Source organism: Crocodylus siamensis, chromosome 2 (assembly GCF_052110815.1).
Source record: "Crocodylus siamensis isolate JL-2025a chromosome 2, ASM5211081v1, whole genome shotgun sequence".
NCBI classification, from domain to species: domain Eukaryota; kingdom Metazoa; phylum Chordata; order Crocodylia; family Crocodylidae; genus Crocodylus; species Crocodylus siamensis.
Window position 1 is genome coordinate 285,683,636 of NC_143396.1, and position 144,179 is coordinate 285,827,814.

Below are 144,179 nucleotides of genomic sequence, written 5' to 3' on the forward strand. Positions count from 1 at the left end.
GAGGGGCTCTGGCAAGAGCCTGTGCCAACCAGTCGATGAGCTTGGAGAGGCAGAGCTCTGGCAGGAGCCAGTGCAGGCAGGGAGTAAATTTGGGTTTGTCTGGGAGAGAGACCCTGGGGGGGTAGGCATCTCAGTTCTCCAGCTTGTGGGCTTGGGATATGCACGCAAGATGCCAACCCAGTAGAAACTATGAGACACAGATGCTCATGCATATGGGTATTGAGATTACATGTCTTGGATTTGGAATCTAATTGGCTATTGGATGTGGACCGATACTTAAATTAAAAAAACCTCTGGCAGGGGCTTGCATGGACCATCCTGGGGCTCAGAGAGCTCATTGCACGCATGTCCCATTGCCAAAGGTGGCTCATTGCACACAACCCCTCACTCCTCTCCTGGATCTGCCCGCATCCTCCAGTTTTACCGTGGATACTTCTGGCAGATTGAAGGGGTCCATGGTGTTTATACTTCTGAGTTATTCTTGCAGGTAATCATCCCACTTGGGTAGAGATCCCTGCAATTGTGACAGGGGGTTGGCATTTGGAAGTTTATCTTTGTAGCCACAGAGGCTAGAAATTTACTTCTCGGATACTTTTCTGACCTCATCACTTGGTCCCAACCTTAAATGAGCGCTTAGAATTTGAAGGCTCTAAAACTGACCTACAGCTCATACGAATGCACTGGGCAGGCCAGTATATGATATTCCTGGCTAAAAGCTAATCACATTCTTGTAAAATCCTGATCAGGGATGCTTTCCTGAATGTGTGACTCAAAAAAGAAACGTTGTGGAAGCGCACGTGAATCCAGCAAACACATCTGTGACAGAACCACGTGAATATTCATTGCTGGGTGTTTTGTTTTCAGAGGGCTTTTTATAACTTTCAGATGGGGCACTCGCGATACTCCCCAAATAAAAACGCATGAATATGTCACCGATAGGTGGTAGAAATGTTGATCGGGAGTGAAATCTTGTCTGGCTTATTGAACTAGCCACAGCACAAAATGGAGTTTAACTGAACAAGGCTACAGACTCTTGGAGACGATTTAAACATCATTTCTTTCTGGATGAAAGGATTGGCTTCTTAGTTAAAAGAAGCTTGTTTTTTAGAGAGCCTGTGCAAAAAAGCAGAATTACAGGGGGGCGAGGTTAATAATGCAAGGGTTTTTCTGCAGCATGTGATGAAGCATCCAAATTATACCAGCCAAGGGAAAAAAAAAAAGGGAAAAGAGAAGCTTATTTATACTGCTTGGCAGTAATGTGTAAAGACTAGTTCCATAAATAATTGACCACTGTGTGTGTGAGCGACTATGCCCATGTGTAGTATATACAGCTGTATATATTTATTTCTGTAGATCTTTTATGGACCACCCTTGTGGGCAAACCCTTGGTTATTTTAGATTGCCTCATCCCCACTGACGGCAATGGAGCCATGACAATTTGTACCCACTGTGGGGCTGCTCTTGGAGTGATATTGGTGCCCCCATTGGTGATCAAGATGAGATGGCCACATGCTTCCAGTAGCTGCACTCTGCCATTTCTGCTGCCCGAGAAGCAGCTGTTTCTCCTCTGTATGTGCTGCCCAGGAGGACATTGTGGTGCAAAGGATACAGCGTGGGCCTTTGAGAAGAAGGTTTCATAGATGTTAGGGTCGGAAGAGACCTATTAGCTCACTGAGTCCGACCCCCTGCCCTGGGCAGGAATGAGCGCTGGGGTCAGATGTTCTTCACAACAGAGATTCAGTGGTGTGGAAGCAGGGACCCAAGAATGCAAAGTTATTTCCCGGGCCTGCAGGCTGACCCATTGAATGCATCGGTGATCGGTGGTGATTTGTTTCACTCAGGAATGGAGTAGAGTAGAAGGCAAGCCTCATTGGAGGTTAATGGAGGTTCAGATCTAATTGTACATAATATCACTTTTTTTCTGCCTTAGTCATTTTCCTTTCCTTTAGCAGAAAATAGGCCCTTTATAGTTTTCATTTTCCACTTTTTTCCCTCGGACTTCATTTCAGCCCATCCTGAAAAGCCGGCTCTGGAACACATTGGCTGGTCCGGCACAGGTTTCTGCGGGTACCACTCAGCCTTTGCCAGACTGTATAATGTGAAGGTGATGCACTTTTTTGTTACTCTTAGATTGCCAGTATTTAATAAACCTGTGTCATGTCTCCTGCAGTTCCAGCTCTTTATTTCCCTGGCAAAAGCTAGCCTCCTTTGAAGATTACTATTTTTCCATTCTGGAAGTCAGATTGTGCTGTTATATATATATATGGCTGTTCACAGGTTTCTGGCAAGCTGAAAAAAGAAGATAAGGATGAAAGAAATACTGCATTTCATGACCTGTTGGCTTATATTCAGTGTGTTTCACTGCAGACGTTTAACAATCATGAGAGAGTGTTTTAGATCTGCCTTAAAATATCTTCATATTAGATGCAAATGAATCAGAGCCATTTTTTTCTGGGTTATGGAAGCCCTGAGTCACATGGCATAACAATGGTTACACCGTGTGCAAAGATAAAGAGTGGCCAAGTCTAAAGTATGATGCTTGCTTCACCCTTCACATTGAGGAGATTTCTAGCTATTATGCTGTGCTTTCGTTCTTAGGGCGACATAAAATCAGTCTCTTTAAAAGTGTGGACTTGACATGGGTTGTGTATCCAAGTCAATAAAGCTCTGGGCGGCGAATCGGGAGACTGGGGCTCAGTTCCCTACACCGCCCAGGCTTGCTGGGTGGGTTTGGGCAGCCTTTCTTTGCTTCCATTTCATCTCCCACTTTTGTCTATTTAATTTCTCTGCTCTTTTGGGCAGGGCCTGTGTCTCACTATGGCTTTTTTGAATGCCACATGCAATGGGGGTCCCGATTTTAGCTGGGCCATCTTATTGTTCCTGTAACACCAGTAATAATAATAACAGGAGATAGGGTCCATCAAGTGAGGCAGTTGATAGAAATGATTGAGGTGGATGTAGCTTGCAAAGCTAAGACTGGCTTTTTGGCAGGGCAGTTTATAGCCCTTGGCCAGAGGACGTACTGGGCAAAAGACTGCCTTACCTCACTGAATTTTAATTACAGAAACCAGCATTGTCAACTAGGACTTGTGGAACTGTAAAACCATGTCCCAAAGCTGGCTTCTTTTTATCAGCTGAAAGGTGATGACAAGGGCCAAGCCATGACCTTGGCCAAGGAGCAGTTCCTGTTCATCCATCAAAGTCATTCAATGAAAAGCAAACTTTTTGACTATGTCCACTCATCAGTTATTACTTATAACCTAATGCCTATATATACTGCAAGGACCTAGGGGTACGTAAGGGTATTTGTGTGTGTTTGATTTTGCGTAGCATAATATAGTCTTGACTGGGTTGAGACAAGGTGTTGGCACCATATAGTAATAAATATGCATATTAGAAGAAGCTACCTGCAATGAAGGGTGGTGGATTTTTCTGCTACAGATAAGGCTGGTTATTCCTAAGCAAAGTTTCCCACATGCGGTCCAGCCTGCCACACCGTCTTTCCTTCTTGTTGCTCCTTAATGGGTGTTGCTTCTTCCACTTAGACCTTCTGTGGCTCCGCATGTGGTTTAGTCTCAGAAGAAGAGCCAAGTCCTTTTGTTCTGGCTCATGCTTCTGTCTTACAAGGACATGAACTTTACAAATGAAAGGTTTCACCAAACAATGGGAAAGGTAGAGTCAGGCTGTAAGGGATCTGGGACTGCCTTTCTTTCCAGGACAGCTCACTTGCATTTGACAAACCGTCTCAATTCTGTCTGTATTGAGCTGTGCTGCAGGGCCACTTACACGGGACATCTGGGAGCTAGTTCTCTGTGACAATGATAGGCCAGGGACTATAAGAGATGCTAATGGTACTATTGAGCCGAGGGTGAATTTCCATTTTCCCCTCTGTGGAAATCATGCTTTCAGCGTGTGTGGCTGAAAGATGCATACACGGCCCTCCAGAATACTGATGAGTCAGTGGCATTAAGTATTCTGTGCCAAAACCTGGAGTTCTTAGTCTTGGAAGAACGATGTGAAGGGGATAGCTGATAAATGATTTGAATATGCTATAACATTGGCAGCTCTGGCTTGACTTCCTTGCAAAAAGGATTTAGTATATATGATTTTTGATCCTTAACATCATAAAAGGGGATTGGAATATACACAAGCTTCTGCTATCGCAAGTCAACTGCTTTGTTAGTAAGGTATTTTGAGGAAGGGAAATATGTGATTTATGGGGATAAAAAAAGAATGTCCTTGATCCTTTATCTAGCGACCAGACCCATAGAGCCAGGTCTGCCAGGACCTGGTGTAGCAAGGCATTTAAGTCTGTGCTAAAGTCCGTGCCTGTTCAACAAAGCATTTAATATAAAGCATTATTACAATTAAGCTGTGCTTAGGTGATTTGTTGAACGGGGGCCTAAGTTCCAAGCAACACGTAGCTATGTGGAGTACCTAAAGTCCATAGCAAGATTGTTGGCTGTTTGGTACCTACCCAAAGTGAAAAAATAAGGATGGAACTGCCCTCCTGTCCTATAGCAAGTATGTCAAAGATCCAACTCATGGGCCAGATCCAGCCTGTGCAGCCCTATCACCCAACCCCTGGTGCTGTGCCTGGGTCTGATTTGACGCACATGACGTATACCAGATGTATCCCAGACTGACCCCATGCATTGGGCCTAGGATGTGTGCTGCATGCGGCGCCCGCTCCACAAGCCAAACGAAACAGAAAGCAGTTTTGAATCAAAATGAAATTCGAAACGAAACGCTGTTTTGTTGAAACGTTGAAATGCAACGGTGCCATTGTGCACAGCCCTAACGCCCACCACACATAGACCCTGGTGCAGATAGCCCACAACCCATGCCAGGTCCTGGATTGGGTCCCAGACCAGCTGGTGGGAGGTGGGGAGCACGCCACGTGTGATGCCCAGCCGGGGCAGGTGCTGCATGTAGTGTGGATCCTGAAGCAGGTACTAGATTCAGCATGGGGTGAGTAAAAAGGGGTCCATGGGCCTGACTGGGTGTACGGACTGGCCCAGTGCCGCTCATCCAGCCCATTTGACTGGTGTAAACAGGTGAAATGCTGGTTTCCTTATTTCCTTACTGATAACTGCCACCATAGTTATTGGCTTATCCAGACCTATGAATAAACAAAAACCTAACATAACCAAATACATAGAGATGGACTAAAACCCAAGTTTTGTTATGCCTGTTTTTTCAAAGTCAGCTGGATGAAAAGATGGGAAGAAATATATTCATGAATAAAATATCCCTTTTTTTTTGAGCCCAAGTTTGTAATAAATGTTATTCACCACAGATTATTTGCACCTATCCTTAAATAACAATAAGTAAGGAAAAGCTTTTATTGTTCATGATTTGCAAGACCTGTTGCAAGCACCTCCACCCACTAAACCTAGTTCCAAAACTTTCTTATCAATCAAGAAGGAAGGAAAGGCTGGTTGTTACTCTGGTGGCAAAGCTGAAGATGAGTAGCCACTTTGGTGCTGGTTTTTGTAAAGCAGGTGCTGTTGGGGTAAGGCAGTTTTAAACAGAGCTTCTTTTTAGGCTGCTGTAGGTGTGAGAGAGACAGATAATCAAGTGAGAATAAAACAAAAAGTCAGGCGCCCTCAGACAGTGTAATCTGCGCTGCGGCAGCTTTCTCTGAGCCAGACATTTATTGATTGTCAGGGTCATCTGTTACCTGAAGGACCCTAGTTATCAGTTACTTAAGAACATTACTCCCAGTATCGATCATTTTATTAGTTCCCCGATGCATCCTTGTATTGACTGTCTGAGCCTTTGAGAGCAGCACGTGATGGGTGGCAGCGAATCCAGGAAAATGAGAAGTCGTCTATCATTGCTTCTCAGAAAGGCAGAGGTTACCTGGGGTTATCTTCTGCAGCTTGCGGGCTTGGGAGCTGGCCATCACAATTAACGCTCCCTGGTGTCATCTGGCTGTAATTCCAGAGTCAATATGCAAGTGTAGAGTGGGAGGAGCTAGACCTGGCTTTTCTGTGCTGAGCTTGCCGGAGCCCTGAACAGATGGCCCAGTAGATTGGTACTACGAGATGTGACAACAAACACGAGTTCCCATTGTTTTGCTCCGTACTTTCTTAGCCGCTTAATCTCAAAGAGAGATGTCTGGTTTCCTTTGGGGGTGGATACATTTCACTAAAGGCCAGATATCAAGCTAACCAATGCCCCAGGAAAGCAGAGGGGTGACGTAGAAGTGGCTGTAGAAATTGTACGATAGAACATATTTGTGAAATCGGATTTTTTGTTTAGTGATGGGTGCAGTTTTAACAGAAACGTATGCTGTAGAGGGAAAACCCTGATAGCAATAGTTATATCTTGTAAAAAGATCCCTACGCCAGCCCTGCTTTTTACCAAGGGTCTCAGGGAGTTGTGGGTACTGAGCCCTTCTCTCGATCAGACCAGGTACGAATGGCAGATTTTTCGGAGGGTCTCCTATGTGCATTCTTGCGGCTTCGGGGTGACCTGAGTGGGAGGGGTTTCTGAATGGGAAACTGTTCCTCCTGTTAGGTGATCGGAGCTTGTAGCTTTCTAACCTTAAAACAAGGCTAATCTTTCTGGCCGAGCCTTTGGTGACTGGGTTTTAATGAGGGATGGGTACGAATCATAACTCTTGGCTTTTGGCACTCAGCCCATGTCTGTTCAGTGGCCTGGACTCCAGGGCTAGGGACAGGAATTACACATAAACTAGTATAAATGATCATAAACTGGTTCAGATCTAATATAACAGAAGTTCAGTTAACTTACAGTCCACCAGCATCCCAGAATGCTTTGCAAGGTGGGCAGGCTAGCTTTGACCCAAGCTATCAGCTCCAGCCAAGCAGGGAAGTATGCTCTAGTGGCCCTTGCTTCTGGCCTGGGCCACTGCAGGCATGGGCTGCATTTCCAGAATCAAAAGTGAATGTCTGTTCACTTGCTTATCGGTTCAATTTATGCAGTTTAGGTGAACCTGCAAAGATAGAATTGATTCAGCCGCAGGCTTTTTGACTGCCTGTACTTAGCCCATAGGTGAAAATCTTGGGGTGCTCCAATTCTGTGTAGAGATTGCTGGGATTTTGGCTCATCTCCTCTTGGAACAAGCTGTCATCTTGTCTCATTTTTCCAATTTGTTTTTACGCAAGATGTGCCCAGCGCTGCATGCAAAAAAATGATGGAAACCAGCACTTCTAGACTCATAGAAGCAAGGTTTTTTCTTGTGTTTTTTGTGATCTCTTTTATTGGACCAACTGTATAGCTGGGAGAGATGTTTAACAAGCTTTCAGGCGCAAAATGCCCACCCTCAGGTCAGCTAGGACTGAAGGCATGAAGTATTCTCTAGATTTCCAAATCTCCCTGGCCAAATGCACTGACATTTGCAGGTTTGCTTCAAGTCCAGATTGTTCCTTGAGGGATGCTTTACCACCTCTACATAGCCATAGTTAATATTTGGTATGGGCAGAGTCATTCTGCCTAATTTGACCCTCATACGTTATGGAATTATTCCTAGATAAATTACTCTTGGAGTACTGTTCTGGGACCTGCATGAGGGCCGGTCCCTACTATACTAAGCGTGGCACAAACATATATTTAGAGACAGTCCCTGACCTGAAATTCTTATGCAGTTGCCTGGTGTTTGCAAGTTGGATCTAACCCAAGAATGTCTGAATTCACATATTCTGGGGCAGAGACCAAAATGGGGGAAAATAAGCTGGGGACGGGGGACAAAAGGAACAGAGCAAAAACCCAGCCTGGGGAAGTGGGGAAAGGAGCAGAAACTGTAGGAAAAGGGAATTGTTGATGAACAGTGTTTGTCAGTGCACACTGCCTGCTGGTCATCCATGGCTTGGGTGGGTGATGGACTAAATGACAGAGCTTTTTTCTTTTTCTTTTTCTTTGCATTACTCAACGATAGCAACCCAAATAGTTTGAGAAGCTTGAAAAACTCCGATTTCCCCGGGGTTTGCCAAGATCTGCTTCAAGTACAAATTGCTCTGGCTGAGGCTCTCCTATTCAGTGCTTGACCTTCCTGCAGTTTTTCTCACTCGCTGCAGAGACACAAGTGTCTAACACGAGCACGCCCACCGAGAAGATCTCAACCACAAAATGTTTCCCAAGTTGCGGTGCTTGATTTTTCATTCCCCTTTGAGTCTGGTGACTTTTATTTAAGATGGACTTCGGTTGATAATGCATGGTCAGTAATTCCCCTGGGATCATGAGCTGGGGAGTCGGAGCAGGGCAGCTCTGAGGCTTTCGAGCTGGTTCACAGCAGATTCCAATGAAAAGCCGTCAGCTTGGTTGAAAAGGAAGGGCTGGATGGCAGAGACGAATCCTTCTCTGTGTGTAGTGAAAGCACAAGAGCTTCTATTTTGGCACAAGAACGTGGCATGGAACAGATTCAACTCCTCTGGTCATTCTTCATTGTGCAGACGACAGACTAAACAGTCTAGAGCAAGGCAATTATCTTAATAAAGATAATTTCAGCTTTGCTGGCGTGATTTAAAAGAATTCACAGAAACAAAATCATTTAGTAGTGACGAATTTTGGTAATTTGTTTCTGGGAGTATCTATTAACTCCGTAAGCCCTGGGATTGGATCTTGCAGAAATGGAAGGGTCTGATAAGATGTAGCCAGTAAATCAGAAGGAATAAGCAAACATCTTCCCCTTTTGAACAACAGCTTATTATCTAGCTCGTTGCTGTGTTAGCTGTCCATACTATTTTTGTTTCTCTGGGATTTTGCTGACAGAGTAAACCACTGGCAGACCACCGTGGATCTTGTACAGCCATGCTGGCTCAAGAAGCAATAATACAGATGGAGAGGATACTTTCACTGGCGCATTTAACAGACTGGCCGAATTTATTTGGCAACATCCGCAGTCTAATGAAACGCTTTCAGAATAATCCAAGACCTAATGAAATACAGATGATTTGCTGTGAAATGAACAATAGTTGAGATGAACTAGATCGTGTATTTGAAGCTGTTTCATGGGACGAAGGTGCCTGTCCAGTTATGACCTGGTTTTTTGCATTAGCCTCATTATCTTCAATAGTCTGGAGGAAGTGTTGCTCACAAAATCTTAATAACTTCTATATTTTCTCTTCGGTGTATGCTTAAGAAAACCTGTTGTTTGAAATAAGGGGCTGCACAGCACCTGTCAAGTCTAAGCGGTTTATTCTCAGCTCTTGTGTTGCTGCTTCTTATTTATTATTTGTATCAGGGTGACATCCAGCAGGGGCAGAACTAGGATCCCAGGTTTTTTCTGTGTTGCAGAAGTACATAAGACACATTTCTGCTTTTCTGTCTGCTTGCTGGGTTGTATGTGACATTCCTTGGTTCTTATCGACACAGAGTGTGTCTGTAGCCACAGTTTTCAAAAGCACTTAAGTGACTTAGGAGCCTAATTTCTATGGATACCTGGCATCCTTAATTTCCATGGCAGATAGGTGTTTAGGTGCCATTGAAAAGCCCACTCAGCACATACCCATATTTTTTGGTATCTTCTGATACTGTTCAAAATCTGGCCCTAAGTGCCTAAGTCCCTTTTGAAAATGGGTCTGAGATTCCAAAGTCTTTTAGGCACTTTTGAAAAATGTAACCTGCCTCTTTAAATAATTATATATTAAGTATAATGATGACAATACAACCCAGGCCTGTAAGACATCAAGTTGCAGTGTATTTTACAGTGAACATTTCTGGCAGGAGAGAAGGAGCTCAGAGCAGAGGCCACTTGAGTTTTGAAAGAGGAGGAGGATCTGATGTTTGTATTTGGCCTCGGTCTTTGGGATGAGCCACTTGAAAACTCTGTCTCCAGCACTCGTAGTCTTCAGCCCAGGTGCAGCTGCACAGCACGCTGGCTCCTGGCGTGCTTGTATGGTCATCCAAACTGCCCCACTAATAGGCAACACAACAAAGCCACTCCTTCTACTACCTGCTGAGATTTCCAATCTGTGTTCTCCACCGAGCTGGGTCACGTGAAACAGACTTTTGAGCAGTCTTGATTGCAGATTTAAGATTTTGACTGCACATAGTCACACTTTTAAGGGGGCATGACCTTCAAGCGTCTAGACGGAAATACGAGCCAGAAGAATTGCACTATAGGCATTGGAATTTGCTGTTAGAAATGTGGCCGTATGGGTACATCTACACTGCTTCCCCCGTGCTCCTGAAAAACCACAGCCTTGCTTACTCACACCTTCTCTGCACTTGCCACGCTTGGGAAGGAGAAGCCCTGAGCGTGCCCCCTGCTGCACGTGGGAGCTGGAGCTCTCAAGAGCAGTGCCAAAGGGTCCCCAAGGATGGTATCACCACCTTACGTCCTGGTTTGGAGTGGGAGGGCTTACTCCTCTGTGGGAGGCTGAGGAGTACCCCAGAAGTGGTGTAGATGTGCCACTTAATCAATAGACAATAATCTGCATTCATTTGTGATGTTTGCTTCATTAAACCACCAGGGTTCGATCTCGACTCGGGTGCATTTATTTATGCTTCCATCCATGCACCTGCAGTATTTGCAGACATGCATGGGAAAGCTGGTAACGGTGTAGGTCAGTGCCAGTTTCTCGAAGGAAATCAACCTGTGGGAGCCTGGGTAGTCATCTTTGACATGCAAATGCAGATTCTGGGTTTGCTACACCGCGGTGGCAGTACACACAAATCTAGTGAGCTCAGTGTTGGACCCTCCTGGAGATCTCTACACCCCCCCGCAGGCATTGCTCTCAGTTGTTTGGTTTGGCTTGCTCTCGACACCTGACCTGTAGTGATATTGGTCAGCGAAGAGACTTGCAGTGCACACCATGAAAGGCACCATACAAGCGCTGCCTGTTGTTTTTGGCTGCCACCATTGATGTGGTGGGGCTGCAGCGGGGCGCTAACAGCATATTTATATTAATAAATCTTGTTAGAGGAATCCTGTATTTTTTTCCCAAATACTAAAAGCTAACAGAAGAGCAGTGTTTTATGCTTGAGAAGATCCCAGTAGGGGCAGAGTCATTGTCCCTGCCACCTCTACCCACTGCCCAAGTTAATGGACTACAAATCCTTGGTGAGAAGAACAGGCACGTCAGTGGGAACATCTCTACCAGTGTCCCATCAGCCAAGGTTTTCTCTAAGCTGCTGGTGAACCGGGCTAGCAACTGCTATGCCATGCACGTGTCCATCAAAGCTTGTCCAAGCCTTGGAGCTTCTGGGGAAAGAAGAGCGAGCACCCAAAGGCCTGGGTGAGCCAGCGAGGTGGGGTTGGTGCTGAGGAGTGGGAAATGCACCGTCAATGCTGTATCCCAGGCAGCTCAGCCTAAGCTTCAGGATTCCCTTGTGCCGTCAGACCTAGCATGGAGCAGATTTCCCCCCAGGAACCATCCCAGACCTCAGCACTTTCTGATCCCAAGTGTAAAAGGCAGTTCTTTAACTCACTTCTATCATAAACACAGAGCGACTCACGAGAACGGTGTTGCGGAAGGACATAAGCCACATTTTCTGCCTTTCTATCTGCTTGCTGGACTGTATGTCACGTTCCTTGCTCATATTCATCAAGGCGCGGTTTGTGGCTGTAGGCGGAATTTTCAAAAGCACTTAAGTGACTTAGGAGCCTGCCAAAAACAGGAGCTTTTTCTTCACCGTATGCTTCCAGAGCATTTGGGGTATATTTGACTCCTTTTCTAACTGCTCCCTGCAGCCAGGAGGACAATACGCCTTTTTTTGTTAAATAAAGGCTGAGCTTCTCATATTACTAGACCAACTAAGAAATTGAAAAAAAAAATGATCTTTTTTGTGATTTCTTAGTTGGTCTAATAAAGGTATCATTTCTGAACCATCAGTTCTAGATCTTTGCATTACTTTTTGCCTCAGACCAACACGGCTACTAAATACAACCCTGAGATTCGCATATAATCACATGACTCTGGCATCCAGGGCTTATAGAAACCTCCCCTGCTCCCCCACTGAATTTTATTCCCTGTTGGACGTGTGGCAGTGCTGACAAAGCCACGAACAGGACTCTCTGGTCGAGCAGTGGCTGCGAAGTCTGATCACTTCTGCAGTGAGCGCAGAGGATCGCGTTGGCCCATCAGGCTGCCTCCTTTACTCTTTATCGAAGGGACTGACATCAGCCCAACATTGGCAGAGTTTTCCAGGGCAAGTCCTATTGTGCATCCCTTTCACCCCATATTGAGTCTGATGTGTACCAGAGTGCCAACCGCAGGCTGCGTATGTTGCTTCTGTACAATACCGTCTTATTTTCCTATCGGCAAGTAGGAGCCCAGACGGTTTGCTGGCCAGTTGGCACCATAAGGACAAGAGCAGCTTTTGAGAGAGTTGGCAGAGCGGGGCTGTGTGTGGGAGTTGCTGTAGGGGAAGGCTGTGGAGTATAGCAGCTAAACTGTCAGGAGTACAGCTGGTGGAAAAATGCAAAACTTTTTTTCACTGAATAATGTTAGCTTTCTTAGGTGGAGGAAAGGACTGGGATTTTTGGAGGGCAGGGGGTTGTGTGAAATAATTCACCAGAAAAAATCCAATTACGTTATTCTTCAGTGTGCTTGGGTTTCCCACCTCCCCTCCCCCGCTTTTTTCCTTCCCTTTTTTTTTACATTGTCAAAATGGGAAAAGGAGGAGAAACTGATACAAATATCCATTCCATGAAGCTGAAAATGAAACGCTTCAACATTTCATTTTATCAAAAAACCTGGAAAGTTAGAAAAAACAGTAAATTTTTTTGCAAACTTTTTCGTTTTGGAAAAACGGTTTATTTTCATTAATGCCTCTCCCTTGCGTTTCAAACAGATGCAAAAAACGTAGCCCATTCCAGTCAGGGGGAGCTGTTCATGCCTTCCTCCACGTGCTCTTGTGTTTCTAAGCTGCTCTTGTTTCCATTTGCAAAGGCCCGGGCTGAGCAGGTGTGCGCAGGGTTGGGCCTCTGAAACGATGGCATGCCAGGTAACCAGTTATGGCCCTATCCCAATATCGGAGAGTAGCGTCTGGTGTCACCATGGTCATCTGGGACTTTGAGGGTCACCCAGAGAAGCAAACTTATTTCAGTCCTTAACTACATAGGAGCTTTCACCTTGGATCAGACTCACGTGCCTTCTTGCCTAGCACCCTGCTTCGGACATCACCTTGGGTGCTACAGAGGAAGATGACAGACCCCATATTGGACAAGTGCGGAGCAGTGTGCTCGCACAGGAGTTTCTCTCTAACGTCTTGGACCCAGAGTGTTGGTTGTAGCCATGTTGTTTTAAGGACATAGACAGAGAAGGTTCTTTGGGTAAATGTGATATATTTTATTAGACTAACGAAATAGCTGGAAAAATAGTTCTTTGCAAACTTTCAGGTACAAACACCCTTCCTTAGGAAGAGGGTTGCCAGACTCTGGAACGGGTTTCCAATGGAGGTGGTGCTCGCCCCTACCCTGGGGGTCTTCAAGAGGAGACTGGACAGGCACCTGGCTGGGGTCGTCTGACCCCAGCGCTCTTTCCTGCCCAGGGCAGGGGGTCGGACTCGATGATCCACTGAGGTCCTTTCCAGCCCTAGCATCTATGAATCAATGACTTTTTCAACTATTTAGTTGTATCTAATAAAAGATATCACATTTACCCAAAGAACCTTGCCTCTCTAATGTCTGGCAGTTGGGGCCTGATCCTTCATCTAGAGGAATTGTCCAGTGATTTGAGTGGAGGCTAAAAGGATTCGTGGCTATTTGGGATTTATACCCCTGACAAATTTGATCATGCCCAGTGGGACTGGAAGGGACCAGGAGCGAAGTAAAAGTGATGAAGCTACTTGATCCATGCTGTGACAACTCCCTTGGGTATTTTTCTTTCTCCCTGACCATTTTGGCTCCCTTGCAAATGCTGTTCGCAAAGCTTTGAAGTTGCTTAAAACCCTTGATTTCCTGGAAGAAGTGCAGAAGTCTTATCAGTCTGCCAGTATTTTCCCTCCTTTGCCTTTGAATTCTAATGAACCGACTGTGAAAAGACAACACAGAGTGAGATCAGGGCCTATTGGCATATTCAGATCAGCTTCAATTTGTTTGTTTTTGGGCTAAAGCTGGAGTGAGAAATCTGGAGCCTTAAGATCCTATTGGGATCACCTGGGAAAATACAGATACCTTTCATCTTGGCTCTGTCCCCTGTGGTCACAGGAGCTTTCTGCTCCCAGCTGGCCAACACAGGCCTCTGCCTTTTTATCAGTGGGTATCCATCACTGCGTCTGGGGAGGAGCACTTAGCAGTGACCATATGACACGGAGCAAAAGTAGAGTGAACAGATGTTTCTCTTTCAAGGAGTGTGTGCATGATGGGGGAGGAGGGGAGCTTTGCAAAGTGTTGAAAAGGGTATAAAATACCATTTTTTAAGATGTTAAAGTTAAAGCCGGAGTTGCTTTTTTTTCTTTCGGTGGTGGGGTGGGTGGCATTGACTATAAAATAGGCCTGTTGGCAACTAATCCCTTGTGGCTCTTTGGGAAAAGGACTTTAATTTGAAAGAGGTGTTTTCCCAAAGAAGCTGCCCGCACCGCCTCACTGGTCCTGTGGCTGTTTTTCAGGGGTGCCGGTAGTTCTCATTTTATTCTCCTTGTTTAAAAATGTGGATTTTGTGGCTGGAGGAATTTGGGGCCATATACTCGGCTAGTGGAGATGGGTGCAGCTCCAACGACTTCAGCAGAAGTTCGGCTCATTTTCAATACAAAGGATTTGCCCTTCTCTCCTCTTCCTTCACCCAGAGCCCCTCCTTAGTACAAACCACCACCCCTGTTTTCTTCTGCACTTCAGAGATTTCTCCTAGCGAGGTACTACTTTTACTAATGGAGATACTGACCCTTCTCTGCTTCCTTTGTCCTGATTTTTTTCATTTATTGAAGGAGAGGTCTGTAGGGTGGTGAATATTTGGTTTCACCCTGCACTACCCTTCAGGTTTTTTCCAGATACCTTTGGTTTCTATCTTGATTCTTTACTCTCTTCTCTTCCTCTAGTTTCTTTTCTTTCTTAGCTCATTTAAAATGCTATTTTTAAACCTCTCTTCGATACAGAAGTTTAGATTACAGGTCTGCTGCTGGCTGGCGTGGGCACCATCTCTTACTATCAGTCTGCATATATTACACCTGGCCACTGTTTGATCCATGCTTGTCTCATGGTTCCAGATATTTTTGACACCTTTTCATGTTTCTCTTCAAGATGGAGGCCATGACCCTGAAACACAGCTTCAGATCATGGTTAAAGGACCCCTGATTGTTTTTAAAATCTCATGACCCAGCTGCAAATTCATCTCTTCTGTGTTTGAATGCTGTGTCAGGCCGTGTCCAAACAGTGAATGCATTTTGCCTCGTGGCAGTACTCTCGAACAAGCCATACTGTGCCACCTAGTTCGTCTCCTGTGCTGGAAGCAGCGTAACCAGGTTTGCCTGACACTGCAAGGGAGGTAATTAGCCCCATCACGCAGCAGTGTTAACTAGCCTGCTCGTGGTGCCCTGCGGAAGTGGTTACAATGGTCCTGGTTCAGAAGATAGCCTGCTGCAGTAACTTACTGTATTTGAGGGCACTGCTGCTGGACATGGCTAGTTTGCTGCGTAGAAATAGCCTCAGGTTCATGGCAGGTCCCATCCTGCAAGGTACTGTGCAATTCCTGGAGGTGCTGAATGCTCCTCTCTCTTAACGAAGCAGCCGGCCCCTAAATCCTGCTTCCTTCCAGTCATTCAGACTTTGCCTTGTTCTTGTTCTAACCACATATGATCTCTTTTCCCTTTGCATCTTATCCCTAAAACACTTTACAGTGAGCATCAAATTTAGTTGAATAAAATTATTCCCATCCACATTGATGAGTCACTGTGTCAATTTAAAATCCACTTTGGTTGAACTGTATATGACTGGGGCAAAAGTGTGTACTTGGAAGCTGATCTAGATAGGAATTATATCTACACTGGACGACTTAACACTTTTCATTGGAGTGGAAATTTGTAAGAAATAAGTCTTGTGTAAGCCAAGATCCTGTTCAATCTAGAAGACAATTTTCAAAATCATGCTTAAACTAGATGTGGGGCCAAGTGATAGCACCAGTACCAGCACCAGCTACCCTGGACTTCCAGGTTAAAGCTGGGATTCAGATTAGAATCCGTTTTCAATCTCCTTCCATGTCTGAGGTGTTCAAAAAACCAATTTCTGGACCTGTGTAAAGATTTGGTAGCTCGCTCCATCTCTAGTTTAGACAAACCCATGCACTGTTAATAGCATGTTTAACACCTCTCCCAGAACTACGTTTCTTTTCCGAAGAACTTGGGATTGACAGACAGTATGAACAGACAAAAAGAGGGCTTGATTGACACGGCAGCTTTGTGCGTGGGATTCAGCACTGACATTTAGTATGCGTTACAGCAGTTCCCCAACTTTTGAGTAAACATTTTAAAAGGGAATCCAGATTTCCAGCTTGGTTTGTAAAAGCCTGCATGAAGAAAATGAAAAGGATGACAACTCTCAGAAGAAATAATCCCGACAAGGAACCTAAGCGAAATGTTGGAAGGATGAGCGTGCACATGCACCCCTGTCCAATAATGTTTATTGAAGCCAGCCCAGGATGGTTTCAAGGTGTATTTGAGCCAGGTCAGTGAACACGGGGACATCTCTCAGCGGGTGGAAATCACAGCAGCTCCATTGACTCTCTCTGCCAGTCGACACCAGCTGAATATCTGCCTGGTTCTCCCTGCCCCATTGCAATCAATGCCATACTTCAGTCCATCTCCTCCTCTCTCTGCCCTCTCTAACAGTTAGAGCTCGTCTCTTCAGGCACCTGTTTCCTTCATTCCTAACAAACTTCCCTTGGTTTTTTTCCCCTTGAACCTCATCACAAGGAAGGGATTGTCACTTTTGCAGCCTAAAAACAACTTTTCCCTACAGAACCTGCTTTCTTGTGCAGGTTTAACTAACCTGGTAACTTGGGTAACTTTAAATCCATTTTGTGACGACATCTGCCTTTATGAGAACTCTTTCCTTACTGCCGGATACCCACGTGCTAAGTTCAGGCAACTAACTGTAAGTTCTTCTTGCCTACCCAGTGCCTAGGATTAAGTATGTTATAGGAGGATCTGGCAGACCCTTGTGTGCTAAATTCCCTGAATACAGATGAAAATGCAGCCCCTATCCTGAAGAGCTTATAATCTAAATAGACAGGACAGACAAGCACAGGAGAAATGAAATATTACTGACTCCATTCTCCATCCGGGGATTCGAGGCACACAGATCAGATGCTTTTCCCAATGCCACACAAAGTCTGTGCAAAGGCTACCATTGCTTCCTTAGTTTGGGGTTTCAGTCCTTTGCTTTCACTGCAAGGCCAGCCTTTGTGGTTCAGCCTAGCTGCCCTAACTAAAATATCTCATAGTTTCATCTTGGGTGATCTCAGGCAATTTACAGCACTCTTCCTGGATTTATTCATAGTCACTGGAGCTCAGGCACTTCAGCTGTTACCATACTTCATGCTCCTGGGCTTTGCTGCTTGCTGCATAGGGCCAGGAAAGAATTGTTTTCCCCTCCAGCTGCTACATGTGCAGGGTTTTATTTTTACCTTTAACCTGTGACAGGTTAGGGTGGTTTTGGCATCTCTGCCATGTCATTGTGCAGCAGGGTTGATTGTGTAGTTTTAGCAATAGGCTGGATAAGGACTTGGATGGGGATGATCCTGCCTCAGGCAGGGGTTGGACGAGATGACTCCCAGAAGTCTCTTCCAGCCCAACTTTTCTATGATAGATGGGACTTGTAGAGCGTTCTCCTAAGTAGATATGTTGGAGGTGGGCATGAGTGACTGGTGCCTCCTGAATCTGGGGGGCACACGCAGAAGCCGCTGATGGCGGCAGCCCTGTTGGGGGGGGCACCAGCCCTATTGATAGCAGCAGTGTTGGCCGTCGGGGGGGGGGGCACGTGCACCCCAGTTGCCTATGGGGATGGGGGTAGCAATCCAGCTCCTGAACTTCAAACATCAAAACAGTGGTGATTTTACAATGTTCTCGGAAGGGAAGACAATAGCACTGCAATAGATGCATTTTTATGGCTCAGGTTAAACCTTCTGGCACTTGGTGGGCATCACGGCTGCCTTACATTCTTCATAAATGTAATAACACTGAATTTATTTTGGGGATTCAGCACCTGAAACAACAGCAGCTGCTCCCCAAAGGAAAAAGCAAATGCAAGGTACATGTGGGTGGTGAGGTTTCACTTTATACATCTCCTGGATACAAAAAAATATGGACTAAATATAGATATTGGATTTATGGATTTACATTATAACCTGCCTGCCACCTGATAACCCCAGGTAACCTACCTGCATTTTACCAGCTATGTTCTATCACCCCTTAAAATTCCCCTCCCCGCCCCAACTACCTGCTTCACACCTATTGTCTCACAGGGCCTCTGATCCTCACTGCTAGACATCTGCATTTTCACAGACCTGAATTTTTCATACTGGCTTCCATTCCACCCAGGACAGCATGCAAAGCAATGGCAGGCAAGTTTCTTTGGATAAATCTGATATTTTTTATTAAACCAACTCAAATTGTTGGAAAAAATTCTTCTTTGCAAGCTTTCGGGAAGGGGGTTTGTACCCAAAAGTTTGCAAAGAAGAATTTTCCAAAGTATTTGAGTTGATCTAATAGAAGATATCAGATTTACCCAAAGAACCTTATCTGCCTATGTCCTTAGACTGACATGACTATAACCTACACCCCACAAAGCAACAGCAAACTCTCCCTTTGCCTGAAGAAGGTTGTTTGTACCTGAAAGCTGGCAAAGAAGATTTTTTTCCAACTATTTAGTTGATTTAATAAAAGATATCCCATTTACGCAAAGAACCTTGTCTGCTTATGTCTTTAGACCAACACTGCTACAACCAACTACCCTAGAGGTTTCACTGGGCAATGGTTACATGTGCAACTCCTATGGTAGTAAGAGGAAAAGAGTTAATGAAGGACCTAATTACTTGCATAGCTGGTCTATCAGAAAGGGACTAACATTTGAGGCAGAACGGGTGCAGCAGGTGCAGACTCCAGGCTGCTCTGGAGAAGGTTTAGGAATACCGACTGGCAGTCGCCATGAAAAGCACAACCTGGGTAGAGGCAGGGGTAGGCAAGGAAGTAGCCTATAAAAGCAAAGTGGGATTGGAGGGAACAGTCTTCTCCTGCTTAGCACAGGGCCCCTGGGCTGGAATCAGGAGGAGAGGCTGGGCCAGCATTTCTTCTACCTCCTCTACCCCACAGAATCGCTGGCCCTAGAGATAAAGAGGTCAAGGAGGCAGTGAGTCCTAGACTGGGAAAAGCCATGGGCTGATTGTACAGCTCAGGACTATGGGTCACGACTGAATTTTATTTCACTGTGCCAGCCCTGGCATGGATACTGAGGAGCCCTTTAATGGCTTAGCAATATTGGGTGTGTGAGAAACTGGGGACACAGTGGAGAAGCTCACTCGGAGAGGAGTGAGCCCTGGGGGGTTGGCCCCTGCAAAAAATGTTGGGGGATTGGGGAGGGGTGAGAGAGCTTTTGGGCTGAGTTCTGGCAGGAAAGGAGTTTGGAAATGTAACCTGGAGACCGTGTTCAGAGAAACACGACGTTGATACCATTTTGTTTGCGACGAGAGACTTGATTCCAACATCGATTTCTCTTCCTGATTGAAGGAACTCGCTAGGCCCTGAATTACGGCTATCTCATTGGATCAACAATGGCAACAAAAAAAGGAGGTGGTGATAAGAGTAATGTATAGGAATTCATTTTGCTTTGAGGAATCTCTTAAAAACACAAAGGTTTCTAGCATGGAGGCTGCAAACTCAGTGTTGAGTATGTCCAGTGACTTCAGGTGCAGAGTTTCGGCACGTGAGAGGTTTCTTTGGATTGTCTGAATGGAGTGTTTTTTGGGGGCGGGTAGGGAGGGAGGTATTTTGGGGGGAGTTTGCTCGTTGTTCCTGGTGACCGGGGCGTATGGACCTTTTGTATTGCTCACTCCTTTCTGTGCTGCTGGAGGAGTGGGCATAAGTGGGAGTGTAATGGCACCAGAGGCCCTCTTTTCTGTCACCTGAAGAGATGAGCACCACTGAGAAGCAGAAACCTCCTAACAGTTAGAAGACGAGAAGTGGGGGGTAAGAGAAAACAGGACAGAGTGAGGGTAAGAAGAGAAGCCTATCCATGGTTTTTATCCATCAGCATTGAGGGGAGCTGTTTTCCTTGCTCTGAATCCATTGGTTTCCTCCCACTCCCAGCCCCGGTCCTCCTGGCCAAGGAGCCTGGCCTGGGATTGTCTTCAGAGCTCAGCTGCTCTCTGGGAGTTAGCAGCAGGGTTTTTTATTTGGGTGGAGCTGCAGAGTAAGTCCAACTGATCCTGAACTCTCCCCAAGTGCTTAGAGGGGCTCCCTCCTTCCTGTCACCTCCCCTTCGGTGGCTTTTGAAGTGCCTTTTGGGAAAGTATGGGACATAAAAAGCGATTCTCTGCAGCTGTAAGAAAAGTCATAAAAAGGGGGATTAAACCCTTCCTGCAGCTGCACCAGGCTTTCCCATTTCATAGGCTGGGCTCTGCTAAAAGCTCTCTGAGGAGGCCAAGAGGACACACACACACATTCCTCGAAATGTAAATATGTGTTAAGTAAACACCCAATCTCCAAATGAGTCTGGCTGCTACACAGAAGGCAGCCGTTTTGGACAGGTGGGGGAAAAGCCTGGAAAACCTTCTCAAAGTATCTCAGTGCTATGCCTTTAAGAACTGACTGGCTAGGGGAGCTACCAATCAACAGGACTGTCAGTCAATGGGACAGGAAGCTTTGTAGTTGGTCTGTACTCACTGGGCATGTCTACACAAGGTGTTAGGTCGCCATAGTGATGAGCTTCAGCAATGTAGCTCATTGCCGTGGTGATGTAGCATTGGTGGGTACTAACCATGACACTGTTGCTACTGCCCAAGAGGATCAAAAATGACCCATGCACCATCAGCACTGCACAGTGCCCTGGCAGGTGCTGCACAGTCATTTAGTCCATGCTAAAGTGAGGACTAAATGACTGCACGGTCAGGGGCATGTGTAGACGCGCCCACTAGGTAGCAATGCCAACCCTGAAACTTCAAACCTCAGGAGGCCTGTTTCCCCTACATTGATATTATTGTGTTAAAATCTAGGGTTTCAAAAAATAATAGTCTATGTTCTTTTTATTTGCCTTTCCTTCCCCCCCATTTAAGCTTCATATTCCCAAGCTTTTCTTTGCAACCATAAATGCTAGAATCTAAGTGTGTGTGTGTCTGCGCACGCGGACATGTGTGTACCTATGGCATTCACTGAGATAATGAAAGCTGAGTCCTACAGTCATGTGAATCTGGGAGCTGTAGCTTTGGGGGAACAAGGATCAATCAAATATAGCGATAGTTTTGAAGCTTTGCGCAGGGCTGTCTTGCCTAGTGCTCCCAATCAGATCTCAATGTGCTTTATAAAGAAGGTAATTTATCATTACCCTTATTTTAGAGATGAGGAAGCCGAGGCTCAGAGAAGCAAAGTGACTTCCACAATAAAATGCAAGTCTGGCGTGCCAGGCCAGTGCTCTATCCTCCGCAAAATGCTGCTTCCCCTATGTACTTATTGATACAGTGCTATAAATGTGTGTGGAGATGTACGATTAGACCATCAGTCTATGTTAACAGACAATTAGTGACCACCTCCTCTCTTAAGGCTTTTGCCATTCACTTCAGCGTGCCTAGGACTTTACCCCAGGAATCTGCTCAGAAGAATTTACAATCTAAGACAAAGGCACACAAGCTTCTACAATCTAAGACAAAGACTTTACACCCATTTTAAGTGTGGGGCTAGCCTCACTGAACTGTAAACTTTTGCTGGGCAGGGCAGGATTTATGACCACGCACAGGTCCGCTGAAGTTAGTAAACGCCGCACCTGCAAAATAACACTGCAGGATTACGCCCCAGACTAAAAGTTCAGATCAGACTTTCCCTGTGCATGCTTGCATTGGACTGTGGCCATGCATTTTTATAGACACTTGCCATCCTACTCTGTACCAGGGGAGTTTACAACAATGTTCACACCCCAACTTCCACTGGGCAAGGCCATTCAGTCCATGTCCAGCATCATCATTTCCTGGCTATGGCCCTTGTCAGCTGAAACCAAAGGAGAATCTCATTTAGCCGCTGGGCAGGAAGGGTTGAGCCCTTCCCAAGTGCACGCCGGTCTGACGTGTTCTCTCTTCCAGAGACCCGTGCAGCATACACCTGCAAGGCAGCCTGTTCCACACTACTCACAGAAATGGCATAAAATATGTCTGCGGGGAGAAAAATGCAACCAAGAATGAATATTGCCCATTTTCAGGCTTACTTTGGGGGCTGGCTTATTTCTCATGTGGTGGTGGCAGAGTTACCATCTCCTAGGCTCAGCATTGCCACGAACAGTCGGCAGTGCAGGCAAGCTAGATGGAAGTGCATGTCTCGGTGTGTCAGACTCGGAGACATATGTGCTGTCAGCAAAATGAGGGATGTACAGTGATATTCAGGCTGTCAGAAGTACCATGGCACAGAGGCGTAGCATGAGAAGATGAGCCCTGAGCCACGGTTTCTCACCTTGCCTCACTTTCCTCTCCTCCTATCTTCTTGATTGCAGGTACAAGAATAGATCTGAGGGCTAGGCAGTATCATGGAGTGCAAGGCGTTCTGGGTATCATAGTTCTCTAGGACAGGAGTGGAGTTTGCTGTTGATGAGAGGGAACTTTCACCCCCATTAAATTGCCACTCTTGCCTATGTGTAGAGAGCAAAAAACCAACCCCCCGCCCCCAAATGAAACAATTCCCACCCCTTGCCCTCTGCAAAAAACACCCGAAATGATGGTCAGTTCTTCCCCCAGCAACAGCAAGCTCTACTGCTGCTCTAGAAAACTATGATTCCCAGAATGCCTTGCACTCTGAGATGTACACTGCCTGTGCTGCAAATGTGTGTCAAAGAGGCAGGCAACACCCAGGTCAGCAGTAACTCTGGGGGGAGACATGTAGCCCACTCTCCCACCCTGCATCCGTCTGGCACCCTTCCTCATAGGTGGCATTTGGGGCATGTGTCCCACTCGCCCACCCCACATTATGCTGCTGCCACAATAGATATTTTTGCATACCACAGACATAAATCTACAACTCTACTTCCAGCCTCATTTTCTTGAGTGTGAAGTTCCTACCTGTTGTCTAGCTTCAATCTGGTCTGGATCTTAGCCTGGTTTGCAAGTCAGCTGAGAAATTCACAGCCATGCAGGTACATCTATCTATCTATCTATCTAATCATATCTTTTGGAGGGAGGAGGTTCCCTTGGTAATTAACTAGGTAGAGTTGGGGCCACGTTAGCTCTGGGGCAGCACTTCTACGTTAGGAGTTCAGGCTGTTGCAAATTTATATCATGGTGTCAGTGAGACAGAGCCAGTCATTCATGAATCTCAGAGATGTGGCACAAATTCTCCTGTACAGCAGCTACCACTTGATTGGCACTGCCTGTCCCAACAATGCTATCAGCTTCTCTGTGCCTGACAGGTATAGGATGGACTGGTTTGTCCTGAGAAGTGTCCTCTCCCAGTAATTTGATTTGGGGGTCATTCCTTCAAAAACCCCATAGCTATCACAGAAAGAATGATTGTATGGCAAATTATTTTTGGGGGTCTATATTAAGCTAATGTAATAAATCTGCTAGCAGTTAAATAGTTTTGTCTTCCCTTGTTATTTCCACAACCTTCTGTTGAGTTTGTTTTGGAGGCCTTTGAAGCACTCTCTTTCTCTTAAATTGCCTTTTGGAATAGGGAGGTCTACCATGAACGATTCTGTCCCTGGGACAGGAATCCATATGCATCTCCTGGAGCCATCCAGGGTTCAGATCTGGAAGGCCTGTACCCATCAGTATATAGCCCAAAGGCCGTTACAAATGCATTAGCATCCTTTGTGTAACTAACTGCATGGTAGTGAGCTTAGTATGGCCACTTGCTGCTGGAGTTAAAATACCAAAACCTAATATCTGACTCCCCAGGTACCTCTCCACTATTTACGAGCTACATTCATTCCCCACCCCCTTTTCTTTCTCCCACTGATTCCTCAATTTACATCTCCACTGACTGCCTGTCTTGCATGCAGACCAGCCTCTGGCCTCTTCACTATTCATTCCATCCAGGAAGAGCACACACCGACTGCAGATGCTTCCTCAGCCTGACCTAGGGTATTCATACCTGAAAGCTTGCAAAGAAGAATTTCCCCAACTATTTGAGTTGGTCGAATAAAGGATATCAGATTTACCCAAAGGACCTTGTCTGCCTATGTCCTTAGACCAACATGGCTACAGCTTATACCCCTAAAAACCAAAGCAGGGAGAGATTAAGGATTTCAAAGCCTGTCTTGAATCCTTTAACAGCGCTCCAATTTCTGCATCACCGTTGACTTTCCTGTAATGCCCCCTTCCCATCCATTGTGCAAAACCCTTACAGAACTGAAATCCTCTCTTGAGCCACGGGTGGTAATGACTTTGGCCACCAACTACCATGAGAATAAAGAGGTAGTTGGAAAGAAAGGCTTAGCTTAAACTAATGCAGAATCCAAATGATCCAGCCGGCCTTTTATCTCAGAGATCCCTAATGATGTGCTTCTAATGAGCAGACCTTTGCTATGGAGAGCCTTGCATTGTCCCTCTCTATATTGTTGTAGCACCTCAAAGGGGGGTCACTTAGCACATGAAAGCTGCCTCGGGTACAGCACTACAAGCCCAGCACATTTCAGCCAGTGCGAGCAACAAGCGTCTGCCAAATCATGATGTATGAGGCATAAAGGTCAAAAGTTCTGCTTTACAATGGTCCAGAGCAGGGAGGCTAGATGATAGCCACTTAATTTGTGGTTTCTCCCCCCGCCCCCCGCTTGTCAAGACAGAGTTTGGGCTTTGGTGATGGATGACTCATCAATTAAAGCCTGACATTTGCCCCTTTGTCTGTGTTCTTAAATGACCCGATCCAACACCCAGTGAAGCCAATGGGAGACTTGGGATCAGGTCTACATAGATGGCTTAGTGGCTGCATTCAAGATCTGGCTTCTTTGGGGCCTGGCTTTATGACTGTCTTGGGATGCAACTATTATTGGATGTTGCTTATGTCCTGGGCAATGTCTAGAAAGTATTTGTCCCCGTTTCTTGTTTACTCCTTGGGTTCCCTTCCCTTGGCACCACCGGATGTTTAGGCGTCGCTGCTTTTGATGTCTGCTGGCACAGTCTCCAGTTGCGCCAAACAGCTCTTCCAAGTCAGATGTTTTGTACGCTCTTCTCCTAGCTTATCTGAACAGATATACAATTTATGCTTCCTGTAGGACATGCTGCTTCCCTGATAACACCAACCTTATTATAACAAAACTGCCTTGGAAATATTCTGCCACAGAGAAGAGGATTTTGCTGCTTTCTCGTATTTTAAAAAATCAGGACGAGCTCCATCCTGCCCTTGGGACCACACCAGTAAAGTGCAAGTTTAGTTCTATAGAAGCCACAGAGACCTTACTTGCACACAAGATTATGTGGTATGCTGGATCAGAGCCCTTTTTGGGGTTTGTTTGATGAGATTTGGCTACTCTGGTTAAGTGCCGGAGGCTATGGACTAATGTACTTTGTCACCACTTCAGAAGGGAAGGGGGAGTTGCTGGGGAGTCTCGATCAGTGCTACAATGCAAGTGTTAAGTCTGGTGTCCTCTTGTAGCAATGCAAGGGAATTAAATTGCTACAACTTTAGCCCTGAATAAAGCCAAATTAATTTTGAATGGTTTTGCTGCAGATGTGTCAAACAAGGACATAGCACTTCCGTGGCAGCTTAACAGATATCCTCTGATATCAGTAGAAATTGTCTAGGTAGTATATTCTTAATGGCTTGATCTACACATCTGTGGACTGTTAGAACTATTTCCTGATGATTTTTTTGAAAAAAACACCAAACTAGTTAAATGGAAGCAACGTTTAGTAGGAACACAACTGTAATAGTATAAGACGCTTGTGTAGCTTATTCTTTTACCCCTATGGGAATAAACAGTGCTGATATAAATATCCTAATGCCTCCAAAGCTGCACTGCTGCTTGGGGAAGGGAGGGATGGAGCTGTACTGTTGTAACTACATTTATAGAAGTGAAGTGGTACAGCTGCATACGTGTGGTGGGGGGCGTGGGGAGGAAGGGTGCTGATGTGGAACTGGGTCTCACAGGATAGAGGAGGGTCGTCTGGCAGATACTCCATGCTACTCTGGTTGCCCACAACCTCCTTCCAGCTATGACTGAGGAAGCTGTGTGACTCCTGTCCCCTGTCCCCCCCCAGAGCCTTCTGCACCTAACCTCCTAGTTTTCATCCTCCTCCAAGTGTATAGCTCCAGCATCTGCTGCTGCTGCTAATGGGTTTTCCAGAAAGAGTAGTGAAGCAGATGGCTAATTTTAGGGTCTTGAGTAGCAAGTGGCACAAAACAAGACTGTAGCCAGCTTTTGTTGGCAGCAATGTAGTGAAGCTGGGAGGAGCAGCATTATTGCTGGAAAGGTCTGTCCACAGATGCAGGGTGATGGCACTGCACCGCTACACTCTCTGTTCCCATTGCTGCTGGTACATTATATGTAATTTTGTAAAGGACCCATTATCTGGGAGGGTATCCATTGCCTGCTGTGCTGTAGCATCTGCCTCATGGTATCCCTGCAAAGTAGGGAAATGCCACATCCCCCATTTTCCAGATTGCAAATTGAAGGACAGTAGAAAGCCAGGGAGCGAAGTGTGGATTGCTCAAAACTGCTGTGGAAGCTGTGGGTGTACGGTAGCTTCTGCTGACAGTCAAATGGGGCTTTTGTAGCTGACTCAGGAATTGATTCTAAATCTCCCACAGGATTCCCTTTGCAGAGTGATATGTCTAAGCCAATTGCACTTAGATTTGAAGCTGAGAAGGAGCTGCCAGCTTATTATCACTTGTGTCCCCTCCCCTTGCTGCTAATCTCGGTCCCTTTCAGAGGCAACAGCTCAGCGTTCTGTGGCTGCGAGTCGTATTTTCCCCTTCCCAGTAATAAAACCTGGCAGAGCAGAATAGAGATGTCGAAGTTCAGGGTGACAAGATTCCCTGGGTGATTTGCTGGACATCCTGTCTGCTGGACACATGCCTTCTGGGCCCCCTATGCATGAGTGCTGTGTTTAGTGTTAAATTAGCCGGGGCTCATGGAGATGTGCTGGGGGAGGGGGAAGTGTGATCTTGGAGATGGTAAAGCAGATCTGGCTTCCATTTCTGACTCCACCACAAATCACCTCTATGACTTTGGGTGAACTGATCCACTTCTTTATGCTTCTTTTCTCTAGGGGGGTAGTGACCATTACCTGCTTATCTTGTGGGGCAGCCGGTGGGGCCAGGGACCTCGTGATCAGGAAGCTGGCCTCAGGTTTGTTTCAGTGCAGGGATTAGATTGCAAACTCTTCGGGACTGGAGCTGCTTTTGGTTCAGTGTCGGTACAGTGTCTAGCATGATGGGGTGTCCTGGTCAGTGCCTGGACTGCTAGGTGCCATCTCAATGCAGCTCATCCCTAATAATATAAGTTGTATGATGCCTTGTCAGACAAGAGCTGAAAGCTGCGCTGTGCTTTTTCTACTGTCCCATTTTCTCCTATTAGCTATCAGGAAGGTGAGGACTTAGGCATCGTCCTGAATAGTCCAGCTATGGCCAGACAAGATTAGTGTGGGGGAAGCTCTTTTATGGACAAGTGTCTCCAAGCTGCTTAATCTACACGGATTGGAGCCGGCTGCAGAACGAGACGGAGTCTTCTCACGTGGCAGGAACGTGGCGACGTCTGTGCAGCAGTGAGGGAAACCGCTGGCACCAGAATATTGCTGTGATGAATGGGAGAGACTTTTCTATAGATACTGCACAGTCTGTCTCAGTGCTTTGACCTTGTGCTAACTCAGGGCTGTCCAACTCTGGAGAGGCCGGGGGCCATGTGGCACACAGGTCACAGGCCCTGGGCCCCACATGTGTGGGTTACAGGCTGTGTGGGCTCCTGGGACCCCTGCAGCACAGGCCCCTGACCCAAACCCCCTAACCCTGTTATTGCTGCCTCTGGGCAGACAGTTTATTGGCCTCCGTTCCACCATGCCCTAGAGACCCCTACCACCACCACCAGCTGAAGTTGTGGGGGGGAACAGGAGCTGGGCATGAGCCTGCAGGCCAGCCACACTGAATGCCTTGCAGGCCGGATGTGGCCCTCAGGCCACCAGCTGGACACCCCTGTGCTAACTAGTTATATAATTATAACTAAGTCTCTCAACTTCTCCTGGCCATCAGAGGTCCTGTCTAGGCATTTTGCCCTCTGGTGGCAAGGTTGTTCAGCCTTTTTTTTCGTTAAGTGATACTCTGGTACAGCTGGTTGTTTTTTTCCCCTACTAGTTAAGGAACCTGATCCAAAGCTGGATCTCAGCTTCATACTATGGAAGTTAACAGATATATCTTTCCAGCCTCTGGGAAGGGCTCTTTACCCCCACCGTCACCAACGGCAGTATTGTTAGTTGTCACTGCATCTGTAAGAAGACATGTGCTACAGCACCGGGTGGTTGATCCGCCCCTTGGTATGGTTCAAGCATGTCCTGCATTCTCCTCCGAAACTGTATAGTATTTATTTATTAGATTGATATGTTGCCCTTCGCAAAAGAGGCGCAGTGGAGCTACAATCAAATAAAAAGATAAAAATATTAAAAGAATATGTGATAGAAAAGGCTCCCCAGACAATGGCCCAAAATATATCCCTTCCTGTTGAAGGTCTGCCTGAATAGGAAGGTTTAGCAATGAATATGGCAGGTGTCCAGGCTAGGGCTCTGAGGGCACACAAAGCGGGGAGATACTGAAGAGCAACTACTGAGGATGACCTGCATGTTTTTTGCCAAATGGACTTGGGTCTTATGTGCTGTTTGTGGGAGGCTGATTTTAGTGATGATGATGGAATATAAGGGAGAAGGCAGTTCCCTAGGCACATGGGGGTCCAGATAATTTTGGGCCTCATAGGTCAAAACCAGACCCTTGAATTGCACCTGAAAAGCGATTGAAAGCCAGTGCAGACTCTGGAGGCAGACCAGGGTAATGTGCTTTATCTGAGCAGTGTTGCTTCCCACTGAACCAGAACACCAGTCTCCTTCCTTTCTTTCCAAAACCTCAGTCACCCATGTAAAATGAGTCTTCACAGATCTGGATGCCAAGATGGCTTTGAGGTTGGATTTGGAGAGGATGAAGCATTAGAAAAGTTGTAAAAACCTTTTGGAGCCTTTGACCATCTGCATAAGGGGAATACTTTTTCCACTTGGTGCTTATTGAACTGGATTAGCACATGCAGAGATGTGTTGTGCTTTGGCTGGGATGTGATGGTCTTAAGCCTAAATACAGGCAGTCCTCGACTTACGACGTTTTGAGTTACAACGTTTTGCACTTACAGCGTTTATAAACCAACACCCTGTTTCAACTTTCTGATGTCAGTTTAGACTTTATGACGCTTGATCCAATGCGAAGCCATGCCAGCGAGCAAGTTCGCTGCGTCGCCCATCCCCCTGGAGAACATCTGTCGAAACTCCCTTGGACACTTTCTTTAAGAAAGCAGCCAAGCCAGGAAAACCTGCAGCCGAGACTCCTGAGATGACTCCAGCCAAGAGCCCTTTAAAAAGTCCAGCCAAGAGCCTCTCAAAACATCCAGCAAAGTCTCCTCAAAGAAGTCCTTCCGATTCAATATGATTGCTATTTACAATACAAATGCATTAATATAGCTATATTACTCATCTATAATTGAATGAGTACAACATTCTGGGTTTTTATTGGGGAAGATAGGGTATTGGGCCTTGGTTCAGGAACCAATCCCCCATTTATAACATTGTTTCCTATGGGAAAATGGTTCCAAGTTACAATGTTTTGACTTATCATGTGGTTTTCAGGAACAAATTGTGTTGTAATTCTGAGGACTGCCTGTAGTACTAACTCAAGGTGGCATCTGGGGTTTACCTGCATAGTATTTCTATTGGAGCAAATGTTTGGGTTCCTGCTATAGCTCTTACAAGCTAATTTAAGTGTTTTAATTATTACATAGTAAGTGTGTGTGTGTGTGTGTGTGTGTGTGTGTGTGTGTGTGTGTGTATGTTTGGATGATAGCCAAAGTTTAATCAATTGCTTCAGTCTAGCCTGGGAGTAGACAGCTACTTGTAGATACTCTCTCAAAGACTGACCATTATGGTTAAGTAACCTTTCTTCAGTCTTGAGTTCCTTTGGATGGTTCCCATCATCTGTTTCCAGTCATCTGCAGATGTTTACTGTTCAGTTTGTATCCCCATTTTGGCTTCATATTGTCAATATTTCCATACGTTCCTATAGAAAAAATATATACCAGTATATAACCAATTCATTTATTTCTACCAGTGATTTGATTGTCTTGTAATTTCCTTGATGATACAAAATTGAAAAGGTGGAAGCCAAGATGTTTGCATTTTCCTAGAAATAATGTTTTTGTTTGCAAAGTCATAATGAGGGGGTAGCTTTAAATTTCATTTACCCAATCATGGAATATTATGTAGAAAAAAAAATAATTGGATCCTTTGGTTAAAATAAGGAAACAAAAATGCATGCAGTATATTCTGTAGGGCAATACTGACAATGTGAGCATGGGGTGGTAGAAGGAAATGAATGAATGAATCTCTCTACACGAAACATATGCTAAAAGCTCTGAATAGGGAAAACTTCCCCTCCTGGAGAGCATCCCAGTGAAAAAGGATGAATAGATGTTTTTGCAGGCTACTCTTGCAAAACAAAATGCTGTAGAGAACCATTTTCGTATCTTCTGGAAAAGTCCCAAATGGCAAGTCCTCTTGGTCTTGAGTTGATGAAAGACACAGAGCAGGGATAGCTCTCCTAAACCCCTATCATCGTGGTGAAAGGGAAATGTCCCAGTTTGCTGAAATTAAAGACAGATACTTGTTTGGAAGCTTTGTCATAGGAGCCAATAAATATATTTTATTACTAAAGAATGAAGATTATTTGGTGGGTCAAGGGAGTTCTGGATCTAATGGTCATTTGCTCTGGATGGACCCCGAACAGAACCACGTTGTGCCTGGTTGTGGACCCGCCCTATGGGCTGCCCACCTTTGCAGGGCTGGTGTTATGCTATTTTTGCTGTCATTGGCTGGGGTTGTGTGTGGGGGAGCACTTTCTTGGTATGACAGAATCTCATGTTGTACCATCAGTTTTGCTTACCCTTCATGAAAACGCCTGCACTTCTTCCATCTCCATGTTCGCCCATGAGATCCCATTCGTGTGTGTGTGCCCATGGCGCCCATGCAAGGCCTCGTGTCCTCCAAGCTGCAGAACCTGGAAGCCTCACCCTCTGTCCGCCCGGGGGGTTCGCCTCTGAATAACCACTCTGTGCTCAGGTAGTTACTTTGCAGATTGTCCTGGCAGAATGGCAGGGTTTTCCCCCCTCCCCAAGGATTTAGCAGCCCCTCATAGCCCTGGCCACTGGACAGCATATCTCAGAACAGACAAAAGAAGTAGGGAAAAGAAAATACCTGCCCCTCTGCTATCATGTCTGAGAGAGGCTTTGCACACGCAAACCGTGGCAGGTCAGAGGTTAATAGCAATACGTACTGTCCCTCTTGTCCCCGGGCTGAGGAACCACAGAACTGAGATGAGTGGCAGGCCGTCCCTCCGTGTGCAAGAAAGGGGTTAATTATTGGTGACGGGGATGCTGTGTGTGATCACAGGATTCAAATGCCATCTGCTGCATGCTTCCTTCTCCTCTCTGAATAGCTGACTTTCATGCCTGCTCCTCTGGATCCTAGCAGTGAGAAGGCAGCAGTCAGGTCAGGTTGCTGCAGCGGGCTCTTGACCACTGACCAGTGGGTAGGTCAAACGGGCTTCCTAGAGACAGTGGTGACTTCAGATGGACGGCTGCTGCAGGGCACAAGCTCCGTTTTGTCTTTAGGCATCTTGCTCACATCTGGGAGGGGAAGGAGATTTCCTCTGTGAGCCTTTCATCTGTGCTGAAAGGGGTTTTGCAGCATGTTGACATAACAGAGGGAGGCTATTTACATAATGGAAAAAGGGATGGAAAAAAGACCCAGGAGGTTTTTTTTTTGAGGGGTGGGGATCTTGGGGTGGTTTTTAAAATGATAGTTTCTTCTGCCCCACACTTACTTTAGGCTGGATCTCTGATTTATACCAGATGATGACCCTGGCCCTTTATATTACTAGCGCTGCCGTGTGCATGTGTGTGCGTATAATACCCTGTGGGATTAGCCAGGTATGGGCTACAGAGCTGACTTTTCAAACTTCTCTCGTGATCTTTATTGCTTGTCTCGAGCATAGAGATTTCCGCGCCATTCATCACGCCGTGACACATGTTTACAAACAGCCGTCCCCTAAGCCATTCCTCCCCTTCTGCCATGTTTCCAGTCATGGCCGTGGCAAGGGTGAGAGTAAAACTGGGCAAAATGTTGGGTCAGGCTAGAGCTATCTCTGCTGGTGCTGTGACTATCAGGGCCTGTGTGGAAAGCCTTGGCTTGCCATGGTTTTCAATAGGAAACAGCTGCCCTGGCAGCTTCTGAGACTGGTAGGCCTATTTGATGACCATGGGGCTGGCTCACTATATAAGTGAGACCAGTAGGAAATAGGAAAAGAAACCTAAGAAGCAGGAACTGGCCTTGAGTAATGTGTAATGGCCCCAAGCAAGGGCTGAGCATGTAACAAGAGGGGGTTGAGAGCCCCCAAAAAATTGAGAGAGGGAAGTCAGGCTGAAATGGGAAGCAAGGTCAGAGCCTGGAAGTGGGGTGGCTGTGGAAAGGATTGGGAAGTCCTCTCCGACCCATAAATGGGCTATATTGGCCCATTCAGTCATGATCGTTAGCTACCATATTGTCTGGCATACCACAGCACCCCCGAAATAAGGTGCGCATCTTGTTTCTGAAAGGCTGAATGAAGGGAAAAAAAAAAAGATCAGGATCTGATTTTTCCAGGGAAAACACAGGCAGCTGCAGTGGGGGAAGGGAGCAAAAACCTGGGGCTGCTTGGTTAACCCCTTAGCTGCAGGAATGGAGTAGGTGCTGCTGGCTGTGCCAAATTGCCTGGCCCTTCTTGTCTTGAGCTGAGTTGGGTGGGCAGCCAGCAGTGCCTGCCAGGTCAGCTGAGGGGCCTGACCCCCGCTGGCAGCGCCTCTAGAGGTGCCCAGGCACCGAAGAGGTGCCCAGGCAGTTTGCATCCCAGAGGATTGGGCCCTCTGCTCCCTGCTTTTTCTCATTTGAGACGTGCACTCCAATTTCCAGTGGCTCATTATTAAAATAAGCTGCGTGCTGTATTTGAGTAAATGCAGTATATAACAGTGGGGGCTTACCATTCCTGTTTTCTTGCCGCAGTAATCAAAGAGACTGTCTGCTCAGATGGCCCCTGCAGCCTGCGCGCCAGGCCTGACTGGCTCTCGTGTGCCCACGTGTGCATGCACACGTGCGTTTTGAGGCCAGCACGGTGCAAATACGAGGCCGGCAAGGAAACCCCCAAGCAGCGGAAAGACCAATGCAGGAAACTGCAGTCTAGGAACGGGCTCATGTCACTGCAGAAAGCGGAACCATTAAAATGAAAAATCCCCGGAGCCAGACTGAATCCAAATGCAGTCCGCTCCTCTGAATCCAAACGTACAGAGAGGGGTGGCAGGCTGCGAGCATCATTCCTGAATCGCCTTGCGCTGCGATTCACGCCAAGTGCAGAAAAAGCCTTGCTGGCCTCCACCCCCAACCAAAACCCCCAGACCTCGAATCATTTCACTGGCTGTGGAAATGAAAATACAGCAATTTTACTGTGTGAGAAACTTGTTGGTTTCCTACCGGTCGCTTCCTACTATAAATCAGCACCAGGCAGCTGCGTCCACTCGCTCCTTGGGATAGAAAAATACACCCTGCTGCTAGACAGTAACACAGGCGCCAAAAACATCACGGGATCAAAGGGCACCGAGCCTTATCCCGAGCATAATCAAAGCAAGCCCATCAGCTCTCCCAAACAGTCTGTTTGTGTTAGCAGTGGCCATCCATGTCTGTCCGGGCGGCAGGGGATGGATTTATCAGCGTTGTTTTGTTCCATACCTTAGCTCGTCCTGGAAGTCTCGTCTTTGTTCAAGAGCATCGATTGCTGGTACCTTCCTACCAATCTGCCTTCAGAGTGTTTTTGCATTACTTCCCTAACACAAAAGTACAGCCGTAATCGTTTCTGGATGTGCTGGAGTCCATTCGACTCGCTTCTTACAGGCTAGAAGCATAGCCCTTTGCTTTCTGTTTCCCTCCACGAGAGCTTTCTAGGGAATATCGTCCAAAATGGAAGGTAACACTCTGGGGACGTATAAGTATAAACGGCCAGTATTGGTGTCGGAGGAGAGCCCACTATGATTTTCTCTCTCCTCTGGTTCTTCTGTCCTCCTGTTCTGGTCTGTCGGGAAGTTGTAATCCAGGGTGTGGGTTTGTGCCCAGGCTTCTTAGAACTGAAGTACATTTTCTTTGGAAGCAGAGCGAGCGCTGTGTTTGCCTGTAGGAGGTCAAGCATCCTCCTGGTTTCTCAGGCACAGACCTGCCAAGTTGACTGTTTTTCCATGAAAAGTGTAGATTTTTGGCTCTTTTTTTACATGCAATCTACCAATTTCTGATCTTTCACACTTGGGCTCATAGCAGAGAGCTTTCAGAGGGGACTGGAGAGAGTGTCGGAAGCAATAGCCCCAGCTCTGAACTATCCGTTGTTGTCTCCTCTCCGTGCTCTTGTTTCTCTTATAATTCATGTTGTACATCTGATTCTGCCTCTATAAAATGAAAGCAGCTCAGAGCTCTGCATGTGGGCAGTATTGGACCTGGCCAACAGGCACAACCAAGCTGGTAGTTTCTGTGGTCACATGGATTCCACGTCATGCAGCCATTGAAAAGGGAACTTTAGTTTATGGCTTTCCCCATTGCTGTGTAGTTTCAAAAACCCTCTGTGCTTAGGCCTAGATTTTCAAGGTATTTAGGTGCTGGAGTACTTCTTTTAATCACCAATATTTGCATTTTTAGGTGCTGAAATTAATTGGCCTGCATATGAATAGGAAGCCTACTTTAAAGCTTTCATATCACTCTCAAAGGAAAAGGCCTTATCAAGAGGTAGAAAGACAACACACACACACACACTCCTTACTCAGCAAAATAATAGTAATTTAATAATAGTGATTTATAAATAATAGTAATTTGTTGCTCCATCTTAAGTCAGTGGAATAGCATTCTTCATTGCTGAACTTAGAAACATAGAAAATGAGGGCTGGCAGGACCTCAGGAGGTCACATCTAGTCCAAACCCCTGCTCCCAGCAGGACCTTCCCCAATTATATCATCCCCACTTCTGTAGTGTGGTTCCCTGAGGTACCTTGGGGCAAGCTTTACCTTCCCAGTACTGTAGGCTTCAAATTCAGCAAGTCTGGTTTTGTGGCCTTAAAAAGAAAAATTAGGTAAGCAAGGAAGATTTTACAAGGACCTTATTCTATATTTAATGTGTACTGAGATCATTAATATACGGAGTCATTATGGGCTGTAGCATGGTGTTGTTGTCCGGCTCATAATGAGGAGTGAAAGAAATACCACTTGCTTTGGGTAGAAGGCTGAACTTTTAGATTGCAATTTTTTTTGGATAAATCCAGTACTGGCTGAAAATTGCTAGGAATACAGTGACTTCCTTGAGATAGCACCTATATTATCTGGATCAGGGTTGTCCCATGAGTGGCTGGCATGTGGCCTGTGGGTCCTTGAAGCCATCTCTCTCACTGCCTTTCACAGTGGAGGTCCCATGTGTCCCAGCCACCAGGGGAGGGTTCAGGATTGAGAGTATGGTTGGGGGTAGAAAGGTAAGAAAGGTTTATTGACTTAACAAAAACACGACTACGCGTAGTAACAAGACAAACAATGACAGACAAGAATAACTCACGTTGGCAAATTATCAGCAGTCCCCTCTGATGCCTGATGTATGACAAGTTTCTCTTTCCATAAAGATCAGCCAAGTCTAGCATTCCCAATCAGCGCTGTCCAAGAGGTACTGGGAAGGACCCTGGTATTCAGTCTTTGGGCTCTCCATGGGCCCACTGATCCAGGTCAACAGCTAATTAGTCCCTTCTACAGAGCTGTATCTTCCTTCTGAATGATTTCTGGATGTGCCAGCCAATTTATAACTTCTGAGCTGTGCTGATAACTTACAGCCATTCAGATTCTTTTTACTTCAACTGTCCTTAGACCGACCAATAGCAGTACAAGCCTTGCATTCTTTTGATAAGGTTAATTTTAACTACACCACAGGGCCTTACTACTTCAAGGCTTTGCTAAATTTACTAAGCCTTACTTCATATAAGGCCTTACTACATCTTAAATTTTAATTAGGCTCTTAGCAACAACATATAGCTTAATATCTAAACAAATGACAGAAAAACACTCGGTCTAATCTTCATAGAGCCTTCAGGAAGCACCTTTATCACACAGACAGTGGTGCTGGCTCCTACCCTGGGGGTCTTTAAGAGGAGGCTAGATGAACACCTTGCTGGGCTCATTTGACCTCACTACTTTTTCCTGCCATGGCAGGGGGTTGGACTTGCTGATCTGCTCAGATCCCTTCTGACCCTACCAACTATGAAACTATGACATCATTTTCAGCTATCACACCATGGGTTGGGGGAGAGAAGAAGCTGTGAGCCGCCCATGGTGGGGGATTGAGGGATCCTGGGGACTTACAAATTATCAGCCCAGCTTCTGTGGCAGGGAGGACTCCCAGGAGCCCACCCATGCAGTATGTGGCCTGAGGGCTGCATGCCAGCATCACATCCAGCCATGCCAAAGTTGGACGGCGCTGACCTTGGTGAAACTTATACCATGCTGATCCAGTAGATGAGAACAGCCTACAACTAAAGAAATTGCTCCTCTGGCTCAAGGGTGAGACATTTGTACTTTTAATGAAGGTTGTTGGTTCACAGGTTGCTGATGCATGGTAAAGGCAGGGCATTGTGTGCTCTTGCCTAGTCTAGAGGTGAATCTGGTTATGAAGCAAGATGCCCATGGAATGTCTAAGTGCCTTTGCTCCCAAGATTTTGTTTTGTAACCATTTTATCTAAGGGAGCACCATCCTTTTTGTAATTAAGACTGCAGGCAACTATGCACCCGGTAGAACGCTGGTGCATACTGAAGCGACTTTAAACTACAAGTCCATTTCCTAATCATAGAAAATGAGGGTTGGAAGGGACCACAGCAGGTCATTTAGTTCAACCCCCTGCTCAAAGCTAAGCCCTGCTCAAATGCATACACATTAACAGACTGCTGATGCCCCAAAGAGCTCACAGCCTAAGTAGACAAGATAGGCAAAGGGTGGGAAAAAGGAAATACAGCTAACTCTCTGGTTAGGAAAGTGAAGTGCACAGATGTCAACTGACTTGTCCAACATTGGATTTGGGACCCAAACTGGATTGGTCCCAAATGACTGGGTCTCAGCAGTTGTGGTTGAGCAACTGTACCTTCACTTAAAAATAAATCTCGACTGAAGGCAGTGATCATTAGTAATTACTACAGAGCCACACTGTGTCTTTTGGCAAAGCAATAGCAAAGGTCCATTGTCTGTCTCTGTGCTTGTAGCTGTCCAGGTTGGAGGCAACAGGTGTGCCTCTACTGCTGGAGGGAAAACATAAGGGTCAGCTTTTGAAAGGCATTTAGGTCCCTGACTCCCATTGAAAGCAGTGGGTGTTGGGCATGCAGCAGGGTTAAACATCTGCCCCTCAGTTCATTTACAGCTATTTATGGATCTGCTGCAGAGGATGTGTAATATGTTTTACAAGTGTGGTTATGCAATGCCTTTTTTTCCTTTGCAGAGACTATAAGAGATTGTAAGAAGCAGGTGTCTAATGAAAGGTAGCAAGAAGGGAGGGGGATAAAAAGAGCTGAACAGCACAGGAAAGAAATTCCTTAGGGGTACTTCTTTAAAGCCCTCGTATGATGGTGCACTGTCTGACTAGATGGCATTCAACACTTTGACAATGATCTGGAAATAAATATATCTCTGCTGATGGTATTTGAGAACACAAAGACTGACAGAAGTAAATGATAAGAGCAGGGCAGGGCAGCTTATAGAGCAATGTGGATCACTTGAACTAGTCAAAGAAAAGATAGTTTAAAGCCCAGTGCAAAGTTATGCAACGAGGGAAAAGGCCATACCCACAGAAAGAGGTCATGGTATCCTGGAAAAGTAATGACTTTGAATAAGTCAAGCGGGTGTAGCAGATACATGGTTTGACATGAGGTTGTGGTATTGTTCTGTGGCAAAAAAGGATGATGCTACATTTATAAGGGAATCACAAAATGGTGTAAGCATGAGGTTTTTTTAACTGCTCTGCAGCACTGGTGAAATGATTGCTAGAATATTGCATGTAGTACCCATGTGTGCTAATAAGCATGCCAAAAAAACTGGAGAGAGTGCAGAAAAGAGTTATAAAGTTGATTGGTGGGATGGAGGAATTGCCTTCCAGCGACAGATTTAAGAGCTTGATCTGTCGAACTTCCTGAAAAGAAGACCTTAGAAGCGAGTTGATTGCCACATGTAAGCACTTTAATAAAAATATGGCACACTAAAAGGATCCTTAATCTACTGGAGAAAGGCACACTAAAAATTAATGGCTGGGAGCTGAAGTCAGACCATTCAACTGAGAAAATAAGGTAAAGAATTTCCGAACTGGTGCTGATTTAACCTCTGGAACAAGCTAGCAAGGGATATGGTGGGATAAGGTACCTCATTTCTCAGTGTCTTCAAATGACTACTGGATGCTGTAACAGGAAGCCTGGGGTCCTGTTATTTTAAGAGGAAAAAGCAGTAGTAGACAGCTCTTGGAGGAATAAATAAAAGCTAGCTGCAAAGGGACAAGCAGCTAGAGGCTAGAACAGGGGTGGGCTAAGTCTGGCCCATGGGCTGGATCGGGTCCACGGCAGACACCATATCCCAGCAGTCCCTGCCTGCATTGCTGTGGCCGGTTTCCATGGAGACCTCAGCAGCAGTGGTGGGGCCATGACAGTGCGGGGCCAGGGTTTCCATGGAGACCTGACCCAGCAGCACTGGCAGGGTGCACAGCTGGGAGGGGAGCAGCTACAGGGCCGGGATCTTGCGGCAGTGACAGTGTGGTCTGCAGCTGGGGCAGAACTGCGATCCGCTGCCCGCACACCCTGGGCGGGGGCATGCAGGCAGCAGACGTGGCTCTGCCCTGGCTCTAGGACGAAGCTGTCACCACCACGAGATCCCAGCCCTGGCCCTGGAGCAGCTCCCTGCCCAGTAGTACGCCCTGCCAGCAGCTGGGGCTGGTCTCCCTGGAAACTCTGCCTTGCTGTCATGGCCCCACCCCACTGGGGTCTCCATGGAAACGGGCCGCAGGGACATGGGCAGGGGCTGCTGGGAAATGGAGTCTGAATCCACCATTTTGCCCATGCCTGGGCATGAAGGTGACAGTGCCTATTGCTGTGCTGATAGCACAACAATAGTGCCATAGGACGGAGTAGTGCTGCATGTCACCTGACAGGAAGTAGGCAGAGCAGGAGTGGCATATAAGCAGGGATCCTGGTTTTCTCTGATTAAGAGTAAATTGGATGCTTATCTTCCTGGGATCCGATGACCCCAGCTGACTTCCTGCCCTTTGGCCAGGGGGCTGGACTCGATGATCTCCCGTGGTCCCTTCCAGCCCTGATGTCTATGAAATCTATGAAATCTATGAAAACAAAAATCCCTAATTTTCAGATTAAAAAAAGTTACCCCAAATCCACATTTTTCCATGATTAAAATGAAACACCATTCTCTATATAGCCAAACATTAGTGGTGTTTCATTTTAATCATGGAAAAATGTGGATTTTGGGTTACTTTTTTAAATCTAAAAATTGGGATTTTTTTTTTTTAGTGAGAGAAAACCAGGATCCCTGCATATAAGCAAGGGCTTGAGCCAGGGCAGTCTGCCTGGCCCTGCAAGCCACAGGGGACAGAGCTTTCGGCAAGCTGGCTGACCTTCTGCTTGGGGACCCTACTATGCCTGGTAACAACAAGCAAGAAGCTGAGGGCTGGCAGGGATTTGGGACCCAGGATGGGTAGAGGTTTTACTAACAACCGGTGTGCGAAGAGTCTTAGTTACACCCAGTGGGTTTGTTCTTTTGTAGTGTTATAGTTATACCCATGGTTTGGGTGGGGCTAGAAAGGGGTGAGAGGAGGTCCCAGTGGTGCCCAAGGGGCAGGTGACTATCTGAAGCCCTGCCAGGGGGCAGGGGCTTGACTACAATGTGAGAGAGAGAATAGGCCAGCGAGCCTGCAGCCCTCAAGGGGCAGAGATCAGGGCCAGGGGTCCACAGCCCAAGAGGGGCAGAGACTAGGCTAGAGGGCCCACAGCCCAGAGACAATTTTTTGGCATGCTTATTAGCAGTGACTGGGGGCAGGGACCCAGAGCCCAGGAGGGACAGAGATGAGAGCTTGGGAGAGGCAAAGGAAGAGTTGAGGACCTGTAGCCCAGGAGGGACAGGAGCAGGGATAGAGACTTCACAGCCCAGAGAGGAGTGGAGTTTGGGGCCATGGGACCCACAGCTCCTTTGGGGCAGAAATAAGACCCCAGCAGGGTTAGGTAGGGGCTGGAGCCCAAGAAGCCAAGTCTGGTGTGGTGGGTCCAGCTGAAGGGACCAGCCTGAGTAGCAGGGGGCAGAAACCAGGGAGGCCAAGGCCCCAACAAGGAGTGGAGGCTGGTGACCTCCTGCTGGTTTGTGATGGGTAGAAACACCTGCAGGACACGGTCACAGCTGCAGCAGAGATTTGGAGGCCATGATTAGCCCATAAAGCAGCGGTTGCCCGTGGGAGGCACATATGGGCCAGGAGGGGCCAGGAGGGATCCGTGAGCAGGGGATAGGTTACAGCTTGCTCCAAGGTCTGTGGGCAGCCTCCCTTTCCAAGTTTTGTTAACAAGATCAAGGCATGGTTGGCAAGAGAGAAAGGGAGGGCGCCTTAGAGACTGAGTGGTGCAGGAGTTGAGTCTCCACCAGGGGATGTGATGGCCGCCCCTGGCAAGCAGGTCCTATTATAGTGCCTTTCTGGAAGAAATGCTTTAGCTAAACTTGTGATACTGAAATCAATACAGGGATAATAGATAAATGTAATGGCCTGTGATTATCCAGGAGATCAGACTAGATATTAGAGTAGGCTATTCTAGCCCTGAGTGCCTGTAGTACTAATGTCTCATCAACCATGCACATGTTAACAAATTGTCTAAAAATGTTTGGTCCTGATGTATGGACCCTTTGCATTGGCAAGGGTCATGATGTGGGTCTTAATAACACATCTTTCTTTAACGTTGAGCCATCTCTCAGAATGCCTCTGATGGAGATGGCAAATGCATTTCAAATGCAAGATGCAAGGGAACAAAACCAGTGCTTCAGTAACATAACTTGTTCCCACTGCTGGACTCTCTAAGATTGCCTGCTTTAGAGAAAGCTGCAGGTGAAATGTCTTATAAACAGCTGCTTTAAGCTTCTAACATTGTGTGAAACAATTGTTCTAGCAGAACAAAAGCAGTTTCTAATTCCCAAGCCATTGATATAGTTAATCAGCCTTAGATTATTGTAAAATTGTTGTGTCCCCAATCATCGGAGACTGTATGGTGAACATAATGCATAAGAGAGAGAGAGACGCTTCTTTTATCTGTGCATTGGTAGGGGAGGAGAGGAGGGAGGGAGAGGGAAATAATGGAAATTAAGTCTCGTGCTGTTGCAGCAAGAACAGTAGCATTAAAAATCTCTACAGCAGGATGGGTTCAAAGCCAATCAGCAGATACAAATAAAAACACGGGTGCAGATAGATGCAACAGGATGAGTGTATATTAGGTGTCTCTTCCCGGAAGGTGATTATGCTAAATAGTTTGCGGATTTGCCACCTGAAATCCCAGGAGCTCCAAGCATTTGCAAGTGAAAATAAGGCAGTTCTATTGTTAAAGCATCTTTGGTTTCATACAATTTCCTGCTCTAATCAGGCATAGCCAGATGTACAGTGATCAGATTTAGGTGGATTGCTTTAATTTACCTTAGCTATGCGTAGGCTCCTAAATGCCTTTCTGCATCACATGGGAGTGCCCCCAGTGCTATGCTATGGCTCCTGGGTTGTTTAATGTCATCTTGATGGCAGTGATTAGAGGGTATCTACTGGACTGGGGTGTTTGTGGGCCATATGTTCAGTGACACTTAGTGGGTTCCTCCCAAGAGAGGTGCTATTCTCTTCAATTCACCAGTGTATCTGGAATTGGGGTGAAGGGACATTTGATTTATTCTCATTTTTCCAAGTTGGGTGAAACTCCATGCAGGTCAGTGGCTGCTGTATCTGCTTGTTGTATGGGACAGAAACATGTACCCAGCTGAAAGACAAAAAGTTAGGCATTAAGATCCTGGGATCAGGTATGCAGGTTGTAGCTGTATTGGTTTAGAGGCAAAAGGAATCAGAGGTTCATGGATCTCACCCTAGGAATCACAACCTCACACTAGGAATCACAGCACCCCTGGGCTCAGTGTTTGCTTCCCCCCTTGGTACTGATGCCCGTTTCCCCATAGTCATACCCTGCTGTCAAAAGACTTGCTTGGTGGATCTGTAGGAACTTAACTATAGGCGAAACGGGGGTACATTGGGATGTTTGTACAATGCATATTATAACGGGCTGCCAATCCTGGCTGGCTCTGAGACACCGTGGGAACATCCATTTTTTATGTGCCTCTTTCCTGGTGCATCCTCATGGAGAGTCTGGCATTGTGATGTAGAAACAGGTAGCTAGCTGTGTTAGTCTGAAGGCAGGGGAGAGGCGTACCTTATAGACTAACTAAGATATATAGAGAGCAGAAGCTTTATGAACTCCTGTGCTCTCTATCTTATTTCATTAGTCCAGGGGTGCTCACCTTTTGGCCCTGTGGGTCAGATGATTGGCACAGAGCCCGTCTGCAAGCCAGATCAGGCCCTGGGGCCAGGCACTGTCCCTCCCCGCCCAGTGTGCCATGATGGTGCCCTGGGAGTCTGACATCTTCTCTGCCCCACTCCTCACACTGGGATTGGGTCCCAAAGGGTCTGGGGTTGCTCCCTCCCACCTCACCACACTGAGATTGAGCCCTGGAGCCTCGCACCGCCCCTGCCTGGCTCTGCGTCCTGGGATCAAACACTGGATCTAGTGTGCGGCACCAGGGGATTTGGCAGCAGAGGGGCAGTGCCACCACTGTCCGACTGCAAAATTTCTGGACCCATGTTGAGCCCCATGAGCCGGACGACATGGCACTGAATCTGGCCCACGGGCCAGAGGTTGTGCACCCCTAAGTTAGTCTATAAGGTGCATAGTGACGTAGGCCAACCCAGAAGCGGCAAAGTGGCATGATTCTGAATAATAGCATCTGCACACCAAATCTATACAGAGAATCAGGAAAGAGGATAAAAAGCCAGGATATGTTAACCAATTAGGCAAGAATTGTGACTGGGAAGTGGTTTCTGTTGACTACATAGATGAGGCTGAGCCCGGGTTTTAGTGCCGCGTATGTCTGCAGCAGCATGGTGACGACCATTCTTGAGAGGAAAGGGATTAACGTGGTCTCCTTCCTCTCACCCCTGTGAAGAAGAGGGCGCTCCTGTTGGGCTGGCATGGGTCCTCACCTGTCTTGCAGGCATCCAGGGGGTGGAGGAGGGACCGGTACTGCAAGGGCAGATATTAACAGATGTGCGGGAAACATGAAAAAACTACCAAGTCGGATTCATCACAAACGCCATCGCATCCATGTACCTGGTGGAGGCGGGAATGAATGACCCGTGTCTCCTCCCCTTGGAAAGCAACAAGCTGCTCAACCCATGAGTGCCACGGCACGGTGCAAAAGTCTCATCCTGGCTCCCTGGGTGTCAATGCTCTCTCTCAGGATGTAAATGCGCTCTCTCGTCTGTGTTGTTTAAAAATTCAAGGCCAGAAGAATGTAGGCTTGTTATTCTTTGGTTTCCCCAAGTGTGCGTGTGTCAGGGAGGAGGAGGAGGAGGAGGAGGGGTGTGTGTGTATGTGTGTGAGAGAGACAGTTGTGCCCATCTTCCACCCAGTCGGGACAGGAGGCAGAGAAGCAGACACTGAGTCAGAGCTGGGGTGGGGAGAGGCAGCCTTAGGTCAAGTCTGCAGCTGGAGGAGAAGGATTAGTGGGTGACTGGCGAGGGGCTGCGCAGCATCCCCTCCCCCAGCACCGCTCCTCCAAACTGCCTGCCGCAGCTGGCTGAATGCAGAACGAGACAGATGTGCGTCAGCTGGGGTGGTCGGCCCCTCCTGAGCCAACTGGGCCTCGTATGCCGGTAGCCTTACAATACCTAGGACGGGCTGGACGCAGGGCGCCGGAGGGCAAGGGTCATTAAGAAACACGGCTTGCCTTCTCGCTGCTCTCCCTGCCTTCCCCCCACAGACTGCAGCCGGGCTGCTGAATGCTGATGAGACAATCCCTGGCCCCTCTCCAATCTGTCTTTTTTTTTTTTCAGATCGTTTTTTCAGGTCCTGAACCGCTGGCCAGTCTTTGTGGGAAATGCCATGGGCTTTGCGAGCTCTGAGGCTGACCTCCCTCTGCCTGTCTCTCTGTGAGATGCTGGTGATTTGCTTCCCCCCACAGCCCGCTCTCCTTTGCCCTCCCTCCACCCATCTGGGGGATTGATCTGTCCAAAATCAAAGGGAAGTAAAATGAAGCAGGGAGGACTCAGACTTCCTGACCCTTTCTGAATCCTCTGTATATTCCCTCTCCTCCTGGCACGTGAAAAGCAAATGCTCTCTGAGCCTGCTCAACAATGCTCTGCAATGAAACAAATGAGCCCGAGAAGATTTTGCCTCGCAGTAAGATGCTGTATTTAATACCCATTATTACTCAGAGGCCTGTTACTGTTACCCAGAGTCCTCTGATGCTTCATCACTCCCACCCATCAACCTCTCCAAGTTCCTCCCATCGTCCAGGTGAGTGTTACCGTGCTAAATTTCTGCTTATACTTCAAGAAAAGGCCCTCCCCTGACTCCAGTCCCTGCCCGCCCCCTCTTTTTTGGCCTACGTGGGGTGGTGTTTTCATAAGGTACCGAGGCTGTCTTCTTTACCAAAACCTGTTCAACTTATGCCGGCTGGTCAAGTGGATTTCACAGTCCAACAGCTGCAAGTTTTATTTCCCTGTGATTAACAAATTGACCCGATCCAGCCTTTGTGATTTGGATTTACCATAAAGCATCTTTCATGATGCGTTTCTTAAGGCAGGTGGCACCAAGCTTCTGAAAGTGCCTATCTGCCACTAAGAAGTTAATGTCTTGTCACCCAACGATTATCCGGGTCACACTGGCCTCGCTTGGAAAGACGTCTCTTAAGGCTCGATCCTGACCTGTTGATTTGATGCTGCAGGTCCAGGTTCAGGGCATTTCTGTTTGGTATACTCATTGCTCCCATTCCCAGAGCATTTGCTTCCTACAGTCTTTAATACATTTAACATCATGGTACCACTGTGGGGGGAAGGCTGTGCTATTGTCCTCACTTTACAGCTAGGGAATTGAAGTACAGAGTTACTGTGTTAACTCCACAAAGAAATGTAGGGGCTGAAACCCAGAATGTAGATCCTTGTCGTACCTGCTAACCACGAGATGCCTAGGAGATTTGGGCATCCTCATTCCTGCCCTTGGGCATACACACTGCTACCCAAGCCATTTGCAAGGTAGGTCTTCGCTTGTCTTTCTCCCCTGTGGGGCCCAACCTGGTAGTGGTTTTCAGAAAGTGCCAACTAGATTATCCCTCATGCAAAATGTGTGTGTGAAGGAGGGGGGCAGGAAATGGTGGTTCCTAGTACCTACCCAGGATCCCAGAGGTTAGGGCTACCCATTGTGATGGGGGGAAACCCAGATTTAAATACATTGCCTACCCAGTGTGGATCTCAACTTTTCTCCCACCTCTCAGAGGAGACTTTACCTACAACTCGGTGATCTTCAGCTCTATCCTTGCCCCTTCCACTTGATCGTGCTTCACTCCAGGAGGGACTGGAGCTGCAGGGCATGCTTTGACCACCACTCCGAGTTGTACTTGCTGTCTTTCTGCCTTCTCATCTTGCCCTCTCCAAGAAATTTCCTGCTGGCTAGCTTAGGCACTCCTTGCTCAGCGTGCTGGCTTTTATGGATCCCAGTTTGGGTATGTAACTCTTCCTGTGCATCATACATGAAGCCTATGCAAGGCCATGGCTCCGTGAGGTGTCATGGACATGGAACATGCAGCCTGAATGCCCATTGCAGATGGGTACCTACATGTCTCCTATGTCCTTGACCAGTGCCCCAACCACCAACCACTGGACCAACTTGTATTTCCTCTTGCTGGCACCCCAACTGATCAGGGACTGATCCTGCAGTTAGGGCCATTCCTGGCAGGGTGCAAATCGGGGCAACCGCCCTGGGCCTTGTGCTTTGGGGGGTCCCACAGAGCCGGGTGGAGTGGCCATGGTGACTCTGCGCTGCCACCGACTTCTTGTCTGGCCACTAGTCACTACCGATGGTGGTGGAGGCTTCTTCGCATCCAGGGTGCGTGGTATCGGGGTGGGGGCAGGTCCCCGCACGAACTCATTTGCCCGGGCCCTGCACCCTCCTCGGGTCGGCTCTGCCTGCAGTTATCCATTAAAACAGTTGTTTGGTAGTTTTAAAGCATGGTGTTAACCAGGGTTTTGCAATGGATTGTTCTCCTTAGTGTAGCCTCGCAGCATGATCAGGGACAAGATGTTTAAGTGGCTAACAAAATGGGAATCAGTTAATTTTGATAGCATGAAGAAATATTCTCGATGTCTTCCAGGCTTCGTGAATACATGAATAAACCCCTTTTGTCAAAAGGCCCAGGAGCTCTAGGCAAAACCCACTGGTCATTCTAATAACAAGAAAACCAAAGACCATTGTGGCACAAAATGTAAGCTGAATAACGATAAGACCAGACCTAACAAAAACTGATGCTCCCTGGACTCTTTCCTTGCCAGCCAGATGTGCCCCACCAGCTCTGATCTTAGGTTTAAGCACTCGTGTATGGATGAATGCGGCTACGTGGAGATGGTACCCCAAACTGCACTTCCTTGCTGGGACTGGGATCTTGCTGTTGTACCATATGGGAGAGAGCATGGCTTTCCAGCTGGGGAGGCAGAAGTGGGAAGCAGAAGGAGCCCTGAGCGCTGGAGCAGAGCTGTGGGAGGCTGGCCCTTCTCACTTCCATTAGCATCAGTGTTTTGGGTGCAGTTGTTGCTTTTGCAGCTGTAGCCCAGGACCACAGCTAATTCCAGCCCAAAGGATCTGATTTGTGTGAGGTTTCCCTGTGGCTAAGAGCTTGGAGTCAAAAATCTGGAAGCTGTTAGTTTATAAGGTCTTTCATTAGAGCACATGGAGCCTGCCTTGTGTGCTGGGTGATTGTAGACCCGAGACCCCCTTCTGCATGCAGAGGCTGCATCCTCCTCCTGCCTTGCAATCTGCTGGCCACCCAAAGGGCGTGGCGAAGTCCAGAGAGAAGCCGAAGCCATGGCCCCAGCCTGCCTGCGCTCCAGCAGCAGAGCAGAGCGCATGCTGCAGTCTCCCAAAGGGAGAGTGTGCTGTGCTGTGCTGTGCTGTGCTGTGCTGTGCTGTGCTGCCTTGGGGGGCACCTTTGCATTGTCCCTGTTGCAGGCTGGTGTCAATCACGGTCCCTTGTGATTACAGAGATGCTCACTGGACTGTGGTAGTCGAGGAATCTGGTGTCTGTCTGGAAGCCGCTCCTGAGCAGGAACGCTGCAGTAACGTGGACTTCCTCTTCTGCGTGGGCGAGAGGAGCTTTCCCACTGTGAGCTGCATTCCTGCTTAATCAGCTCAAGGAGTGATCTTAGGCAACATGCCCCTGCTGGGAGCCGCGTAATAGGAATTCTTGGGGCGCAGCCTCTGGAGCTGCATAACCTGCCTCTTGACCAGCAATCCTCATCCAACGATGCGGGGACTTTTTTATGGAGCCATTTCAATAACACGTTCCTGCCAGAAGATACGACTACCAGGTACTAGCAGCCACTGCTACGACGTAGAGCAGCGATTCTCAGCCAGGCTGCCAAGGCACCCTGGGATGCCTTGAGATCCTTTTAAGAGTGCTGCGGTGTGCCCCGCAGTGTGAGCACTGTGATGTGTGCAAACGTGCTTCACAAGATCAGACCAGAGGTTTCAGATAGGAGTCCACAGTGTTAAAACTATTCTGCCCTGCTGTTGGCTTTCTCAGCGTGTTGCAATGTAAGAATTAGAGGGGCATCCATCCCTGGCACCGAGTTAGGTGGCGTCCCATGGACGTGGTGCCTGGAAACACCCGTGTGGGATCTCCGAAACAGTGGCCGGCTGCTGCTGCCTTAAGAGCCACGGCTGGGGCGGGCAGAGCGAGGGGTGGTAGCAGCTCGGCAGGACTATCGAGAAGTTCCCGATGTGGGAAGGCAGCTCCTCCCCCACTCTCCGAACCATGCACCCCACCTCCTCTCCCTCTGGGGTTTGCCCTGGGCACTAACTCTGCCTCTTACACCACCAAGAAGAACTGCTCTAGTGCAGTGGTGCTCAGTCTTTTGACTCCTTGGACCAAATAAGTGATGCAGGGCCAGTCCACAGGCCTGGCACAGCAGGATTAGCCCCTACATTGCTTCACTCGGGTCTGTGCTGCCCGGTGCCACCTTGATCGGCTCTGCACCCACCCACGCCTCCCCACGTGGCCCCATGCCATCCTGCACAGTCCTGCTTGACCCCATGCTGTTCTGTGCCATCATCCTTGGCCCCGTGCTGCCCCACTTGGCCTCACACCACCCAGATGGGCCCCACACACTCAATCTAGCATGCAGGGCCGTGCTATCGGTCCTGCGGGGCTCCTCCCCGGGTCTGGAAATCTGCCATTAGGGGAGCATCCATTAGCATCCGGTGCTCCTTTGCCAGATCTCGCCTGCGGGCCGGGGGTTGAGCACTTCTGCTCCGTCACCTTTTTGTAGGCAAATACTATGAGCTGGCATTTTCTGAGGGGTGCAGCCTAGAGACGGATGCCTTGTGTCTAAAAAGGTTGAGAACCACCAGTGTATACCAGGGTCTTGCAGCTAGGAAGCGCCTTTCCACCTGCTGCTCAAGATAATGACCAAGTGAACTCAGGTTACAAGCTGACATTAAGGAAGTCTTGACTTTGCTCTTGTTGGCAAAGACATCAGTGTATTTTTAAGCTTCTGCTTAACCTAAAAATGAGACAGTGTTTGGTTTTGCTGTGAGACACCAGCACTGTGGAGACCTGGGATGCGAGAGAAGGGCTGCTATTTAATAGGAAGTTTTCGTTCTCTCAGGCGTTGGACTGAGCTGTTATGGACGGACATGCCCCATCAGACTCCGGAAGAGGTGTATGAGCAGCAGAGGGGTCCATGAGGGTAATGGGGGATGCTATGCACTTCCCCCCCCCCCAGGTGTGGAGAGCCCCCCACAGCCCTTGCCAGACTGCTCCAACAGTTAACCATTTAAAATCTGTGCCTCATTTCTGTTTTGACTCTGCCTTCCACTCGCTCTAGTCTTGGCTGAAATCTGGGTCCTGGTGTATTTAAAAATCTTCAGTGGCAACAGAACAGCAGAAAAGTATGTTGTCTGGCAGCGGGGATTCATTATAGGATGAATTCCTCATTGCCAGGACTATAATCAATGCAGCAGTATGCACTGGGAAGCAGAGCGCAGGATGCAGAGGGACTCTTGATCATTTATACGTGGTTACCGTTGCCAGGGAAACCACTTCACCTCTTTTTATTTCATGTGCCATCTCAATGTTAAATGATAATGACCCTCTTCTGCAAACACACAGAATCCGCAGGAGAGGCCAAAGAATTTATGATGAGAGCTATAATAAAAAGAAAATAAAACCATGCTGATAAGGCCAGGGGAGGAGGGTCTCACCCTCCGTAGCTGGTGGCTATGTCTCGGGCCTGCCCACCTTGTTCCTAAGTCCAGCCTCTGCAGGGCAAGACCGTGCAGAGGTATGTACGGAGGGGAAAATAGCTATAAGCATCTCTAAACCATGAAACCTATTAGGAATTTGCAAGTGGGCAGAAGCTTAAGTTCGGTTGTCTCCTATTTTGATTGTATCCCAAAGCACACAGCGTGTATTTGCAGAGTCTTTCTGCCTCGCAGCACCGCTGCTCTGCCTCTGCTTGTCTTAGGGCACGCCAGCAGATGGCTTACAGTAAGGGCGCTGACTTTAAGCCTGCATTTCTGTCTGAGGGCTGTGGGTTGAGGCAGCAGCCCGTGGTCCTCTGCTTATGCAGATCCAGCGAACAGGACCCCCTCCTTAGGGACATAAGGGGAAATCAGCCCTAGTGGCTGTGCCTGCAGCTTGAAGTGGTGACGAATTCCTTCTTCCCTGATCCCAGTAAAAGATGATGAAACCCCACTGAACACCCATTGTTAATAGACATTCTTCATCTGATTAGGGAAGCCCAACAGAGGCTTAGAAAAAACCTCAACATGGGATGGGTGTCTTGGGAATGGGTTACCAGCAACGGTGAAAATATGCTTCCCCCATGCTATGAATCAGGGACGCTTCATTACTGGGGTCACTGTGCCACGAGGCTTGGAAAACCTTCTTTGTGAAGAGGGATCGAAGTTTGTCCTGCTTAGTCTGGAGAGGTGCTACGATAGAAAAAATAATGACTGATGTCACAAAGGCAGGCTGGGTGCTCTTTGATTTTTCTTGATACAAATCCTTTCAAAGGAACTAGAAAGCTAACGGTTTGATCCTTGATAAAAGGAAACGATTCATAGTTTCATAGTTTCTAGGGTCGGAAGGGACCTTAGAGGATCATCGAGTCTGACCCCTGCCATGGCAGGAAAGAGTACTGGGGTCAAACGATTCTTGAAGCAACGCTCGTGGATTCCAGCTTTGGCTAAGCGGGGGGTGTTGTGTCCCATCCTGCCTTGCCTTCGTCATCTCCCAGCCAGACTACAGCACTTCAGTGTACCTAGGCACGAAATCATCTGCCCTCAAGAAGCTCCGGCTGGTGGAGAGCCTCACCAGCCATCTCCTCAGCAACATGGGCTCCTACAAGCATTTCAGACCTGTCCTCTGTGCTCTGCAGTGCCTTCGTAGAGAAAACAGTGTCAAATTCAAGTTCTCAATCCTCTCTTTTGCAGAACGTGATGGCCTAGATGCCACTTATCTAAAACTGTCTCCACCTTTTTTTGTACCAGGACCCACTTTTAAACGTTGATGGCCAGTCCTGACCCAGTACCCCTTGCTCCCAACCCACTGCCCCCCACTCCCAGGCCCTAGCCCCCCCAGTGTGTGGCAGGGGGTGGGTGGGTGGGGCATGGGGGGGCCCCAAGCAGCCCCTTGCAGGCAGGAACTCTGCCAGCCTGCAAGGGAAAACCCATGGTTTCCCACATTTTTCTCCTTTTAAAGAAGAATCCATTTTTAAAGTTTGTTGGTCCATTTTAAAGTTTGTTTGTCACCCTTTCATATATTCTTGTGACCCACAGGTTGAGAAACACTGGTCTAAAAAGGCACCTTTAGAATAAGGACTGCCTTTAATAGCTCCACTACTCAAAGGGCAAAACTTATATTTGCAGAAGCATGATGGAAAATACAGACGTGCACAAATCTGGAAAAGGTTAATGAGAAGATGCTAATTACCCACCAGGCTGCAACCAAACAGCTGGTTAGAAACCAACCAAGGCAGAATGGAGACGGTAGGTGGAGAAGCTGGTAATTACATGGGAGCTATTGGCTGCATAAAGCTGTAGAAGGAACAAAACTAGGAAAGCAGGAAGCATCCCAGTGGCAAAAACAGCCCTGAGCTGCTTCACATAATATCCCTGGGCTGAAGCCTGGAGGACAGAGTGGGTCTGAATGTTTCAACATCCGCTCCTTTGCAAAAGGGAAGGAAAGAGCCAAACGATGGTGGGCGCTAAGTTAGAAAGAGGCCCAAGGTATATAGTCCTTTGGACTGAAGGGCTGAGCTGCACTGTTACGGACTGGGTCTGCCCATGACCTGATGCTGTGGGCAGCAAATTAGCCCTCCAACAAGGTGGCAGCTTATCCGACTGGAGAAGGGACTCCCTCAGAAAGTGAGGAAAATCATGAGCCTTGCTAGCCTTGGCCCCAGTTCATGGTGTATTTCACTGACTTCAGCTTTGCTCATATAGTTGCTTAGCACAATGCACATTCAATATAGAAAAAGAAATCATCATGCTGTTTCCCCTGGGGAAAGACGGGGAAATCTAGTCGTGTTAGGTAATTCATTTGGGAAGGTGCTCAGTTGCTCTAGTTATGATGGATATGCACGAAAATAAATTGCTTATGGACCCTGTTGTCACAAAATATCGCTAAGGCCAAGGGCTTAGTTAGATTAAAATAAAAACAAGACATTTGCAAATGATGAATACATCCAGCACCACGTTTGATAGGATTAGATATGGGATGTAAAACCTTGTATTTTTGGGGGCGTAAGCCAGCAATTAAGTTGAGAGAATGAGAAAGGAACTTCCTCAACAGGAAGACGATGATTTAATTGTTTGCTACAGTTCATTTATTTATTTTTACCCTTCTATGAAGCAGCTGCTTCTAGCCACAGTTAGATGCCGGATACTGGACTAGCTGCATGGACAATTTGTCTGATCTGCTATGGCCATTTTGGTTGATTTAAAGTCTGCTTCCTCTGGCTGTGTGAAGCTCCCTAGAGGATTTTACTCACATGTATCGTTTATAGTTCAGAGGGGTTTGCATACATTAGGGTAACAAAAACGCTCTGTAGATCACTTAAGTTAATTGTAGGAATCAATCCATTACTAATTTCAGGCTAGTGGCTGCTACCACAGAACTCAATGACAGAATTCCTCCGGATTACAATTTAGCTGTATGTGAAATCCCAATCTCACTTGACTCTGCTGCAGTGGTGGATACAAGAACTTGTGCAAGGGGAAATGTGAGTGCAGGTGCTAGACACTGCCAATGAAATGTTAGAAGGTGTCGATTAATCAAGTCTGCTTGAGCGTGCTAATTAGTGCACTCCAGCAGCCTCCGTGTCATGTGTATTCATCATCCCTGCATTTCAAAATGGCAGTGGGGTTGCTTTAACTAAAGCTCACCTAACAAGCTTTAGTTAAAGTGCCCCCCATGCCATTTTGAAAAGAAGGGTGCTGAATATACGTGATGCTGGGGACGCTTTAATTAGAGCACCCCCCCACCCCTGAACACATGTAGAGATGCCTTAATGTCTAGGGTAGACCTACAGAGCTGGAGTAGCCCTGAGCCCACACAGATTTTGGTGGCTATGAAAGCTAACTGCTGCAAAGGATCCATATGCACTTTCTCTACAGATATGTTAAAGTGAACCAAAATGGAAAAAAACCCTGAAAAATCCTTCGTGCTGGAGAAATTCAGCAGAGACTTAGCTGTAGCTCGAAGTTGTAATGGCCTCATGAAAGGTCCCAAGACCAACTCACGTATAGTAATAACACATCACATATAACAAATACAAAGCATGTATAATAGTAGAAGCTTTTAGGTTGGGGAGACGCTTGCCCAGGATGATTTAGTCAGAGATGATCCTGTCTTGAGTAGGGGCCTGGAATAGATGACCTTGTGAGGTGCTGTCTGCGGGGTGCAGGATAGGGCCAGGGGCCCTGTCGGCCTTGTGCCTGGAGGGTGTGTGCCATGAGGGATAGTTCTTATTATCTTCATAGGATCAGACAGCAATGTTTGCCCAGTTCTCACTTGCCACGTCTTGCTGTAATCTATAGGTATCAGGAAGTGCTCCCCTTGCTGAGAGTTCACTTCAAGGACATTAGACCTGCTCCTTCTTGGGGCTCCAACCTCCCCTTACACCCCGGCCAAACACCACCAGATGTTACGATATTGCTGGAAGTCTGCTGGTTGTCTGACGGATGTTCTAACGTCTCTTCTGTTCTTTTCCCTTTAGTTTCACAATCCATTCAGCATCAATTATGGATGAAGAGTATGCAGTAGACTCAAAGGAATATCTAGGCACAAGTGAAACAAAAGGAAAGTGCTGCAACCAAAGCCCAGGTAAGTATTTGGAACCCCAAAGTCTCAGGGCACTATGCACGGTCTTTATCACTGGTATAGGTCCTTTTCCCAAGGCCAAAGGAGATCTTTGTCTAGGTGCAGCCTCACGGGTAGGAACGACTTAAATCAATGGAAAAAAGAAAAGAAAAAAAAAGAAATAACCAAAGGCATAGAATGCCCTTCCCTTCTCAGCAGTCCAATCTCATTTATACTTGGGGTCCTTTCCCTTCAATCATGTCCCAAATCAATCAGTCACAAGCCTCTTCAGTATAGAATATCAACTTAAATATAAAAAGACAAAAAGGAAACAACCTTCTTTCATGCCAAGTGATTTGCAGCTGCTTCCTCCTTCCCTACATCCTCATAGTCACTACCAGAGAATGCCAATGAGTGTCGTCTGTGGTCAGAGCTCCTCCAAGCTCTGGGACTGAAATTTGGTTTTCTCCCAGTCCCTGGGGTTCTCACCACTGGAGCTTCAGGCCAGGCTAGGAAACCCTGCCTGCTTTCCCGGTCCTCTTTCTTCCCCCTGTGCCATGGGCACTCTGTCAAAAATAGTGCATTGGCTGTGGGGAATGCTAATCTGGAAGGACCGGTGGCTAATAAAGTGGTGTTCTGGTGGTGGCAGCGTTCCTGGCATAGGGGCCATTTCTTGTGGGTCTGGTAAATTTTACGTTTTTTCCCTTGTATTCTCTAAGGAGGTAGAGGAAGCCTCTTCACAGGTACCTTCTAGCTCTACGTTACGATGATCGTATGTTGATGCTTGTTTTGTAAAATGATGTTTTGAATCATTCAAATTGGATAGTGTTGGAGGAATAGCTATAGTAGAATACCAACACAAACCAAACCAAAACCCCTCTTTAATGAAAGAGAACTGGGTCCTTGTAGAATAAAAAACAACTTGACCCCTGAGTTCTTTCTCCTTGGAACAATCTTAGCTCTGCCACCGTTTTCCATTTTACCCCACCTAAAACAGAAAATACTCCAGGTTGCTGATGGTATGCACCAAACTCGAACACTTGGTAAATGAACTTGGAAGCATTTCATTCTTGCTCTCCATTTACCTGCACTTTAGGCTATCTTGGGGTAAACTTATCTTTAACTTTGGTCCACATGTACTATTGGCCAGGCTGGAATCTTGCTAAAGCCCATGGAGCTACTCTGGATTTGACCCAGCATAGTTTATATCAGCATGGGCCAGTTTGGCCCCAAGTAGCGAATTATGTAGTATTCTTGTGGATTTATTGAGAAAAGGTTAAAATAAGACTCTTTACATGGTTTGCTAGAATGTTAGTATTTGTTCAGATCATAAAAAGGCTATAGGATTTGGCCCTGCCTGGCAAATTCTGAAGTCTATGATCCACTGGAAATTGTCTGTAGAAAATCTATGATTCATTGGAAACTGTCTGCAAAAAGGAAAGGCTGTTGCAGGTCATAAGCGGGGCATCACACCACAATTATGCTTGGAATTCACTCCCCTGTATTGGAAATAGCCTTGCAGAAGCTTCTTTACTTCAGGTGTTTGAGGTGAGCTGCATGCTCTGCACTCAGGGATGTCGTGGGAAGGAGAGAGAATCTGCGTGGTTGTCTAGTTGAGATGTATGTTAATGTTATTGGGCCCAGGAGACTTGCTGTAGCACCTCTCCAGGGGCTTAGAGTCCAGGAGAGAGACCCTTAAAGAAATCTGCTTGGGTGCATCAGAGTAACTGATCAGGTTGTAGTGGGTTAATGTAGCCAGTCTCGCCAAGTGGAGATTAGCATTTGTATTTAGATCAAAAGGGAAGTGAAAGGAGTGGTGCCAATCTGGATTCAAACATTAAGACTGTCCACATCACTGGCTGAATATATGGTCTGGCCTAATTCAGTAGGTCTGACAGTCAGTCACGGTTGAGAAGGTGCCTTGCTACTCCAGTACAAGGTAGCTGCAGGGGAGATTCAGATACCCCCTGCCCATAGATAGATGACACCAGTCACTGCAATCATTGCCTTCTTTCCATCATTGCCAAAATGACCTCACACATAAACCAGAAATGTGCATGCTCAGATAATAGGATAAATAAGCCAAGCTTCCTAATGTGATTGTATATAAAAATATTAACTTAATGCAGAGACTTGGAAGCTACACATAGCGAAGGTCTCCTGGGGACTTGGGTTCTTCCTTTGCATCAGAGCAGGATGATGTCTGACAGTAGTCTCTTAGCTTTTCCATCAGGAGTGTTAATTTGGACTAGTTGTCGGTCCTGCACAACTACAGCCAACAGTCGTCACGAGCCGATGACTCGGCAGGGCTGATGTTTGGGTCAAACTGGTGTTCTAGAGCTAGAAGTACAATCCAATACTTGCCAAGTCATGTCGTAAGTGAGTTGGATTGAGATATTTTACCTAATTCTGTGTACTTGCATTTTTTGGACTGAGGAATCATAGGAAAGTGAGGCTGGAAGGGATCTCACAAAGACATATAGTCCAACTGCCTAGAATTACAGAAAATGAGGGTTGGAAGGGACCTCAGGAGGTCACATCTAGTCCAACCCCCTGCTCAAGGCAGGACCAGCCCCAACTAGATCATCCCAGCCAGGGCTTTGTCTACCTGGGACTTAAAAATCTCCAAGGATGGACTTTCCACAACCTCTGAGTAACCTGTTCTACTGCTTCACTACCCTCCTCGTGAGAGAGCTTGTCCTGATAGCCAACCTCAACTTCCTTTGCTTCAACTTGAGCCCATTGCTCCTTGTTCTGTCACCTGCCCCCCACTGAGAACAGTCCCACTCCATCCTCTTTGTAACCCCCCTGCAGGGAGTTGAAAATTGCTATTAAATCCCCCCTCAGGCTTTTCCTCCCCAAACTAAATAAGCCCAGTTCCCTCAGCCTCTCTTAAGAAGTCATGCGCCTCAGCTCCCTCACCATTTTCATTACCCTCTGTTGCACTCTCTCCAATGTGTCCACATCCTTCCTGTAGTGGAGGGCCCAAAACTGGACACAGTACTGCAGATGTGGCCTCACTAGTGCTTAATAGAGGGGAATAATCACTTCCTTTGATCTGCTGGCAGTGCTTCTACTAATGCAGCCTAGCTTGCTGCTAGCCTTCTTTGCAACAGGAGAACACTGTTGGCTCATATTCAGCTTATTGTCCACTGTAACTCCCAGGTCCTTTTCTGCAGAGCTGCTGCTTAGCCAGTCACCCCCAGCTTGCACCAGTGCATGGGATTATTCCGTCCTAAGTGCAGGATTTTGCACTTGTCCATATTAAACCTCATGAGATTTCTTTTGGTACAGTCTGTTGAGGGTGTACTCTATCCTGTCTCCAAGGTGGTTGATGAAGATATTAAACAAAACCAGCCCCAGGACCAAACCATGGGGCACTCCACTTGATACCAGCTGCCAACTAGACATTGAATATAGATTACTATCCTCTGAGCCTGATGATCCAGTCAGTTTTCTCTCCACCTTACAGACCATTCACCCAACCTCAACTTCCTTAGCTAGCCTACAGGAATGTTGTGGGAGACCTAAAGTCAAGGTATATCACGCCCACTGCTCTCTCTGCATCCACAGAGCCAGTCATTTCATCATAGAAGACAATCAGGTTGGTCAGGCATGACTTGCCCTTGGTGAATCCATGCTGACTGCTCCTAATCACCTTCTCCTCCAAGTGCTTTGAAATGGATTCCTTGAGGATCTGCTCCATGATTTTTCCAGGGACCGAGGTCTGGTCTGCAGTTCTCTGGATCTTCCTTCTTCCCTTTCTTAAAGATGGGCACTGTATTTGCCCTTTTCCAATCATGTGGAATCTCTCCCAGTTGCCATGACTTTTTCAAGATAATGGCTAGTGGCTCTGCAATCACATCAGTGAACTCCCTCATCATTCTTGAGTGCACCCTGTCCAGCCTCATGAACACGTGCAAATCCCCATTGGCGAAGCATAGGGCATGCACCCCGAGAGAAGCGCTGCCAACACTGCTGGTGGCGTCTGCCGGTGGTCGCTGAGCCCTGGTCGGTGCTCCCCCTCCCCTCCCCTCCCCTCCCCCCCACTGCCAACACTGCTGCGGCTGCCTGCAGGAGCTCCCTACTCACTGCCACCGTGCCCCCACCACTGCCCCCACCACCGCCACCTGCGGGCGGTCGCTGTGCCCCCCAGCCGCTGGGGGCATGCGTTGTTTGTGCACATCCCTGATCAAGGCAGAATCACCCCTGACTAAACCATCCCACCCACGGGTCTGTCCAACCTGCTCTTGAAAATTTCCAGGGGTGGCGACTCCACAGTTTCTCTAGGCAACTTGTTCCAATGCTTGCAATCATAGTCCGAAATCTCTTTGGACTATGTAAATTGTCTCTGCCACAGCAGCTGGGCATTGCTCCTAGTCCTGTCCTCTATGGCCACAGAGAAAAGTCCATCTTAATCCTCTCTATGATCACCCTTCAGGTATCTGAAGGCTTTATCAAATCCCCTGTCTTCTCTTCTCCAGAGTAGATAACCCAAGCTCTTTCAACTTCTTCTCATAAGTCTTGCTTTCCAGGCCTCAAATAATTTTTGCTGCTCTTTGCTGGACTCTTTCTAATCTGTCCACATCCTTCCTGAAGTGTGGGACCCAGAACTGGACACCGTATGCCATAGAAGGCCTCACCAGTGCTGAAGAGAGCAGAAAAGTTGCTTCCCTTGACTTACAAGTGACACTTCTTTCAATTCAGGCCAGGATACTGTTGACTTTTTTCCTCCAATGAGAGCACACTGTTGGCTTACATTAAACTTAATGTCTACTGTAGCCCCCAGGTCCTCTGCAGTACCGCAACCTAACCAGTCATTCCCCAGTCTGTATTTTGGTATGCCGTTATTTTGTTCCAAGCACAGGACTTTGCACTTGTCTTCACTGAATTTCATTTGATTGATCGCATACTATTTTTCCAGGCTATCCAGGTCATTCTCCACCTGAGCTCTACCCTCCAAAGCATCTGCACTTTTACCCAACATCATTTCATCTGCAAATTTGCTAAGGCATTAAATACTTCAGCCTTCTCTGCATCATCTTAACTGAATTGTTTTCCACTTTCCACAAAGGGCTTATGGTTTCTCTGGTCTTCCCCTTAATTTTGAACACTTGTAGAATCCCTTTTAATTGTGTTTTTTGTCTCTTGCTAGCGGCATCTCAAAACATGCCTTGGCCTTCTGAATTTTTTCTTGCAAGCCTATGCTATTATCTTTTACTCTTCCCTAGTAATGTGACCGAGTTTTCACTTTCTGTTGGACTCAAAGAGATTGCTGTCTAGCCAGGCTGGTCTCCTGGTGCACTTCCCATTCCTGTCTTGCATCCAGATAGGTTGCTCCTGCACCCTTAAATGGGCCTCCTTAAAGCACAGCCAGCTCTCCTCAACTCCTTTCCCCCTCAGACTTGCCTCCCAGGGCATCCTGCCTGCCTGGATTGTGTTAAAGTTTGGAGTTTGTTAAAAGCAGCAGTTTGTTTAACGTGTGCTTCTCTGAAGTCCAGGGTCTTTATTCTGCTGCTCTCCTTCCTTCCTTCCCTTAGGATCTTGAACTCTACCATTTCATGGTCACGGTCACCCAAGCTACCTTCTCTCTTCACGTGTTCAACCAAATCCTCCTTGCTTGTGAGTGGCAAATTGAGATGCGTCTGCTCCAAGCCAGGACTTTACCTTTGACTGGAAGGATCAATGAGACATCAGCCTGGGCCCCTGTCCTCTTTGCCTTTGTGCTCAGAGCCATATAGTCATGTAGGGGTGCATGGCTTGGCCTCTCCTGCCACTGGAGTTGGCGCCTTTTCATCCGAAGCCAGCGCTTCATACCTGTTCTCCAGCTGGACAGCCGCAGGCTCAGAATAGGCATGCTGCCGGTTGCCAAAGGTGACGAGCTGCCAGCGTCCACCTTTCTGAGTATCTGTCTGCTATGTCTTCTCGTGCCTCCTCCGGCTGACCAGCTTGCATGAGCTGAAGGTCTCTGAGCATCAAGGCCTCAGTGCTGAGACTGCGATGTCCTCCGGCATTTCCCTTACTTGATTCCTGAAAGGATCCACCAGGAGGCAGCTCTCCCACCTGGCTGTCCTGGGCAGAGACATGCAGGCTGCAGCCCTGTAAAGCCAGGCTAGCACCGGGGTGGAAGCCTCGGTGGTCAGTGGCCAGGCCTGGACAGACCTTGCACAGGTACAGGCAGAGGGACAGGTGGCAATGGCAGGGGCTTTGCGTTGTGATGTCTTCCCGCCTCTCATGCTGAATATCCTGCTAGCTTCTCCTTCTGCTGCTACTTCTGCTTCCCAGAAAAATTCCCTTTTCCTCCTTTGCCGGCTTCCGCTCAGCTGGTTCAGTGAACGAAGGGTAAGAAAGCAGCTGGACAAATCCCACAGCGAATTCCCGTTTGCTGGTCTGTTTGCTGGTCCTGGGATTTTGCTCCTTGGTGGCTTCCAGATAGCCTAGCCTTTCATCTTAGGCAAGTCCCGTCTCCTTGTTCACACTGCTTTCAACTGCTGGGCCTAGCAGCTAAGGAGCTCCTCTCTGCTCACTCCCCCAAATATCCCTGCAACATGACTCTGAAACTGAACTTACACCACCAGGCCCAAACAGGCAGGCCTTCCACTAGCCAACACCCACAAACCCTCTCCCCAGGCGCCAACAAACTCCTCTTCCAAGTAGCACCCCTGGCCGGACAGAGATTTTACAATTCAGGACAAGGAGGTGGCTGTCTTGCACAAGTGATGATTATGAAGAGTGGAGGGGAAAGAGCAGTGCAGTTGTCAGCAGCCCGCGCAGGACCAGGGCCCACCTTCCACTCATGTGCATAGCTCTCTTATTGATGTCGCCACTGTAGGGGCGAGCCTGATTTACCTTCCTTGAAGATAAGGAAAGGAGAAGAGCCCCAATTACATTCCCCAGGTCTGGGTTCAGTCCCATAGTATGAATCAGCTGATAACAATGAGCAGACATCAGGTCTGTGAATCTCAGCTCCTGCTAGGAGCATGCCCATATTGCAGCAAAAGTTTTAGTATCTGAGGTTTTGGGTTCTTTGTTCCAGTCCAGATTTGTGCTGTTATAGACCCAAAAATCTCCACTTTATAAAACCATCCCAGCCATTTGGGAAGTCACAGTCTTCTGATTTATTCTGTGTATTGCTACTGCTTCCCATGACCTATCTAAAACCTCTTCTAAGAAGTGGACTCCTATAGTTGCTGGAGTGGTGGGGGAGAGGGGCTTCTGTATGAGCTGTATAAGAAAACACTCACTAATTCTCCATTTGTGGCATGATTTGGTGAGCTAGAACATAGCTTGGCCTTCAGAAAAATGCAGGAGTAAGAGACTGCTTCAACATTCCCTGATCTAGGAAACCAGAGCAAATATATATTTAAATGATGAAAATATCAACTAAGGGGATAGAAGGCAGCCTGGGGGAAACGTTAGGCAGGAGGGAGAGGCATATAAATACCTGGGAAGATAAGTTTTTCTGAATTATTAAGAATCTTTCTTGATTCCTACCAATTGCACGCATATACATTATTCCATAGCTTGTCTGAAGTGGTTCTGCTGTTACATCCTGGATGCGAGTACAGCGCACGCAATGCCCTGGTTATGCTGAAATTGTCCTCTGTCATTGTGGCCACGGTTTAACTAATGCTCTCATCTTTCAGCGGCTGACCACAGCACATATTTGTCATGTACATCAACCGATTACAATCCAACAAGTTCCGAGTGTTGTCTTCCAATCCCCTCCAGAGCAAGCCATATCCTGTGCCAGTGGGATTCCTCCCAAGTCCTATAACCCTTTTTTTAAGAGTCTTTTTCTGGTGGGATGTAGAGAAAGAGAGAGAGGTGGAAATACAAGAGCCAAACTGTAAATATTCCACAGGGAGTCAAGAAAGAAAGAAATAACCGCCCCATTCCCAAGCTTAGGCTGCTATTAAACAGAAGAGAAAGAGAGAAAACCCAGGGTGCTAACCTGGAAAAGGAGGACACTGGTTAAGTCCCTATTGTGCCCAAGATGCCCTGTGTGACCTTAAGTCACGTCAGGTAAAAACTTCAAATGCCCTTTAGTGACTTAGGAGCCTAAATCCTCTTTCAGCAGCAGTTTAAGGTGAACTTACACATTACACTTAGCAAGATCACTTAAAACATGAATATCTGCACATTAAAGCTTGTTAAGGCATACTAAGTGCCCTCTGAAGACATGTCTACACGTGCGCTTTAATGTGCATTAGCTTATTTTAATGCGCATTAAAGCATCACTAAAAATGGGCTATTTAGTTAATGTGCATTAAAATAGGCTAATGTGCAGTGTGTCTCTTAAAAACTGTTAGCATGCATTAAGACAGGCATTTCCTAGTACGTCACAATGGAAGTGCTAAACTTAACGCAGAGCAAGGATAGAGCCCAGGTGTCCTGGCTCCAACCATGTCCCTGCCTGTCAGCTGCCCGGTGGCAAGTCTGAGCTGTGCAGGCAAGAAACAGTATTAACACTTAATGTACAACTGCTTACAGTAGGGGTGGGCAATTATTTGGGCCTGTGGGCCAAACAGGGAGTTTTGCCAAGCTGTCGTGACCAGGTCAACACCCTGCCCCCTGCGCACAACAGCTCACCACAGCTCCCCCCGTGGAATGGGGCTGCAGGTGGGTGGGGACTGGTGTTTAGGAGTGAGACACTTGGTGGCAGCTCTTCCGTCTCCTGTTGTAGCACCATAGGCTGAGACTGGTACAGCTAGGGGACAGACTTGCTGCACATTGGTGTGGGTGCCCTGGGTGGCTATTCCTCATGCCCTGTCTGCTTCCCCTCCCACCCCAGGGGCAGAGGGCTGGGCTTCCCATGGGCAAGCCTCTGGGGGCAGAGCACCATTTCCCTTGCTTTCCTGCCCTTCTCCCTGACAGATACACTTCTGGGTATGGGGCTGCACCTGCCATGGCAAAGACTCCTGAGAGGGGGCCAAATCAGTGTCCCTACTAAGTAGGCACCTGGGTCTGATGCCCTGACTGCCTCCCTGCTCATTACACTATTGCCCATGACACTTAAGTTACTTTTGAACATTTCAACCTTCATCTCTCTGTCTCACTTCCCTAGCTGTAAAAGATGGGAATACAGTAACTGTATTCTACCAACAGTCATTCAGATATTATTGTAATAGGGGGTGTATACACTGCGCACACAGACAAAGTCGACTCTGTGTATGCTCTTCTCTTGAATGCTGTTTGGCAGTATTAAAAGAGTTTCAATTTCCACCGGTTTTCAATTTACTAATGAGTTCAATTTCTAGGGGGTTTCCAAATAAGACTTGAAACCTTTGGGGGCTGAAACCTCAGCTGCAGGTAGGCAGCAGTTAATAGACTGCACCCACTTTGAACGCCTTCAAGATGCATTTGGATGCTCATCTTGCTGGGATCCTATGATTCCTGCTGACTTCCTGCCCCTGGGGCGGGGGGCTGGACTCGATGATCCTCTGGGGTCCCTTCCAGCCCGAATGTCTATGAAATGTATGAAATAGTCTGCCTGGCTGGAAGGATAGGAGCCAGATGCAGCTGATGATTAGCAAGTTGGAGTCAGAGGAGGGATGGGGGAAAGGAGAGAGGAGGCGGTGGTGTTGAGGGGAAGCACAGAGCCTGGGTTTGCACTTACAGTTACAGCTTTCTGGCCTTAATAAATAGTTAGTCTCTCCTGTTTTAAGAAGGAGCAATTAAGTGCGAGCCAACAGAGTTCTTAGGATAACTAAAGGAAAAACAGGGTGAGGAGTGATGGTCACAGGTTAATAGGTGCTCCGGGGGGGGGGGGGGGGGGGGGGGGGGGGGGGGGGGCAGGGGACACCAAGCAGAGTGCATCAGCTCTGGCCTTAATAAGGAAGCTGAGTGACCTGCTTACAACCCCCCCCCAACCTGGAAAATGTGTGCTCAGAGGAAAATTTCCCATTTGCAAGCTAGGGGTTAATTGCACAGGAGTTTACAGAGGCAAAGGAAAAGCATGATTAACCAGTGCTCTGGAGACCTGGATAACACCAACAAGAGATGAGGCTTCCCCCAAACTCCTCGGCAGTAGGCCTGACTCTGTCGTCTTCCTCCCACAGCTAGGGGTGGTGATGGAGGAAGCTCTTCCCTTCCTTCATTATATCCCATGCGTGGTCCTGAGGAGTCTAGCACACCATCAGCTTGATCACTTCTGCGCCAAGGATGATGTCCCTCCATGTAGCAGGGAGGCCCTCACTGGAGCCCTCCGTCTTGGATGTCACTTTTCATTTACTACTTCAGTCCACCCCAGCCTCACTTGTGTAAATGAGGGCGTTCTTGTGTGCAACCAAATACCCATAAGCCATGGGATAGGCACCACTCATCTAGTCCAACTCCTTGTACTGGATCCTGCATCTAGACCATACCTGATGGATGTTCTTGAAAAGCTCTGGTGAATGAGATCCAGCAGCTTTGTAGGTACCATCCAGGGCTTAACTACATTTACGGTTACATTTCTTTAAAATCTACCTGCAATGGTATCTACAAGCCACAGGGCAGTAGCTTGCAAAGAGTTAACGGAGAGCTTAATTGTCACCCTCAGCTGTGAGCAAGCTGCTAATGAGAAAAGCAGGGCTGTAAAAGAGGGTGCTGAGGCAGAATGGGGGCAGCGAGTGGAAGGGCTGTGGGCTGAGTTCAGGGATACAGGCTGTGGGAAAGCTGTAGAGAGAACGACTGTCAAGCAGGGAAAGTAGGAAAGAGCAGTCCTCTGCTGTCTAAAAGCCGATCCTGGGGTCCCAATCCAGCGGGGAGGGTGGGCCCGAGTTCCCCTAACTCTGCTTCCCTGCAGTCAAAGGCCTGAAGGCCATGTCCACCCCAAACTGGGCAGAGGCCAAAGCTGGGCATCCAGCCCTCTAGGCATTGGGGTATGACTGACCTCCATGACCCTAAGAGGAGTGAGTCCCTCAGTTATGTAAGCGGAAAGGGTCTTGGCTAATGCTAGACCTTGCTGGCACTGCAGCGTTTTCACATGAACCTAAATCCTCCTTGCTGCAACTTAAGCTGACTTCTTCTTGTCCTTCCCCAGTGGAGGTACGGTGCAACTATATTGCTAGTCCTGATGTAACTCCTGGTAAACTTTCACATGATCAACACATTGAGGAATGTCCCTGCCCATATCAAGTTCTCCTTCCTAGATTGTAAGGCCAGGAGGGACTCTCATGCTCATGTAGTCTGAACTGTATAGCACAGGCCGGAGAGGTTTTTGTTGGTTTTTTTTTTTCCTCTCCCCCACCCCCTCCAAAACCAGTAATTCCTGTGTCTCATTCAACAACTAGCATATGTTTGTGGTAAACTTCACCTCCAAGGAAGGTTGTGCAATGTTAGGGAAACTTATCTTGCTGAGCTCTGGGTAGAATTTATTGTTCAGGCTGATTACAAGCTAATGGCAGGCGCATAATTGGTCCCAGTCCTGTTAGCCCCTTCACTCAGATTTCCTGTAAGAGTGATGGGAGGCATCTCCTAGACTCCATAGCATTTGTGCTGTTTGTAAGGATGCAGGACTTGTTGATTATGCGATGGACATAGGGTTGGGGATGGGGGGTTGGGAAGAAATGCACACATTAGCTGTGAGTGTCAGCTTTATAAACACCACAAGCTGAAACTGTTGGCACTGTAGCCCACCGTACACGTGATTCTGCAGCTTCAGAAACTTCCAGGGATGATGTTGCTGGAAAAGTATGCCTGTGGCCTCTATTGTGCCAATAGTTTAATCCATCTTTTAATAAACTGGTGCTGAGGAGTGGAGCATGGGATTCATCAAATGTGGTGGTGTTCCTCGCTAGGGAGCTGGGTGTGATGGGGCCAAAGCTGAACGCAGCTGCTGCCTGTACTTCCGCTTCCCCCAGTCCAGTGTGGAAAGCATCTTTAGTCTTAGTGCTTGCACTGGCGATGCCTCCGTGATTGATGCTGGATTTACAGAATAGGTTATGGTGAGCTCACCCGCCCCCGCTGGATGGCAGGTGATTGGAAACTGTTCCATCAACGCACACAACAGCATCGAGGCTCCAGGCAATTTGTGTTGATCATCTGTTCTTCATAGAAAAGGGGAAGAGTTGTTATGAGAGAGTAATTAAACCAGCTGAAAAGAGCAAAGTGTTGGCAAACTATAGTCCCTTTACACAGACCACACAACAGCTTGCTGTGATCAGCCAAAAACAGGAAAGGCAGAGACATGGAGTTGTGGGTGGGGAAGGGAAGGAGTATTGCAAGAAACATTTTTCCTCATAGCTTTCCTCGATTGGAGAAGGTGACACTGGTGTTTTGTACATGCAACACAGTATTAAAACCAGCGGGGCTGAGATTAACCTGGGCCTCTGTCCAGTTTGTCTACTGTGCTGCCACCAGAATGGTCGCTGTAGTATAAAAATGGCGAAGCGTGGGGCCTTCAGCAAGGAGTGTGTTGCATTAAATATCATGGGCTGGCTGCTTTCTCTTCTTCCTCCATTTGTCTTGATCATAGATTTTTAAGGGCGGAATGGAGAATTAGATCATTTGGTCCAACCTACAGGATTTCATCCAGTGACTCTCGTATTTAGCTTGATAACTAGTGCTTGACTGAAGCATATCATTCAGAAAAACATCCGGTCTTGATCTGAGGACATCAAGAGATGCAGAATCCATCACTTGCCTTGGTAGTTTGTTTTAGTGGTTACTCACCCTCACCCTTAGAAATGTGGGCCTTTAATTCTGAATTGAAGTTGTCTGCCTAGTGTCATCTGATCCTTGTTACACATTTCTGCAGTAAATTAAGGACCCTTTTAGTAACAGGCCTTGTAGTAGCCAGTATTTTTCTCCCCATGAAGGTATTTGCTCACTGAGATCAAATAATCTCTAATGTAATATTATTCCTCTTTCTTTACCTTGTAGGGCTTTACTTTTAATATACATCTCTTATTCCTCCTCTTGTTTCTTCTTCCATTTTTGTTTCTCCTTCTCCTGATTCGTCATCTGTGCTCTGCTGTTCCAATTCTCCTTTGATTTTTTAGAAAATCCTTGTGCCAAAGCAATTTCTTTCAAGGCATTTGTCCTCTTGCTGTCTGCCTAGCCAGCTGCCTCTGCCCTGTGCTGCACTGTCTCATTTGGAAGCAGCCCTTCTTCATTGTCACTGGATTGACTCGAATCCTGGAAAAATTTGGGATCAGATCCAGGTTCTAAAGGTTAATGAAAAAACTGCAGCCTGTAGCCAGGAGTGGAGCAGAGGGCTGGAATAGAGACGGGGGGAATTTAGGAAGTGGAAAGGGTGTCCTGGATTTCTTGTGACACTTGCATGCTCAGCTGGGGGGCAGATGGGAATTCTGCAGTGGCTCCTGCCCACCAGAGGTAGTTATGGTACATGGTTTGCCAGTCAGGAAGCAATGAGTTTACCCCTTGCTGGGTCCCGGAAGACAAGAACAGCTGGTTAGTGATGTCAGCAGTAGTAGGCACTGAAAATGTGAAGGGAGTCGGTACGTGCTTCCCCTTGGGCAGTGGCCATGAATAGGTATTTGGTTCTACCATTGGGAATTTTGGTGAAATTTCCACTGGAAGAAATCTCTGCGAGAGGGAGTGCACAGGGGTTTAGTCTGCAGCTGTCCCCTCTCTCCTGGTCTCCAAGTTGACACCTGGAAGATCTTTCTCCCGGGAGGGGTGCGTTTCCCATAGAAGCAACTGAATGAACACTTGTACACTCCAAGTTTCTCCCAGGAGAGCAACAGCTCTCCTGGTAGAAAAGTAACACCTATACATAGCCAGTGTCTATTCAGCAACCAGCTATGCCCCAATATAACACTTTCCAAGACCACCTCACCGCTACATTTCTCAGCTGCACCTCTACAGCCACCATCTTTATTGTCACTGCTGCTGGGTCAGTCTACAGGGACTATCAGTTGAAATAGATGGGTGCCTATACACAAGTGCAGAGGCTGCTCTGTGGCACTGTAATTACAGCATGTTGGAGCAGACTGAATTAACCGAGGCTGCTAGAGCATGGTAATTGGTTACCATGCTCCAGCCAGGCTCCGTATCTCGTATATCAGCATCCCCACACTTCAGAATGGCGGTGGGGGTGCTTTAACTAAAGACCCGAGAGCCACTCTGAGTACCACTCTAATTAAAGCGCCTCCCCTCTACCCACAGAGCGCGGGTGGAAACACCTGATGACCTCCTGCAATGTAAGGGGCATAACATGCCACAAAATGTAATGACTGTGGATTAGGGACTTAAAATGGTGCCTCAACCTCTATCAGAGTCCTCTGGGTTGATCCCTCTCTTTCTGCCAGGGTACTTTGGACATTTCAGGCATTGTGCCTGGTAGTTGAGGGTAGTTCAGGGTAGTGAAGGTTGTTCTCAAAGCTTTTGAGAGCAGGTTAGAAAAACGGGTCCAGGATGGTTTGGATCCTAACCAAGATTTCAGGCATGGTCCTGCCTTGAGCCAGGGGTTGGATAGATGACCTCCTGAGATCCCTTCCAGCCTGAATCTTCTATGGTTCTGTGACAGAGCCCTCCACAAGGCCTGAGCTTAGCTAGGCTAGACACTTATCCGTGATTATTTCTCCAGTGTGTAGCTTTCTTTCAGCAGCAGACAAGGGGAGCACAGACCTACACCTACACCAGAAAATTGAATCCCTTTTCCTCCCATTTGTCTCCATCTGTGAAGCTATAGGAAGGCTTGTAAACATAATTAGGGTTACAATTGAAAAGAAAGGTCAGTCCCTGGGACTCCTGTTTACTACTTATAGCTGGGGCTCAGGGAGAGAACCATATATCAAGAACCTGCATGGGAAATGCTGAGAAGAGTGTGGAAGTGCTCTAAAGAGTAGGGAAGGCACAAATCCTGGAGTGATATGAGCTGTTCTGTTCTGCTCTTTGAGTAAGTGTGGCCTAGATCCACTGGCCTCTTCTGGGTTGCATAGTATCTTGCCGGTGAAGCCATATCCCCAGGCGCAGAGAAAATGGGCTGTGGAAGACAGCTGGAGAGGATTCCAAGGCATTAACCATTTCTTAGAGGCAAGTGCCAAGTTTTGGGCTCTTGGTGCATTACTCAGGGCTTTTGAAGAATAGTCCTGTAACCACAGAGGAAGTCATCTTCCATTGAGATACAAGGCAGCCACCAGTACTGTCTGTGGGTTAGCGTGGGTTCAAGAAGAGATTGGACAAGCATTGGCTAGGGATAACAGCTAGGCCTAGGTTCTGCTAGGAATATTCCCCATGGTCCTGGGCTTTTTTAGTTGCCACAGGGGCTTGGGAAGGATTTTTCCCCCCTTTTCTGCTACTCCATATGTCAGGGGGGTGTTTTCCCCACCTTCCCCAGAAGTGTTCAGTGTTGGCTGTAGCCAACGCTGGGGATTTTGACTGGGGTGTGCCAGTGCTCCTGTTGAGACTTAAACCCAGATGTTCCTGGCTAGAGGGCCTTGTCTCTCTGCTTAGGGTCAGACCAATCACCATATTTGGGGTCAAGAAGGAATTTTGGAAGGAATTTTACCCTATGGTCAGATTGGTATGGATAGTAGGGGGCATGGTGCTCTTCCTTGGATCTTTCCAGAGCGTTTTAACAACTTGCAGCACCAGGACATTGACCCCTGCTTTACCTGTGGCAGGTTAGGGTGTTATGTGTAGGGTTGACTGTGCAGTTTTGCTAAGAGTTCAGACAATGGATTTGCTTGGGATGGTTTGGATTGGGATGAGCCAAGAGGTGTTTTTTTTTTGACCCTTCTGCTACTTTTTCTCCGTAAGGGAATGGATTTTCTCTGAGCCTTAAGGATTGTATCCTTAAGGACTGACCATTCTTCTCATCCACCCTTTACCTGTGGTCCTTGGTCTCTCAGGGCATTCTCTACTAGTGACCTGAGCTTATACAAATTTGCATGTTTGAAGTCTAAGACTTTGAGCTTGGTATTTGTTTTGTCAGCCTTGCAACAGACTGTGAACATAATGATTTCATGGTCACTATCGCCTAGGCTGCCCTCTATGTTTAAGTTGGTCACTGGGTCATCCCCTTTGGCCAGGACCAGGTCAAGAACTGCATTGCCCCTAGTTGGCCTGTGCACCTTCTGAGTCAAAAAAAAAAAGCTCTTCAGTGCTGGTCAAGAAGGATCGTGATTTATCTGAGCTGGCCGAGCACTCCTCCCAGATGTCTGGGTAGTTGAAGTCACCCATGACAACCATGTCCCATGCACACGCAGCCTCCATCAGGTCATGGGCGAATGCTAGATCAAGTTCCTCCCCTTGGTTAGGTGGCCTGTAGTATACACATACAGTCAGGTCTCTCTTGCCACGCCTCTCCCGAAGCTTGACCCAGAGGGTTTCAAGCTGTTCTTCTTTGGGGCCAACACTGGCCTGTAGGGAGGTGTGCTCCTTTACATAGAGGGCAACACCCCCACCTCTCTTCCCTACCCGATCCCTTCTGTGAAGGATGTAGCTCTTTATGGCTATGCTCCGGTCATGAAAGGAGTCCCACCAGGTCTCCGTGATCCCTACTAGATCGTAGTGCCCAGGGCAAAGCAGGAGGACTAGTTCCTCCTGCGTGTTCCCCATGCTTCCGGCATTGGTGTACAGGCACCTAAGTCCTTCTACTGAGGTCACTGGCTGCCTGTCGTGTTGAAGGGGAGCTGTTTTCTCAACTCCCATAAGAGTGGTTTGCTTGGTTTCGTTGTCAGTGGAGCTTTCCTGTATATTGGTCCCCAGTTAGTGTTTCCCCATCCCCCTGTGATCTTAATTTAAAGCCCTATCTAAGAGATTGGGCATCCTGGCCCAGAAAAGGTACTTACCTTTCCATGTGAGGTGGATGCTGTCTCTCCCCAGGAGTCCTCTGTCCTTGAAGTGGGCGCTGTGGTTGTAGAAGCTGAAGCCTTCTTGGTGGCACCACCGTCAGAGACGTCGCTTCACCTCATCGATGCATTCTTGCCTCCTTGGACTGTGGCCTGCAACAGGGAGCACAGAGGAAAAAACTACCTGAGCCCCTGATCCTTTAAGCCGAGCTCCCAGAGCCTTGTAATCACTCATGATGCAGTCTGGATTGCTCCTGGCCATGTCATTTGTTCCCACGTGGAGAAGGAGCATGGGGTAGTAATCTGTGGGCTGCACAAGCCTGGGGATCCTTTCTGTGACGTCATGGATCCATGCCCCAGGGAGACAGTAGACCTGCCATGCTGTGGGATCCGGGCGGCAGATGTCTTCCTCGTTCCTCTCAGCAGGGAGGATGCCTACTACTATTACCCGGCATCTTCTCCTCCAGTTGCTCTGTTGCCTCTCAGCCTGCCTGGTAGTTGTTGCGGGTGCGGCCTCTGTTGCTGCACTCCCAGCCCTATTTTTCTACAATTGTCTAAGTATTGAGAACAGGGATGTGACTGACACTTGGCTTTGCCAGGTTTCTTAAAACTCTCAAAATGGTATCTTGGATGTGTATGTCCTGCCCTTCTTTCAAATCCTAAATAGATTCCTGCCTTTCCTAAGATCCCACAAGCCACTGGGGACTTCATCTGGTGGCCTCTCCATGCAGCTGTCACCATGGGCATGTATCTGGCATGGTTTATGGATACCTCTGACACTTATCCCTTCTATGAGCAGAGGGAAACTCTGGCCCAGACCTACCTGGATTGTGCCAGGCTGCAGCCCCTTCGTCACCTCCCCCAGAACCTCCTGCTGACTCCCTGCACCTTTTCATTTATGCAGCCTTCATCTGTGGCCTCACCAAGTCCTGGAACCTCCTACTTAAACCTCCTGCCTAGCCAAGCTTGCTATCTATCCTGACCAGGAAGGAGACTGGCTGGAAGACCCCTGGGGATGATGGGGCCACTTTCCTGTCCCTTGTCCACTCACACCTTTGGGCAGAGTTTCACAGGGCAGTGTCCACTGGCTCCTTGGACTCACTCGAGGGCCAGTGTGCACCCTCCAGTGTGCTCTGCTTGGTATGCCCCCTTGGGGCACTCATTATGAACCTACAACCCTCACTTCCATCCCTGTTTTGTTTCTATGTTGTCCCAAGTAATCAGTGGTGGCTCCCATCACCAACAGGGGCTTGTACTTCTACTTGGTGGGCTTTGGTCCACTGTCCCAAATGGCACATCAAAAGGCCTGCCACTCCTAAGGTTTTGATGGAGGATTCAGGTTGTGTGGATAGTGTTACTATCCCCATTTTACACGTGGAGAAAGTGAGGAATAGATGATCTAAGCCAGGGGTGTAAAAGACACAGCCTGTGGAGTTATCCCATCCAGCCTGCCAGGCTACTGGAAATGCAGGCAGGCAGGACCATTGGGCGGGCCCTGGCCTGGGTCCTGATGGACATAGTCATAAGTGGCAGGCGGATGAGCAAGGGCTGCGCTGATACAGCTCTTGCTTGCCTTGAACCCACGGGACTTACAGCAGCACCACTGGTAGCACTGCAGTTGCTGGTGGTTCTGTGGTCTGTATGTAGCCTGGGGCCCAGACTGAGTTTGACACATCTGATCTAAGCGATATCCCTACATCCAGGGGGAGAACCCATGTTTGAGACAGAAATGGCCCTGGGTCATACCTCCTTCTCGGTCATTTAGATCAGCGCTTTCTTTAGCACACTATGGCAGCAAACCTGTAACGTCCCTAAAATCGAAACAATGCTGATTGACTAGAGAATATTTGTCGTCTAGGTGGTGTCAGTAAATGCTTGCTTCAGGAAGCCCCTGAGTCACTGAAGGAAACAATGTTCTGGTATTGGTCCTTCCCGTTCAATCCCTGGAGGTACCAGGACTTGACTCTTTGCTCTTAAGTGCTATAACAAATATCTCCCCAGTTGTTGACATACACCAATGGGCAGATTGTTATTAAGACAAATGCCATATTTATTCAAATCTAAGAAGAGATTTCCCCGCCCACCCCTTCTCCCCAATCAGCACAGCAAAAAAAGCCTTGTCTTAGATTTGAATAAAGAGTGGAAGACAGGAAGTGCGTGGGGGGTGGGGGGGCAGGCGGCTCCTGTGGTTTTGATTAGTCTTGAGCCCAGATTGGGACCAGAGTCAGACCTAGAGAAGCCACCTGCCCTGCCCCTCGACTTCCCCTCTGCAGCTTCTGCTCCCCCCTCCCCATCCCATTCCCCTCCTTACTGCCCGGTGCAGCTCAACTCCGGCGCAGAGCACATGGGGCTCCGTCCCCTGCTGGCATACTGCTGTGTCGTGCGCAGGGGCTGCGCTTCTGCGTGCTGTGCTCCAGGAAGGGAATAAGGCATGAGCAGTGTCTGACAGTAAGGGAGCATCAGCACGGGGAGAAGGGGCAGAGACTGGGGAGAGACGGGAGGAAAGGGCAGAGGCTGTGGGGAGCTGGGGGTGGGAGGGGTGCAGGTGGGGGCAGGGAAGGAAAGCTACAGGGGGGGAGGTAGGGGGGCAGAAAGTAAGGGGGCTGTTCCCCCCCAGCCACCTAACTCTCCAGCCATTGTTTTCCCTGCTGTAGTGGGGCAGGGAGGGGTGGGGGGATGAATTTAAGGCCACCCTCCAATAAATAGATTCTATACCTGGAAAAATATAACAAAATTATAAATTTTCTATCTATAGAATCTGTTTACTGGTGGGGGGGTCGTCTTAAATTCAGGGTTGTCTTAGATTCAAGAAAATACAGGATACAACCAAAATTAGCAGCGAAAGAACATGAGGCCTGTTTTAGTGTGCGGAGAGAAAGGCCACCTCGTTGCACTCTGTGACAGGAGGAAAGACTGGGCCTCTGACTCTCCATTACATTTAAGCCCTCCTATTCTGAACTGACAGTGTCAAGTGACCTAACTTCCACACCAAAGCCCCTTAACAGTTACAGTGGTAAGCAGTGACCTCTCTGTTAATGAAAGTCAGGTCTTGGACCTGCCCTTCTATTTACACCAAGATAAATCAAAAGTAAGGCAAAGGAGTTAGGCTGGTGTAACTGAGAAGAGAAACGGTACCAACTGCAGGTTGCAATGAGTAAGAAACGCTAATCGCATTTATCTGATCCCCCTTCCATGTCTCCAGTTTTAGGCTGATGTGGCAGAACTCTTGTGTTAATACTTCCATCATTTGGGAGAAGAGAGAGTAGGAGATTGAGGGGAGCTGCGGGCTCTTAGTTTCCTTAAGAAGGTTATTCAGTTATTAAAAGCTTAAATCCACAAGCAGGGAGCAGCTACCTATTCTTCCCTAAAGGATTTTGATAGAGTGCTTCTTCTCTTCATTACAGTGCTGAATACAGCAAAGGGAGCCTGAAGTTTCCTGGAAAGCTGGCAAACCCATGAGGCTGATAGAAGACCCGAATGGGCTAGGAGGTAAGTTTCCAGGTTGTTAAAGTTGCTTTGAATGGTTAATTATGTGACAGAATTGACATTTTGTGTCTGCATGTTCCCCATTGAAATGCAGAAGGGTGTCATGTGTCTCACTGAAATTTGTGCATATAAAAATGGCATTGATGGAGTGCAATTAGTAATTGTACCATAGTGTTATTAACTTAAGCATGGAAGTAGGAGACCATAGGGTAATCAGTGCATAAGGTAAATCTCACTGTCTCTGCTTTTAAATTTTAAATGTATTCCAAATTTGTTCTCAAGTGTGAGCTCATAGAACTTTTGCTTTCCTTAATATTAAAGAAAATGTTTCACTTGAGGTGCCATAATGCGTCTTCATGGAAAGAGGGTCCATAGACTGCTCCTACGGTCCATTGGTCTTGTGTCCAGGCTCAGTTATTTGAAGGTACGTCCCAGGCCAGCACACACAGTGCTCAGTCAAGTTGCTGTGCCATCCCTTTCCAAAGAAAGCCATTCCACCTTCTTTAAGTGTCCTGATCAAGGCAAGGTCTAGTGAGATGGGTTAATCTTATCTCTGAGTGACATCTTATACCTTTGAAGTGAGAAATCTCAAAAGGATTAGCATAGAGTAGCTGCTGGTGAAAGGGAAGCATGGCCAGGTACTGTGCTATTAAGTGGAAATCCTTAAGTGACAGACAGATATTGAGCACATTGAGTTTTATTTTTATTTTTTGAATCAGTAACATCAATTTGTTTTCAGTCTCTGGGTTTCCAAGGTTTTTTCTTTTTCTGTGTTGCTTATCTATATGGCTTGGATTTGAACCCTATCCACCTGTTTTTTGTAGTTAGTATGGAAGAAACAAGATTTGTTGGTAATATCTTTTATTAGACAAACTATATAGTAGGGAGAGATATTAGACAAGCTTTCAGGCCCAAGTGCCCTTTCTCAGGTCTGGGAAAGAGGTAGATATGGCCTAATCTAAGTACCAGGTAGTCCAATTACTTCTGTTGGTTCCAGACTTGAGCAATGCTGTTTTTTGCCTGAAAGCTTGTATAATATCTTTCCCAACTCAGTAGTTAATCCACTAAAAGTTACGATGAAATAAATCATGTATTTTGCCTATTCCCTTGGCCGTCACAGCTACAACAACAGCACAGTGTTACTGCAGTGTGCTTGATGTCACTGGCGACATGTATGGGGTGCACGTGGGTGCATGTGCACCCCCTGAGATTGGCTGTGCACCCCCTGGAAACGCCAGCTGCAAAACCGGAAGTGCACTTCCAGTTTCACTGCTGGCTTGGTGATCGGCTGCTGGGGGACCCCCCCCATCAGCAATCTGGTGCCCCCCCAAGACTCAGGAGGCACCAGTCACCCATGGATGATACAGAAGGTAGGGGAAGACATGCTCTGTGCTAGTATTGATGAGAAAAGCAAGGGGCTGGCTGGGGTTTTTGCCATGGTAAAAGCCAATGACATTGCAGCAATGATCTCGTGTGGTGGTTGGATATCCTGCTTCCGCAGGCTTGAGGATTCTTCACTGGTACGAGGACAGGCGGGCAGACACAAGGATGGCATTTAAAAGACGGGGGAAGTTGTCTTTGTTTAAAATCAAGCACACCAACCGAATAGCTAACTGGGCCAGCTGTCAGCTATATGCCTGTCTTTTGAGGCTGCTGTAGCGCATGTAGTGGGCCAGGCCACAGGAGTTTGCCCACGTGGAGGGTGCATATCGAACTTGGCGTAACAACTGTGTGTCACATGCCCTTGCAGTCTGTGGTGTAGGATATGGTGTTGGGGCCAGGCCACTGCTTCAGTCCTGCTCTTCTCAACTCCCCGTACGGTCAGTTGAGCTCGTTGATGGACAAGTAAAGTCTGCTCCTCCACACAAGCTGGTTTTCCAAGGCTGTCCCCCAGGCAGCCCTACCTGGCCAAAAGAAGATTGCGTCACGGATTCATTCTAGCAGCTCGTTCCCATGGTGCCAGACACATCCTGCAATGATCAATGCGGTCTCTGGGGTCTAGAGCATTTCACGGAGGAAACCTGAAACTCAGCGATGTCAGCGCGTGGAGTACTCGGGATGACTGAAAAGTGTGAACGCAGCGGGGATGGTAATGGTAAATGGAACAAGCACGAGTTAGTAGGAACCTGTCCTGTTCCTGTAGGGTGCTTGCTCCTCATTTTGAAACAAGCTTTATTATGAGTCAGCACTAGTTGAGCAATAATGTCGGTTGAATACAATTCTGACCTTCTTGTCCTTTGACCTTTTTTATGCTAGTTTGTGAATCGGTTTTCCCCAGCTCCCCTTCTGGGTTAAGAGGACCGTGTGAGTCTGGGCATGGCGACATTCTCTCTCAGCATTTCCATCCTCGTGGATGACAGGTGGCTGCTCTGGGGGGAGATGCGTCATTGAGTGTGGCTCCGTCTGCAGCACGGGGAGGGGAGAGGCTCAGGTGCAACCACACCTGGAAGAGCAAAGTGCTTGGAGGTGCTCTGCTTCTTCGTACAATGCTGAAAGCTGGAGTCATGCGCTCTGCAGTAGATTCTGCCCATTTGAGGATTTCATAGATTTCATAGATTTCATAGACGTCAGGGCTGGAAGGGACCTCGGGAGATCATCGAGTCCAGCCCCCTGCCCAAAGGGCAGGAAGTCAGCTGGGGTCATAGGATCCCAGCAAGATAAGCATCCAATTTACTCTTGAAGGTGTTCAATGTAGGTGCTTGAACCACCTCCGCTGGCAGACTGTTCCAGACCTCGGGGGCTCGGACAGTAAAGAAATTCTTCCTTATGTCCAGCCTGAAACGGTCTTGCAGGAGTTTGTGACCGTTTGACCTCGTCATCCCTTGGGGCGCTCTGGTGAACAGACGTTCCCCCAGATCCTGGTGGTCACCCCTGATAACTTATAGGTGGCCATCAGATCACCCAAGCCTACACTTTTCCAGGCTAAAGAGTCCCATGGCTCTCAGCCTGTCATCGTAAGATCTGTTTTCCTGACCTCTGATCATGCGCGTGGCTCTCCTCTGGACTCTCTCAAGCTTCTCCACATCCTTTTTGAATTGTGGAGCCCAAAAATGGACGCAGTACTCCAGCTGCGGCCTCACCAAGGCCAAGTACAAGGGGAGAATGATGTCCCGGGATTTGCTCGAGAAGCATCTATGGATGCACGCCAGCATTTTGGTCGCTTTACTAGCCGCAGCATCGCATTGCAGGCTCATGTTCATCTTGTGGTCAATGATGACCCCCAAGTCTTTTTCTTCTGTAGTGCTAGCCAGCGTAGCACTGCCGAGCCTGTAAGGATGCTGCAGGATTTTCCTCCCAAGGTGGAGAACCTTGCATTTTTCGGTGTTAAACACCATCAGGTTCTCGTCTGCCCATTTGCTGAGCTTGTCCAGGTCAGCCTGGATCACCCGCCTGTCTTCTGGCGTGGATGCTTTGCCCCAAAGTTTGGTGTCATCGGCGAACTTGGCCAGTCCACTCCTGACTCCAATGTCCACATTGTTAATGAAGATGTTGAACAGTATGGGTCCCAGGACAGAGCCTTGAGGGACCCCACTGGTCACAGGGCACCATGATGAGTGGCTGCCATCAGTCACAACCCTCTGGGTCCGACCACGAAGCCAATTTCCCAGCCAGCGGATCGTGGTGGAGCCAAGGCCACAACTGGGCAGTTTGGCCAAGAGGTGATCGTGGAATGATACCAGATCAAAAGCTTTTCTGAAGTCAAGATATACGACATCAATCTCTTCTCCCTTGTCCAGGTGATAGGTCACCTGGTCATAGAAGGAAATGAGATTGGTCAAACAAGACCTACCCGCAACAAACCCATGCTGGCTATCCCTTAGGATGTTAGCCTGGGCCAGTCCCTCAAGGATGGCCTCCTTAATAAACTTTTCTAAGATCATTCTAAGGATGATGCTGCAGGCTAGTAATTTAGGCAGACAAAGTTCTTTGGGTATATTCGATATCTTTTATTAGACCAGCTCAAACAGTTGGAAAAAAAGTTGGAAAATAGTTGGAAAAAATATGAGTTGGTCTAATAAAAGATATCAGATTTACCCAAAGTACCTTGCCTGCCTGCGCCCTTAGACCAACACAGCTCCAACCTATACCCCTGAGACTAGCAATGTGGCTTTGCCCAGCCTCCTGTTCTAGGCTTCAGCAGATGCCCGCTGCTTCTTCACAATGACGCCACGACTGTCTTCGCCGTCCCGTAAGACATAGATGACTGATGCTGCCTTGACATGCTCACTTTAGCCTTTCTGTCCATTCTGGGTGCCTGGTATAATATCAGAGTGCTGATTCGAACTCCCCTTCTCTTCAGATTTTTTGGACCTGTTGTCCCCCTGCTGCGAATAAAAAGAAAATCCTCTCTTACCTCAGGAGCTTGACTCTCAGGTAACATGACTGTGCCGTGCATTTGTAGGATCCTCTGATGCTTCGCTTATGAGGAAACAAAAGGTTCTTTGGCTTAGTTTTGAGAGCGCTTCAAATACAAGCCAGAGTCTGAACTATTTTTTAAAAATCTAGCTGGAAAAGAGAATTGCTTCTAATACACTCAGCACTTAACTGGTGCCTGCAAGCTAAGACTCAAACAATTTCTGAAACAAAAGTGGTTTTCCCCAGTGGTCTTTCCTGCCACATTAAATCAAAATGAAATCTTTGCTGCTATGTTTCTCTTCCACGGTTTTACAAAAAGCCAAAGCAAACCAAACCAAATGCCATAACAATGCCTTTTCTGGTCTTGCTCATTCCACCCCCCCCAACCTCCAAAAAAAAAAAGAAAAAAAGGAAATTTCTTACCCAGGCAGTATAGCATAGTTAAGAAATTCTAGCAGATGAACAGCCATAGCAGCATCTTGGATATCTTTGTTTTATGTCACTGTATCATCAGGACTATAAAATCCTCTCCACTTTGAAAGGCTGGACTTACTGCCCAGTCAGAACAGAAGTGCTTCAGACTATTTCACTCTTTCTAACAATAGGTATTATGTTTTCCCATGCACAATGAGCAAGCCATGTGTCTTCAGTCTGAATAATTTTTTCCTTTGTGTTAATGAAAACTACCCCCCAAAAAGGGGGATAGGACCAGATAAAGAAATGCGAGAGAGAGAGAGCACAGTGTATTGTACCCACTAACAACCCCCTTGTATAGAGGCAATGCACTGCTGTTTGCAGACAATGTGGACCAATCTACAATTTTTGGGGGTCAGAATTGGAGAGCTAGAAATAAACTAAGATATACAAATCATCTTAAGATGGAGAGCAATTCAACAGCATGATCGAGGGAGAGAGAGAGAGAGAGAATTTGCAGCAAGCAAGTTCAAACGGGTTTTGGGAAAAACTCCTCCAGATAGTATGTTCAGCCAATGAATCATAATTTAGAAGCATTATATTGTCGGAAGAAATGCTGGTTGGTTCGTAGCAGTCCACCCCTGAAGAGGCTTATTTAGGAATTCCTGAGTACTTCTGACTGTCCGAGAGGTGGTTGGTGCCCATTGCCAATATTTCCAGCGTAGGAAAAGGCACGCATTACAGAAGAGCTTTATCACTCTTACTGGAGATGATAGTAGAATTTGGTAAAACAATGTGTTTTCCCCCTTATGGCATTTTTTACTTCTGAGAAATGTCACTTTAAACAGGTCGTGCCATCTTCCCAGCAGCATGTGACCCACTGGAGCATGTGTGATGCCATCCCTTTCCGAGTGGCATAAACCCTTTACCCCCGGCCTCATGCTGAACTATGAACTCAAGGTCCAGTGATATTCCAGCCTGACGTGTTCCCTGTCATGACTCTTATTGCAAAATTATAGGTCAGCCAGACTGCATGGCTCCAGACTGAAAATCTTTTCCAGGAGTCAAGCTTTCAACCTCATAAATGTGGAATCTGTCAAGCCCAGGAACACATGAACCCTAGGCCGTTATTAGCCAATATGAAACTTATAAAAAAACCCAAATCTCTATAAACCAAACCATGATAAATAATTTCTCAAATGAAGCTGTAGGGCCTGGGTTGGAGTTGAAAGCTTCTGTAATGTGTTGCCAGAAGGATTAAATCCTATCACTGTGTTTCAGATACTCATTTCCATAGCGTGCTTCATTCTCCAGTTGGCATAGGGGGGTTGTATCCACATACCAAATAAAACTAGAAAGTTAAATCTACCGGATCCTAGGCCTGTCTGAGTATTGTTCCAAGTGCACTGCAGGCTTCTGTGGTTTCTCTCTCTCATAAACACGCTGCACACAGTACACTATCCATTTAAAGATCAGCTTTTGCCCAACCCTTATGCTAGGCTCCCATAGTGCCTACATGTAGCATTATATTCAAAGTATTTCCTCTATGCCCACAGCATGCAACCAAATGTTGCGATGGATAAGCCGGGATTGTTTGACCCCAGCATCCAGTGTCTTTTAAATGCAGCTACCAACTATGAAACTATTGGTGGTGGTTTAGGAGAAATTAAGTTTTGTGTAAATTCACCCAAGTTGTCTTCTTAGCAAAGAAATGCTGCACCATAGGAAATGTGCATCTGAGCAGTGCTTGCTAAGAGTAGAGACAATGCAGATAATCCAGGCAGCCTTGGAAAGTAAAACTGGGATCACAAGTTGCCCTACTTTTTTCATACTGGGGAATGCTTCAAAGATGGTGGTTGACCCATCTTCTTCTTGACCCGCCTCCTCTCCTAATCCCTTTGGCCTTGGCACTTTCTTTGTGTTCTTGGAGCCACAGAATTATTGCTTCATTTGACCCTCCTCAGAGGCATTTGAAGCCTTGCTAATTATGAACCATTTTCCTGGTAAAGAAGGTTTTGGTATTTTGGTTTCCATAGTTATTATGGCTTGTTTTTTCCCCATCCATCCTTTGGCGGGAGAGATGTTTTGGTCTTCATTTCCAATTCTGTGTTAGTTTGAGCTGCCACCAGTGCTCCAAGATGAAGTGTTGTTTTTGTAGGGGAGGGGGAGAAAATAATCATCAGAAGATTTATAAAACTCCCAGTTTAGAAACTAAGAGGGGTATAACTCAGCACTTTTATTGAATAGGAATGTACCTTTTGGCCAGGCACAGCCCAGCTGATCATTTAAAGCTACTGCCAATGGCAATAGAATGAATGTTTTTTTTGTCAGAACTGTTGCTTCCAATTGATCTTATATCTTGACTTGCCGCTGTATGCTTTAACTTCCAAAATGGAGGCTTGGTTCTGAGCCTGAGTTCGTGCAAAACGGCTTAAGAGGGAGCAGAGGGAAAACTGGTTTATCAGATCAAAGAACAGTCATTTTGGATGAAATTCATGTCAGGCCTCATGCAGCGCTACTGAAGTTGATGGAAAGATTTCTGTTGGCTTAAACAGCAGTTGTGTCTGGTCTGAAGGGTTAAACTGCTTAGGGGGTCTTCTGCAGATGTTCTGTACAGGAATGAGTGTCTTCCTTTTATTGGATCAGCCTATACTGTGGTGCTTATTTCAGTACTTGTCATTTGAATGCTAGGTGACCGGGCATGTCCTCTCATGCTGTACTGCATAAGGGATGTAGCTAGTAGGCATGCTGGTCTGAGACTAAAAGACATGCAAAACGCTAGAACTCTTCGGTTCAGAGATGATACCTTATATTAGACCAACTAAGAGTTTTAGTTGGTCTAATTAGTTGGTCTTAGTTGGTCTAATAAAAGGTATCATCTTTGAGCCAAAAGTTCTAGGGTTTTGCATTTATTTCCATATTGCATAAGGTACACTCAGCTATTTACGTATTAATAAGTGATTGTATGGGACACATGGCTAGAGGTGACCACATTTCCAAGGTTAGATCTGAGCTCTGTAGGGCCAGATAGCAATACCCATATTTAACTTGAATAGTTAGGATCTTACTGTGTAACCAATGCCACTGATTTTTTTTAATAGGACTACCTTAAGAGTAGAGTGTTACATGGGATGAGTAAAGTGTTTGGTGCAGAGTTCTTAGTTAAGAGTTTTCATATTAGACATAAAGGAATGGACCCTTCACATCGTATGGTACTGGTGATGCCTCACCTGAAGTAATGTGTCCAGTTTTGGGCCCCACACTTCAAGAAGGATGTGGACAGATTGGACCGAGTTCAGCACAGAGTGACAAAAATTACTAGGGGCCTGGGAAGCAAGACTTAGGAGGAAAAGCTGAAGGAGCTAACATTATTTAGTCTAGAGAAGAGAAGACTGAGGTGGGGGGATTTGATAAGCCTTCAAATACTTGAGGGGTGATTATAGAGAGGATGGAGATGGGCTTTTCTCTGTGGCTGGAGGGGACGGGTCTAAGAGCAATGGCTTCAAGATACAGCAGAAGAAGTTTGGACAGAGCTTAGGAGGAACTTTCTGACTATGATGGTTGCTAAGCATTGAAACAGACTGCCTAGAGAAACTGTGGATTCTCCATGCTTGGAAGCTATCGAGAGCAGGTTGGACAGATGCTTGGTTGGGACGGATGATCCTGCCTTGAGCAGTGGGTTGGACTAGATGACCTTGTGTGGTCCCTTCCAGCCCTACTTTTTTATGGTTTTTAAGATCGTAGGAAAATAGGGCTGGAAGGGACCTCCAGACATCATCTAATCCAACCCCCTACCTAAGGCAGGATCATTCCTATCCAAACCATTCTATACAAATCCATTGATTATCCTATTAGCAAAATTACACAGTTAACGTGATACAACCGTGAGACCTACAACCTAACCAACTACAGAGAGACAATGACTGCTACTGCTGTGAGGGTTGTTAAAATACCTGGGCGACAGCGATCATCGCCTGCTGGAAGTCCCCATCCAGTGCAAGGTGGCAAAGGCATGCAGTAAGGCAGCGGCCCTAGATTTTAGGAGGGCAGACTTCAACGAGCTAAGGAGGATAGTTGGAGAAGCGCTGAGGTCCTGGAGGGGAGGGGAGCCAGGTGTCCATGGAGAGTGGTCACTCCTTAAGGAGACGATCCTCCAAGCCCAAAGGAAGGTAATCCCAACAAGGATCAAAGGGAGCAGGAGAGCACACAAGCCTCTGTGGCTTACCAAAAGCATCCGGGAATGTCTCCTTGCTGAAAAGGAGGCTTATACCCAATGGAAAGAAGGGGTCATCACCAGGAAGGACTATTCAGTAGTTGCTTGGGGATGTAGGGAGGTACTTAGGAAGGCCAAGGCAGAGATGGAACTGGGGCTAGCTTCCCAGATTAAGGACAATAAGAAGTCCTTTTTTAAATATGTAGGGGGTAAAAAGAAGGTCCTGGGTAATGTGGGGCCCTTGCAGGACGCGATGGGAAACTTGGTCGTCACACCAGACGGCAAAGCTAACATGTTTAACGATTTCTTTGCCTCCCTCTTCCTAAGTAGGGACCAGAACAGCCACCTCCCTGCTGGGCCCCCCTCGGGCCCCGGGGAAGGCACACCTGGACCACGGGTTAGCGAGGATTTAGTTAGGGAGCTTCTGAAGGGGCTGGACGTGTTCAAGTCAGCCGGCCCGGATGGTCTCCACCCTAGAGTTCTAAAGGAACTGGCCGAGCTCATTGCAAGTCCCCTGGCACGGCTTTATGAGCACTTGTGGTGCTCTGGAGAGGTACCGGAGGACTGGAAGAGGGCCAACATGATCCCCATCTTAAAAAAAGGCAGGAAGGAGGACCCGGGAAACTATAGGCCAGTTAGTCTCACCTCGATCCTAGGCAAGCTGTTCGAGAAAATTATGCTGGCACACATCCAGGAGGGGCCAGCAGGGGACTACATGCTTAGGGGCAACCAACATGGGTTCATCAGTGGAAGGTCCTGTCAGACCAACCTGGTGGCCTTTTACGATCAGATCACCAGATCATTAGATGCAGGGGTAGCAGTGGACATAGTCTTCCTGGACTTCCAGAAGGCTTTTGACACTGTCTCTCACCCCGTTCTCATTAAGAAACTGGGGGTCTGTGGTGTCGACACCCACACAGTCAAATGGGTCGCCAACTGGCTGGAGGGCCGCACCCAGAGGGTGGTAGTGGATGGGTCCTTCTCAACCTGGAAGGACGTGGGCAGTGGGGTCCCGCAGGGCTTGGTCCTTGGGCCCGCACTGTTCAACATAGATTCATAGATTCATAGATTCATAGATGCTAGGGTCGGAAGGGACCTCAATAGATCATCGAGTCCGACCCCCTGCATAAGCAGGAAAGAGTGCTGGGCCTACATTACCCCAGCTAGATACACATCCAACCTTCTCTTGAATACCCCCAGGGTAGGGGAGAGCACCACCTCCCTTGGGAGCCCGTTCCAGAGCTTGGCCACTCGAACTGTGAAGAAGTTCCTCCTAATATCTAATCTAAATCTGCTCTCCTCCAGCTTGTGGCCATTATTTCTTGTAACCCCCAGGGGCGCCTTGGTGAATAAATACTCACCAATTCCCTTCTGTGCCCCCCTGATGAACTTATAGGCAGCCACCAGGTCGCCTCTCAACCTTCTCTTGCGGAGGCTGAAAAGGTCCAGTTTCTCTAATCTCTCCTCATAGGGCTTGGCCTGCAGGCCCTTAACCATACGAGTGGCCCTTCTCTGGATCCTCTCCAGGTTATCCGCATCCTTCGTGAAGTGCGGCGCCCAGAATTGCACGCAGTACTCCAGCTGCGGTCTGACCAGCGCCCGATAGAGGGGAAGTATCACCTCCTTGGACTTATTTGTCATGCATCTGCTGATGCACGATAAAGTGCCATTGGCTTTTCTGATGGTTTCATCACACTGCCGACTCATGTTCATCTTGGAGTCCACTAGGACTCCAAGATCCCTTTCCACTTCCGTGCCACCCAGCAGGTCATTTCCTAGGCTGTAGGTGTGCTGGACATTTTTCCTCCCTAGATGCAGCACTTTGCATTTCTCCTTGTTGAACTGCATTCTGTTGTTTTCTGCCCACTTGTCTAACCTGTCCAGGTCTGCTTGCAGCTGTTCCCTGCCCTCCGGTGTGTCCACTTCGCCCCATAGCTTAGTGTCATCTGCAAACTTGGACAGAGTACATTTCACCCCCTCGTCCAAGTCGCTGATGAAGACATTAAAGAGTATCGGTCCAAGCACCGAGCCCTGCGGGACCCCACTGCCCACACTCTTCCAGGTCGAAACCGACCCATCCACCACAACTCTCTGGGTGCGACCCTCCAGCCAATTCTCCACCCACCGGACTGTGCAGTCATCCAAGTCACAGCCCCTTAACTTGTTCACCAGTATGGGGTGGGATACCGTGTCAAAGGCCTTCCTGAAGTCCAAGTATACGACATCCACCCCTCCTCCTGTGTCGAGGCGTTTTGTGACCTGGTCATAAAAAGAGACTAGATTGGTCAGGCACGATCTACCTGCCACGAACCCGTGCTGGTTTCCCCTCAGCATAATTTGTCCTGCCGGGCTCTCACAAATGTGAGCCTTGATGATTTTCTCAAAGATTTTGCCAAGGATGGAGGTGAGACTGACTGGCCTATAGTTACCCGGGTCCTCCTTCCTCCCCTTCTTGAAAATGGGAACCACATTGGCCCTTTTCCAGTCCTCCGGGACTTGACCCGTGCGCCACGAGCGTTCAAATATTCCCGCCAGTGGCTCTGCAATGATGTCGGCCAGTGCCTTCAGTACCCTCGGATGGAGCTCATCCGGGCCTGCCGACTTAAAGGCATCCAGTTCCTCCAAGTGACCCTGCACCACCTCAGGGTCCACGCATGGAAGTCTGGTGCCTTGCTGCTGCCTCCCTACACTCCCAGTGAGAGACTTGTCGTGCCTCTCGCTTAGGAACACTGAGGCGAAGAACTTGTTGAGGAGTTCAGCCTTGTCCCCTCTGTCCGTCACCAATTGTTTCTGCCCATTTAGCAGGGGTCCTATTCCTCCCTGGGCCTTCCTTTTACTCCCTATATATCTAAAAAACAATTTCTTATTGTCTTTTACTTGGGTTGCCATCCTCAGCTCCGTGGTAGCTTTGGCCTGTCTAACTGCCTCCCTACAAGCACGAGCAGAAGAGGTATATTCCTCTTTGGTGATCTCTCCCTGTTTCCACTTTTTATGTGCTCCCCTTTTGGCCCTTAGTCTCCCCAGGATTTCTCTGGTCAGCCAGGGAAGCCTCCTGGCCCCTTTCCCTCTTTTACCTCGCACGGGGATCGTCTCGCTTTGTGCGAGAAGGATAGCTTCCTTAAGGCACAGCCACCCTTCTTGGGCTCCCATCGTTTCAAAACTACTACTCTGCAGTGCATCCTTCACTAATCGCCTGAGTTTGCTGAAATCAGCTTTCCTAAAGTCCAGCACGTTCACCCTACTGGTTACCTTACCCACTCGACGCCTTATGTTGAATTGTACTTTTAGGTGATCACTGTCCCCCAGATGGCTACCGATCTGTAGGTCCCCTACTATGTCATCCCCTGTTGCCAATACCAGATCCAGTAAGGCATTCCCCCTAGTGGGACCATGTACCTCCTGCGTCAGGTGGAGGTCCTGTACACAGGTTAGAAACCTGCGTGAGCGGTGGGACTATGCTGTCTGTGTCTCCCAGCAGATGTCCGGGTAGTTTAGGTCCCCCATGACCACCGCCTCTTTAGCTTTTATGGTCTCCGAGAGTTGCCTCAGGAGCCCCAAATCTATTTCTTCCCCTTGATGTGGGGGTCTGTAGCAGACCCCTACCACCAAATCCTTTTCTCCTTGCCCCCCATGTAGCCTAACCCACAGTCCTTCTACTTCCTCATCCTTTGATTCTGTCTTGATGAGGGTTGATGTATATTGCTCCTTAACATAGAGCGCAACCCCTCCCCCCCTTTTTCCCCACTCTGTCCTTTCTGTACAATCTATAGCCCTCAATATGTACCGCCCAGTCGTGGGATGGATCCCACCAGGTTTCCGTCAGCCCCACTAAGTCGTAGTCGTTTAGTGCAACCAGGAGCGCTAGTTCATCCTGCTTGTTCCCCATGCTCCTAGCATTAGTATATAGGCACTTGAGCCCTGTGACTGGTGCTTTTGCTACCCCCTCGCTCCAAGTCCTAAAGGGCTTTTTGCCCCTAACCTTCCCGTTCCTTACCTGTGCCGTATTGCTGTCCACCCCCTGCCTTTCACGTTCCCAAAGCTCTCTTTCTTCAGGCTGGGCTGTCCTTGTGGGTGCCACCTGGTTTGGTGGTCCACAGCCTCCCCCACCCTCATCTTCCCCTCCCCCCGACGAGCCTAGTTTAAAGCCCATCTTCATCTTCATCAGTGACTTGGACAAGGGGGTAAAAAGCACCCTGTTCAGATTTGCTGATGACACTAAGATGTGGGAGGACGTAGGCACATTGGAAGGATGCAACAGGCTACGATCAGACCTAGACAGGTTACAAGGGTGGGCGGATGAGAATAGGATGGGTTTCAACACAGACAAGCGCAAGGTGATGCACCTTGGGTGGAACAACCGGCACCATACCTACAGGCTGGGGAACTCCCCTCTTGTCAGCATGGAGGCGGAAAGGGATCTGGGGGTCATCATTGACTCCAAGGTGAACATGGGCCGGCAGTGTGGAGAGGCTGTCAGGAAGGCCAACCGCACCTTGTCATGCATCCACAGATGCATCTCGAGCAGGTCCAGGGAGGTGATCCTCCCCCTCTATGCGGCATTGGTCAGGCCGCAGCTGGAGTACTGCGTCCAGTTCTGGGCGCCGCACTTCAGGAGGGATGTGGACAGCATGGAGAGGGTCCAGAGGAGGCCACTCGCATGATCAGGGGGCAGCAGGGCAGGCCCTACGAGGAGAGGCTACGGGACCTGAACCTGTTCAGCCTCCAAAAGAGAAGGCTGAGGGGAGATCTCGTGGCCTGTTATAAACTAGTCAGGGGGGATCAGCAGGCATCGGGGGAGTCCCTGTTCCCCCGAGCACCGCCAGGAGTGACCAGGAATAACGGTCACAAGCTGGCAGAGGGTAGGTTTAAGTTAGATATCAGGAGGCGCTACTTCACGGTCAGGGCGACTAGGGTCTGGAACCAGCTTCCAAGAGAAGTGGTGCAGGCCCTACCCTGGGGGTGTTTAAGAGGAGGTTAGATGAACACCTTGCTGGGGTCGTTTGACCCCAGTACTCTTTCCTGCCATGGCGGGGGGTCGGACTAGATGATCTGCTCAGGTCCCTTCCGACCCTAGAAACTATGAAACTATGAAAATACACTTGAAAGAGCCAAGGAAAATGGCCATGTCCTCCTGCTACAGAGGAAAGCAATCCCCCCAGCCTCCCTCAAAATCTGTACCAATCTAACCATGGGATAACATTTCTTTCTGATCCCAAATATAGTGATTGATCTGACCCTGAGTGCAAGGAAAAATTTCTCCAGCCAGGTTTTAGTCCTTTTCAGGAGCACTGACACACTCTAGACAAAACCCCAGTCTTGGCTGCAGACAACATGCAATGCTTCTGAGGAAATGAAAAGCAAAACCCATGTAGCAGCAGTAGGGAAAAAACTTTCCTTCTCGGCCCCATGTGGAAGCCAGTAAGGCCCAGAAGCATGGGAAATACCCAAAGTCGAAGGTAGGTATAGCTACACTTAGATCATCCCTGACCTTCGCTTGACCAACTTCACACCTCCAGCGATGGATTCCATAGCTTCCCTCAGCGTCTGCTCCACTGGTTTACTCTTCTAACAGTGAAGAACTTTTATTTTCAGGTATCCGATCTAAACTACATTGCCCTTCAGATATTGGAAGACTGCTATCATGTCCTCTCTTAAGTGCCTTTTTCACAAGCTGAACATGCCTATTTCCTTTTGGCCTCTCCTCATATGACTTGCCTTTCAATCCCTTTATCATTTTTGTCACCTGCCTTTGGACCCCCCTTCTAACGTCTTCACGTAATTTTTAAAATGTGGAGCCCAAAACTGCACTGAGTACTCTAGATGAGGCCTAACCAGTACTGAGTAAAGAGGCACTATCACCTTATGATCCTATGTTATCTTGTCCTCACTAAATGAAAGTGCATCACCACTAAGTCATCTGTGAAAAGTGCTTGTAGGGCATAAGATTGAAAAATGAGGTTATTATGATGACAGCAGATGACTCAAATGATGAACATGAACATCATTTCTGCAGTTATGATTGGTGCCGTCATTTTAAGAATTTAAACCCTAGCAGGGAAAAGGATGCTCTGCCAAGCATCATGAAGGTTATGAAAGTTATGGAGTGGCGCTTTCATTTCATCGCTGGAGAGTCTAGACATCAGCGAATATGAATGTCAGCTAAAAGAGACCCACATTGAAGTAAGCCGTTGCCTTGGGTGCTCCTTGCACTTCCTTTTGCAGAATAATTAGAAGGTCCTGTGAAGTCAGTAAATAAGACAACTCGTTTAGATCAGTAGTGCTCAACATCCTGGCCCCACAGGGCTGCATGAGTGGCATGAGACCAATCTGCAGGTCTAATCCAACAGTGGTGTTGGTCCACAGGCTGGATCCAGCATTGGGGTTGGCACGCGGGTCAGTCTGCAGGTGCTGTCTGGCCCACTGACCTAGCCCCGAGCCTTAGATCTGGCTGTAGTGCAACCTCATGTGCTGGCACAATCCAGTGTTCAAGGCGGTGTCATCCAGCCCGTAGGGCTCCCCAGGGGTCCAGAAATTTGATGGCAAGGGAATGAGGAGAGCAGTAATCGTCTTGGCTGCCAGAGCCACTTCCAATACCATGGCAATGAGTGCCACCACTGCTCCCTTGCTGCCAAATTTCTGAACTTGTGGGGACCCGCCCTGGGCTGGATGATGTGGCTTCATGTCTCTTCCTTCAGGAAGGAAAAGGTTAGCTAGAAACAACTGAGCTGATGCAAGAATTTTTGCTTCTCTGTTCATAACCTTCACTGTATGGGCCCTTTTGTGTTAAGCGACAATCTAACCCTCCTGCACCTGCTTCTAGGTTCTAGCTCTGCTTTGTTCATCTGCTGTTCGGGGTTGACCCAAAAGAGATGTCAAATGACCCTCTGCCAAGGTGTCCATAGAAAGCCATTAAGCTTTTTCACTTGACCAGTAGTGTCACGGCTACATACAGCACATTGGCTTTGCACTTCAGAAAGAAAATCCTATAAATAAATGTACATTCATATGCTGTAATTGTCAAAGATTATGAATTGTAGCAAGGTTGCTGGGGCTGGGGGGGAGGGACGTGGAGGGCAGTTTTAAATAAAGCCATCTTTGTTGCACTGGTATAAAATCCTCAGAGGAGTAAAATAAATAAATAAATAAATAAAAATGCAAGGAAGCCACTTTAATGCCAGCCACATTTTTTGTAGCTGCTGCCTTGGGGGGAGTATTTCTCCAGCATCTGGTGGCATGAGGAAGAATGAGAGCCCTCTCTGGACATCACAGGGTCACAAGAGGAGAAGAAAAACATCAAGCTCCTATACTAAGGCACATCTGTGTGTAGTCTGGAATGGCAAATACATTTTCAGACACTTCTAATAAAGCTGTAGTGTTTCAAAGTGCTGATAAAGTGCATTCCATTCACTTAAAATACTGCAGCGCACCACACAGGCTACAACTGTGTGCACATGAGATGGGGAGCACCTCGGGCAACAGGGAGATGAAGGGCTACATACTCGAAGCAGCGTGAGGTGGTTTGCCACCAGAAACTGGAGTTTGTATGGCTTGCGCTGGCCTCAGAAATGGGCTTATCATAGAACCATAGAGAAGTAGGGCTGGAAAGGACCTCCAGAGGTCATGAGGCCATACGGAAGACAAGTTGCTGAGCACCAAAAGACCGTAGTCAACGACTATCTCAGCAAATGCCGGAAGAGTGCTGAATGTGCCTTTGGCTGTCTGGAAGCACGGTGGAAGTCACTGAACTACAGGCTCAAGGTGGAGCCAGAAAACATTATGCCGCTCATTGTGGCAGCCCGTGTGCTCCACAATATTTGCAGGACTGGGGGGAGGTTTTTAGTGACTCCCGGTCTGAGGAAGTGAGGGAGGCTGCAGGCAGACAGAGACGTGGGCAGGCAGGGCATGGTGCCCGCTACGGTCAGCATGCAAACGTTGGCCAGGGAGCCATTGTGTGGAATTGCTTGGCCGCCCACGCTCTGGCTGCTGCAGGTGGTGAGGGTGCCTGGTTACCGGTGAGTGTTTCAATAAAGAAAATTAAAAATTGTGTTGCAACACTTCTGGCTGGCTCAGAAGTACATTGTCTCTAGTGGGTGGGTGGGGGGTGGGCTGCGGTGACAGTGGGTGGGGAGGAGGAAGAGCCAGAGAGGGCTGAAGTCTAAAGATTTTCTTTTGCTTTGTGTGTGTGGGGGTGGGGGGTGAAATGCGTCAAGAACATTAAAATGCATTTGCTAGCACTGGTCACATTAACTTGATGTCCAATATGCATAGAAGAGCATTGCTTCTGCTATAAGACCAGCAGGAAAGGTTTCAAAGGTTAGAAGTGGTCATCCTGCTAAGGCATGGTTCAAAGACCACCCCCCGCCTGCCCCCAGGCTCACACCCCATTGCATCTTGCATACGAACTGCTCGGGCTGGGGCAGCGTGGGGGAATGGTGGGGGGAGGGGAAGAAGCCACCCCTTGGGCGCTCCCGAGGCTGTCCCCTCTGCACATGTCCCTTCCCCTTTCTGTGAGGCTCCCTCACCCCCGCCCCATCTTAAGGGACTGGGCATTTGTTTCCTCTACACCCCGCACCCAGCTGCCACCTCTTTGCTCCCTTCTTCCTCCCACCAGCCATCCCAAGTGCAGCTCGGCACTGCTGTGTGGCTGCCGCACACGGGGACCATCTCAGATCGGACCTTCCATCCCCTGCCTGGGGTTTGGGACCCCTGTGAGATAATGCAGGGAACGTATTACCACTGTTCCAATTAGCACAGCACAGCACTCCAATATGCATGCAAAGATATATATAAGAAATTCACAGGGTGCAGATTTGTTTGCATATTATAAAGTGACAGGAGAATTGCGGCACCCTGCTTGTAGGGGTGGGTGCTTGAGTGAAATAAAAAGAAAAGTGGATGTGAACACAAGATAAAGTTTACTTGATGATGTCGAAATAGGAAAATAAAAAATAACATAAGAATAAAAAGTAAGACAGGAATGAAAAGAATAACAATAAAATAAGAATAAAAAATGTAAAAAATATTTGTGTAAAAAATACCAAAAAAAAATTAAGAATGTGTGTAAATATATGTGTAAAAATACATTAAATTAATGAATGAACGTGAAAGGACACAATGACACTTCATTAAATAGAGATATCACCTGTCTGTAGCACGGATTAGTGGTGTACGGCACCCCCCGCTGTAATTCAGTACGAGGAGATCAGCGGGGTGGATTGTTATACGACGCCCCCTACCATAATTTATTGTGAATAATGCTCAGAGCACTTCATGAGATTTAAGACTGCTGATGTGTACACAGTGACAGAAAAAATAAAACCCGCCATTTCAATGTAGGGGATGTGGCAGAAAGCCACCTTGGTTTCTGCCCAAAATCTCTGCCCTGCGACAATGTGATCAAGATGGGCCAGCACAGAGTCGTCACACCTCAGCCTGTCTCTTTAGGTAACTTGAGCTGGCTGCATTGCTGAGGGAGGGGGGAACCTGCTCCCTCTGCCGACGTGACTGGCATCAGCCACCTGGGTGAGGGGCATCTACCTGCTGGGCTGGAGTCTGCCCGGTAACTGGTGATGTATTTCAAATTGGTTGGCGGACAGCCAACCGGAGCTGACCTCCACTGGACCAGGTGAATGAGGTGACCGGGACTATATAAGTTTGGACTGCCCAGGAGGTGGAGCAGCAGCCATCTGAAACTGGCTCTCTCTCACCCCAAAACTCATGAGCTGGAAACCGCCTGCCTCCAGAGGGGAAACTTCACCAGCCTGTGGAAGATGGTTGTGAGTAAGCTACTCAAGATCTGATTAGATATCTAGCTGGCAGTAACTCAGGTGCGTGATCAAAAGGCTACCTCAGCCAGACTGTTTGCTCTTTAGGATTTCTAAGATATTGCTCAATCTTGTACCCTATTTTCACCCTACCCCGGTAATCAATAAAGTCCTCCTTTGTGACTGGTGTGGGAGACTTATTGAGGGGTGGGTCTAAATTATGCCTAAGAGACCCCTTAGGTCTGCGGACTAAGGGAGACTATACGTTTTGCCCCCGGACTTGGGGAAGTGCCCCAAGTGCCTGTACTGGGTCGAGTACCTGTAGGACATTAGGCCTGTGTTTCCCCAAGGACACAGGGCCGAGAGTGAGTCCATTCTTGGGGTGGTGGCAGCTACGTTACCCCCAGGCTAGCGAGTGTGCTCCGGGAAGGGGGTCAGCCGGATATAAGGTGCCCCTAGGGAGGCATTCGGAGCCTGGAAGGTGGTCGGGCGCAGGGAGGTGGGCGGCTCAACGCAGGAGCGCCCCCTACTGGCCCACCACAGGGGACACAGAATAAAACCCTGGAGGATTAAACCCCCATCAGGTGTACAAGCACCTGTGTTGTCCAACTCCCTGCCTAAGGCAGGATCATCCCTGTCCAAACCATCCCAAGCAAATCCTGTCTAACCTGCTGCTAAAGCTACGCTGGCAACCCTGTCATACAGCCACAAGCCATAATACTCTAACCTCCCACAGGTAAAGGAGGGGGACAACGGTGACCAACGTCTTCATGCTGTAAGGGCTGTTAAAATTAGCCTGAGAGGGCTATGCCTCTGCTACAGAAGAAGGCAACCCTGCCCCCCCATTCTTTACCATGGGGTAAAATTCCTTCCTGATTGGAAGATATGGTGAATGGTTTGACCCTGGGTAGAGGGGCAAGACCCTCTAACTATGAACCTCTGGGTTTTGGTCCTAGTTGCAGTATTGGCACATCCCAGCCAACATCCAATGCTTCTAAGGAAGGCAAAAAAAGCTCCTGGTCATTATATATAGCAACAGGAGGGAAAAATTCCTTCCCAACCCCATGTGGCAACCAGCAAACCTTAGAAGCATGGAAAATACCCATCGTAGAACATAGGCGTAGCTATGCCTAATTCATCCCCGCCCAATGCCTGTCTCACCTCCTCTTGAACACTTCCTGTGATGGAGACTGAACAACCTGCCTTGGCAGTCTATTCCACCGCCTCACTATTCTAATGGTGAAGGAGTTTTCTCTGATATCCAGTATAAACCTACTTTGCAATAACCTCAAGCCATTGGTCCACATCCTCCTCTCTGCAGCAAGAGAGAAAAGGCGCTTTTCCACTTTATGGAAGCTCTTCAAACATTTGAAGACTGCAAGCATGCCCCTCTTTAGCGGCTTTTTTGCAAGCTGAACATGCCCAGTTCCTTCAGCCTCTCCTCATGTGATTTGTTTTCCAAGCCCCTTATCATTTTTGTCACCTGCCTCTGGACCCCCTATAATTTCCTCATGTCCTTTTAAAATTGTGGAATCCAGAACTGCAGCCATGTAGTTGACACCTAACCAGTGCCGAGTATCAGCTCCTGTGTCTTGCACATAATGCTTCTACTGCTGCATCCCAAAACTGCATTTGCCTTTTGTGCAGCTACATTACACTGAATGTAATTTTGTATTGAATCTGTGATCTGCCAGGACTCCTAGATCCTTTTCCATAGTGCTGCCATCCAGCCAGGTGTCACCCATTTTGTATTTGTATTTTTGACGATTCCTCCCAAGCTGTAGCACCTTGCATTTGTCAGCACTGAACTTCATAGTGTCTTTCATTTCCTCTATCACTGGGATAGATTGTGTGGTCCTCCTGTGGTGGCATAGGAGGGTCATAAAGACACTTGAAACTCCCAAATCAAGTACAGCAGCTGTGTGCTGTTACTTTGGTAAACCCTGGAGTGGTCACAGCCTTGGAAACAGGTTGCCCTTGGAAATACCTGAGTTTTTCTTAATATAATTATTTTCAAGATCACTTCTTGTGGGCATCACAAAGCATTGCAAGTGTGTAGGGACATGCTTTTTGATTTGTACAGTACCCAGTGTAACACTTTCTAAACCAGGTTGGCCCTGAGATACTGCTGCAGTGTGTCAATAAAAACTGAAGTCTCTGCACCCTAATTGTTTTTTTTTTTTGCCTGAGCCTTGTTTATGTAGTTACTCCCCTTGCAATGGGCAGCCAAGCATTCTGCTCCCAGCGGGCATGGTGTTATCAGCTACGGTGGCTGTTAGCGTGTCTGTGTGGGTTACTGCCTCAATCCCCCGGTCCTCTCCTGCCACGACTTTGATCTTATTAAATAAATAGGGAGGAAAGAGATGTTACACTGGTCAGTACCCTTGGAAGGATCACGCTGGATTGGACTTCGCCATGTAGGTGCTTTATTGATCTTTATTTTACAGGTAAACTCGGAGAGGGAGCCGACTGTCAAAATCGTCCCTGTGGTCCCTTGCCCTCCGAAGAGGAGGATCTCAGCCGGTAAGTACAACGCCGCGTCTCAATATCCCACCACTAACTATCTTATTAGTGGCTTGTTAGGGTGACGCCTGCTTCCCCTGTCAGACCCGATGCCAGCGTGGGGAATCTGGACATTTCTGTCTCTTCGCCCCACTCCCCTTTGTGGTTTCAGGTTCAGGGTGCTGGATCCCTGTCTCTTCAGGGTCTGGGCAGGTGGCCTCCACCCCACTGGTTCCCGAGTTACTTCTCCGCGTCCCGGCACGGAGCCGTGGCTTTTCCCGTGCTGGGACTCCTCCGCCTCTGACTCACCGCAGCTGCCGGGAGCTTTGAGTAAATGGCATGGCAGAGTTACCAGTCCTGGGGCTCGGGTGTTACTGGGTCCGCGTTGGCCCGTCACCTGGGATCCTCTTTCTGATCCTCCTCGGTGAGGGTCTGTAGCGGCACCCTCTTCTCCCATGGTGCCCGAAGGCATCTCCCTCAGGCCTCTTCTGCCTTCATGTACCCCGGTGCTGGGTCCCACTGTTTGTCGGTGAGCATGGGGCATCTCTCCACCCGCCGGCCGTAATCACCTCCAGCTGCCGGACTCTCTCCAGTAACAGGGTTTCAGTTGGGAGCCTGTTACAATGGCCATAGGGAGACTTGAAGCCACGTGCAGACTGCAAACCTATGATGCTCGCATGGGTGCCCTCAAAGAGGCCAAGCTGCCCCATCCAGGCTATCTCCTGAGCCAGAAGTGGTGTAGCTGCTTCCGTGTGGTGCTGTGGGAGGGTTAATGAGCACTGCTCGACAGTGCCATTAGCTTATTCCCATGCTGCCCTGATGCAGCTACCCTACTGCCTGTTCAAGAGGCAGCCTGTAGAGTACACTGAAGCATGAGTATGGGAGCCACAGCTAGGTAAGTATGTAAGTATCTGCTCCAGGTTTGGCCTCATTTGCTTAGAAGGAGAGAGCCTGCAGGGCTACTCCTAACAGTAATGAAAAGCATTGGCTGCAAAACCATTTTTCTTTCTCACAAAGACTGAGGAGAGCTTCAAAGACCAGCCACGAGGCTGAACACATGCCGGAGGGTGTGTTGCACTTTGGAGCTGTGCTGTGGTTTATGACCACTGATGTGTACGCAGTGATGGAAAAAAGAAAACTTACCATTTCAATTTAGGGGGCACAGAATGAAACCCTGGAGGATTAAACCCCCATCACCTGTACAAGCACCCATATTGTCCAACTCCCTGCCTGAGGCCCTTGAGGCCACCATATTCTTAATTATGTACCTTCAATGCTGTGCCTGGCACTATCTAAAACATGCATGATCACAATCCCAGACCCCAGGGAGTTGACAGTCTAGAGATCAGTGTTTCAGATGTGACATCCCCAGGATCTTCAGTGTTGCAAAGAGTTCCTGTTCATTGCAACTGGGTTGTGGCAATACCTTTTGTGAGGTGCATTGACGTTCCTGGGGCTTGTGGGAGAAGCAAGTGTAAGGAGGGAGTTTCATAGTTTCATAGTTTCTAGGGTTGCCTGCAAGACTGTGATTGTGTTGGTAACAAGGGATAGGAGAATGCCAGGGATTTCAGCTTCGGCCATTGCGGCAGCCAGGCAAAAATGTTTTGTGTGCCGAAAGTTGTTTCACTGGCTGGTTTCCTGGCTCTGATGTAAGCAGAGGGCTCTGTGCCCTGGTGTATAACTCTCCAGTGGCACATGAAATGGAACTTTTTAAAGCTTGCACCATTGCGGCATATTTTCCTTGTCACTGGTGTTAATAATGCCATCTCACTCTTGCACACCCCACCGGTGAAGCATAATTTCCAGAAGCATCATGTTTCCAGAAACAGCATCCTTTAAGCCAAGAAGCATGACGTCACACCCCGCTGCCACCGTTGGAAGGAGCAAGGAGAACTGTCCCCTACACAGGGCAGCTGCTCCCACGTACTTCGCATGGATAGAGCAAAGTTTCAATATTTTTAATGCTCTGGGGTGTCAGATCTGTTTGGATCATTGAACACGCTGCAGGAATCAAACAGGAATGTCTGGCGGCGAAAAGGCATTGTATCGCAAAAACATTACGCTAACATAGTTTAACTAGTGCAGCAATTGGCTTGGCATGTAGTGTACATGGGCACAGTCTTCTATTGAAAAAAATCAGTAGCATTGAGTTGCCATGTTTCTGCACATTTTCCCCTCTCCCCAGAACATAGCCCACTTGGTTAAACTATTTCAATGTACAGGCAGTCCTTGGACTTATGACATAATTGGTTCCTGAAAATTGTCTTAAATCGAACCGTTGTAACTCGGAACCTTTTTTCCCATAAGAAACAATGTTATAAATGGGGATTGGTTCCTGAAACAAGGCCCAATACCCTATTTTCACCAAAAATAACCCAGAATTTTATACTCAATCAATTATAGATGAATAATATAGCTACATGAATGTATTTTTATTGTAAATAGCAATCATATTGATTTGTAAGGACTTCCTGGATGTGACTTTGCTGGACTTTTCAAGGGCTCTTGGTTGGACATTTTGAAGGGCTCTTGCTGGAGTCTTCTCAGGAGTCTCGGCTGCAGGTTTTTCTGGAGCTTCGTCTGCTTTCTTAAAGAAAGTGTCCAAGGAAGTTTGGACAGATGTTCTCCAGGGAGACGGGTGATCCAGCGAACTTGTTTGCTGACGTGGCGTTGCATCGGATCAAGCTCTGTAAAGTCTAAACTGACATCAGAAACTTGAAACAGTGTCAATTTAGAAAGTTGTAAGTGCAAAATGTAACTCGAAACATTGTAAGTTGACAACTGCCTGTACTTGCTTTTCTGTGCACTAGCTGTCAGAATCAAAATCCTAACTTGTGCTGGAGTTTTGTTCGGTCTTTTTTTTTTTTTTTCACTGCCAGTCACACCAACTCCACTGAATGGAGACAACTTTGCTGGTAGAGATACATCAGCTAAGGTCTGCAGTCTGTTCACATCCCTACCCAGCATGGCTAAGCTGGTAGAACTCCATGATGAAGCCAAGGCCCAACTTGACTCTTCAGGGCTTGAATAATTGTTCAAAGGTATGTGATATGGAGATTTCAGCTCTAGTTTCTAGTGGCAAGGATTTTGGGGATATCATTTATTAGACTAATGGTATAGCCATGGGGCTCTTTAGCCGGGAAAAGCACAGGCTTGGGTTGATCCCATGGCCACCTATAAGTTTATCAGGGGTGACCACCAGGATCTGGGGGGAACATCTGTTCACCAGAGCGCCCCAAGGGATGACGAGGTCGAATGGTCACAAACTCCTGCAAGACCGTTTCAGGCTGGACATAAGGAAGAATTTCTTTACTGTCCGAGCCCCCAAGGGCTGGAACAGTCTGCCAGCGGAGGTGGTTCAAGCACCTACATTGAACACCTTCAAGAGTAAATTGGATGCTTATCTTGCTGGGATCCTATGACCCCAGCTGACTTCCTGCCCCTGGAGCCGGGGGCTGGACTTGATGATCTCCCGAGGTCCCTTCCATCCCTAATGTCTATGAAATCTATGAAATCTATGAACTGTTGGACAAGTCTTTATGCATCATCTGCCTTTCTATAGGGCTAAGAAAGAGGCAAATGCAGGGTGAGCTACATAACAGAGAGAAGATCCCATGCAGTGTGTAGCCAATTGCTTTGGTTATTTTGCATTAAACTTGCTATCTAAGGTTAAATTTGGTATTTCATTTCCTTTATTTTAAAGAAAAAAGATACAGCTGAATCATTCCAGTCTCCAGGGGATAAATGCATATCTAGACTCCTTTGTTTTATCTTGCCTTTAATACAACTTTGAATGTGGCTTATGTCTGCATTACCATGCAAGTTTTTGCCTGGTAGACCATAATAGCTCCTTGTATTTACTGCCTTGCTGCAGTCTGTCACTGAAGCCTATTGTGTTCATGTGGTTGCTTACAGCTGTGTAGACATTGGTTCACTGGAGCCACATGAAGGATGGATTTAGCCTGTTAAATTCATATGGTTAAAACAAAAGTAGGAAAAATAGGCATTTTATTTTCCCTGTAGTAACTGGGTTTTCATCCTCAGTCTTTTAATTCTGCTATCTCAGAAGCAATTTCAACATATTATGCACAATTAGCTAATAAAAATCTCCATTTTATGGTAGAAGTGCAATCAGCACCCAAGGAGGAGACTTTCAGTATGTCTCTCATTTGCACCTTTCCAAATCTCTCTCCATGCAGATTAAGGCTCTAGGCTATTTTTGTTTTATCTCTAGAGTTGTAGCTCAGCCTTGCATCTTTATGGCTGAGTTTTGACTAATTTAGCCCACAGAGAGAGTTTAGCATGGAAAGACTAACAAACCCAGAATGACGGCAGCATTAACGGTCATTTGAATTTATGTTCCTACCAGGTTTTAATTAGCAGGTTATTAACCAATTTATTTTGTAAAAGAGACTCGTAGTCAACTACTACCCCCCTCTCCACCACATGTGCTCAGCCTGGAGGAAGTCAGTTGGCTACTTGACAGGAGGAAAAAAACTAGAGTTCTTGTAGTACACGTTTGTGGAATTTTTCTCTTTAAATTGCTGGAGTGGGAGAGGGAATGGTCCCCCTCCCTGCCCTGGGTCCTTGAATGCAACTAGAAAACGTGAAGGTGGACTTCTTGAGTGAGCTACAACACTCACTCCAGACAAGGCCAGGAGTGGTATCCACTGTTGCTAGCCAATGGAGAGTCATTCCTTCATAGCACACTTCCTTCTTGCCAAGGGTCCACATCCAAACTGCATGGAGGCAGGGCTTGGTCTCCCCATGGTGGCCCTACTCCCTTGCAGACTTGCCCTGAGAAAATCTTGTGCTACAGCTGAGGTTGACCTGTAATCAAGGGGTGAATATGTAAAAGGATGGGGGGACCTTCCATGGTGCTTGTACCACTCAGTTCATAGAAAATGGACTGATGGAAGGATGTGTCCCGTCTGCTGTGGATCTCACTGGTGCTCTGAGATGAACGGGAAATGAAGCACTGCGGTGCAGGAGCAAGAATGGCAGGAAGAAGCTGTCATGTGATGGTTTATAAAGCTGAAAGCGAGCAATGGCTGAAGAATGATGCCAGTGATGTCAAACCTAGGTGTCTAGAGATGAGGTTCATAACCCGGTATAAAAGTGGCCTGGTTTTCCAAAGTGCTGGGCATGTAGAAAGCTCACTAGAGGGTAGTGGCAACTGCTTTGGCTCAGCCCCTGTGAATATTAAACCATGGTTAGGTAGGTGCCTGTCTGGCTTAGTTGCTGAACTTTAGGCTTAAGATACTTGGCCTGAAGAGCTCTTCTCCATCAGTACTTCGAAGGGTGGGTGTGCTTAAAAATGGCTGGTGTTACAGAGCGTTAAGTAGGAGTTTGGTGGAAGATTTTTATACCTAAAAGTTGGAGGCTGAAGATAAGCATGTAAGTCAGTGGTTCTCAACCTTTTTTGTACCCGGACCCATTTGTAAACATCGATGGCCAGTACCTACCCAGTATATAGTTTAAGTAGAAAACATGCAAGTATTTTGGCCCCAAAATACTTATTACATGCTACAAGTTAAAGCAGCTCAACTTTCTTAATTTTAATGACACAAGTCAACATCAACAGGAAAACATTAACGGCAGTGTCAACCTGTGGCCCTCCATTGCTCCCGAGTGACATTCTTCACTGTACAATTTGCGCAATGCAAATTGCTGGTGCCCCTCACTTCTGACTCACAGGCTGGGGCTCATACATCGTTGGAGGCTCGCAAAGTTGGAGGCTCGTACATGGCTTGAAACTGGCTGAATTCTTTCTGTCCATGTGGACTCAAGGTATTATACCCCAGGAGTACAAGGATATACCCATCGTCCACTTGTACAAGCATAAAGGCAACAGACAGTCCTGCAGTAACCATCGGGGCATCTCCTTGCTGTCAACATCAGGTAAAATTCTTGCCAGAGTTGTTGAATCACTTTGTGCAACACATTGAACAAGGGCTCTTGCCTGAGAGTCCAGAAAAAATAAACCTTTAAATGCCATTTTGAAGCCAACATTGCCTGGCATCTTAAATCAGTGACGTTGCAAGTGCCCTTAAAATGGCGGCCAAAGGCACAGACTGGAATTGGGCACTGATTTCATAGGTACTGGGCCAGCGTCTCGCCTGGTGTACGCTGGCAGACTCAATGGAGGTCTGATGAGTCGGACAAGTGGAAAACCTGCTCTGCTACAAGAGTCTTCCCAGGTTTGTTTTCCTATGGCAGCCTACTGCTCCTGCCTGCAGTGTAAACATTAGTGTGATGGAGGTTCAGCACTATTATTACCGTCTGATACTACTACTTCCACATGATGATAAAGTACCTAGGAGAGAGATTGCAGAGGCCCAGGGGAAATCACCACTCTCAGGGTTTTGCAGATGACACAATGAAGTGCTTGCTCCGACCACGAAAGATGGCTACTTCCACAATTCGGACTGGAAGCTTGCCCCAGTATTTGGAACCATTGTATTTCTTTATTGTCTCAGACATTTATGCAATAAAAATTGCCTGTGTGTGAGGCCGGGAGAGGCACGCCAGAAGAGTCTGCTTGAAATGTGAGATTCCTGGCAATTTGTGAATGAGTGGTTTATCTTGTGCGTGATAGACAGCCATATCCGCAGCCTGTGTTGGTTGGCCCAGTGCCATTGACTGATGGGGTCACAATGATTTACGCCAGCCAGTGATCCAACCCAAGGCTTTCAAATGCATTTCCTGAAGGATAGGAATGCTTACTTTGGGGCACTGTTTTGGCCACAGGGTATGCAGGGCTGTTTGCTGGTATTGGTTATGAATTGGGATGAGCTTGGGCTCATCTGAATCCTGTTGGTGGTTCAGGGCCTGATAGTATGTCCTATTCTCTGCGATCAAATTCTCCTCAAGTTTGTTCTGGCAGTAGAAACATGGATGACAAAGAGATTAGCAGCCAGCCCAGCCCCAGGTCTGTAGTTGGACTTTGCCTATAGCACTCTGTGCGTTCCAGGAGTCCTTCCTTTCCTGAGACACGCATATAAGAAACTTTAACAGAGACAGACTTTTAAAAAAAAGCCTTTAAAAATCTTTGCTTGCTTAAAAAAAGGATGGGGGTGGCGGGGAGGTCCTTGATGTGGGATAAATGTAATGTATGATCCTGCGCGCGTTGGAGGAAAAACAATACTTCCATGGTTCTCATTAACTTTCAGGAAGCCTGGATTGATTATTCCTGCTCTTGTGAAGAATGCTTCCAGGCTACAAGTGCATAACGTTCCTTCATACTTAATAATATGATTTTACAATGATATAGAATCCTTCCTTATGGGATGCCAAGGGACGTTCTGCAGTGCCAGATGTACATTTTAAATGCCAGCCTTTCATCCTCCAAACAGCTGCATCTAAGTGACCTTCCTCTGCTGATGAAAACTGGTGTATGTAGACTTTGGTACTCTCCTGTTTTATGTCAACTGAAGGTCTGGCCCCTGGTACATCCAATGCTGTGCAACCATGTGAAGAGGGGGAAAGTACATGTTAGAAGATCATTAGGAAAGAAGACTTGAAAGGTGCTTTATCACAACAGGCTTGTTTGTGTTCAGTCACATTAAGGTTCATGGGCTTTTCATTTTCTCAAGTATATTCGTTCCTTGAAGCTGGCTATGAAACCTGTACTTGAGATTTTTCCTCTAATTGATGGCAGGTAGGTTTTCCTCTGCCCCCCTGGATATGCCCATGTTCAGTTGGACCTTTGCCAACCAACCCAGAACTTCCTTAAACTCTTCTTTCTTCATTAAATTCACAGCTTTGGTAATTTTACTGATATTGTGGAATTTGGCTATGTTTTCCATCCTGTGGACTCTCAAGACAGCAACATTGTTTAAGCACCATATGGCTTTTGAGAAAGTCAGGCTTGAGATCCAACCCAAACAGTTTTAACGTTATCATAAACCCTAGCTCGTTATAGCAATAACAATCTCTGCTTCCTTTCCCTGTGTTGTATAACAAGAGGAGGAAAGCTCTCAAGCCAGGAAGGTTGCTCTGATCCTGCATGGGGTCTGCACAACTGAAGAAAGCCCTTGGTGTATGTCCACTTTGCTTTCTTAAAATAAGACACTTCCACCTGAGCCACCAAGGCCAGGTCTGATTTCAATTAAGAGGTCTAAAAATATAGAACATGTTTTTGTCATATTATTTCCATATAGGATTTATTTATTTGATGTTTAGGATTTAAGGAGGTCTTGCTGAGAATGCTACATGCCTTCAAGCTGGAAAGTGCTTGACTGTCTCTACTGTTCAGTATGCATTTGCTTTTTGAAAGGGTGTGTATCTCAGGCCCCACCAAACTCAATCCATGCAAGTGTAATCTGAGTAGGATAAATACATTCGGTGCAATGGGCTGGGGCTCAATGGGATGTGGAGGGCAGACAAATGTTTGCCCCTCAAGTATTACTCATCGCACAGAGTGATATTGGAAAGTCTACAAATGTGTTTTGAGCTTTCCCACTGAAACGTGTGATAAATCTGTATGGGATGATGAGTAATACTGCACAGAATAGCTGCCAAAACTAAGCAGGAGCCTAGAGACAGCTTTTGTTGCGGTGCCTTGTAGCGATCAGAAATAATTATCCTGTTCATGCTATGATGTTATCAGTTGGCCAAGGACTCTGTCTTGAGTAAAATCCATCAGCAGCTCAAATGCTTATGGACATCTGCATCGTATTTGGATAACAGCAATTATACTGTTACAGCTATGTCCCCATGGACACGAGCAGAAACCTGTGCCATGGAGGCACTTTGCACTCTGTGAGTCTTCTTTTGAGAGAAGGAATGGGAGATAACATTAAGTGACCGTACTATTTTTAAAACCCTTAAGATTTACCATTTTGTAATACTAGCAAAAGGATGTAATCTATGAAGACCCATTAATCAGTAACGATAGTTTTTAGCGTGCAGGGATCCTCCTTAGTTACTAACTGACTAGAATTTTAAGAAGTCACCAGTACTTATTTTTAGATATGGAGGCATTAAGATATCAAATTAAATCGGGGTGGGGGGTGTCTAGAATTGTGCCCTACAAGAGCCTTGTTGGTAACTAACTAGGAGAAGAAAGAGTTGATAAAGGTGTCACCAGTGTGTGGTGTCCATTTGTTATCCAGGACTAAATAAATCATTTTTGCAAGTCACTTCTGCTTATGAAGTGAGACAAACACCCAGCTGAAGCATTTCCCACCAAGCTGTTAGCTGATATTTAATGGAGGGAGGCCTTGTTAAGAAGCAATACAGCCTCATGCTGAACAAGGGATTATTCCTGCTGAGTGTCAATAGGTCAATCAACAGAGGGGGACCCCCTTTCTTCAAAGCGATGAAGAGCTAACCCAGATCAAACGGTCTATGGTGAAGAAAGGAGGGGTGTTGTGGATGTGTCTTTATTGCTGTTTGGGAATACAGGAGCTGACTGGGCATTGCATCAACTTTGTTTGCATTATGATAACAAAGCTTACATCTACATCAGCAATGAAAACCTCCTCCAGCAGATATGCCATACGTTGGGGGAGACATGAAGTGGAAGGACTGTCAACTCTGTTGTCCAGCTGGAATTCATATGGGATATTTAAAAATCAAATAACCCCAATACTAGTGCGAAAATCCTGAGCAAAGCAGGTTCTGATGTCCAGGCCGTGTGGGAGGTGCCCACTTTCACAATCATGGTGCTGTTGTATTTACGCGAATGTAGAAAAGTGCCCTTTCAAAACACTCTAAGAAATTGGGACTAAATGTTCAATTCTCTATAGGAAGACGATTTCCACCCCTCCTTGCAAAACCTTCAGCGGCTGTTCCCTTCAACCCTGCCAGCCCTGAAAAAGCCGAGGGACTGGGAAGCCTTGCGGTGGTTTGCCAAGCACAGATAATATCACAAGTCTGAGTTTCCGTATCAAGGACTCCCCCTTCATAAACCGGAGGCCTATTAGCTTAACGCCTCAGCCTGTCACAATGGTTGAGATCTCCTAGTCGGCCAGAGTGAAAGCATTTAGGGCCCGTAGGTCATAATTAATACTTGAGATTCACCCAGACATTAACTTGTATCTGTTACGGATTGTGGGCTCCTTAGACTAGTGATTCTCAACCAGGGTTTCGTGGCACCCTGGGGTGCCTTGAAATCCTTTCAATGGTTCCAGGGGGTGCCATGCAAGGTTAGCACTGGGAGGTGTGCAACCATGATTCACAAGATAAGCCCAGGGGTTTCAAACAGGAATCCAGTGTGTTAAAACAGTTTGACCTGTTGTGGTCTTTCTGAGTCCCTTGCAACAGAAGAATTGCTGTAGTATTTTTCTGTAGTCAAAAAAAATGGGTCAAAACTAAGAGCGGACATTTTCTGAGAGGTCCCTCAAACCTATCAAGGGGGATCTTGTGCCTAAAAAAGGTTAAGAACCACCTGCCTTAGGGCTTAGCAAGTACTACTGCATCAGCTATGGTTTCCAAATAGCTTTAAGGTGTGTTAGTGTTGCCTGTTCTTGATGTGACGGATACAATACCCATACCCAAAGAGAAGGGTCCTGACCTCTCGACAAATGCAAGCGGGGGGAAAGAGTACTTAGCAAGAGTTGCTAACCCTCAACAACAGCAGGGTACCCAAGAAGATGCCTAGGTGTCCAACAAACAACAAAGAGCAGATATTCCTCCTCAATTAGCAATACAGATAAAAGATCCATCATTTATCCTGGTTCTCATTGCAGCAGCCAAAAGTGCTTTAAAAAGCTCTCCAAGCCGAACTGCTCTGCGAAGTTGGTGTATTTTGCATAGAGTCAACGTTAGCTCCTCCACGTAGGACAGAGGGCAGAATTTGGCCTTTGAAAGGCAATGAAGGCCAACACGTTTTTATCCCGCTCGTCCTGTTAGTACTACTTACTTGCTTTTCCACTGTGGAAAGAAAGCGAATAAACCTGACTTGATACTGCTCAATTAGGCAGGTTCTTTAAAAATTGATAGCGTGTTTTGCTGAAATCCTTACGTTGTCAACAATAAATCTGGCTGGCGTGTATTAGGAGTGCATTACTAACACATTACGTATCAGTATATTTTAGTCTAGTTGCAGATATTTGGCTCAAAAACAGAGGGTCCCTTGTGTGCTGAAAAAGGCAACCGGCCTCTAGTGCCAGCTGAATAGATCTGCTATGGGTGTGTGTGTAATCGCACCACGAACGTGTTGAGAAATACAGACTTTGATGATTAAAAGTTGCTGCTTACAATACCAGGGCTGGTTCTCCTCTGATCTTGTTGCTGGAAGGAGGGAGGTTCTGGGACCCATATCCTTGCGCTGGGTTTGTCTGCAGTTGCAAAGCAAATGAAATCCAGGTGGGTCAAGGAATAAATCTCTCAAAACCCATCACATACCTTCATGTTGAAAATATGCATAGATTACTGCATGAAAGCCACGCTGTGGTCCTGTCTGTTCTTACCTGGGCAAAACGCCCACTGAAACGAATGCAAAAATCACCCGAGGAGGGACTCTGGGATGTGGCCCAGCATGATTAGGAGCGAAAGGAAGAACATTGAACAGCAAGGGTCACAGACCAGGGGAGCAGTAGGAGGAGGGAGGCATGGATTCCCTCACTACATGCTTTGGGGTCTGTAGATGGAAAAAGCCCTCTGTGGTTATTGCTGGAAGAATAAAGGTCGAAGAAGAAAAGAGAACAGGGTATGGAGGAAATGAAGATAGATGTAACAGGGAGGAGGGGTATAGGGCACAGGAAAGAGCTGTTTTGGATGCTAGTTGTGGGAGTGGAAGCAGGTCCAACAGCAGCCTTTCACCCAGCAGAGACTGGAGGGGGAAGTGTGTCCCTTCAAGACACCCAAGGGGGAACCACACATTTCTGTGCAAGTATTTAGGGCTGAATTTTGACTTGTAATGTTTCATGCTCCCTCTGAGGACAAGGAGCATCAGCCTAATGCCTCAGAAATCAAAAAGAATGATAAAATTCTCTTACGTGTGCTATTTTAGAGCATTTGGTCACTTTTTTAAAAGCCAATCTTATGATACTTTGAGGGTCTCATGTGTCTGGGGTCAGTGATACGGTGACAAGGAAAGAGGCTGCCAGTGAGAATGTGCTTTCCACGCAGTAGTGTTGGAGAGGACACAAATAAGCGCTGATTATCGTGTTGATGTGGAATGGGGCACAATGGGGGAAACATGCCTTCATGCACCCTTTTACTGGTTGCTCTTGCAATTTTATTGCTTGTTTTCTTTAATCTGAACCTCATGTTTGGGTCACTTGTTAATGGAGAATAAGGGATTAGTTTTCTCTTTAATATGCTCAACCACATTACTAAAGACCTTCCTTTCAGGAAATAATGGAACAAGCCAGTCTCCTAGCAGTCCAACTCTCGGCCTTTTTCAGCTGTGAGCAGCAGTGAATGAGAAGATTTTGGGGGTCTACAAGTCACTCTTCCCGTGTCTAATGAGTTCAGTCAGTAACTAGATCTTCAGAGAGGAAAGGATTAGCTGACATGTATATGCTGGGCCAGATCTTATTCCTCTTAGGCCTGTAAAAGGACTTAGGCTCCTAAGTGTAATCCCATTCCACCCTCTGAGTGCTTGAAAAACTTTTATTGCAAAAGGTGGTTGGTTCTCCTCCTCCCTGCTTTTTAGTGATTTAGTTTTAAGGCTGAGATGTTTAAGGCATGTTACAAAAGTAGATGCGTTAATGATTTTTCAGAGACTTGAATGGGGTGTAATAGGACAGCCTGATTCTGCAGGGTGAAGAACGTCTACTGTCAAGTGTTCGGGGTGTTTTTGTCTCCGTATGCACCTAATAGGTAGAATGAGATCCGGGCGTTGTGTGCATCTAGTTTCCCCGATCGCTTGACAGTAGACATTCCCCACCCTGCCAAATCAGGCATGTGGTATTTAAATCCTTCCCCTCCTTGAAAAAGTTTGGAGTTTTGCCAATGGTTTCAGTGAAACTAGGACTTCACCTATGGTGGTTTCCACCTTAGTCCCTCAGCTGGAGCCTACTGGCCTGTGCTGGTTTCCTCTCCAGGACCGCTAGCCGAAGCAATCAGCAGTTCAGCAGAAGTGATTCCAAACCCTTGTTGCTAACTGGAACTGCTAAGACTCATTTTAACACCTTCCATCTGGAATTTCTCTTAGGCAAACTTGACTGAGATGAGGAAATCCTAGACATTGTTAAATTTCAGCCTGACTTCAGCATTCAGGTTCAACCACACTCAGAAAAGTATCCTATGTAGAATTAATTTACATCTCCCTTCCTCCATTTGCTTTCCTCGCATGATTTTCAAATGATAATTTTCACTGGAATTTGTGTTCTTTCCAGCAACAAAGAGCAACTTTTCATTTTGCTTCGAAGTCAGCCAGTCTGTCTGTCCGTCTTTTATTTGCCAATCAAGAGATCCATTTAAATCAAAATGAACCTTTCCTGTGGAACGTCATTTAGAAACGTGCCACTTAAAAAGGAAACTCTTCCGGTCGAAGTTGGGCAGGGGTCTTTCATCGGCGCTGGTGGAGGTTCTCTCTGCACCTTTGGGACCTGACACTTAGGTAAAACCCACTGAAGCAAGCAGAGAGGCTCCTGCTGAAGTCCGTGGGATTTAGAGCAGGCTTTTATAGTAACTAAGGGCCAGATTCTTGCCCACATATTAGGCCTCTAAGTGAACTTAAGTATACGAGGTGATTCTATCCCATCCTTGAAAGTCCACAAATGCATCTTCTTTTGTAACATGCCATCATCTGACCCTTATGGACGGAGTCACTGAAAGGCAGAGAATCCCACGTAGGTGCCCCAAATTGCATGAAACCGAATCTGGATGCAAGAGCATTAAAACCTATAGCAAAATGTTGTGTGGTTAAGGCTTTTGTTGCTTTGCAAAAGGCTGTTGATAGCACTTGCTCTGTATCAGTAATTTCCCAGTTGTATTCTTTGCTCAAGGAGTTATGATGATAAATGGAGGCCTGTGATATTTCAGCTTCCTCAGACTTTGTTAGATGCCACAGTATTAATGGCTGAATAGGTGAGAGCTTCATTTTTTAATAATAGGTGGATTGAATCAAATGCAGGCTCTGATAGTGTTACCTGGTAGATTATTGAAGCAGGAACCATGCTCATGTAATTGTGTTAAAATGCTATATAATACGTGGTGTTACATTCTCCCTGCTCCTCTTGGTTTTTTCATTGTCGAGGGCAGGTGTTTTGTGTGATACTGTTTAATGATATTTATGGTGGTATAATTTCAAGGCTTTGGGTATCATTGTCCCCGGTCTCATTATACTCTAAAATTCAGCTGCACGTCTGGTGCATCATTTATTCAATTATTAAAATGCCTTAATGAAGGTTAACTTGACCGTGCAGCAGGGTAGTATGGAATAGAAGCCCATAAATCTGTCAGGCGAGCTATTGAAAAAAAAGTGGGCTAAAACAGCACATACCAAAGTGCAGATGAGGCATATTAAAAGTGTATGGCAATTACAGCCAGAAACTGAGCTGCAGCCATAATCGTTCTGGAAGCCAGGGTAGAATTAATGGAAAAAATGCTATTATGGGTATTCCAGGTTTTAGCTATCAGGAAGCAGTGAGCAGTTGCTTTAGCCTGAGTGCTGAAACAACTGCAGTGAAGCCATATGACTTTTAATGATAGTTTCTTGTGGCGTGGGTTCAGAGCATGGGTTTGTCTTGCAAAGGCTGGTGAGTCAAAAGGGAGCATGAGCAGAAATCTGCTCAAAATGTGATGTCCCTTGTAAAGATAAATGCAAACAAAGCCTCTCTGGACATAATCCCCTTTTGGCAAGAACCAAGAGTTGATCAACTACTATTTCTTTCCCCCACATCCACTCCTTGTGTAGTACCTATAACGTGGCAGCAAGTGATACCCCTTAAGTAGATGGCATCGGATCTCCTGCACCAGTGCATGTGAAACACACTGGTTACATCCCTGTTAGTGCCTGGTCCCCTGGAAAATAACAGCCTAATACTGCTCCCAGCAAATGGAATTATTCCTTTGTTTCGGTGGTAGAGGTTTGTGCTTTAGAGCAGTGGTTCTCAATGGTTTTTGTACCAGGACCCGTTTATAAACAGCAGTCCTGACCCAGTGCCCTGAATGCCTCACCCGCTGTCTCCCGACTCCCAGCGCCCTCATGTGCGGGGCGGCGGGGAGAGGGATAAGCAGCCCCTCGCAGGCTAGACCTCTGCCAGCCTGCAAGGGAAAAGCCAAGGTTTCCCACAGTTTTCTCCTTTAAAGGAGAATCTATTTTTAAAGTTTATTCACAACCCTTTCATATAGTCTTGAAACCCTCTTTTGGGTCGTGACTCACGGGTTGAGAAATGTTGCTTTAGAGCTCGCGCCCAAATCCTATTGCTGACTGCAGGCTGCGGTGCACAGAGCAGAAATGAGAGGATGCTTTATTAGAATAATCTGCATTTTTTTTCTTCTTTCCTGCAAGTCTGGAGAACCCCTTGGTAAATACACGATGGCCAAGCACATAAAAACTTAAAAGTGAAATATTCCAACCCACTCCAGGGGGTTTAATATGCCACTTCTCCAACTATGACCTCTGGGGTATCTGCATGTGACTTGCCACACAGTGCCTTGAAAAGTGAGCCCAAAGGTACTGCTGCGGGTCAGCTTTATGGCATAGGCACAGGCCCAGAACTTGGAACAAGAATGTTACTTATTCAGCACCGTAAATGTCTATGGCACATGGTAGAACTGTGAAGACAGGATCCTTGCCCAAGCTTTGGGCTAGAGCTGTTTGATTCATCTATTATGTAGGTAGTAAATGGAAAAAGTGTTCCAGCTTAACAAGCTGTTGATGTGCCTGCCAATTTTAGTTGCATTTATTGCCCTGCTATACAAAATGTCTTTAATAAAATCAACTGGACTTAATAAGCTAACAATATGATTTGTTTTGATCAAACTGCGATAATTTATTAATGACTTTACAGCAGGCAAGTCTTTAAATCCCCGAATGTGTATGATTTTCCTAGGGAATCATGGTTATATAGTATGCTTTGAATGATCCTTAATAAATTAACATATTTTACTTTCTGTTTCGAATAGAGAGGAAATATATTCATGGCTAACATTGGTTTTCATGTTTAGAAACTCTATAAATAATGTTATACTATTTCTATACTAGGCAATCCTGTGCTCCTTGTTTAATAAATTTGAAGTTACTTGTTTCTTTTTGTCCTCCGGGCATGAAATAACCACGTTTTGTCACATTTGCTAAAAGTTATAACCCCACATATTCATAAGACAATAAGTAATGCCAGACAGGGTTAGACCATAGATCAATATTTTGTCTCTTACCGTGGCGGTGTGGCTGCTAAGAGGATGACACAGCAACACATTCATAATTCTCATTGTGTAGATAGATCATTATTAGCTGTTTTATTTGTTTTCTTAGCTTTGTCAGTACAAATGTTTCATGTCTCCTGTTAGTGGTTATGAGGCCGTTGGTGGTACCAGTTAATGGAGCGAGCTAGAGAGTGCTTGTGCTAAAGAGCCTAGGCTCAGACCTCAATGGTTACCTCTTTCTGGGGACAAATGGTCTCTATGTAGGCATTCATTGACAGACATCTGTATGGTCTCCATGCTTAGCAACAGCTAGTCCTTTTACAACATCACCAGAGACATGAGTTCAAGCCTCATTGCAGACTTGTACCAAAAACTCTCCAAGCCAACCCTGTTGTAAATGGGTATCTGGTGATTCATGTTTGGGAGCCCGAGGTGGCTAGATACGATGTTGGCTACAGCACTGCCTAGTCCATTGGTTGGGTTCTTGATCTTTCTAATTCGCATCTAAATATTGTAAGAGTGCAACCATCCATGTAAAGACAAGTGGCGTAAAGTAAGGAATGAGAGAAGCAGCATTACATAGACACATAGGGTGCCTGCATACATGGAAGAAACTCCAGCACTTTACTTTCAGGTCAGCCTGCCCCCACACTGTAGCGCATGCCTGGAAGAGGGATCGCATCAGTTTGACCCAGCTCACCCAGTGTCTATATAGCTCGCATGCTTCAGCAAGGCTTTTTGGTGTTTTTATCTAATAGCTGATTAAATCAGCTATTAGATAAAAGCTCCAAAAAGCCCCACTGAAATGTGTGAGCCATACAGATGCTGGGGAGCCAGGTCAAACTGATGTGTATCCTTTTGGTTAAAGCACTGTTTTTGTTTTCTACATCTGTCGGCATCCATGGATTGTAATGCCAGGCAGAACCATGGTGGTCATCTAGTTTGGCTTGTGGGCTTAACACAGGTCACTGGACTTCTCTGAATTAAATTCTGTTTCAACTCGAACATCTTTTAGTAAAACACTCAATCTCAACTTCCAGGGCTAGGGATAAACATTGCACATAAACTGGTGTAAGTGATCAGAAACTGATTTAAACCTGTAACAGAACTGAAGTTCAGTGCACCTAAACCAGTTTGAAAATGGCTGAAACTGGTTTGAGATAAACCTGGCTAAATGTAGTATCAGGCTTAACTGATTTGAGTCGCACTGGTTTATGCAATGTCTGTCTGTTCCAGACCCCTTGCTGGTTTAAGTTAAATCCGACTCCCCCAGCATCCTGGCATGCTCTCTGGGCTAGGCAGGATTCTCTGCTCCACAGAAGGGCTGGCCCCTCCTCTCTGCTCCCTGGCTGCAGCTCCAGCAGAGATTCATAGATTCATAGATTCATAGATGCTAGGGTCGGAAGGGACCTCAATAGATCATCGAGTCCGACCCCCTGCATAAGCAGGAAAGAGTGCTGGGCCTACATTACCCCAGCCAGATACACATCCAGCCTTCTCTTGAATACCCTCAGGGTAGGGGAGAGCACCACCTCCCTTGGGAGCCCGTTCCAGACCTTGGCCACTCGAACTGTGAAGAAGTTCCTCCTAATATCCAATCTAAATCTGCTCTCTTCTAGCTTGTGGCCATTATTTCTTGTAACCCCCGGGGGGGCCTTGGTGAATAAATACTCACCAATTCCCTTCTGTGCCCCCCGATGAACTTATAGGCAGCCACCAGGTCGCCTCTCAACCTTCTCTTGCGGAGGCTGAAAAGGTCCAGTTTCTCTAATCTCTCCTCGTAGGGCTTGGCCTGCAGGCCCTTAACCATACGAGTGGCCCTTCTCTGGACCCTCTCCAGGTTATCCGCATCCTTCGTGAAGTGCGGCGCCCAGAATTGCACGCAGTACTCCAGCTGCGGTCTGACCAGCGCCCGATAGAGGGGAAGTATCACCTCCTTGGACCTATTTGTCATGCATCTGCTGATGCACGATAAAGTGCCATTGGCTTTTCTGATGATTTCGTCACACTGCCGACTCATGTTCATCTTGGAGTCCACTAGGACTCCAAGATCCCTTTCCACTTCCGTGCCACCCAGCAGGTCATTTCCTAGGCTGTAGGTGTGCTGGACATTTTTCCTCCCTAGATGCAGCACTTTGCATTTCTCCTTGTTGAACTGCATTCTGTTGTTTTCTGCCCACTTGTCTAACCTGTCCAGGTCTGCTTGCAGCTGCTCCCTGCCCTCCGGCATGTCCACTTCGCCCCATAGCTTAGTGTCATCTGCAAACTTGGACAGAGTACATTTCACCCCCTCATCCAAGTCGCTGATGAAGACATTAAAGAGTATCGGTCCAAGCACCGAGCCCTGCGGGACCCCACTGCCCACACTCTTCCAGGTCGAAACCGACCCATCCACCACGACTCTCTGGGTGCGACCCTCCAGCCAATTCTCCACCCACCGGACTGTGCAGTCATCCAAGTCACAGCCCCTTAACTTGTTCACCAGTATGGGGTGGGATACCGTATCAAAGGCCTTCCTGAAGTCCAAGTATACGACATCCACCCCTCCTCCTGCGTCGAGGCGTTTTGTGACCTGGTCATAAAAAGAGACTAGATTGGTCAGGCACGATCTGCCTGCCACGAACCCGTGCTGGCCTTCCCCCTGGCCTTCCCCCCACCCCCACTCCCTGCTAAGCAGGGATCCTTGTCCCCTCTGCTTTACACAGACACACAGCATTAGCTAGCAGACCACATGTTGGCTATGGTCCATGCTCTGGAAGACCAGTTTTCTTCTTGGAAAAGCTGTTTAAGAGCAACTTGAACTAATGGAGAAAGGCTTTTTTTCTGATGGGGTGAAAAGCACTGAGTTGGGGTGATAAACACTGTTTTCAGTTCCCTGCTGAGCTGCTCAGGAGCAGGAGGAACCCTTCCCTAATCACAGTCTCATGCTGGGGCCTGGCCATGCCCTCCTCTGCTCAGCACTGCAGAAGGGAAGGGAAGGCTGCTCTAGCACCCCCTGGCTTCTAGTCTGAGTCACTGCAGGCATGTGCCAGCATTTCTTGGGTGTCTGTGCAGTTACAAACTAGCCAGGTTAGACTAAGCTGCAAAGATTGAATCAATTCAGGCTCAGGCTTTTTGAGTGTCTGTCCCTAGCCCATCTATTTGGGTATGGTGAATCTACCACTACTGTTGGTAAATCAGCTATCCTGACTGTTCAAATTGAGTGTACTTTTACAGTCTAAACTGTCTATCTGCAACTTCCAGCCATTGTCTCCTTTTTGTTGTTGTAAACCTTTGTTTGCTGGGTGAAAGAGCCATCTAACCTCACCTTTCTGCTCCTGTCCTCTAATATGAGATGTAAATTGATCCTTCCTCCATGTATTCTCATCATGCAGTTCTGTTGGTTTAGATGAAATGAGTTTGCCCATGAAGCAGGAGGTGGGAAGGGGAAAGGAGTAGAGAAGGTAGAATTATTTGATGGACTAGGAGTTCCCAGGCCTCCAGTTGACTTGGCTAGAAAAACAAGAGCTCTTTGTGCCTTCCACAGGTTATACGTTTTTCCCCATCCAAATCAAGGTGTAGCAGAGCACTAGGGTGCTCGCTACTACCAACAGTAAAAAGGACAGCTGCCAATTAATAGGGCAGCACAGGTGAGGGTTGCCAGGGCAACTAATGTTGGTTAGCTGGCCAGGAGGGGGCAGGGCCGGGCCTTTATAAGCAGCCCAGGCCCGGGCCGAGAGAAGCAGTTCCCCTCTGGCAGCCACAGGAGCAAGAGCTCTGCGGGCAAGCTGAGCAGCCCGGGTCGATGGTTGCAGCCTGACCACTCTGACCGGCTGCAATGATGCGGGGGTAAAGAGAACCCTGACTGGGGTAAGACAGAGCCAGCATAGAGCGGAGCTGGGTTTATGAGCTCGGGGGCTTATGATTGCGTTATGAGCTGGTAGGCTTCTTGTTTATGTTGCAGCCACTTGGCTCATGGTTTCGTTATCGTTACACCGGAGGACCGGGTGAGGCTGTAGGGGTGTGAGGAGGCCTCACGGGAGCTCCCCAATAATTTGGGGGTCCCGGGTGCCCAGTAGTGGCATAGCGAGCGGTGCCAGTGGGGCACAGCTGTTTGCGCTGGAGAGGCGCTGTGTGCGGGGTTTCGGACACCAGCCCGTAAGGGAGGTATTTTGCCCAGTGGGGCAAGTGACCCAGGAAAGGGTCAAGGGGCCAGGCACGGCTATGGCCACCTGAGCCCCAACTGCGGGAAGCACGGCATAGGCCCCAGAGGGGGCAACGGGCGTGAGAGGCGCGGCATAGGCCCCAGACAGTGGGTGCTGGTGGTGAAACCAGCTCGGGGGCGCCAGGTAGGGCGCTGAAGTGTAAGGGCTTGATAACGCCCAGGAATAGCTGCAAGGCTTGGGGTGTGCTGAAGGGGAGGTTGGAGGCACGCATTGCCCATAAGGCAGGGGTGCACTGGGGCACCCCAATCGGAACGGGGCGTAGTGCGGAGTAGTGTCCAAGGCGAGACAAGGCAGCCTCCCTTACTGAACTTAGAACATCAAAGACGTGGCAGGCGAGTTGAGGGTGCTGAATCACCTAACTGGACACGGCAGGGGGCGCAGCGGGATCACAGCCGCCCCTGCACCCCACTCCGTGACACAGGGTGTAAGGGTCTGAATTGTTCCATGGAGATTCCTTGTCAGACTCAAAGGCAATGATCACATACAGTCCTGGGAATCCATCCTATGGTGGAGATACCCACTTCCCCTTGCCTTTCCTCCTATCTACTTCTGCTTCACTTCCCCTTCCTCAGTTAAGCTGCGATACAGTCACTCCTCTCTGTCTTCGCCAGCTGCTGGCCTGCTTTGCCCATCTTTTCTCCTCTGCACTCCAGTGCTATTCTTCACTCTTCCCCATCCACTTTGCTTTGTACTCAGCTGCTGTCCTGTCAGCCACTCAGATCAGCCTTAAGTGGTGGCACTTTGTGACTCCAGTCATAATTCAACCTATCCCTGCCTGGTCCTTTCCAGTCTGTTTGCATACTGCAGGATGATTGAAATGAGTCATTGAGGAGAAAGAGTTAGACACAGCTGAGATCACTCGGACACTAGTACCACCAGTACTTCTTATCACATTTGCGGATCACTGGCTTTCAAATGCCACCATCCCCACTGAAATGGATGGGGAAAAGCAGTGTCTTTCACCAGAAATGTGTTCATTCATTCACGCATTCAGCCAGGTTTGGGAAACTATAAAATACATATCTTGGGCATATAAAGATTACTGGGCTAGAACACTTACCTAGGTGTAATGGAAAAGCAGAGTGTGCACCATGGTAGCTGAAGGAAACTTTCCATCATTACAGCTTATGACCCAAGAGCTGCACCCTGCACCATGTGAAAAATGCAAACAATGCCCTAAGAATAAAAGGTAAAGTATGGTTTTAATCAGTGCATATAGAAAGCAATTAGCCCAAATCATACCCTTAATTTATAAGCAGTCAGGACATTTTGAGAAACTGAGATCTGATGTTGCTAAATCAAATTCCTGCAAATTCCACTGGGCATTAAGCACATAATAAGATTACACTGTGCACTGAGCATGTCCTTGTTAAATCTGCTGGGTACTGCATTTTTATTGCCCTCCTGGGGGTTTATTGAGTTTACACTTCCAGTAAAAGGTAATGTTTTCAGTGTCTTTGGAAGGCTGGCCACACAAGTCTGTCTGCCGCAGACAGAATTGTTAAACCATATAATTTGCTTACATCCTTTGGCAACTCAATCAAAAAAGATGGCAATTAAGAGACACCATGCAATTGTATTTAAGGAATGAAAAACAGAGCACAATGGATTCTGGAATCGATAAGGGCAGGAAAGCATATCTAATTGTGCGGTTTAGCCTTGAGACACCCAAACTGACACGCTATTATTTAGGTTTTTAAATGTCTGAATGGTGTTGTTATGATGACATTATTTATTACTTAGCGGCATCAACTGCAGTACCAGGTGCTTTGCAGACAGTCGAAAAGAATAGGATGTTCTGTGCCCCAGGGAGCTTACAAATGGGTCAGTAGACAGAGGTTGGTGCAGGAAGAGGGAAAGAGGAAAAACAACCATAGGTAACTTTTCTATATCGGTTAGCTCACTTTGCAGTCTTGAAGAGAGCCTTGAACTCGGAGTTGGAAAGAGACTTTTGGATGAGCTCAGGGAGGTCGCACCAGGGGCTAAGGGTGAAGATAAGAAAGCCGAACCTAACGCAATATTCCTTTCCAACCAAAGACACACCAAACCAAACCAATATGACAGGGAAACAGCAACAATAGACAATGTCATACACTATGACAGAGGCCGGCGACAGATGCTTCACATGCTTTACATGAGATGTAAGATAATCTCATCCTCGATTTAGATTTCATCCTCCTCTCTGTAGAGATCAATTTAAACCCTGAAACATGAGGTGTAAAATCCCTTCCAGGCTGTTTACCATTAATTATGGTAACTCTAGGTATCCGTAAGGTCAGTGTAAATGTTCAAACACTTTTTTTGAACTGTGGTTGGTGCTTGGTCTCAGTGACCTTCTGTGGCAGTGATTTCCAGCTAGAAAACATGATTGTTTTTGACTCCAGTATAAGTTTGAGAGATTGAGGAAACTGGAAATACTTTTTTAACCCCTTCTTGTCAACATTTATGTAATAGATACTGGCGCATGTGGCGTTTCGCTGAATGACTTGTGTGAGATCAACAACTGGTCCGAAGACTCCCCTTAACATGCTGCGCCTCCAGAAATGTAATACAGCTCATCCAATGCACCGAATGCCCTGATGGAAAATACACAGGAGAGACCAAACAACAACTGCGCGCCGGGATGAATGCACACCCAAAATCTATCAAAGACAACAATACCCAATTACTTTGGGGGCACATTTCTCACAAGAAAACCACTCTCTCTCCAATTTCTCAGTTCGAATTCACAAAGGGAATTTACAATACACCTTTCACAGATGAGCCTACAAGCTGCACGTCATCAACCTACCTGACACAAAAAATCATAGACTTTGGATTTATAACACGCTATAACCTGCCTAACATCTGACTCCCCAGGCACCTCTCCACTATCTACCAGCTACATTCATTCTCCTTCTGCACTCCCTACCTGTCTCTCACCCACTGACTCCTCAATTTACATCTTCAGTGACTGGCGCTCTTGCATGTACACCGGCCTCTGGGCTCTTTACTATTCATTCCATCTAGGAAGAGCACACGCCAACTGCAGGTGCTTCCTCAGCCTGACCAAGGGTATTCATACCTGAAAGCTTGCAAAGAAGATTTTTTCCAACTATTTGAATTCGTCTAATACAAGATATCACATTTACCCAAAGAACCTTGTCTCCCTTAATATGCTTGATTCAAACCACTTTGCAGAAAGTCATCACGCCTGTGTGAGAAAAGAGTAGACACACACTGTACAACACTCCACAGTATAACCGGCACAAATCTGGTGTAGAATGACTCTGGCGAGAACAGGAATAAATCTGCACCTGCATTAGTTGCATAGCTGCAAGTGGTGTATGCCTGCGGTTTATCCCAGTGTAGCTGCTTGTTCAAAGTAAACAGGCCTGTTCCACTGCTGCCTAGTGGCAAAGTGCTGTAACAACTTCCAGTACCGCTACTCCAGATTTGGTTGTCTGTCCACTCCAAATCCTGATGTACTTGACTTTAGTCTGCAAAACTGATGCGTGTTACATCTGGGCATAGACCAGACTTGCAGGTTACTAGTGTTACTGGTGAGACACACTGGGATGTGTTTAACAACAGGGATGCATTTTGCACCTTGAAAACATTCTCTGGGCTATCTGTGCAAACTTAACAGAGCTGTAGTCTTGACATTTGACATTTGAGTTTTAGTGTGCGAGACAAAAGACCAAGTATTTATTTTTTCCCCCAGAAATTACATGGTGCCCAATGTAAAATTCCCTTAAAGGCACCCAAAATCACTTTTGAAAGATGTTGTCCGGGTTTTTTTTATTGCCTTGGATTTGATGCCAGAGTCAAAGTCCTTGTTTTGGAAGGGTTTAATGCTCATTGGTATGTTTTGGCAATATTTTGCCAGTCTCTTCCTCTTCTTGAGATCTGAGCCTTGCAACGATTCTGTACTATAATGCTCACAGAGTAGTCAGAATTACAGTTAAGAAATCTAATTTATCAGTGTCAGGACAGGCATGCTTTCCAGCCATGTCTCCTGGGCATCATAAGGCATCAGCTTTAGACTGTGACGTTTTGCCTTTTGGGGGGAATAAAGAGCTTAAACTGAAAACATCAGTGATTGCCTGCATGTCATGTAGACTTTCTCAGTGCTGCCAATTTTAGTCCTATCACAGATGTGTATCTGGTCTTGTCTGTCCTTAGATCTGCACTCCTGGAGCACCTCATCCATTTTCATCCAATCATGAGGGGGCATTTTTCCTTGAGCCAAATTTAAAATGCAGCCTGTGCCTCTAGTTTTAAACTCAAGGTGTTTTGCTTTGAATGCTAAGCTCATAAAGAAGGTTCACTGGTCAGTGTCTTAACCGAGGGACTGTTCTCAACACCACTCATTGCAAACTAAAAGTGCACGAGGAAAAAATGCATTCCCACCTACAACGTCCCACCAAGTTCAGGCAAATTGGTCCTTTGCCTGTGTGCTGGGGTAGATATTTGTTTGACCAGCTGAAAGATTTTTCTACAGCGGTTTCACTGTTGTGTGTCACAACTTTATCCAGGCCCATTTCACCTTAGGTTCAGTAATTTCTTTTCCTGTTCTGTCATGCGTGTTGGTTGAGAAGTAACTCATGGAATAACATCCTCTGGAGGTCCCTTCCAGTCCTACTTCTCTAAGATTCCCCCCAACCCCTCCCCTGCCCCCGCCATCCTGTAACTGTGATGTTTTAACAGATGATTCCAGTTTCCTTGTCTCTTAACTATTTCTCATTTATTCATGCTTGGGGGCATGTGGCTTTTTAAAGCATTTTATTTGAATTTAGGGATGCAGCTGTGAGGATGAGATGAGCATGATTGTACACAGAGTGAAATATGCTAGAGTTCCTGTTCTATTTGGCACAGATGGAAATTCTCCATATCTTGCTGTAATATAATCCATTTATTTCTCCATGGGACCCAAAGCCTCCAAGGTGCACTGGGGATGCAGATCATATTTGGGAATGTTCTCCTTTGCATGCAGATCTCTGATGTTGCTTATGGATGTGGGGGAAGGGGGTGGAAGAGAACACGTAGCCAAAATGCTCTCTAGTGAATGACTGTTCCTGTACAACTGCAGAGAAACAGAAGTCATTCCAGCTGAAAGTGGGAACGATTTCAGATCAGGTGAGCAATAATGTGTGCTGAATACTTCTGTTCTTAATCTACATTTTAATGATTACTTAGAATTTTAGTCTTCTCTACCTTCCTACCTATGCTCTGTCCTTGCCACCTTTTGGGGGTTCTCCCAACACTAGCGTGGCAGGGCACTGTTTGTGCCTGCCACTTTAAGGGCCAGAAGGCAGCAGCCGGCAGGTGCCTGATTAGGGCAGCCATTTTAGATTCGGGGTGCCCATATAAACAGGACAGTTCTGCTGCTGGGGGCCAGGCAACAACATCACCTGGCCAGATGGCTGCCGGTGACCATGCATAGGCCTGGTTCCCTGTGGCCTTCGGGTTAGACTGCAGCCCTGCCCCTCCTTCAGTGCTCTGCAGGCCCGAGGCGGAGGGGGCACTCAAGGATAAAACGGGTTAGTTGATGGATCAGTAACAAAACAACTGGCAGTGATGGGTCAACAATGAAATATTCGCATAAGAGATTACGTCACATACAACATATTTGCATAAAACACTTATGTAATAAATACCAATACCAGGCAGCTCATAACACTCTCCCAGTATGATAACAGAGGTGCAGGGTTACCCCAGGGATCCCAACAACATGGAGGAGGGAGAAGAACAGAATGCAATTCTGGCATGTGGTGCCCAACGAAGAAATGACAACCCAGCAGGGAACCCGTCACCCTATAGAGCACCCTTGACTCTGCTCAGGCTACTCAGCTGGCAGGGCCCTAACCCAGGGATTTCCCCCTGGCAAGCTGGAGCCCTGGACCCCTAGCTTTACTCCAGGATGAGTTATCCCCCTCTGTCACCTGCAGTGTGGTGGGCCCTCCTCCCCCGTGGGGATCCATTGCCCGGCAGTGAGGGTGGGGTGGAAGGGGCAGGACTCATGAATCACTGCAGCCTGACGGGGCTTGGCTTATCTCCGATAGGGCAAGGCATCTCCTCCCTCTCCAAGGAGGCCTAGCTGCCTCTTGCAGCTCTCCTGGCCTGTTGGTCTACTCTCCGCCCCATTCACCGCCCTGTGCTGCTGTATGCAGCTGCTGCCGTCCAGTCCTGTCTGCTTCCTAACTCGCCATGCACTGGCCTGCGTACCAGCTCTCTAGCCCTGTGCACTGGTCCATACACCAAGGCTCCACCTTTCCCCTAAAGATAAGCGTGTATTTTCTTCTAGGTTAGCGGACCTCCTCCAGCGGGCTTTAAACTAGGCTCATTGGGGGAAGGGGAAGACGAGGGTGGAGGAATCATTGGACTGCCAGACCAACCAACACCCACAAGTACAGCCCAGCCTAGACCGACGGGCGAAACATATACACAGGTAAGCGACAGGGGCCAGGGCAATGCTGTGATTAGGGGGCCAGTACACATCTCTACAGGAGGCCTCAAATGCCTCTACACAGACTCTCGTAGTATGGGAAACAAGCAGGAGGAACTCACCCTCCGGCTAGCTGACACCAACCCGGACATAGTGGGGATTACGGAAACGTGGTGGGACCCAATGCACGACTGGGCAGTGAATGTCAAGGGCTATACGCTGTACAGGAGGGACAGGATAGGAAGGAAAGGTGGGGGTGTGCCACTCTACATTAAGGAGGAATACCCATCCTCATCAATTAACAAAGAATCAGAGGAAGGGCACTCTGAAGTGCTCTGGGTTAGAATATAAGGCAGTCGCGGGGAAAGAGACTTAACGGTGGGAGTCTACTACAGACCTCTCAACCAAGGGGAAGAGCTCGACCAGGAATCCTTAGGTCAGCTCATGGAGGTAGTGAAGTCTAAGGATGTGGTCGTCATGGGGAACCTGAACTTCCCAGACATCTGCAGTGGCCCTAGATTTTAGGAGGGCAGACTTCAACGAGCTAAGGAGGATAGTTGGAGAAGCGCTGAAATCCCAGAGGGGAGGGGAGCCAGGTGTCCAAGGAGAGTGGTCGCTCCTTAAGAAGATGATCCTCCAAGCCCAAAGGAAGGTAATCCCAATGAGGATCAAAGGGAGCAGGAGAGCACACAAGCCTCTGTGGCTCACCAAAAGAATCCAGGAATGTCTCCTTGTTAAAAAGGAGGCTTATACCCAATGGAAAGAAGGGGTCATCACCAGGGAGGACTATTCAGTAGTTCCTCGGGGACGTAGGGGGGCAGTTAGGAAGGCCAAGGCAGAGATGGAACTGGGACTAGCTTCCCAGATTAAGGACAATAAGAAGTCTTTTTTTAATTACGTAGGGGGTAAAAAGAAGGTCCTGGGTAATGTGGGGCCCTTGCAGGACGACATGGGTAACTTGGTCGTCACACCAGACGGCAAAGCTAACATGTTTAATGATTTCTTTGCCTCCATCTTCCTAAGTAGGGACCAGAACAGCCACCTCCCTGCTGGGCCCCCCTCGGGCCCCGGGGGAGGCACACCTGGACCACGGGTTAGCGAGGATTTAGTTAGGGATCTTCTGGAGGGGTTGGACGTATTCAAATCAGCCGGCCCGGATGATCTCCACCCTAAAGTTCTAAAGGAACTGGCCGAGGTCATTGCCAGTCCCCTGGCACAACTTTATGAGCACTCATGGTGCTCTGATGAGGTACGGGAGGACTGGAAGAGGGCCAACGTGGTCCCCATCTTCAAAAAAGGCAGGAAGGAGGACCTGGGAAACTATAGGCCAGTTAGTCTTACCTCGATCCTAGGCAAGCTGTTCGAGAAAATTATGCTGGCACACATCCAGGAGGGGCCAGCAGGGGACTGCATGCTTAGGGGCAACCAGCACGGGTTCATCAGTGGCAGGTCCTGTCAGACCAACCTGGTGGCCTTTTACGATCAGATCACCAGAACATTGGATGCAGGGGTAGCAGTGGACATAGTCTTCCTGGACTTCCGGAAGGCTTTTGACACTGTCTCTCACCCCGTTCTCATTAAGAAATTGGGGGGCTGTGGTGTAGACACCCACACAGTGAAATGGGTCGCCAACTGGCTGGAGGTCCGCACCCAGAGGGTGGTAGTGGATGGGTCCTTCTCAACCTGGAAGGACGTGGGCAGTGGGGTCCCCAAGGGCTCAGTCCTCAGGCCCGCACTGTTCAACATCTTCATCAGTGATTTGGACGAGGGGGTAAAAAGCACCCTGTTCACATTTGCTGATGACACTAAGATGTGGGGGGACGTGGGCACACTGGAAGGAAGCAACAGGCTACAATCAGACCTAGACAGGTTACAAGGGTGGGCAGATGAGAATAGGATGGGTTTCAACACAGACAAGTGCAAGGTGCTGCACCTGGGGAGGAAGAGCCAGCACCATACCTACAGGTTGGGGAACTCCCCTCTTGTCAGCACGGAGGCGGAAAAGGATCTTGGAGTCATCATTGACTCCAAGATGAACATGGGCCGGCAGTGTGGGAAGGCAGTTAGGAAGGCCAACCGCACCTTGTCATGCATCCACAGATGCATCTCGAGCAGGTCCAAGGAGGTGATCCTCCCCCTCTATGCGGCACTGGTCAGGCCGCAGCTGGAGTATTGCGTCCAGTTCTGGGCGCCACACTTGAAGAGGGATGTGGACAGCATGGAGAGGGTCCAGAGGAGGCCACTCGCATGATCAGGGGACAGCAGGGCAGGCCCTACGAGGAGAGATGATGGGACCTGAACCTGTTCAGCTTCCAAAAGAGAAGGCTGAGGGGAGATCTCATGGCCTGTTATAAACTAGTCAGGGGGGATCAGCAGGCACTGGGAAGTCCCTGTTCCCCGGAGCACTGCCAGGAGTGACCAGGAATAACGGTCACAAGCTGGCGGAGGGTAGGTTTAGGTTAGATATCAGGAGGCGCTACTTCACGGTCAGGGCGGCTAGGGTCTGGAACCAGCTTCCAAGGGATGTGGTGCTCACTCCTACCCTGGGGGTTTTTAAGAGAAGGTTAAATGAACATCTTGCTGGGGTCGTTTGACCCCAGTACTCTTTCCTGCCATGGCAGGGGGTTGGACTAGATGATCTGTTGAGGTCCCTTCCGACCCTAGAAACTATGAAACTATGAAACTATGAAATCGTTAAATATGTTGGTTTTGTCGTCTGGTGTGATGACCAAATTTCCTAATGTGTCCTGCAGGGGACCCACACTACCCAGAACCTTCTTTTTACCCCCTATGTATTTAAAAAAGGACTTCTTAGTGTCCTTAATCTGGGAAGCTAGTCCCAGTTCCAGCTCTGCCTTGGCCTTCCTAACTGCCTCCCTACATCCCTGAGCAACTGAAGTATAGTCATCCCTGGTGATGGCCCCTCCTTTCCATTGGGTGTGCGCCTCCCTTTTAGCTAGGAGACATTCCCGGATGCTTTTGGTGAGCCACAGAGGCTTGTGTGCTCTCCTGCTCCCTTTGATCCTCATTGGGATTACCTTCCTTTGGGCTTGGAGGATCATCTCCTTAAAGAGTGACCACTCTCCTTGGACACCTGGCTCCCCTCCCCTCCGGGACCTCAGCGCTTCTCCAACTATCCTCCTTAGCTCGCTGAAGTTTGCCCTCCTAAAATCTAGGGCCACTGCCTTACTGCTTGCCTTTGCCACCTTGCGCTGGATGGTGAATTCCAGCAGGCGGTGATCGCTGTCGCCCAGGTGGTCGAGCACCCGCAGCCCCCTCACCAGGTCATCACCCATGGCCAGCACCAGGTCCCACAAGGCGTCTCCCCTGGTGAGGCTGTGCACCTCTTGGGTTAGATGGAGGTCCTGCACTCTGGCCAAGAACCGACGTGAGTGGTCAGACCTGGCTGACTGCTCTTCCCAGCAGATGTCTGGGAAGTTCAGGTCCCCCATGACTACCACATCCTTAGCCTTCACTACCTCTGTGAGCTGACCCAAGAATTCCTGGTCAAACTCTTCTCCCTGGTTGGGAGGTCTGTAGTAGACTCCCACTGTTAAGTCCCTTTCCCCTCGACTGCCTTGTACCCTAACCCAAAGCACTTCAGAGTGCCCCTCCCCTGACTCCTTGCTAATTGACGAGGATGTGTATTCCTCCTTAATATAGAGCGCCACGCCCCCACCCCTCTTTCCTATCCTGTCCCTCCTGTACAGCCTATAGCCCTTGACATTCACCGCCCAATCATGCATTGAGTCCCACCACGTTTCCGTAATCCCCACTATGTCTGGGCTGGTGTTAGCCAGTAGGAGGGTGAGTTCCCCCTGCTTGTTACCCATATTACGAGCGTTTGTGTAGAGGCATTTGAGGCCTCCCATAGATGTGTGTACTTACCCCCTAGTCCCAGCGTTACCCTGGCCCCTATCTCTTACCTGTTTATTTGCTTCACTCGGTGGGCTGGGCTGGGCTGTAGTTGTGGGTGCTGTTTGGTCTGGCAGTCTGATGTTTCCTCCACCCTCGTCTACCCCTTCCCCCGACGAGCCTAGTTTAAAGCCCGCCGGAGTAGGTCCTCCAACCTAGAAGAAAACACACGCTTACCTTTAGGGGAAAGGTGGAGCCCATCCCATCCCAGCATGTCTCTCGTTGTGATGTGCCGGTCATGGCTGAGGAAGCCAAAGCCCACCTCGAAGCACCATTCCTGTAGCCGCCAGTTGGTCTCCATGATGCACATTTCATGCCGTCTGCCTCGTCCACTCACTGGCAGGATAGAAGAGAAAACCACCTGTGTGCCATCTCCTTCAGCACGTGCCCCAGAGCCTTCATTTTCCTAAGCAGGGACCAGAACAGTCACCCCCCTGCTGGGCCTCCCTCAGGCCCCAGGGGAGGTGCACCTAGGCCAAGGGTTAGTGAGGAACTAGTTAGGGAGCTTCTGGAGGGACTGGATATATTCAAGTCAGCCGCTCCAGACGATCTCCACCCCCGAGTCCTGAGAGAATTAGCTGAGGTCATTGCAGGACCCCTGGCACAGCTGTACGAGCACTCGTGGTGCTCTGGTGTGGTGCCAGAGGACTGGAAGAGGGCCAACATGGTTCCCATCTTCAAAAAGGGGAGGAAGGAGGACCTGGGAAACTATAGGCCAGTCAGTCTTACCTTGATCCTGGGTAAACTTTTTGAGAAAATTATTCTGGTTCATATCCACAAGGGGCCAGCAGGGGAGATCATGCTTAGGGGCAACCAACACAGGTTCATTAGCAGCATGTCCTGTCAGACCAACCTGATGGCCTTCTATGACCAGATCACCAAATCCTTAGATGCAGGGGTAGCAGTGGACATAGTCTTCCTGGACTTTTGGAAGGCCTTCGACACTGTCTCTCACCCTGTTCTCATTAAGAAACTGGGGGACTGTGGTGTCGGCACCCACACAGTCAGATGTGTCGCCAACTGGCTGGAGGGCCGCACCCAGAGAGTGGTGGTGGATGGGTCATTTTCGACCTGGAGGGATGTGGGCAGTGGGGTCCCCCGGGGCTCGGTCCTTGGGCCCGCACTGTTCAACATCTTCATCAGTGACTTGGACGAGGGGGTAAAAAGCACCCTGTTCACATTTGCTGATGACACTAAGATATGGGGGGATGTGGGCATGCTAGAAGGGAGGAATAGGCTGCAATCAGACCTAGACAGGTTACAGGGGTGGGCGGATGAGAATAGGATGGGATTCAACACCGACAAGTGCAAAGTGATGCACCTGGGGAGGAAGAGCCAGCACCATACCTACAGGTTGGGGAACTCCCTTCTCGTCAGTACAGAGGCAGAAAAGGATCTTGGAGTCATCATTGACTCCAAGATGAACATGGGCCGGCAGTGTGGGGACACGGTCAGGAAGGCCAACCGCACCTTGTCATGCATCCACAGATGCATCTCGAGCAGGTCCAAGGAGGTGATCCTCCCCCTCTATGCGGCACTGGTCAGGCCGCAGCTAGAGTACTGCGTCCAGTTCTGGGCGCTGCACTTCAGGAGGGATGCGGACAGCATGGAGAGGGTCCAGAGGAGGCCATTCGCATGATCAGGGGACAGCAGGGCAGGCCCTATGAGGAGAGGCTACGGGACCTGAGCCTGTTCAACCTCCACAGGAGAAGGCTGAGGGGGATCTAGTGGCCTGTTATAAACTAGTCAGGGGGGACCAGCAGGCACTGGGGGAGTCACTGTTCCCCCAAGCACCGCCAGGAGTGACCAGGAATAACGGGCACAAGCTGGCAGAGGGGAGATTCAAGCTAGACATCAGGAGGCACTACTTCACGGTCAGGGCGGCTAGGGTCTGGAAACAACTCCCAAGAGAAGTGGTGCAGGCTCCTACCCTGGGGGTGTTTAAGAGGAGGTTCGATGAACACCTTGCTGGGGTCGTTTGACCCCAGTACTCTTTCCTGCCATGGCAGGGGGTCAGACTAGATGATCTGCTCAGGTCCCTTCTGACCCTAGAAAGTATGAAACTATGAATTCTGCCCCTGCCCCTTGTAGGGTTGGGGACCCGAGCCGCCTCATGCAGCTGCTGCAGCCTCATCTGCTCCATGCACTGTCATCGGAGCTCCCTCCATGGCAGGGGCTGGGATGCAGCCACTTGCTGCTCCCATCCAGTGAAGACACCTTGCGGGAGCTTCGGGGGCAAGTGCTCCACCCTGCTGGTTAGCCACACCAGCTCTTCATCAGCTCTCATCATAGTCCTCCTCGAAGCCATCCATGTGCTGGGCACACTGGCTTTTTATTCCTTTTGGAGCCTCCCGATCAGGGAGCTTGAGGGTTTAGTTCCCTTTCAGGTCCTGTTTCTCACCTCTCCCCTGGATCAGGGAGGGGCTGCTTTCTTCCTGCCATTCCCTGATTGGTGAAGAAGGGAAACTGCCTCCACCAATGGGAACCCGAGCCCTTCAGGCTCTAGCTAACAATCCAGGCTGCCAGTGAGCCTCACAGCTAGCCTGCCACCGGCTCCTTCCTGTCCAAAACATCCCAAACAAATCCTTGTCTAACCTGTTACTAGACCTATGCAGGCAACCCTGTCACACAACCACAAGGCTTAGCAAGCCATGGTACGATGTCCATTGACAGACATTAAAATGATGGTGCAATGGGATCTAATGCACAATCCCAGCAATGGGGTCACGCATCAGGTCCCATCGTGTCACATCACCAGTGTAGAGAGAGCCCAGGCTGGGCTCCCCCTGCACTGGCAATCTTCATTTCTGTGGCTGAGAATCCCATCTGCTGAGGGAGCTCCCAGCCACTGAAGGAGGCTACCAGACCTACTTAGAAACTTCCAAGGATGGAGTTTCCACAGCCTCTCTAGGTAACTCATTCCAGGGCTTAACCACCCTCACTGTTAGAAAGCTCTTTCTAAATGTCCTTTGCAGCCCAGAAACAAAGATTTGATTTGATTTTTTAAATACTTTATTCAGGGGTTCAGGGGTACAACAATGGTGGCCGCTTGCAAGCGAAAGCACCAACAACTTACTACCAACCCAAAAACGAGATCGGACAAGTCTCTTTGTCCTCGGATCCAGAACCCAAATCGGGCAAGGGAGTTAATGCCCACCCAAGTATTACAAAGAGATCCGAGCCACAGCCCGTCCGCAAAAGGTGTGTCCCACGCACCCCAAATCCCGGGCCAAAAGACAAAACCCCGGGCCAACCAAGCCACCCACACATCACACCGTGGCCCAGAAACAAAGAATAATAGATACTATGCAACAAAGAGGATTCGGGTTGTCTTCAGACGTAAACACCAGCTGCCCAAATTCTTAAACTAAGGTATCAGCAATTAGGTTACTAATTGCATGCTTAGACACCTAACTCTGAATAACCTGACTTATCTGCAGGAGCTCAGCCATGAGCTTTGGACATGGGGATTTGAAAATATTGTCCTTACAATACTTCCCAGACACTCTGTTTCCAGCAAGACTTACTCTGTGTCGCACAATCAGCCATGACTTGGGAAAAAATCTTTTTTTTTTCTTAATTCTGCCTTCCAAAAACACTATTGTGCCTTATCTGGGGGACATGAGGTATGCCAGAAAATAAGGTCTTGGTGGGTCTAGTTCTCTTGGCAGTGGTTAAAAAGAGGAGAGAAAGTCCAAAGGGGAGAACTGGAAACACTTTTGATAAAGTATGTTCCTGTCCTAGGTCAGATAATGATTTGCTTCCTACTCGCAAACAAGAATTTGACATTGTTCATGTGACTGAGGGCTGCATGCTTTGCTAATCTAGTGGGTTTTTCCCATGTTTGTGTAAGCGACTTGGATGGCTCAACGGATGTTCAGCCCAGCAAAGCTCTGGCCAGACCTGTCAGTTTGGCTGTGCTTGGCCTTGCCTTCATCTTTTCAGCCCTGTGTCCTGGGGATTGTACCAATGTGTCTGCACAGAGCTGGGGCAGGTCAGCGGCTCCAGCTGTGACGGTAACACATCCCTGATGAACGTGCTACACAAGTGACTTGAAGGGAAGCAAGAAATGCCAAGTCCCAAAGCATCCCCTACACTTTATCTGAGATGTGAAACCTCCCAGCATTACAGTACGTTACAGAAGAGACTGGTGTGTTGCAATGAACTGGAAGCTCACTAATCTGCCTTGGATTTGCTTAACGTTTGTCAGTCAGCTGAGATGTTCTCAGATGTCCTGATTTCTCTGGACATTTGTTGTACAGACTCTCTGGAGTCTCTGGATTAATCTTTCCCAACCACCAACAGTGGCCACAGGCAGAACCTCTTATTTGGGCTGTTTAATAAGTTCATAGGTTATACTGAATGACTTCCACACTGAGGGTGAAATCCAGGTCCCAGTGGCAAATCTCCCACTGACTTCAGAGCCAAAATTTCACCCTTGAGTCTCCAAGCGAGCCTTTTTGCATCCATCACGCAATTCTGGCATGTGTCTTTCCACTGCTGGCTTGTGTCCTGTGCTCCTTTTGCTTCCAAAACTCCCACTGACACCAACTGGAGCTTGCACAAAAAGCAAGGCCAGAATGTGGCCCGCTGTCAGAGCTTTCTGATTAAATACTACCACTGACTCCAAATGTCACATTTGGGGGAATTTGCAAATGCTCAGAGAAGTGTCTGAGCCTGTTCTGAGGGGGTTAGACTTCTGCTAAAATATATGACCCCCCAAAAATGCAGAGCATAGTTAAACTTCTATACCCACTATATCCACAGGACTGTAACTTGAAATGATAGTTTCTTAATACTGGATTCTGTCCTGAATTCATCTTCAGAGAGATTCAGCACTCACCCTTGGTGTTATGGTTCCATTTGCAAATGGTTTATAAAGGATTATATATTGCCTTATTGCCTGGCAACTCCATTGATCCAGGATGGGGACTAAAACTTGTGTCCTTTATTAGAAGAGGACGGTCGTATTCCACCTAGTAGAGAATATTGGGCATGCATGAATTGAAGTCCATTCCTCCTGGTCTCCCTCGTTTTGTATTGTATGTCATTTTTACCTGTATTCAGTAGCTGTAAAATGCTACTAGATGTCCATGCTGGCATGTAATGGATAATTGGTACCAATGTAAATGGCTTCATGAGCAGCAAAGCAATGAGGGGGTTGGGTCCAGAGAAACTTTGCATCCTGACTTCATTTCTGTTTTGCTTGCGACCTGCAGTTGAAGGTCAGAAAGGCTTTTTGCGAGTCACATTCACTCAATCGTTTTCCCTGTTTTTTTTCTAACATGCGACTTATCAGGTTTCCAGGGCTGCCAACTCCTGCAATTTAACCAGAGATAGCATTTTATGTAAAAGCCTCAAATCCTAGAGACAAGTGATTGCATGAGATTCTCAAACTTGCCATTTTTTAAAAAGTGTGGTTTTTTTTAGCCTTCCCATGTACAGAGAAATCCTTAAAAATATGAAGCCCTAAAGCCTCCAGAACTGCAAATGCAAATTTGCTTGTTTGTCTGAAAAGTCAAGAGAGTTTTTTTCTCCCCAATCCCATGACTTTTTTGGAGCGGGGCAGCTGGGGGCCCTGACATATGATTTTTGAATGCTTGATGCTTCCAGTGCTAGCTCATGCTTCTGAAACCAGTGATTTGCAGAGAGTGGGCATGTCTTCAAATCAATAAATGTCATGTAACGAGCAATTCTGAAATGTGTCTAATGGGACGACTTTAATCACAGAGGGTAAGATGGTTTCCCACTGAAATTAAACCGTTGCAGAAAGTGCTGCTAATAGACTCCTGTGACCTATGGAGGTCTCTTCCAGCCCTACTTCTCTACGATTCTGTGATTTCACAGGTGAGTTTCCTCGATACTTTCCTTGCCTCTATCCCAGTCCTTCTCTAGGTATTAGTTTCCTGTCCCTTGCACATGGAAATCCCGCTAGCCACCGGTCATGTGTAACACCTTATTCTTGAGACCAGCTAATGACTGATTTTCAGACCAATATATTTTGCTTGCATTGGATGGTTTGTCAAAACATTTCTACCTTTTACCTCTAACGTGTGTGGAGGGGAAAAGCCCTGATGTCTGGCACACTTATACCAGTGTGTATTAGAAGAGCTCGGGGAAGGAAATACACTTCAGGATTCAGAGTCTGTGCATCATGTTTCTCTTCTGCCAAACAGCCATGTGCCCAAGTCCTTCTTTCTCGTACAAATGGAGGCTTGTTTTCTTTCGGTTGACTTTTGTTCAGCTGCTTGGAGTTCAGAGCCGTACCTTATAGGGTTGCATCCTGAGCAGCTATGGGCTCCAGCTGGTGTCCAGGACCCAGGGGGTGTCAAGGGGGGCTCTAGGGTCTCAGCAGATGCAGGCCCCAGTTGTATATGGAGGGGGAAGGAGCTACAGGGTGGAGCCACAAGGTTTTAGGATCCCAGCAGCAGCTACAGGGGAAGGTGTCCTTGAAGTCCATGGAGTTAAGCCTTTTACCTGCCCCGCAATCCCACAGGTGCCACTGGATGCCATTTTGTGCAAAGATACAAAAACCTTAATTTGGTGGAAGGGGAGCACCCCCATGCTGACACCCCTGGCTCTTTCCCCTGAGCCCACAACTGCTGGGACCTTGGAGTCTCCCTGAGTCACCACCAAGCTCCTTTCCTCAGGTCGTGCGGCCAGATCCTGTAGCTGTCATAGCAGCAGTATAGCAGCATCCATTCTGGCACTCCCCTGTATCCGTCCCAGCACCCTCCTCTCCCCGAATCGGTGCCCAGGGCTGGTGCCCCCCTCGCCCAGCCTGAGTTATGCTCCTGTTAAGAGTTTTTCATTTGCAAACTGTAACCCCTCTGGGCTTGATCCCACTGCATCCACCCTAGTTCGTATCCCAAAGGCAGAGAGAGGTCATAGAAAGGGAGGAAGGTGGCGTGAAGCCTTGTTTTGATTCCTGGGCCTGCCTGGCTTCAGGGGTAAGTTCAGGGCTGCTGTAGTGTACACTCTGCTTCCCAGTGCGAATATCCACAGGACAGTGGTCTTGGACCAGCTCCGCTTCTCTCTCCTCAATCGTTCCCTAGGCCAGGGGAAATCAAGGGGAGGATCACCTCAATCAAGGGACCTTTTTTTGCAGCCAGGTGGGTGTAAAGGAGCTCGACTCAAACGGAGAATCAGACCCAACATTTTGACAATCTAAACGTCTTTTCACCTTTCACTGCTTGCCAGCAAGGCTTAGAGTCTGCCCAGACACAGTGCCCTTTTCTCTGCTTGGAAGGACTGTGCATCAAGGCAAGCTCAGGCCTCCAGGAAAGAAGTCCCTGACAGTTGCATGTGAAAGGTGAAACCGGGAGCCAGAAAAACATGGTTGGAAGCGGCAGCCAGAGCCCTCAGCATCTTGTGAGAAATCCCCTTACTCATATTGTATTTTCTGGACAGTAGTTTGCTCTCTAAGTTGCTTAGTAAAGGAGACACCAGGGTTTTTTGCAAGGAAATGCTTGTCTGAACTGGGTTGCACTTGCAACCCATTGAGAAAAGAGGCACTGAATGCAGTGAGATGAAGCTGGTGCAAAGCAGGGATGTTTGCAGATGTGAGGGGAGACAGTGGTGTAACTAGGCAGGGGGCGTAAAATGTCTGCCACTGCTGTCCTGTCCACCACAGCTGCCTCCGCTGGCCCAGCTGCTGCTGTCACCCAGGGCGCAGAAACTGTCTGCTACGTCTCTGTGGCGAGGTGCCCTCCATGGGGCATGTGGTGCAGTGGGGTTCAGGGTGGGGCTGCTTCAATTGCATGTCTGTTCTCACTGGGAACTAAGTCATTTAGGGCAACAGCCAATTAGGTCCTTAAGTGCATAAAATGTAACCCAGGCAGGATTTAGGTGCCTCAATCCAAGGAGAGATCCACAAAGCCCCTGCCCAGCCACAGTAGGTGCTTTTTTCATTACTAAGATTACTTAGGTATCTGAAGTCCTGTTAGTACTCATGCCCAGAGCTGCAACCCATTATGACTTAGTGCAGGGGCTCCATAGGCCGAATGAGTGATGTGGGACCAGTCCATGGGCTGGATGAATGGCATGGGGCCAGATTGGGCCCAGGGAGCTGTTCCTCTCCACCCCCATGCCAGATCCAGCATGCATGGTGCTCCCCCTGGATACACCAGGACAGGGGTAAGCAACCCCTGGCATGGATGCTAGAGCATGGCACACAAAGGCATTTGGCTTGGCATGTGTGCCTTGAGGTGAATGGCAGGGAAGGAGTCAGGGCTGCACTGCCACAACACAAGGATCAGGCCCCTTGTGGCTCCCCTGCCATCCACTCCTGGCACGCCAACTTCTTACAAGTCAAGGTTGAGGGTCCCTGTGCTAGGACACGTGCTGCATGCGTGTGAGACTGGTCTGACATGGTGTACTGTGTGTGGGTTGACTCTTCACCCAGGGGTAGCACCAGGGACCTGACAAAATGGGGCTGTAAGTTTGACACGCTGAACTTAGAGGAGTATCTTGATGCCTTTCTGGACTCTGGATTTTCTCGCTGAGAAGTGGAGTATAAGTTAGAGCATCTCTGAGGCTTCTCTAACATACACCAGAAGCCTTGGCTTAGCCCACATCTTGAAAGCTCCAATTCATGCAGCTGAGCTTGTATACAGGGGGCATGTCTACATGATACACTATAAGTGCAGGCAACTAATTCTACTGCACATTAGTGTGTCACAGCAGAGCTGTGCTAATGCACAGTAGAATTAGTCTATTGTGTGTTAGCGTCACTTAAAAGATGTGTGCCAGCACTACTGCACAGTAGTGCTGATTACCGCACATTAAGCTAGTACTTGTTATTAGAGGTACTAAACTTAATGCACAGTAATTACGGTGCATTAATGCATGTGTAGACACGCTCAGGGTGTTTTATTCCTAGCTGAAGTAGATGGCTTTGTGCTATTTGGCTTTGTGCTATTTGGCTAATTGTAGAATCCTAGAAAATCAGGCTGAAAAAGACTTGAGGGGGGTGGGACATCTAGTCCAACCCCATGTTCAAGGCAGGATCAGCTTTGTCTAAACCACTCCAACCAGTGTTTGTCTAACCTTCTCTTAAAAACTCCAAGGATAAAGATCCCACAGCCTTTCTAGATAATCTGTGCTTACCCACTCACATAATGAGAAGGTAATTCCAAATATCCAGCCAGCATTTCCCATGTTGCAATATAAGATCATTATGACTTGTTCTTCTCAGCACCGGAGGAATGTGGTTGTGAAAGAGGAGAAGAGGGAGCACGTCAAGTTGGTTTAAAGATGGAACTGGATCAGTTTGTGGAGGGGATTTCATGGTGGAGCTTGCCTGGGATAGCAGGGGACTGGATTGAATGACACAGGAGGTCCCTTCCAGTCCTCTCTCCTAGGTAAAGCCTAGGAAGGATTCTTCAGGGAACCATTGCAGACCGGCAGAAGGAGTGACATGATGCCCTAATGGATGTTTTCTCTTTGGCTCCTAGGAAGTCTTGCAGAGGGATGACTGGACAAGCACCTGGCTGGGGTCATCTGACCCCAGCGATCTTTCCTGCCCAGGGCAGGGGGTCAGACTTGATGATCTACTGAGGTCTCTTCCGACCCTAAAAATTTTATGAAATCTATGTAAGAGCAGCTTACACACTGCATGGATTGAGGGGCTCAGTGCCAGACCGTAGAGAGCCAGGCCTGTCATCCACTGACAGTGATTTACTTGTTTGTAAGAAATGCTTTAGGGTTTGGGCAGCCTGCTGACATGTGCTTATAGTGCTCCTTTGCCGGTTACCAACCCACCCCAGAAGTCTCTGTTTTTCTTGGCTGGGGCTGTGACACTGCATAACTTGCCCTGCTCAGAGCTTGTGATAAGACAGTGATAAGTTCAAAGCATACTTGCCCTGCCCCAGTATAGACAGTATAGTGCCTTGGTTAGATGCATAGTTTGAATTTAATTGTCATTTTTGAGCTATTTCAAAGAAGTTTGGGAGGAGGAAGGAAGATCTCGTGGTTAACGCACAGCATAGTCCAAGTTCTCAGCTGTGCCAAATTTTGCTTGGCCAAGTAGAGAACAGTGCTGCCCTGAGAGCCCCAGAGTATGCTTGCCAGCTGGGGATTGTCAGAGAGCCCTGTCCTCCGGCCAGGCCTCATCCCTATTGCAGGGCTGCAGAGATGTAGCTGTGTTGGGTCTGTGGCAATGGATGCCATGGGCCTGTACCCATTTCACTTACTGGACATTGGGTAACCATGGGGAAGGGATCCACTTCTTTAGAATTAGCCTGGTATCTTATTAAGGCCACTGTTCACAGAGCTGCTCCTATTGCAGCGAGTGTCTTTAGTCGTGTGCATGCAGACTGGTCTTCTGCAGGCTTTTTCAAACCCTTCCGTCCAGGTCCCCCAAACGGCTCTTTTCTCATTCAATGGAGATGGCTACAGTGGTGCAGAGCAGGGAAGTGAGCCTCTCTCTCCAGCTCTGTGTCAGACAGCCTGAATGGCTGGGGGCAGAGTCAAAGGCACTTCTTTGCAATGATGCCCAAATACAAACATGTCAGGCCTGATTATCAGCATTGCTGAGGACCCACAGGTCTCTTTGGCATCACCGAGCATAGCAGACACTGTACATCTTGGAAAAATCAGGTCCAAAACAGTCATCAAAATATGGAGGCACCAAATATGAGGGGACACTTTTAAAAAACCCTACTCTTAATTTCCCTGTGCTCTGCTCTCCCCATAAAAGGGGAATGACTATAGTTCCCTACAACCCTTTGATGTCCATGCAGCGTATTAAAACTCCTCGGATTTAATAGGCCATTGATACAAAATATTGTTATTCAACGTAACTGCTTCTCAACCTGCCATGAAATCGGCCAGAATCAGGTGAGTTGAAGCAGGTTTATCAAGCCCATGTTTGTCATTGTCGCCATGTCAGAATGAAAATAGGTGATATTTCCCAGACAGACATCATTTCTTTTCCTTCCTATGACTTCGACCATCTTATTCTCCCTTACAAAGGTGGAATGTCGGAGCTGGTTAATAAGCATGCATAAGATGATCACATTTTCCTAATATCAGCCATTAGCTCCTGGCTGGGTATCCTATTGGTGATTCTGCTGTGAAATCAATGTTATTGATTTTGGTTTTCTCCACTCCAGGTGATGAGAGTGGGGGAAGGGTGGCCCTATGAATGGAGATACAGAAAACTAAGAAACTCCTTAAAATAGTTTACTGAACTAAAAGCAGAATGGCTTTTCCCAGTCGCTTTTCAATTCAGAAGCAATCTTGCCGCAGAGGCGGTTGGGCCTCCTGATGTTACACCACTGGGAACTGGGAGTCATCCCATGAATTAATGGAGTTGTGCTGGGGCAAGTGAGATTGGAAAGGGGGCCTTTGATAGCCGCTTTCACCTTTCCTCACTATGCTGAGATGGTTAATTTTAAGAAGGTCAGTGGCATGTGATGCTCCTCTCAACCTCTTCATAGATTAGCCGGCAGCATCAACAGCACTATAAAATCGATCGCTCTGTAATTAATTTATATACACGTGCAATTAATTATGGATCTCCATTTGTCCTTTTTGTAAGTGAAAAGCTTTCTGCCCCCACCCTGCTGAGGTGGAAGAATGGAGGATTCTGTATTTGAAAGGGACTGGGGCTGAGAGAGAATCTCCTTAAAGAAATGAGGTCTAGTCGGTTCTGTATAGGGAAGAGTATGGATATGTCTACCGTGCCAGGTAAAAAATTCACCTTATCACCATTTTATTTGGAGGAATTTGTCCAACCTTTTTATGCCAGAGGTGTCCGGGCATTGCCAGGAAGTCAAGGGGTTGTGCGACACTGGACCATCAGGGAAAGGTGTGCAGAATCCTTCAGGAAGAATATGTGACATTTGCTGAGGATGAGTCAGACCTTGGTGTGCCCCAAATCTGAGGACATGCATAAAACCAGCAGATATCTTCCCCCTTCACTTCATGCCTAAAGCCCTACCTTAGATGGTGCAAAGCTATACCCAAGATTTTTTTTTTTTTTACAGGATGATGTGTTCCCAAGCTGCTTCCCCAGTGGCGTGGAAAGTGCATAGGGAAAGGACTGACTGTGTATTGATTGCAGGAAGTTAAACTGTAATGTTGTACCCGGGCAGTAAGAAATGCCTGGGGAAATTTGTGTTTACTATCCCTGATCAAAATAATCCCCGAGGGTTTGTGAGTCAGGATGCTCATCAGCTGATCAGCCTTGTAACACCCTGGGGATCCGAGGGATAAATTCTCTGCCTGTGTGAATGTGAATGAACCAACTGCAGCGAAGTCAGTGCAACTTTGACAGTTTGCAATCATTTGGCTGCTAAAACTGTGCCTGAAATGATAACAGGCTGACAAATGCCACTTTCCCAGCTGCGTCTGGGGGAGGTCTGGGATGAGATCTGAATATTTAGATGAAGCTGACATCCTTCATCTAAATATTGCAAGGGGGTTGCTCAGCATGTGGGAACTGTAAGAAGACGTGGGAATGCAGAGCTAAAGACAACCCGGGAAGTGCGTGATTTGGGAATGCAAGACTGGGAGGCTCCTCCTGGACCATGGAGTCCAGCCCTCTGGCTCACAGGCAATTGTTAACCAAAGACATCCCCAAACTCTTCACTACAAACACTTACCCATTTCTTTAAATAAAATAAAAAAAATTGGGCGTCTGGGAAGATGGGCAGCAAGCAAAGTATAATGAGTTGCCTCTCAAGGTGGGAGCACCATTCAGGTAAGATAACAGAAAGTCTGTGAGGATCCTTGTAGATTGAGGCAGAGGTGTAACAGGGTCTGTCCTGGGTAGCAGCGGGGCATAGGGCAGTGCCAGCTGTGGGCAGCTATGGCATGGCCAGTTGCCAGCTGCAGCTATTTTTCTACACACCCCTCAAATGTGGGGAGGGGCTTCTGCCCTCCCCGCCACCCCTCCATCCCTCCCTTAGTTATAGTACTGTCTGAGAGATTTTTCTTACATTTCTATACCTCTGGACCTTTAAAAAGGACACAAGTCGGAATGAACTACCGTACTTCAGTAAACCTGCCCAGGACCATCCGGCAAGCAATCAGCCAGGCCAAACAGTTACCAAGAAGGTTATAGTCATGCCAGGTAGGCAAACCAATGAAGACAACAGCTGAAGGGAGACTGAAATGACTATGGGAAAAGGTAGAAAATCAGCACTCAGAGGGAAAGCTCATCACACCCAGAAACCTCAAGCTCCTCACTTTGGATCAAATTCAAAACCAGGATTTTTCAACATAAATGTAATGCAGCAAATGTCATTTACAGCTCGTGTTTACAAGTCAAGCATAGTTTAATTTCAGCCCAAGTCCTGCTGGTTTTGCAATGGTTTCACCAATCCAGAAAGCCTAGAAAAGGCAAACCAAGCCCTTCTTAGTTTGTATTACTCTCAGTGATGTGCCTGTTGCATTAGCAAATATCTTCGCCTGTGAATTTGTTTGCCCTACTGGGTACGCTTTTCAATCAAATTACCAGCTCTTCAGATGAGTGTTTAGAAGTATAATGACATTTGCACGAAAAGGAACTGATTTTATCACTGAGAGATAGCAAATAACGAACCCGTGCCTCTTCCTGACACACTTTGAATGTTGATTGTAGAAAAACAAGGTTTTCAAAAATACCTGTTTCCACAAAGAAACAATAACATTCTTTCTTTTAACATTCAAGTTGCCTTTAAAATCTATTTCTTACCTTACATCCTGGAGCTTTTTGCAGCTACAACCTCTTGATACAGGGCTCAACAGACAGTTAGAGGCTTGGTTTTTCTCTGGCTGGAGCCGAGGGTAATTTTCCCACAGACTTAAAGGTGAGCAGGAGATCATAAGCAAGAATTTTGGGGGGTATTTTCTTCAATGCGCTGATTTTAAACATCAGCTACCAATCCATAAAAACATTTAGGTGCCTCGTTCCTAGACTAGCCTCCAGATTGGCATCTAGGGGAGTTAGATGCTTCAGTAGGAATTAAGCACCAAAATGCCTTTCAGGAGGTGAGCCTTAGGCCATGTCCAGGCATTACATTTGTGCTAGGAATTAATCCTTTCATCTGGCACAAAACGAGCATTTTACAGCCATTCCAGGGCTTTCTTGCAGAAGAAGACTGCCTCTTCTGCAGCGAGTTCTGCCTCACCGACCCAGGTGGATCTCTCTCCTCCCGCACGAACTTGAATGGCTGTGTGCTTCTCTTGGGTCCTGAGGCTACCGAGCATCCCACAGGCCTCTGTTGTCTCTCCCTTCCCCAAGGAAAGAGGGATGGAAGGAGAGACCTGGCTCCCTGATGGCCTGCCCAGGGGGGAGCTGTCGGAGAGGCCAGTGGGGACCTGTCTTACCACTCAGGTGGTTGCAGGAGGGTCAGGGCCATTCTGCTGAGGAAGGAGCCTTCCCACTGCTCCGGGAGGGCTCCTTCGATGGGAGAAGACCCCCGCGTGGTACACTCGGAGGTGTGCAGGGGGCGGGAGACGGCTCTAAGGCTGCCCAGGGCTCAGAGAACATCGTCGCTGTGGCAGGAGGCCCCTGCCTGCCCCTGCATTGCTCCAGGTTTGCTCAGGGGTGTGCACCGAGTGGGGGCTGTTTTGCTCCGGGTAGAACCGGGAAGGTTGTCACCGTGGCAGAGTGCCCCCCAGCCCATCCCAGCAATCAGCTGATTGGCAAGACGGGGGGCAGGAACCCTCCCTGGGCTCTGTGGCAGCGCTTGCCTTTCGGCAGCTGCCATTTGCCAGCCTGCCCCTTTTCCAGGCCGGACTGTCAAGTAATGGGCACCTCGAAGGGTGGGGGCAGCCCAGTTAACAGCCATCTAATACCCCTGCTAGAAAGCTCTCCAGCCGAGGGGTTGGAACGCATGCACGCTCCAGCTCCCGGGTTATTTGTTTTACTGTTAAGAACCGGAGACAAATTCTTACTGGTAGAGATGAATGTCTGTCCATGGCCATAGTTTTCTTAAGATCAGCAGGATTATTCAAGTGCCTGAAGTAAGGCATGGCTTTGGGACCTTATTCTCCATAACTGTTGCTCCACATCTTGGACTTGGCATGTACATTAAGAAGTCTTACGTTTGGTTCACGACTCCTGCAACCTTAAATTTAAGTGTCAGGGAGGAAAGGCCTGTAATTATAGCCAGAAGAAAGGAGGGTCCATAAGCTCTGCATTGTATTATGCTACCCCAGAATTTTAAAGACGATGACCCAGAAGGCTCAAAGTAAGATGTCTGTCGTTCTTCTTTTAGGCATAACAGCAGTTATGCTTATGAATGAAAAGGACAGTAGGCCCTGACACAGTGAAAGAGCTGAAGTTAAATGTTATAGATGAGAAGGACTCTGGAGAATAGGAACTTGCAGAGTGAGTCTTTAATTTCTGATTTTCATTTCGCTTAAGCCAGTTCTAAATATGTAAAGCCATTGAATTCAGTGCAGTCACTCTAGATTAGTGCTGTCCAACTGGCCATATGCAGCTCAGGAGGAGTTAATTTGTAGGCCTTAGGCTCCTACCCAGCTGCCATTCCCCAGCACTCCAGCTTCACCAGGAGAGCGGGAGGGGGACAGCATGGCTTGCAGTCCAGCGGTAGCCGTAGCTTGCATGGTGTGCAGCCCAGGTGGTGCACAGACCCTAGCCACTTAGAAGTTGGACAGGACTCTCAACACCTCCCAGAACTGGGCTCTGATTAGACATTGCCTGGTGTTGTGTCCAGGGTCTTCCAGGAGCATCACCTTGGCTTGTTTTTTGTCTTGTGGATAAATATCCCACCAAAGCGCAAGAGACTATGTGTATGTTGGAAATGGCACCTTTCTTTAGAGGCTGGGAAATTACTTCTTTGCAATTGCATTATTTTTTTGCTGTGGTGCAATAAAACTAAGTGGGGGAACACTAGGGTGAGACTAAGAAGGGGCTTCAGTACCAACTAGACTCCAGAAGAAACTCATTCATTGGAGAGTACCACCCTATTCCTTGTAGCAGATGTGTAGAGACATGGACCAATGGAGATGGGGCACATCCAGGGAAGGTCCTGGGTTGTGATCCAAGAGAGGCAAGGACCAGAGCAGAAGCCTCTTTTAGAGATTCATTTGGTTTTGGGGATTGATTCCCTTCCTGCTTCCACCACAGGGCAAATTTGCGGGGAACAAGGCAGCCCCCGTGGGACACAACAGCTTACTAGCTTTAAATAAATCTCAGATGCTGTGCTGTGAAAAGCTACCATGTTCAAAATGATGTACAATATGCAATCAGCGCTCAACATTACAAAGAGACCTCTGTTGAACTCATGCTTCTCCAAAGGCCAGTTTCAATCTACATTATTTATGTGGAAAAGTGTTATTAGTCGGGTTTCCTTTATTTTCACAGAATGGTTTTAATGGAGTTTTGTGTGAGCAAAGTTCAGAGATGGAGACTTTGGGACTTTCTCTCTCTCCCTTTTTTTTCCTGCTGGAATTAGAATGTATGTTTTTACTCAATTTTTGAAAGACCAGAAAGCAACCTAATGCTAAAACCACGCTTGTCAATGGGTAATTATAATACCAATATATCTGTGATAGAGAATATTTTCTGAGTTATTACAATTGCCTGTGAATTTAAGAGATTGCTTTTATATAAATAGAGAATAGATTTTAGCGCTAAAAGATGAAAAATAAGAGCAAAACAGTTTAATTGTCCAATACAGTTTGTCTGGCTCCATGACGAAATAGAGCTGATCCTCTGAGAATTAGATATTAACAATATAAAGCTCAGTAATCATGGAGAACTCTCCAAGGAGCTACAATAAAAGACTAGTGTTGGATCTTGAAAGCAATATGAATATTGCCATAGATACAAGTGGGATGAGAACCCACCTCCTAGGCTAGGGTGCTGTGACACCCTTTTCAGAGTTGCTACACAATGTTAGGTGTGCAAACATGCTTCATAAGATACCCCCAGCGTTTCAAACAAATCCGTAGCATTAAAACCATTCTGACCTGTTGAGGTCTTTCAGAGTTCCTTGCAACAGAAGAATTGCTCTATTATTTTTGTGTCGACAAAAATAAGAGATGACATTTTCCCAAGGGTACCTTGATTCTAGCTAGGCATGCCTTGGGTCTACCAAGCAGTGCCTTGACATCTAAAACGTTGAGAACCGCTGACTCAAGGACATTCATATCTGTTTGGTTGAGCTAGGATAGGTGCAGGTTCAGATTTTCACACATGCTCACCTTTTTTTGGCTAATTGGGATCTAAAGCATTGATTCTCTTCTCACTGAGATCATTGTAAGGACACTGGCCCTTTTAAGAGGCTTATAGAAATTTAGCCATCGTTGTTGAATAGAACTGGCTGTGGGCAACTGGTTAGGACCAGGGCCTCCAAACAGAGGTACTGAAGAGCTGTCTCCCAGTTTCATTCCTCTCTTTTAGTGATCATAATAATAAAGTATAACCTGTTCCTAAAAGCTGACTGCGGCTCTTTCACTGCACCCACAGTCACACAGTCATGGCAGAAATTAAGCACAGATTTGAGATTTTTGCAGAACAACGGTAGATTTAAGCAGATACTTGCTAAATCAGAGCCCTGGTGAATTAGCACACAAAAAGGTACTATAAAGTAGGCTAGACCAAGGCTCAGGGAGCAGAGCTGTACTGCTACCCAGCGTATTCACAGGTGGCAGATGGAGGAATGACTTGCAGGGAAGGTTAGTTGTGAGAGAAGCAGGGGTAACTGAATAAGTACTCATGCATCAGCCTCATCATCCATCTTTGGACCCACAGATAAGGCATTCATGGGAGACAATCCTCCTCGACTTCAAGGGATTGCCAAAGACGAGATCAGGGGTCAGCAACCTCTGGCTCAAAGGCCAAATCTGGCCCAGGAGCCTTTGGATCCAGTTCACA

The 144,179-nt window shown here is 47.6% G+C and overlaps 2 long non-coding RNA genes across 3 annotated transcripts; one reads left to right on the forward strand and one right to left on the reverse strand.

Moving 5' to 3' along the window:
- The first annotated feature begins 44,569 nt into the window (after positions 1-44,569).
- Positions 44,570-99,094, forward strand: LOC149872332 (uncharacterized). 2 transcript variants are annotated; one of them, XR_016440615.1, is made up of 6 exons: positions 44,570-44,989; positions 51,614-51,733; positions 53,965-54,071; positions 74,197-74,281; positions 95,473-95,548; positions 98,407-99,094. It is a non-coding gene; the product is annotated as an uncharacterized LOC149872332 (long non-coding RNA). The 2 variants fall into 2 exon arrangements; XR_016440614.1 differs by lacking the exon at positions 98,407-99,094 and adding an exon at positions 97,322-98,353.
- On the reverse strand, positions 53,843-78,777 carry LOC149872333 (uncharacterized). Its single transcript, XR_016440616.1, has 3 exons — positions 78,633-78,777; positions 70,793-70,945; positions 53,843-54,025 (listed from the first exon to the last, which is right to left on the reverse strand). It is a non-coding gene; the product is annotated as an uncharacterized LOC149872333 (long non-coding RNA).
- Positions 99,095-144,179: the final 45,085 nt, after the last annotated feature.